Source organism: Lampris incognitus, chromosome 5, assembly GCF_029633865.1.
Source record: "Lampris incognitus isolate fLamInc1 chromosome 5, fLamInc1.hap2, whole genome shotgun sequence".
NCBI lineage: Eukaryota > Metazoa > Chordata > Actinopteri > Lampriformes > Lampridae > Lampris > Lampris incognitus.
The window spans coordinates 12,210,983-12,353,880 of record NC_079215.1 but is presented as its reverse complement, the minus strand read 5'-3'; the positions used below and the strand labels follow the sequence as shown (position 1 = coordinate 12,353,880).

At 42.8% G+C, this 142,898-nt stretch overlaps 8 protein-coding genes across 17 annotated transcripts in view; 2 read left to right on the top strand and 6 right to left on the bottom strand.

Moving 5' to 3' along the window:
- Positions 1-1,996, bottom strand: part of stox2a (storkhead box 2a) — a 22,509-nt gene extending 20,513 nt beyond the window's left edge. The window contains exon 1 of one of the 2 annotated variants that reach the window (XM_056281057.1): positions 1,257-1,996. In XM_056281057.1, the coding sequence (XP_056137032.1) occupies positions 1,257-1,575 (319 nt within the window). In that variant the 5' untranslated portion in view covers positions 1,576-1,996. The remainder of the gene's footprint in view (positions 1-1,256) is intronic. The other variant, XM_056281059.1, reaches the window with a different exon arrangement.
- A 2,186-nt stretch (positions 1,997-4,182) lies between these two features.
- casp3a (caspase 3, apoptosis-related cysteine peptidase a) lies at positions 4,183-12,170 on the bottom strand. 2 transcript variants are annotated; one of them, XM_056281061.1, is made up of 7 exons: positions 12,023-12,080; positions 8,825-9,036; positions 5,848-5,993; positions 5,055-5,183; positions 4,773-4,948; positions 4,543-4,657; positions 4,183-4,412 (listed from the first exon to the last, which is right to left on the bottom strand). In XM_056281061.1, the coding sequence occupies exons 3-7, from the start codon at positions 5,960-5,962 to the stop codon at positions 4,183-4,185; spliced, it is 765 nt and encodes a 254-aa protein (XP_056137036.1). In that variant the 5' UTR covers positions 5,963-5,993; positions 8,825-9,036; positions 12,023-12,080. The 2 variants fall into 2 exon arrangements, with proteins under 2 accessions (XP_056137036.1, XP_056137035.1); XM_056281060.1 differs by lacking the exon at positions 8,825-9,036 and having other exon boundaries at positions 12,023-12,170.
- A 3,224-nt stretch (positions 12,171-15,394) lies between these two features.
- On the top strand, positions 15,395-18,590 carry bxdc2 (brix domain containing 2). The gene is made up of 10 exons (XM_056280351.1): positions 15,395-15,556; positions 15,881-15,992; positions 16,123-16,166; positions 16,254-16,324; positions 16,405-16,454; positions 16,580-16,653; positions 16,877-16,927; positions 17,077-17,178; positions 17,350-17,478; positions 17,743-18,590. Exons 1-10 carry the CDS (start codon positions 15,413-15,415, stop codon positions 17,986-17,988), a joined length of 1,023 nt encoding a protein of 340 aa, XP_056136326.1. The 5' UTR covers positions 15,395-15,412; the 3' UTR covers positions 17,989-18,590.
- A 7,078-nt stretch (positions 18,591-25,668) lies between these two features.
- On the bottom strand, positions 25,669-44,521 carry osbp (oxysterol binding protein). The gene is made up of 16 exons (XM_056280025.1): positions 44,432-44,521; positions 41,689-41,859; positions 37,388-37,596; positions 37,003-37,165; positions 34,615-34,726; positions 34,314-34,512; positions 33,725-33,842; positions 33,268-33,325; positions 32,995-33,162; positions 32,621-32,866; positions 32,285-32,405; positions 31,809-31,912; positions 31,318-31,413; positions 29,862-30,046; positions 28,470-28,699; positions 25,669-26,568 (listed from the first exon to the last, which is right to left on the bottom strand). Exons 2-16 carry the CDS (start codon positions 41,820-41,822, stop codon positions 26,426-26,428), a joined length of 2,286 nt encoding a protein of 761 aa, XP_056136000.1. The 5' UTR covers positions 41,823-41,859; positions 44,432-44,521; the 3' UTR covers positions 25,669-26,425.
- A 1,443-nt stretch (positions 44,522-45,964) lies between these two features.
- Positions 45,965-48,772, bottom strand: sart1 (spliceosome associated factor 1, recruiter of U4/U6.U5 tri-snRNP). The gene has a single exon (XM_056280232.1). It carries the CDS (start codon positions 48,408-48,410, stop codon positions 46,095-46,097), a length of 2,316 nt encoding a protein of 771 aa, XP_056136207.1. The 5' UTR covers positions 48,411-48,772; the 3' UTR covers positions 45,965-46,094.
- Positions 48,773-48,897: 125 nt separating this feature from the next.
- Positions 48,898-93,817, top strand: pcm1 (pericentriolar material 1). Of its 7 annotated transcripts, none has more exons than XM_056281048.1 (40): positions 48,898-48,961; positions 50,480-50,591; positions 50,867-51,115; positions 51,254-51,580; positions 58,228-58,398; positions 63,777-63,896; positions 64,235-64,421; positions 66,375-66,484; positions 66,759-67,032; positions 67,131-67,257; positions 67,639-67,845; positions 69,390-69,556; positions 69,677-69,915; positions 70,499-70,641; positions 70,782-70,911; positions 71,023-71,199; positions 71,377-71,546; positions 72,391-72,582; positions 72,672-72,942; positions 73,210-73,355; positions 73,450-73,514; positions 74,955-75,132; positions 76,236-76,561; positions 80,236-80,397; positions 80,694-80,750; positions 81,419-81,591; positions 82,299-82,430; positions 83,605-83,731; positions 84,236-84,403; positions 84,621-84,724; positions 84,846-84,980; positions 85,068-85,262; positions 85,396-85,455; positions 85,895-86,024; positions 89,828-89,976; positions 90,072-90,135; positions 90,282-90,517; positions 90,695-90,787; positions 93,469-93,592; positions 93,681-93,817. In XM_056281048.1, the coding sequence occupies exons 2-40, from the start codon at positions 50,493-50,495 to the stop codon at positions 93,704-93,706; spliced, it is 6,210 nt and encodes a 2,069-aa protein (XP_056137023.1). In that variant the 5' UTR covers positions 48,898-48,961; positions 50,480-50,492; the 3' UTR covers positions 93,707-93,817. The 7 variants fall into 7 exon arrangements, with proteins under 7 accessions (XP_056137023.1, XP_056137027.1, XP_056137025.1 ...); XM_056281052.1 differs by having other exon boundaries at positions 71,350-71,546; positions 73,285-73,355; XM_056281050.1 differs by having other exon boundaries at positions 71,350-71,546; positions 85,937-86,024.
- asah1b (N-acylsphingosine amidohydrolase (acid ceramidase) 1b) lies at positions 93,737-100,336 on the bottom strand. The gene is made up of 14 exons (XM_056281055.1): positions 100,089-100,336; positions 99,695-99,741; positions 99,360-99,450; positions 98,928-99,014; positions 98,750-98,828; positions 98,561-98,635; positions 98,419-98,464; positions 98,134-98,278; positions 97,922-97,976; positions 97,745-97,826; positions 97,373-97,504; positions 95,294-95,417; positions 95,106-95,162; positions 93,737-95,015 (listed from the first exon to the last, which is right to left on the bottom strand). Exons 1-14 carry the CDS (start codon positions 100,155-100,157, stop codon positions 94,926-94,928), a joined length of 1,179 nt encoding a protein of 392 aa, XP_056137030.1. The 5' UTR covers positions 100,158-100,336; the 3' UTR covers positions 93,737-94,925.
- A 1,844-nt stretch (positions 100,337-102,180) lies between these two features.
- Positions 102,181-122,159, bottom strand: frg1 (FSHD region gene 1). 2 transcript variants are annotated; one of them, XM_056280669.1, is made up of 9 exons: positions 121,884-122,159; positions 119,515-119,582; positions 118,177-118,299; positions 110,950-111,007; positions 110,351-110,465; positions 109,761-109,865; positions 109,395-109,486; positions 103,198-103,308; positions 102,181-102,339 (listed from the first exon to the last, which is right to left on the bottom strand). In XM_056280669.1, the coding sequence occupies exons 1-9, from the start codon at positions 121,940-121,942 to the stop codon at positions 102,303-102,305; spliced, it is 768 nt and encodes a 255-aa protein (XP_056136644.1). In that variant the 5' UTR covers positions 121,943-122,159; the 3' UTR covers positions 102,181-102,302. The 2 variants fall into 2 exon arrangements, with proteins under 2 accessions (XP_056136644.1, XP_056136645.1); XM_056280670.1 differs by having other exon boundaries at positions 110,950-111,004.
- Between the last annotated feature and the right edge of the window lie 20,739 nt (positions 122,160-142,898).

Sequence of the window (142,898 nt, the reverse complement as noted above, 5' to 3'; positions counted from 1 at the left end):
CCGTTATTACAGTAGCTATTACAGTACTGTAATAGTTATTACCGTTATTACAGCACTGTAATAGTTATTACCGTTATTACGGTAGCTATTACAGTACTGTAATAGTTATTGCCGTTATTACGGTAGCCATTACAGTACTGTAATAGTTATTACCGTTATTACGGTAGCTATTACAGTACTGTAATAGTTATTACCGTTATTACAGTAACTACTACAGTACTGTATTAGTTACGGATCAGTTATCACGGTAGTGAGTTAATCCATCAGCACTCCGTGTAAGGCAAACGTATGAGATTAAAAACAACAAATAAGCCAAATTGGGAAGGTTATTTTTTCCAAGCCTCCTTGAAAGGATTCGATAGGGGCCTCGTTGGGCCTATATTGCAACACAGCTGAACTTAATTTAAGTTATACATACCTTATAAGCTACATAACTTTTTTCTTAATTTGTAAATAAAGCTCGACAAAAGATGGTCAGCTGTAGTGGCTCAGATGGTTTTGAATGGGGGCTCTGGCCAATGTAACACAGTGGAAGAAAAACCAGCGGTACCTATTCACTTGATGGCAGTTATTACCATTATTACGGTAGCCATTACAGTACTGTAATAGTTATTACCGTTATTACAGTAGCTATTACAGTACTGTAATAGTTATTGCCGTTATTACAGTTGCTATTACAGTACTGTAATAGTTATTACCGTTATTACAGTAACTACTACATTACTGTATTAGTTATTACCGTTATTACGGTAGCCATTACAGTACTGTAAATTATTACCGTTATTACAGTAGCTATTACAGTACTGCAATAGTTATTGCCGTTATTACAGTAGCCATTACAGTACTGTAACAGTTATTACCGTTATTACGGTAGCTATTACAGTACTGTAATAGTTATTACCGTTATTACAGTAACTACTACAGTACTGTATTAGTTATGGATCAGTTATAACGGTAGTGAGTTAATCCATCAGCACTCCGTGCAAGGCAAAACGATGAGATTAAAAACAACAAATAAGCCAAATTGGGAAGGTTATTTTTTCCAAGCCTCCTAGAAGGGATTCGATAGGGGCCCCGTTGGGCCTACACTGCAGCACTGCTGAACTTGATGTAAGTTATACATATTATACGCTAAATAACTTGTTGTTGTTGTAAATAAGGCTTGATAAGAGATGGTCAGCCGTAGTGCCTCATATGGTTTTGCATGGGGGGCCCTGGCCAACAACGTGACACGGAGGAAGAAACCCCACCAGTACCTATGCACTTGATGTGAAAGCCCTCAGGGGGCTTCAGGGCCCGTCTCGTCCAGCCGTTCCGCAGGACGTCCAGGTGACGCTCGTCTCCCTGGACCAGCAGAAAACGCTCGTCTATCCAGCCCAGGAAGAAGATCTCGGCCACCGCGTCCGTCACCGACTTGTTCCAGTAGTGCCGCATGTTCGCCGCTTTGAAATTGGCGAACAGCTCGTATCCCGCGTCGCGCCGCGAGGGCGAGCCCGCGCCCGCCTCGGCTCCGCGAGCCCTGGACAGCACCAGCGCCAGGGAGTGGGGCGCGATTTGAAGGGACTTCTTCTCCATCTGCGAAACTTGTGCTGCATCAAACTGCTTCGCGATTTGCCGTAGGAAAGTAAAACATAAAAAAAAAAACGGATGGTAAATAAAGTCTCCGTCCTCTGAGAAGCGTCGTCTCAAAGTGTCAGCGACCTTTCCTCTTTTAATTCGGAAGACGTCGTCCGCTCGTTGGAAAGCGCCTTTAGACGTTAACGACGCTACGCCTGGCAACCTGTCGGCTGGCTCGCGGAAACCGGGGCTGCCGAGCGCGCGAGGGAGAAAAAAAACAACAACAAAAAACACACACGGGCACGATATTGCTGCCGAAACACGAGCGTCTACGCGAGACCTGAGCACGAGAAAAGGCGAAGTGTCAAGAGGAACTTTTCACCGGTGGCGACTCGGACGGTGACGCCACTGCTCACGCGTCACTGCTCCGCTTCGAAAAGCACACTTGACAAAAAGCCTACACAACCAATGTTTTGTTTTAATTCTGTTGTTGGATGCGGGGGGGGGGGGAGCCATAAAAGACGATTACGCCCAATAAATGTTTTAAATGTTTTTATTTTCTTTTTTTGCTCAGAAATCCCACTCATTTGCGACAGATGCGAGTTTGCGCAGAGAGCATCGCCGTAAGACAGGGTTTAAAACATGTCGGTGAACTTCTGATGTCACACGTGAAGTGATCGGGCATTACTTATGCCCCTTTTCCACTACATGGTCCGGGCTCCCGTCGACTCGTACCGGCATTTTTGGTAACTGTTACCACTTTTCTGGTACCGCCTTTGTCGAGGTTCCCAATTAAAAAAACAAAAAACAAAACGAGCGGGTACCAAAATCAATGCAGACCTCTGATTGGTCAGAGAAACGCGTCGTGCGTCACTTTGCATCATGCGTCATCAATGCGTGCATGGGATATCGCCGGGTTTTTTAAATACCGAAGTGGAGTTATCTTAAAAGTACATTTTGAAATTAAAAAAAAAAAACGGAGAGCCGAAAACCCAGGGGGTACTGTTACGGTAATGGAAAACGACACAGAAGCGAGTCGAGTCGAGTCGAGTCGAGTCGAGCCGATACCATGTAGCGGAAAAGGGGCATTAGGCTACCGGAAACACGTGAAAGCATCTCTATGGATGAATGCTTGCTGCTTGGAATTCTTGTCAAATGTTGAAATATGAGTGAAAACACAGCATTTCAATGCACCGTATAAAACAGCGGAAAAAAAACATTGCATTTTAATCTTCAGCACTCTGGGAAGATATACAAAACTTGGAAAAGTACGAGTGCTTTGAAGATAATGACATTATAGCACCGTGTATGACAAGGTCGTAGCTGGAGCTCTTATAATAGTGTACACGACACAAAAACGGCAGTTATTTCACCAGGTCTGCTCCCAGCTTTATCAAATACAATAAGCCACTCAACAATCCCAAGAAAAATTGGTCTGTACACAATAGCGTAGTCCCCAAAATGACAGTTTTGTGGCTTATAAATCAAAACTCTACTGTCTACTGGTCACATGTCTCAGAAGCTAGAACACCAAACTGAAAACTTGTGCAATGTGTTGTATTGTTGATGAAGCTTACCCATCATTAGCATAAATATATGAACTACAACCAAAATGTTGTACTCGACAAAAAAAGAGCAAAATGTGTCTCAAACTACAGCATTGTATATATTTTTGTTTTTCTCACATATGCCTTGAGAATAAAACCGATCCCCTTGCACTTATAACCTGAAATGACACAGGCTACTGAAGCCCTCATCGATTCAAGAACATCCACCCGGAGATGCTGGACAGGCAGTGATTAACCAGGTACAAGTCTCAGATATGGAGTCAACAGATCTTTCAAAAGGCTGACCACAACATGATTAAGACAATGTAAACTTCATATCGGAAATCAACCTCCATCGAAAAGAAATGATTTCTGTGCTTAAATTGGTACCATGTGATGGAGACACTACATGAGTATTCACTGGTTATGCCTTGATTTGTTGCACGACATTGTCATTTGGTAGACCTTTTGTAGATGGTTAAATGCATACACTGATGAGAGGCTTCAGACAAACTGTCACTGAGCAATTCATCTGACCTTAAAGTACCTTTAAAGAGACATTGATAACAACATTTCTGTTGACTGACCACATAACTTGCTAGACACCATCGTATAAAACTAAATTACAACAGAAAAAGGCACAAAAATAACGATTTTCCCCCCCAAATATTAAATTAGTCCTTTCAAACAGACTAAATTAATTGTCATCATGTTGAGTGCCAAAAGAGCCAACTACTGACCTCTACAACTGCTAGTGTCAAAAGTCAATTATTCAATGCAGTATATGGTTTTAGGACCAAAAATGCAGACCATCAAACTTTCCATGCTGGGATATAATTTTTCCCTGAATATTACACGCTTTAAAAGAGCAAAGAAGCACCTAAAAGTGAGACAAATGTAGAGGTGATTTCACACCATATTCACCACACTCGTCTATTTTGAGGATTTCAAAATATTAAAATCCCACACTGAAAATAAACGCTAAAAAAAATAACTCCCAAATAAAACAACAAACACATGCTCAAGCATCCCCTCTTTGCATGACACTTGTCATGCCCATGTCCTCTAAGACACAACGTCAAGGGGTGAAATACATCTCTTTGGTCAACATTGACACAATGCATGGGATTTGCTTCTTTGCATCAAAACCTGGTGAATTGGAGACAGACTCGAACTCTACCGCCACCTTGTGGTTCACTCGTGTCATGATGTGGAGGAGCTCCAGCTCTTTTCCGTATTTGTTGATCATCTCACACAGGGACTGGATAAACCAGGACCCGGTCATAGTATTCCTCCAGGAGTAGTAGCCTATTCAGACATGTGGAACAGACAGGAACGCGTATCAAACAGTTGTGTGAAAATGAGCAGGTGAATACACAGAGAAGCCAAGTGGCTGAATGTGAACGGGAGCGTAATAAAATAAAACAAAATAAACAACCTGGGGCTGTGGAGTAAGCATAGAGGAAGTCCGCCTCCACAGGGATCTTTGCCGTACTGCCATCTTCACCACTATCTGTTTCGATGCCCCCATCTAGATCCGTGCCTCTGCAGGCCTACTCAACATGCAAAAGAACATCCTGTGAGATAAGCAACAATGCAGATACACACTGCACAGGCCACATTTAATTTGTATACAAGAAAGGATGCAAAAAAAAGGGGTTGCAATACCTGAATGAAGAAGAGTTTGGGCTTTCCCACCAAGGATTTGCAAAGATCACCCCTGAAAAGTGAGGTTAGGCTTTTGAGCTCTATTGATGCATCTGTACCAAAGAATACACCTTCGTCCCCGTGACTCAACAGAACACACGCAAATGAGGCGGAACAACTGTGATCCTCCTTTGACGCTGTAAAAATAAATTGATGGCGTGAATACGTTTTAAGTTTGGTTTGCAGTTGTGTTTCATTGCTTGTCTGCGTATAGGTGGGTTATGAATTTGAAGCCATACTCACCGGCAGTTAAAACGTGTTTAATCTGGTCAACAGTCTGGTCATTGTAAACCTTCACTTTATAACCCAATTTCCCGAAGGAATTCATTACATTGGCTGCATCCACGTCTGTACCATTTCGCTTATTCATGCCTTTGAAAACAAGATACAGACCAGTTGCCTTTTATTTATACAACATAATGGAATAGCTGTGGGAGACTCCCTCAACTGAATCGATTCAGGGGTACATTTTCATAAATTAGGCTAAATTTGTTAACCACTCACAGAGTACAATTTGATATCTGGATACTACAAAGAAATTAACTGGATGAAAATTGCATGGTGTTTGTCATTTTGTGCTTAATCCAGGGCTCAGTCTATTGTACATGCTATTCTACCTTTAGACCAACTGGGTTCTTAGGCCTAGGCTTCTGTTAGCGCTTCTAAGTGCTGTGTAACCCTGAGCAATATGCTATTTCTTTAGCCCTGATTACCCCTTTCCTAGTCTAATAAAAGTTACAAGTAAGTGCACTCTCATAAGTGATGACTTGAGTAGGGCCGATGACAAGATCTCTGCTACTAATCCTCAACTGTACACTAAAAGCGAAAGTACAAAATCGAGGACAAATGGATTAATCGGAAAAAAGTGCCATTTTATTTGACCAGCATCAGTTCTTGTCATGGGCGCCTAGGTTGTCCTTAAGCTCTGTTATGTGACAGGGAGAACATGTTCCTTTTGAAAAGAAAGTGTTGTATCATTGGGGATTAGCTTTATTGAAAATACACATTATTCCAATGCCATGTCTGAAAGGGATACCTGTTCTTATGTCAAAGTTTTTGTTGTTTATGATGATACACTGGCCAATGGTGGGGTAATTAAGGCTGTATCTGAAGCCATGGGACTGGGAATGGGGCTTGGCATCCACTTCCATAGGAGCAGCGGCACTTACAGTACTCGCCGACCTATGGGAAAACAAACCATTAACGTCTGTCAAAGAAACAAGAAAAACGATCACTCAAATAATAATACGGTGGTAACGGAGCAAGAATAATAGCACGCCGGCAATTCTGTTGGACATCATGGACAACCCTCTCGCTGACCTGCTAGAAAGACAGTCCAGCTCCCTCAACAACAGATGACAACTTCTGTGTCAAGGAGAGGTTCAAGGAGTCGTTTGCTCCTATAGCCTTCATTCTGGTTAATCATAATTTCCTCTTGAAGCAAGGCTGTGACGTATGAGCCAGTGTTGAGAGGTAAAAACGACACAACAGTGTAACAGATCTCATCAGTAAATGTTAGAATTGCAAACTTATAATCTTGTTGTTTTTATGATAGAATCAGAATCAGAATACTTTATTTATCCCCAAGGGGGAATTGAGTAAATTGTTTAATAATTTACTCAATTTCCCCTCGGGGAGATCACACACACACACCCACATATATATATATATATATATATATATATATATATATATATAAAGCTATCAAACAATGGTAGATTGTTTAATAGCTTTATACTGTATGTTTAATAACCTTATATTAGATTTCTTTTACATTTTTATTCATACCGTATGAATGGAAATGTAATTCATCTGTACAAATCATACCTGCACTTTCTTCAGATCATACGGTCAATGTATGCTGGTGAACTATGGAGGTATTGGAGCAAAACAACTGAGCACCATGACAGTGGAATATGCAGTTGTAGAAAACAGTCACACATGTGTATCAGTAAATTTGAATTTGCAGAGTAAAATGCTTTAGGAGTTGAGAACTTGTAGAATTTTTTTTCTCTCTCCCACAAACACAAGTTACACCTTCTAAAATTTTTCATTGCAGGTACACACAGGTACACAAATCCTGTGCTATGAATCACAAAAATTAAGAAACTCTATACGCTCACATTTTTTGCTACAGTTGCTTCAGCGAATATGGTGCAAAACACATTCTCACGCCCGTATCAAAAAATGTGAAGTCGTGGACAAAATTTGTACATTCACAAAACAGTATGTGAAATTCATGCAATGAGAGTTGCACACCTGCTCTCACAAATCCTTTTTTTTTTTTTTGGTAGATATTTGTCAAGCACAAACACTGCTTGAATCTGCCACTACAAGTCTCAAATGCTGTTTTTTTTCATCGTATTGGAGCGGGCAAGACTGAACCCAGCCGCTGAGGATGCACAAGCCAGTGCATTCTTAGTGCCAGTCCCAAGCCCGGATAAATGGGGAGGGTAAACCCTTTGCCAAATGAAATACGCAGATCATAAATCAGATTTCCATGCTATATCAGTCGAGGCCAAGAGTGTGGAGGTGAGAGTTGTAACTTTGAAAGTTGGCACTATCACTGTAAAGGGAGAGAGCTGGCTGATACGATGGGGAGAAGAAAGGTAGGCATACTGTGTGTGCAAGAGATCAGGTGGAAGGGGAGGAAGGCCAGGAGCACTGGAGGTAGGTTCAAATTCTTCTACCATGGTACAGATGGGAGGAGAGACGGGGTAGGGGTAATTCTGTAGGATGAGTATGTCAAGAGTGTGTTGGAGGTGAAGAGTGTCAGACAGAGTGATGAATATGAAGCTGGAAAGCGAAGGTGTGATGATGAATATTATCAGCGCATATGCCCCGCAAGTTGGGTGTGAGATGGACGAGAAAGAAGAATTCTGGAGTGAGCTGGATGAAGTGGTGGAGTGTACCCAAGGAGGAGAGAGTGGTGATTGGAGCGGACTTCAATGGGCATGAAGGGAACAGATATGATGGTTGGTATGGTGTCAAGGACAGGAATGTGGAAGGACAGATGGTGGTGGATTTTGTGAAAAGGATGGATATGGCTGTGGTGAATACATATTTCAAGAAGAGGGGGGAACACAGGGTGAAAATACAACTTGATTGACTGATTGATTGACGTATACAAGTGGAGGAAGGTGCACACAGGTGGACCATATCTTATGCAGAAGGCGTGATCTGAAAGAGATTGGAGACTGCAAGGTGGTGACAGCGGAGAACATAGCTAGGCAGCATCAGATGGTGGTCTGTAGGATGACTTTGGAGACCAAGAAGAGAAAGAGAGTGAAAGCAATGCAAAGGATCAAATGCTGAAAGTTGAAGAAGGAAGACTGTTGTGTGGAGTTCAGGGAGGAGTTAAGACAGGCACTGGGTGGTAGTGAAGAGTTGCTGGATGGCTGGGCAACCGCTGCAGAAATAGTGAGGAAGACAGCTAGGAAGGTACTTGGTGTGTCATCTGGACAGAGGAAGGAAGACAAGGGGACTTGGTGGTGGAATAAGGAAGTACAGTTAAGCCCACTGAGGCAAATTTGTGATAATGGGCTATACAAATAAAATTGACTTGACTACAGGAAATTATACAGAGAAAGGTTGGCAAAGAAGAAGTGGGATTGTCAGAGAGATGAAGAAAGTAGACAGGAGTACAAGGGGATGTGGTGTAAAGGGGAGAGAGGTGGCGAAGGCAAAGGCATATGGTGAGTTGTATGAGAGGTTGGACACTAAGGAAGGAGAAAAGGCCTTGTACTGATGGGCTAGACAGAGGGACCGAAATGGGAAGGATGTGCAGCAGGTTAGGGTGATCAAGGATAGAAATTGAAATGTACTGCCAAGTGAGGACAGTGTGTTGAAAAGGTGGAAGGGGTATTTTGAGGGGCTGATGAATGAAGAAAATGAGAAAAGGTTGGATGATGTGGGGATAGTGAATCAGGAAATGCAGTGGATTAGCAAGGAGGAAGTGAGGTCAGCTAGGAAGAGGATGAAGAGTGAAAAGGCGGTTTGTCCAGACGACATACCTGTGTAGGCATGGAGATGTTTAGGAGACATAGCAGTGGAGGTTTTTTTTGTGGTTTCCCCCCCTTTTTCTCCTCAATTGTATCTGGCCAATTATCCTACTCCTCCAAGCCGTCCCGGTTGCTGCTCCACCCCCTCTGCTGATCCGGGGAGGGTTGCAGACTACTACATACTTCCTCCTATACATGTGGAGTCACCAGCCGCTTCTTTTCACCTGACAGTGAGGAGTTTCATCAGGGGGCCATACCACGTGGAACAACACGCTATTCCCCCCGGTTCCCCCTCCCCCCCGAACAGGCACCCTGACCGACCAGAGGCGCTAGTGCATCGACCAGGACACATACCCACATCCGGCTTCACCCGCGGACACAGCCAATTGTGTCTGTAGGGCCGCCCGAGGCAGTGGAGTGTTTAACTAGATTGTTTAACACAATCTTGGAAAGTGAGAGGATGCTTGGGGAGTGGAGAAGAAGTGTACTGGTACAGATTTCCAAGAGCTGTAGTAACTACAGGGGTATTAAAGTTGATCAACATGAAGATATAGGAAAGAGTAGTAGAAGCTAGGTTAAGAGGAGGAGTGATGATTAGCGAGCAGCAGTATGGTTTCATGCCACGAAAGAGCACCACAGATGTGATGTTTGCTTTGAGAATGTTGATGGAGAAGTAGTCACATTGTCTTGTGGATTTAGAGAAAGCATATGACAGAGTGCCGAGAGAGGAAGTGTGGTATTGTATGAGGAAGTCAGGAGTGGTAGAGAAGTATATGTAAGAGTGGTGCAGGATAGGTATGAGGGCCGTGTGACAGTGGTGAGGTGTGCGCTATGAATGACAGATGGGTTCAAGGTGGAGGTGGGATTACACCAAGGATCGGCTCTGAGCCCTTTCTTGTTTGCAATGGTGATAGACAAGATTGAGGGACGAGATCAGGCAGGAGTCTCCGTGGACTATGATGTTCGTGGATGACATTGTGAATCTGTCATGAGTAGGGAGCAGGTTGAGGAGAGCCTGGAGAGGTAGAGGTATGCACTGGAGAGAAGAGGAATGAAAGTCAATAGGAGGAAGATGGGATACATATGCATGAACGACAGGGAGGACAGTGGAATGGTGAGGATGCAAGGAGTAGTGGTGATGAAGGGGGATTAGTTTAAATATTTGAGGTCAACTGTTCATATTAATGGGCAGTGTGGAAGAGAGGTGAAGAAGAGAGTGCAGGCAGGATGGAGTGGTTGGAGAAGAGTGTCAGAAGGGATTTGCGACAGAAGAGTACCAGCAAGAGTTAAGTGAGACCAATTATGTTGTATGATTTAGAGATGGTGGCACTGACAAGAAGACAGGAGGTGGAGCAGGAGGTGGCAGAGTTGAAGATGCTAAGATTTTCACTGGGAGGGATGAAGAAGGACAGGATTAGGAATGAGTATATTAGAGGGACAGCACAGGTTGGACAGTTTGGAGACAAAGCAAGAGAGGCAAGCTTGAGATGGTTTGCACATGTTTTGAGGAGCGATACTGGGTATATTGGGAGAGGGATGCCCACAACGGAGCTGCCAGGCAACAGGAAACGAGGAAGGCCAAATAGGAAGTTTATGGACGTGGTGAGGGAGGACATGCAGGTGGCTGGCGTCACAGAGGAAGATGTAGAGGACAGGAAGCAGGTGATCCGCTGTGGCGACCCCCAACGGGGGCAGCCGAAAGTAGTCATAGTGGAGCGGGCAAGACTGGCTGTAAACAAATACAAGTAACCGGGGGAGCTGCGGTTTTTCTGGATAAAAAGCACTAAAACGTTTACTTTTCTCAATCAGGGGGCTAGTGCAGTGCCCGTTCTAGTGTAATCCCCCTTCAGACCACACTGTGGGTTGCAAAGGCAGAGTGGCGCTGTTCGTCCGGTCACCACGGGAAGAACGTGTCTGCGCGTGCGTGCGTGCGTATCCATCCATCCATTAGCGTCGCGGGGATGCTGGAGCGCATGCCCAGCAATGTTCTTAAAATTTCTCGACAACCGCAAATGCAAAACGTTATAGTGCCTTTTATCCATAAAAACCGCACACCCCCCCCCCCGCCCCCCGTTGACTCGCATTTGTTTACGGGGGTAGTCTTGCCGTACGATCCAGCAGGGCAATGCGGCGTCTATTTCCACGTATAGAATAGCGGAGCCCTGCTCGTTGTCCCGGTGCCGGCTACACGGGCGCGCGCGCCACCTTCGCTGCCCATTTCAGGGCGATCCGGGTGACAAAAGTGAGAGCGCGCGGAACGCGTCATTCGTGGGCGCAGAGACGGCGTGTGAGAACCGCAGCGGCAGATTCGAACAGTTGGAGCCATTGACTTGCGCGTTCGTGCTTGAAAAATAGTCGCGAAAAATAAAATAAAATTGTGAGAGAATATGTTGCGCCGTATTCACTACAGCGAGCAAAAAAAACAAAACGTGAGGGTATCGAGCTTCTTAATTTTTGGTTCGCGGGATAGGATTTGTGCACCTGTGATTAAGAGTTTGAGGCGTTAACTTACGTTGTATTTGTGGGAGAGGAGGAGCGGGGGGACCTACAAGTTCCCAACTCCTAAAGCCTTCTTTCTGTGTAACTTAAAATTTACTGATACACGCGTGTGACCGTTTTCCACTACAACATATTCCACAGTTCTTGTGCTCCAGTAACAGTGTAGCGAATTCGGGGGGACAACGCGACCACAGGAAGTGCCGCGGCCGGGACGCGAACCCGTATCGCCCGCACCGCAGGAGACCTCGCTGGCCGCTCGACTAAAGGGTCAGACCCGCCGGCCAGCTGCCAGCGTGTCTTCTTATCCATGCACGTTACGCTACCGTCACGGTGAACAGGGTTATTTTCACAATTCCGCAGTAACAAAAAAAGACAAATTCACTCTGCTCGTTTTGCGCCGCTGTTCTCACCCGCCGCCGCGGCTCCGCGCGTACGCCCGTCCGGCACGTTCATCGTCTCGGCAGGCTGCACGCTCCCAGAACCCCGGTGGACATAACCACGCGTCTGCGGACTACATCCGCCGACGTTCTCATCCATCTGCGGACTACCACCACCACCGCCGCTACGAGGCGGCGAACAACAGCCAGCCAGCTCCCGGTTGCGGCGGATCGCCTTCGCGGCGGGATACGTAACGTCGGCGGAACGAGCTTGGCTAGCCGGGCTAACGTTAGCTTAAGGCGGGCTAGCGCCGCGTCCGAAACGTTAACTCACTCTTCTCCGTCGCCCCGCCTCGCGTCCGCGTAGTCTCCTCCGGGTCGCGAACTGTTCGTGGACATACCTCGACGTAAACAAACGAGCGGATAAAGCTAAAACGGTGAAAAGCGGTCGACTGAAACGCCGCGGCTCGCATATGCGCTGTTCTTTGTTGTTGCAGCTGGTGTAAACAAGTGATGCCGACTCCCTGCCAATGAACGTACAGAAGGCGAGGTAATGCTGGAGATGCGCTTGCTTTCTCCTCCAGTACGTGCCGTTATGAGGCCCCGGACGGCACCCTTTTATTATTTGTTTGTTTTTTTGAGTTTCATAAAATTTTAATTCAATCATTTCATTCAAGACCATTAACAAAATTACATAGAACTTCTGAATGCAGTTCCTCTGAAACCCCATGATCTCAAGAGTTGAAACTGTGACTATAACATGTGCATGGAGGCACGGCAGGTCACCCAGCAGTGTCTCCAAAGCACAATTCATAGATATCCGGATTTTTCTGCTTTTTCAAACTTTGTCTAATAATTTTGTCACCTTTCCCCTTCTTAAGTAACATTTGTTTGTTATTTTTAAGTTTTAACTTTCCTCTAAGAAAAAAAAAGCACACATTACATACAGTATATTTCAACCCGCAGGTACTTGGGATGCATACCAGTATTATTTCTACTATAAAAGAAGCCACCCTAAGATTGTTCTGAATATTTTGGCGGTTGACTGGGGACAGAATTATTTCAGTTTTGGGCACCCTGTTATAGAAGCGGATAACATATTTTGTCATGCATAAAATGGTTGAATTTGATTGTGGGGGGGGGGGGGGGTCACCCCACCACCCCACCCACCCTGGGGGGAGGGGGGTCACCCACCCGGGGGGGGGGTCGAGTCACCCGTTTGCTTTACACTATCTCCCCCATTGCAGAGTCTGCTTGTTTCCGCGACGAGCCCACACGTCTCCGGAGGGGCAAATCTGCAAACAGGAAGTTGCTGTACTAAAACTGTTGACGAACTTGTCTTGCATTGTTCGCCTGCGTCACGGGAACGTCAGCCTCGCGCTTACATTAATTGTCGCTAGTTTGATTATAACGCTGGTCAACACAATTTTTCTCGCATGGGGGTTTTCAACAAATCTGGCATTAGTTTTTGCCCATCACATCAGGTTTTTTTGAACTATGAAAAATCGTTATTTTCGAGAAAACAGCAATTTTACACTCGGAAGTTTTAAAAAAACACTGTTGCATTAGAAGATCAATAGATGCAAAAAATGATTACAATGAATGAATAAACACTCAGCCAAGCATGACATTACTTAGGAAATGAATAGGGGTCATTTTTATCCCCACCAAGATTGCCAGGTGGTCAACTTTTGTAAAATCCTGAATAAGGAGCGTACAGATAGCACGAAAACGTGATGCGATAGAGCAAATCTGAGCTCAGATTTGGATTCGGCAGCCCAAAATTAGCCATAAACAGTTTCCAAAGTCCATGCAAGAAAAAAAAACAACTATATTTTTGTAGACCAGTGTAATTCACTGTGGTCTCATGACAGCAAGACTGAGCAAACGACAAACTAGTGAAGGAATAGTTGAAGCATTGTACTTGGAGCCACACGCCTCTTAACTTGAGCATCAGGGGAGGTTTCCCTAAGAAAACAGTGAAGCAGTGCTCCACAAAAAGAAAAAAAAGGAAAACCATGTAGTACATAGCACACATATTGTAAATATGAAATATTACAGTAAATATGGGCGGTGGAGTGACCTGACCTAACTAAAAGACTGAAGGGAATTTATTACACCCAACTTTCCCCTTGTGTTGTTTTGTTGAATTACCTTTAACCCGAAGGTTAACGGTAGCTACCACGTCACACGTGGCTTACTTTTAACCCACCCAGTAAGACTGTAAAGCTTAGCTCAATGCAATGGGCACTCTCTTGAAAAATAAATGAATAGATTAAAATAACATTTTTATAATGTTCATGTAGTCAAATGAATGTTCTTGCTTCGAAAATGTTCTGCACCACGTCATCTTCTGTTAATGGAACGTGGATTACTTGTAAAATGTATCACATATCCATTAATTTATAATATTTATTTATTCAGAATTCCAGTCAAAATTCATAAAATATAAACGACAAGTATACAGTTCTCTCATTTCAACACACCATATCTTAAACCTATTCTGAACAAGTAGGCTATGCATACCCTTGCCCACCCCCTCACATCCTGTCTTTGTGCTGTCCCAGAGTATTGTCATATTGTCCACAGTAGTCCATAGTATAGTATATGTGAATAATTCACTATCATGTTTTACAAACAGGAGATGATAAACAAAAAAAATGCATCATATTTAATATTACTTATCATTATATTGATGTTACCAATATTAAAATTACTAGTAATTTGACAGTAATTACTAATTATTGTAGTTACAAGTAAAATGATTGTATTAAGTAACAATCGCATTCTCGGAATCTTGTCAAGGAAAATGTATACTTATGGGGTTATTTCATTACAGTTTCAATAGATAGATAGATAGATAGATAGATAGATAGATAGATAGATAGATAGATAGATAGATAGATAGATAATTAGCCACACGACTAAGGCCTAGGAATTTGATTTTGGTACAGTATTTTATAACTCTGCAGCACAATACATACATGGATAACAGTTGGCCATTCACATATTATCACGAAAAAATACAGTGATACAGTAGCAAAACACATTACACACAACTACACACATTAGGTGAATGGTACACTAGTAGTGTGTGAGGAGGGGACTAGGGGGGAGGAATTCAGAACCCTGATAGCTGGGGGGGGGGGTGTTTGCGAAGCGTTTAGTCTTAGTGGACAGTGCCTTGTAGCGCCTCCCTGAGTGAAGGAGCTGAACAATGTGATGAGCAGGATGTGAGGGGTCGGAGATTATCTTCTTTGCTGGCTTTACAGTCCGATGGGTATGTAAAGATTCAACCAAGGCAGTGTTTCTCAACCCAGTCCTCAAGGACCCCCTATCCTGCAGATTTTCATTGTAACCCTGCATAGGTAGCCCTGCTTGTACTTACTCGACAAATCATCTCATAGCACTTAATTATGCAAGGTGTGCAACATCTGACAAAATTCATTGCTGATTGGTTGAATAACTTCAAACAGGTATCTATTCAGGGTTGCAAAGAAAATATGCAGGATAGGGGGTCCTTGAGGACTGGGTTGAGAAACACTGAACTAAGGAAAATGTTTTTTTTTTTGTTTTATCTTATTCATTCATTTACATGCTCTACAGCGTCACACTGTGCATTTAAACTCCGCCACACTAGGGGGCGTGCGTCTGTCCACTGAGCGCGGCGCTCGCTGGTGTCTTCCTCTTGGTTTCCGTAGTCTTTCCGTCTGTGCGCACCAACATGCCGGCGCGCAAGAGAAAACGTGGAGGAGCCCCTTCTGATACTCAAAAGCTGAAGAAAGTAAAATCGGCAGAGACTGAAAGTCGGTCGCCGATCGCGCAGGAGCAGCATAATGAAATCTGCGTCCCAGCTCCAGTTTCAAGGGTGAGCGGTTTTACAAACGACCGATATGTTAGCCGATGATAGCTAGCTTTTCTGGGTGTTGAACTAGCTAGCCTAACACACACACACACACACACACACACACGCTACTCATGGAAGGTAGCTTAACGATCACTCGTGTTATAAACCCAAACCACAAACTAAAAACTAGTTGGAGCCAACATGTATTGACACAAGTCAGCCTGGCCCAGCCACCACGACAAAGACCAGCCGCGTTTGTTACATTTGTGTTGACAATGTGCGGCGCGAGGTTCGAGATGTATCTGTGCAGGCATTCGTACCAAACACGTCTTCCTTATTAAACAGGGGAAATGGACGAACAAGGAGCGGGTTCTCATTTTCTCCTCAAGAGGCATCAACTTCAGAACAAGACATTTGATGCAAGACTTGAGGAATATGATGCCTCACGCCAAAGCGGGTCTGTGTTCTGTGCCAGCACTCAATTCACTCAACTTGCTGTCTTCTCACTGTGGTAGATATAGTGCTGCATATGGACGAGTTGATGTATGTTGTTAGTGATTGGTAACATGGATGTTTCCCTCTGCTAGATACAAAAATGGACAGAAAGGATAAACTGTTTGTCATAAATGAGGTAAGTCTGTTTTTGTGTGTGGCCATGCTAACGACCTTTTTGATACTCATAACATAGATGCAATGACAAGACCTTATGATCCCCCAGGTGTGTGAAATCAAGAACTGCAACAAGTGCATATTTTTTGAGGCAAAGAAAAAGATGGATCTGTACATGTGGTAAGCGTCTGGGTTTCCTTGTAGTCAAATTGGCCTATTTTGAAGTCCGTTTATTTATATGAACAATTCTTCTGTAACAGGATTTCAAACAGCCCTCATGGACCGTCTGCAAAATTTCTGGTTCAGAACAGTGAGTCGGTTTTTTTTTCATGGTTTATAAATTGCAAGGGACAATGTTTCCTATTGTACAACATAGAGTTGGTTGCATGCCACAAGAAAATCTGATTCACGTTATTTTATGCATTCTGTCCTCAGTCCATACACTGGCTGAACTCAAAATGACGGGCAACTGTCTTAAGGGATCTCGGCCGCTGCTTTCCTTTGATCCTGTGAGTAGTCAGTGAATACACAAACACATTAGTGAAACTCGGTGAGGTAGAATGGATGAGTGTAGTTTAGCTGATATGAGAAATTTGCTCAGATTTCCCAGCTTGACTCACATAAATGTGTTTATTACTAATTAAATTGTAGCTGTCAGAATGACATCTGCATGTGAGTCGTGTATTAAATAGTCATGAACTTATGTCAGCTTAATTCTCTTTCCTCCAACAGACATTTGACAAGGAGCCCCACTATGCATTACTGAAGGAGCTCTTCATACAGGTTTGATTTTATTAGTGTGACTTTTTTCCCCCTAATTTACAAATATGGGTTAATCTCTCTGAAGAAGTTCTAATGCCTGGACATTTTCTTTTCAGTAATAAACTTGGTTTATCTTTCAAGGTGGTACTCACAATATTTTCCTGTTGTAGACATTTTCAACTCCACACTATCACCCCAAAAGTCAACCATTTGTGGATCATGTCTTCACCTTCACCATCGCAGACAACCGGATATGGTTTAGAAACTATCAGGTAATGGTTAACTGCTATATTTAAAGGGGTAATGGAATAAACTAGCATTTAAGGAAATGATATGCATTTGTTGAATTTTAGTAAAATGTTATTTTCACTCCTGGGACAGTTTTCAATCTGTCTATTAACATCTCTTTTTGTTTATCAATGTTTTCCCTCTGCCACCATAAGATTATTGAGGAAGATGCCGCTCTTGTGGAGATCGGACCTCGCTTTGTTCTCAACCTCATCAAGATCTTTCAGGGGAGCTTTGGAGGCCCTACAATCTATGAAAACCAACACTTTAAATCCCCAAACATGGTAAATTCCAACCCTTGGCAACAAATTAACTGCATCTGTTTGCATTTCATATGCAATGAAATGCCCCAGTTTTTATGCTGAGAAACCTGACTGGCTAAATAAAGGTGGACCTTATTCAGCCCAGACCTAATCCAGCACATTTCCATATTTAACGGCGATGAAGCTCGGTTAGGTTAATTATTCTTGGTATAAATAATAAAATATTTTACTTTTGTGTAATGCTGATACTTGTGTCCATAACCTTCCTCTTCGTGCTCCCTGCAGCATCGACGACAGATCCGGTTGGTTAAGGCGGCTAGGCTGCGTGAGAAACAAATGGTGAAGGAGCTTCAGAAACACAAGAGGGCTGAAACAAAGGTGGATCTGACTAAAGATGTCACAGCTGACGTCTTCGTAACACCAGCTGAGGAGAAACCCATCCAAATTGAGACGGAGCCGCCCGAACCAAAAATGGTAAAGAGGAACAAACACAAGGCCTTCAAACGACAAAGGATGAAGAAGGCACACTAGGGACTGGCAGGACTGAAAGACATTGAATAACTGAAGAGGTTATAATATGATAGTAACTAAAGAAACTGCAGTGCTGACTGCAGTTTCTTGCAACAAGGATGAAATAGTCCAAAAGCTCAAAATTATTGTTATTTGTCCGTATTGCAGGCAGGGATCTAGTCAATTCAAAAGGTGTACTTTTTGTGGTGAGCATGTTTTTGAGGGTATTTTGACTGTTTTTGCTGCCGAACTCTTTGCAGTTTTGTGCACCATAGAAAAGCAATCAAAAGACTGCCTCAAAGCACAGTCATGTTTGTGTACGTACATCTAGTAAAACAGTTTCCTGCTGTGTAAAAACTTGGTTTATAATGTCTGAATATATCTTCAGTTGGTTTATCTTGGATTAAGAGGTAAAAAAATTAGAGAAAATTAGCATTATTGAATCAAATCATGTCTTATATCCACAATTACAATAACTTAAAAAAAATTTCAACATGGAAAAAAAAAATCAAGTCCCATTCTGTTGCTTTGTAGATTGGAAGTTTGACTTTTTTAATGTTTGTTATTTTCACTATTTTGGCACAAACCTCCTATTTTTTGCCAATGACTAATAAATTTTATTGGAATACATTTTTTGGTTTTTGAATTTTTGAGCAAATACTTTCCACTGTAGTAACTGTAGACATTGGTTTTACAGTTATCACCAAGTCAGTAATTCTAATAGTAATTATGAAAGTTTCTGCAAGATTGTGCATGCAGAAGCATTGCCAGATTGCTACTACTAACAGTTATTTTCCATTATTAATCATGTTTTGATGAATAATTTAGTCAAAAAAAAGTATAAATAAATAAATTGGTAAATGCCATCACAAGTTCCCAAAGGGATGTATTAAATGCTAAGTCTGTCTAGTAGCCAATAAACCCTTAAAGTTGTCATTGTAAAATGATATGAACTGGAGAAAGGCAAGCAAATCTTGGTATTTGTGAAGCTGTTACCAGCAAGGGTTTTGGTACTCAATCATTTTAGGCATTAAAAGCAAAAAACGATTGATCAATTACCAAAATTATGATAGGTTATTTTTCTGTAGATGGATTAATGGATGATATATTTCAGTGCTATAGTCTACACTGTATTCCCATGGACATCAAATTGGATCTCTTTTGCTTCGATAAAAATAACCACATTTTCCCTACAAACACCTCAAAATAGAGGTTTTATATCACCTGTGTTTCTAAAATGACAGTATTCTCATGTCTACAGTAAGCAATGATAACGCATACCCTAAATATTAGCCTGAGAAAAACTCAAATGAAAGGACATCCCCTGCAGTTTGCTTATTAAGGGTTTTTGATTGACTCACAGCAATTTGTTTTGTTCGACAGCTGTATTGCATCACTTGGATGAAAACTGAATGACATATAGGGGAAATCTCTTCAAATAACATCTAAAATGGTGGACATCTACACCGGACGTCAACACAGGAGGCGTACAATAATGCTTCCAAGACATAGTATGCTACCATTTATTTAGCCCCATTGTACCAAGTGTAGATATAATACTGATGATAAGAACAGGCCACACATTTGTCTGTTGTTGGCAACAGATGTCAAATTCTCAGATCAATAGAGCAATCTCCATCAGGGCTTGCTGGATCTGCCTAGTGCACACGTGAAGCTACAAAACCAGTAATTGTAAACTGGGCGGTAAGATGCATAGTCTGTTTTCAGAGTAAACCAATCATGATAAAAAGCTAAAACTTATCAAGTCTTACCTAGACTTGCATGTGGTGTTTACTTATTTTGCAGGTGGCTTTTATCCAAAGCGACTTGCAACAGAGTCAGCAGTTAGCGGTGTCTGTGTATCTCCAACAGGCGTCATAAAGCCCTCAGTAGTAGTCACATCGTACCATAGCCAAAGGTATGCCATGTCTATTGCATTTAGTACAAATATGCCTTAAGTGATAGAATCCAGTTACAAAATATGGACAACGCCATATATAAGTATGATAGACCAAGTCACAAGTGCATATGATAAGTGCACGCAGGAGAAGGGCACATAAAGGGTAATAACAGACTATCTCTGTGCTGTACTAGCAGATTAGAAACAATCATTTTTTGCAAATTACTTAATCTCAGTCAATATGTAACTACAATGTATATAAATTTCCCATCAAGCCTCTTGAAAATGTGACTTGTACAAGTTTTGACTTGTTGCTGTTGAGTGGTTTTTTTTTTTTCGTGGAAGAGTAAATGAAATCACATCTGTAGCCTATGCAATCTCCATTTAGGCTTTATTATCAGCGAACATTCACATAGTCTAACTTGATTTTCAAGAAATAGCCAAACAGACAAAATACTCCTTCAAAAATGATTCAGCGTTTTTTTTTTTGGTCCCCCTTAAAAAGGTCTGTTAAGGTAAAGGGTATGCTCAAAGTAGTATTACACTTCAATATAACTTTCCCTGAAAACTATTACGGACAGAGACCTGTGATGACCAAGGTGCCTTGTAATCCAAATCCAGGTATGTATGTTAAACAATGACAATGTCAGTTAGTTTCTGAAAAAGTGTAATCCAAAAAAAAAAAAAAAAAAAACTCATTGCAATCCAGGTACTAAACCACTGCAATGGTCCACAACAGGAAAGGAAAACATGGAAAAAGACAGATAGCAAATCATAGCAAATGAGAAGAGAAAAAAATGGAGAGGAATGACAAAAATACATGTTGTGATTTAGCTAAATGTAAAGAAAATCTAAAGAACAAACAAAAAGACAAATACAAGTCAGGAAAAAAAAAAAAGTAAACTCAGCCAGAAATAAGTGAATGATTACGATATCAACCTCCAGTAGTCTTTCGTCTTACACATATAATAAAAGATAGGGTCCGAGATGCTAAACCGCTCCTTGTTACCAAGGCCTCCATTTGATGTAAGCATAGCAGATGCTAGAAGTAGTTATTGACTAGATCCATGCAAACATTGCCCGAAAATGAAATGACAGAAAGAAAAATGCAAACTGCCATTCAACTATGACCGCCAGCCCAGCAAAATGAGTGTGTGGTCAATGAACATTAATCCACAACTGGATAATACACACAAGACCCCTTGTGATTACATCTCTATGAAACTTAGAGCTCATTATCATAAATATCAAGTATTTGATTGATCAATATATTTACACATACATTTGCAATTTTAGGCTTTGTTTTATATTCTTGGTTTATATTGATCTGCATTAAGTACACTTGAATATAAAATTGAATTTCTCTTTTTGATCAATCATACACTCCAATGTTAATATCACCAACTATACCACAAACGAACTATGATACAATTAAGCCGTTGTGGTTTTATTTTCCTCACAAGACATTCCCCCTGTGTTCTATATAACACACAACTGTGCGTGTACAGACACACACAGCTGTCCATTCCAAATTTTGTTTAGCACCATTTACCGGCTAAAGAAACTAAAATCAGAACGATGTAATGGTTGGGCTTAACTATCGAGCTGTACGAGGTGGCAAGGGTGATACAAACTGTAAACCACAGAAAGCTTTCAATGTAAAAAAAAAACTTTTTTTTTTTGTAGGACAACATCCTTCATGTGTTACAAAACTCAAAAAGGAACAATCCATGACTGTCAAGACTGACAGAGGTTAACATGTTAGCAACATGTTACGACAATTTAGGACCTTCTACTACTCTGGTGACTCTTCACAGGCCGACCTCAACATAATGAGTTTTTCATTTCTAATATTCCCTCCAGTGACACATTCACAATTATAGAGTCAAGGCTTGATTATGTACTCAAGTCTACTTTACAACAAAGTTGACCAAAATGTGTAACTGGCATCAGGAGTTGTACTTTTACCGTAGTAAGAGGTGGAAGATTTCATACTAGGGCTGCACGATATTGGAAAAAAACTCAAATGGTGATTTTTTTCCCCCTGCGATATATATACATTGTGATATGAAAAAATATAGGAATTTTCACCATGACTTGAATAGCTCTGTTTGGAAAGAACTAATCATTCTCGAATGATTGGGGTAATTTTGTAGGGGAGTTGTTGGTGCCTTTTTTCGCCATGCATACAAGACGAGGAGTAGATGGGAGTCAGATGATGTGGAGTGACGGCCGAGAATAGTCACATGCGGCTCGGCTCGGACATCATCCGAATCCGCTTGAACACATAAATCATCCACCCACCACCCACCTGAATGAACCATTTTCTCCGATGTAGAGATCCGCACCTGATCAACCATTACCATTATTTTTCAGTGGGATACATGTACTATGTAAGTGTGATGATATGGTAACATATTACACCATGTACATACAGTACCTCGCAGCTGTTGCAAATTACATACCCAGCACTTGACACGTCATAAAAAATAATCATAGACGAAACTCAAACCGGTTTCATGACTAATAGACACAAGTTGTAACATTAGGCTCATTCTAGATTTAATAGATTACTCTGAATATGTAGAATCAGAAGCTTTACTAATATTTCTGGACTTTTACAAGACATTCGACACAGTGGAGCATCAATTCCTATTTAGAGCACTTCAAACTTATGGGAAAAAAGTTTTCTCCACTGTCAGAATGCTTTATAAAGATATCAGTAGCTGTGTCATGCCATTTCCAAACACTACGAAAAGATTTTCAGTTCACAGATCTGCCCGCCAAGGTTGCCCCAGTTCTCCTTTTTTATTTCCTATGGTTGTGGAATTGCTCTCAATATATACTCTACACTGTCGTAATTTTCATGGTTTAATGATTTTTCAGAGAGAGATCAGAATAATTCAAGCTAGCTGATGACACGGTCCTTTTTAAAAAAACAAAAACAAAAAAACAAACATAAAATTGAGAAAGCAATCAATGAGATACGGTCCTTCTCTCTGGCATCAGGCTTACAACTCAACGTATCAAAATGTGAAATCTTAAGCCTGTATAACACTGAGGAAACTTTGTGTGATATACCAGTTAAAAAAAGTATTAAATGCCTTGGAATCCATATTTCTAAAAAGCTTAATAAATGACAGGACAATAACTTTAAACCCAAAATACAAAAACCATATTCAATATGTGGCTTCAAGTAGACTTGTCCTTGTTAGGCAGAGTTCTGTTGAGTAAAGCTGATGGTATTTCTAGATTTGTATACCCTACCCTCTATTTAGCTAACAATCCCTCTGTAAAGAAATAAATAACACCAATTTTATTTGGAAAAATAAGTGCCATTACTTAAAAAAGGAGAGTTTGGTAGGCCTGAGAGGTGAAGGTGGCATGGAGATATTGGACTGTATGGATGTGAACTATACCTTCAAATTAAAATGGATTAAAGAATATTTGAAAGCTCCAGAATCCTTATGGTACTTCATACCACAGAATATTTTTGGAAAAATGGGAGGCCTACAATTTACATTACAATGTAATTATAATGAAACCAAGTTACCACAAACGTTGTCTAAATTTCATCAACAGGCTCTTACGGCAGCAAAATGATGTTTTAACCACAACTTCTCTCCCCACAACACTATTATCTGGAACAAGGACTACACAATCAGAAAGAATAAATCGCTATATCTGCAACATTGGGTCTATAGGAATATAGTTTTTCTTGCAGACTTACAAAATGATGACGCTCAACTTCTCAGATATGAGGAATTTCTCAGATCTAAATCCTTTCCTGTCATTTATAAAGGATATCATTCCATTCCATCCCATTAGCCAAACCGCTTATCCTGCTCTCAGGGTTGCTCGCGGGAATGCTGGAGCCTATCCCAGCAGTCATTGGGCGGCAGGCGGGGAGACACCCTGAACAGGCCGCCAGTCCATCTCAGGGTAACACAATATCAAACGGTCATAAATGCTATTCCTAGTGGAATCCTTCAGCTGATGAAATGCCATGCTGAGAGGCAAGAGCCACGGGAATTGGAACCTACTTTCTTTGTTGGTGGAGTAGACATCAAAAGCCACAAAAGCACAAATAAACATATCAGGAACCATTTCTACAGCAGAACGAAAATTACTCCACGAGGGAATTTTGTGTGGAACTCCCATATTTTTTTAATATTCACTGGGAAACGATATGGCTTCTCCCATATAAATCCGTTATCCCCAACAAACTGAAAGAAGTGCATTACAAAATTGCACACAATATGTATCCCACCAACAAAACAATCTCACGATTTGTGGATATCGGTATCAATTGTGAATTCTGTAAAAATGAAGAGGGAACTATTAAACATCTATTTTATGAATATCAGTACACAGCAGGATTCTGGGGGGGGGGATTGAGGATTATTTTGTTACTCAAACCAATCATTCAATTAAGCTGGAAGCCAAGGATGCAGTACTATGTTATGAAAACAAAAACCATTAAGTTCAGCAGACTGTCAACTTATTAATCCTACTAGGGAAACACCATATCCATAAAGCGAAGTTCTCGGGGTCTCGCCCATCATTTGAGCCTTCCAGGGTTGAATTCAGAAAGCATTTCGAGTCTATCCAACTTATAAATAAGAGGAAACGTGTTCATACGGTTAGTATGCTACAAGATTATTTTTTGTGAAGAAACCTGAATTATCTGACTACCTCTGGTTATTTATTTTTGTCTTTTTATTTATCTTGTTATATTACATTTACCCTATGTCTTGATTGTTCAGTTTTTGTCTCAGTGTTAGTTGAATGTTGGTTATTGTAATACTCCTTTCAAGAAAGAGACAGTGGAGGGGTGGGTGGGGGGTCATCCACCCACCACCCACCCGAACGAATCATTTCCCCCGATTTAGAGACCCGCCCCTGCTCACGCATGACCGTTATTCCTCAGCGGGATGTATGTGAAGTGTGGCGATACGGTAACCTGTTACAAATTACATACCCAGCACTTGACACGTCATGGTTAAGTAGTTCACCAAATCACTCCCACGCGCAACTTTCCTGCCCTTTGTTGTTAATTATCCCGTTTTAATTTCCTCTCGGATCTTTTTTTTTGGTTTTTTTTGTTGCCTCCATTGCTGCTTAATGGACACAACGAGTCTAGTCTGCTCATTCGTGCCTGACGAAAAACGAAGTTTAAAATATTTCTATATGAATTATTTCACCCACCCACTAATTACTCAGAATGTTAACTTCCACGACTCGGCCCGCCCGCGCGCATAGCTGCGACCCGCGCGCCAGAAGCCGAGCGGCACGTGAAACACGTCGACGATGACGGAGCGAGAAACGACACATTTCCAAGCATTAAATCGCAGTAAACGATGTTACGTCAGACAGACCTCTCCTGTAGATTAGCCATGGGGAGATGGCAACCGTGCGAGTTGTCCTTTTGTATCGAGCAACAAAAAGTTGTATCGTTAGGTCTTTGAGTCGATTTGCCTTCACATATAGCGCGTTTTGGGATGACTATTGCGCATGCGCACATCGCGCTGAAACGATGTATCGTGCAGCCCTCTTTCATAGTCAATCGCTTAATCACAGATTGTTCAAATACACTGCATTTCTCTTACTATTACACAGGCATTTGGAAGCAACCCATTAAACAACCACCTACAGGAGTGACAGCTCCTATTGAGGGGAAAAGCAGATGCGTCACACATGCCCACAGAGGGTTTATATTCCACATGTCTTAAATTAATCTCACTTGGTGGTGAAACGGGTGATTTAGAGCATTTCATCTTTAACTTTAGGACCAGAGTAAACCAGCTTCAGTGTTTAATAGGACTTTCAATTTCAGACAGTCCTATGCTTCCAAACACCAATTTCAAAAAAATTGGTTTTTCAGAAATACATGAATATACAAAAACAGAGGAAGACACAACAAAATAGACAAACAAAAATACAGCAAACAAAAATGAAAGAGATTGCTCTAGTGTCACCTTTTTTTCTTTCTTTCTTTTTTTTTTGCTACTGGCACTGGTGCCATTAGTATTTTCAGGCTACAGCACCAATACAAATTTAGTGCCAATGTTTGATTATGGAGGTTTTTTTTAGATGAATCTGTTGTGCTTATAATATGTCTTCACCATATCACTGATTTAATTAGAGCATCAGGTGTTATCAAATGGAAACGAGGGTTTCAAACAGCTCAGTTCACATCCACCTGAAGGGAATGTGAAAAAGTCATTGAGAATAAACAAAAGTGTTCCATAGGCAGTAAAGGGGGAGAGAATCCAGGTAAGTGACCATTTTGTTGAGGATCGAGACAGAAGATCAGTCAATGCTCCCCTTATCCCCCTGTGATGGCGTTAATAGTCTGTTCTAAATCTTCCATCCCCATGAAATGAGAATGGGCCTGAGTTAAGTTGTACTCTGGAGCTGGCGGTAAGAATAGATGCAGCCTTGTTGACTTCATGCTTGCATCTCCGCTGTGGTTCATGTTTTGGAGAGTGACTCTTACCATCTTCTTTTCCGTGTAGCTCATCTACTTTGGTGGGGAAGGGGCTGATAAAGCCTTGATCAGAAAATGTCAGGGCACATGTCCCAGCTGCCTTGATCCTTAGCTTCCCAGTAACCTCCACTGTAGACGTGCAGGGTCTCTCCAGATATGGGATCATCTATTTTCTTGAACCATAGTGCTTGGTAATTGTCCTGGTGGGTGCCTGGGGAAACAAGAAACAACCTAGTCTTAAGCGTTTTCAGGCACCCTAGTTGAAGGTTTTGAGTGCCAGTGAACCATGACAGCATAGTAAAGAATCCGGCAGTGTGCTAGACAGTTTTGGGACGATTGACAGAAAGAATATGGGTTTTTGTAGTCCTGGAAGTATCGTAGACATTTCAAATTTGATTACTTCTTCTAAACACAAATTTAGCAGGTGACTGAATTTGTATTTAAAATGTTTTAATGATAGCCAAATACATTTGCACATGTGAAGAATTTGACTTTGTGGGATGTTTTTTGTTGTTGTGTATTTTCACTAGATTTCCAGATTCATTAGACTCCCATGTGTATTCTCTGACATATGTGAAGTCATCAGTCACTTCTTTTCAACTGCCAGCTGCAGGTTTCTCTGCACATAACACGTGTAGAGGCTCACACTACTTTTCCCAGATTTATCTGCAGCTGTGTAAACACCCTACTGCCTGGAAGAGTCAGTAGCTGCAACAGTGGGATCCATTACCCCTACAGATTCCTTGTCCCGGAGCACTGCCAATTCCGCCCTGTAACACCCAGCCAAGCCATGAGCGTCACTGAGATTCAAATGTTAAACTTCAGCGTTGGGACACTAACAGAATATTAGTCCACTGCACCACCCAAACGACCTGTTTTTACAAATGGTTTCTAACTCTGCTTCACACAACAATGTAGGTGACTATCAAACACTAAAACACTACCCTATGTCACTGTTGCTATGCTATGCTAAAATCAGCTACAACTGGGACTGCAAAAAGAGAACATGAGCGGGCAAGACTTATGTTACTTGCTTTTGACAGGAGCTCCATAAGGACTTTCCATGCCTTCAGCTGAACGAAAACAAGACGGAAAGGACGTATGAAGGGTATGACAAAATATCTAGAAAGGGCTCTTCTTAAAGAGCTACTTAAAAAAACCGAATAGGCTTTAAACTCTAAAATAATGACATTTTTGCATCAGGAGAGAAATACTTGCTTAAATAAGGGGAAAGAGGCGGTCCACGAGGGGCTGTAATAAGAGAAGGAATGATATATGTTGAGAAAGAAAGGAACACAGATAAATGAGTATGATCTGAAGATGTCAACATAATACAGGCAGAGACAGAGCAACAGAGAGTGAAACATAAGCGGCTACTTGCATGCAGTAGGGGTAAGGGAGTCCTCTGTGTCTGCTAAGCAGCCACAAACAAAAAGAATGAAATCATTACAATAAACACAAAACCAAAATGAGTCACCTGAACTTCTACACTGTTAGCTGAGAACATTGTTTACCCTCCAACACAGTGAGGGTACGAGGTGGAAATACATTTTTTTTTATCTAAAAAGTCAGCAGAAAACAAATCAGAAGGGCAGATGGGATACTTGCTTTCATCCGAAACCTCACTTGCTTCAGTGCCAATATCCACTGCGTCAGCTAAATGGAACATAAATGGATGGGAAAATGGGGGGGTGGAGTATTTCATAAGGGGATGCACAAAACATTTAACAGGTAAAGTTTTCATGGGAAAGTAGTCCAAAGATGCGTTTTTTTGCTCATGACTGATAAGAGAATGATAACTGAGAGAGCAAGAGACTAAGAGAAGTACTTGCTTTTCAAATGCGAGTCAGTGATGACATCCTCAGTGACAGCTTGGGGTAAAGACAGAGACAAGACAAGTGAAACCAGACAAAGCAAACAGACGAGTGAACAGACACATGAAAACTGCCAAAGTGTGAAAAAGATGATAGGACGGAGAAACACTGTGGGACAGAAACACGAGACAATCACTCTGTTTACCATGTACAAGTGATTTCCTTCTCATCACCTTTGTTCCCTTTCAGTCAATGCCCCCCCCCCAACACACTCTTCCTTACTTATCTTTTTTCTTACCCTCCTCAGGTGGATTGGACGCCCTGTTAGCCTCCCTCTCCCTCTCTCGTCGGGCAATACGCTGCTTCTCCTCTAACCTTTGCTTCTCAGCATTGGCCTCATCCCAACGCCCTGCCTCCATTAACCTCTGGTCAGGTCGCCGCCGACTGTCTGTTGGTGCAACTCCTTCTTCAGGTTCATTTAGTGTCAAGGCCAGGGAAGAAAAGTAGTACATTGTTTCTGCGCCCTCTCTAGGGACAGGAAGAAGTGGGTAGGCATAAGGTGAAAGAAGTATATGGAACTGATACTGGTGCTTATTAAAGTTTTTTTCTGAATTGCCATCAAGTGTGGTTCACAAGTAGGGCTGTGTGATATGACCAAACTCTCATATCCCAATGTAGGTCATTTTGTAGCCGCATAACAATACATATCACGATATAGCACATTTTCTAGAAATTCAATGAATAAATAGTTTCTGGTCTGTGCTCCCAGCATGTGGACACACTGCATGTGTGTTTGTGGAGGGCCAGCCCCGCCCTTGCTGAAACAGAGCAGAGGAGAGTAGCGTGACCATAAATGAGAGCAAAACGCAGTAGAAACTCTCACACTGAGCTGAAATGGAAATAACTGCACATAAATTAGGCGAATAACAAACAAACACAGTCTCTACTGTGTTTTGCTGTCATTTATGGTAGTGTTAGTTTCTCGTCTCCTCTGCTCTCGGTTTCACCGCGGGCGGGGCTCAGCCCTTCCACACTCGGAGCTCAGCGGAGCGGAGGAGACAGACAGCAGTGGAGAGATGATGACAACTACACTAGTCATGTTACTGCAAGTGCAATAAAAGCTTCATGAGTAAAAAGCCAATAAGAGTAATTTATTCTGTAATCCGTGCCAATAAGAGTAATTTATTAATGTAATCTGGGCAAAGGTTGGACAGATGCCAAATGATGAAAAATATTCCTGTAATTTGCGACAGCGAAATAAATGATAGAGCATAATATGAAATGATAAGATGATTTTCTATCGTCACATGATATATATCATCATATCGCACAGCCCTATTCACAAGCACACATTTCCAAAGACAACAGATAGGTATACCCTAAGTTCTGATTCATTAATACGGAATGAATATGTTTCCACAAAACCCTCTTTTCATTTAACGTGTAAGACTGCACCTCGGCCCACAATGTAAAAACCTGCTAAAATGAGAATTGTCTTATTTCCTGCACAGATCAATGTCAGATGGCTCGGATTGCCTCATGACTCAAGACTGTTAATGAAAAATGTTAAGAAGCCGAGGCACCAAAACCTGCTAACCTCTCTGGTTTACCTATAGTTCTTGTTTGAGAAACACCCACGCAGTTCTAAAGTTTACATTTTCACCATTCTCCATCAATCACACTGACTTACGGTAGAGGGTTCTTTCTCCATATTTCTTTGGCTTTAAGGGTCTGGTAGACGGTCCTTTGTTTGCCCTCGGCACCGTTCTCGCCTTTACTACTTTGCATAACCCTGGAAAACTCAATTTTTTCATCCCACGTTCCTGACAGCACGTAATGAGCCTTCCCATCCTTGTCTGTGACCACACCTGTAACCTGAGAGGTAAATAGCTTTCAGTGAAGGATGTAATAAAAGTTATCCAATAACTCATATTCAAATAACAGAACAGGGGTTTGTAACATCACTTTTGATTATTGAAGAGCATCAAGATAGATGTAATTTTGTCCTTTTTGTTGCTTTTCAATTGTTCACCGGTTAAGAGAATATTACTAGATGGTCTGATCTGAGTTGCAAATTGTCTGCTGTACTCTAGTGTCTACTTTCTACAGCCACTGGAGATTGCTTTTAATTGCATCTCACAATGAAAAGAAATAATAGTAAAAAGAATTACATACCATGGACAATGCTAATACAAATTAGGATAGCTTGGCTTTGCTATCAGCTTTGTTTACCAGTTGCAGTGGTAGTCCAATGCTCATCCTCTTGATTTCAAGGCTTCATCACAACATTATGGTGATGTTGTCATATGGCAAGTTACAGGGTTCTGACGTTTCCATTTAGTGCCTCCTTTCAATAATTTAATGATGCAGTCATAAATAAAAACAAACACTATTGTGAAGGCCAGTGTTGTAAACATACTTGAGTCCAGATTTTGGCAAATAAACTAACCTGAATACTGAGGACTCAAACTTGACCTTTGGACTTTATTACCTTAAATGAGGGCTACACATTTTGCAGATTTTCCCTTACTCTGCATTTGATTAGTTTTTCCCCCCCCAATATTTTCTGCCTTTATTGGATAGTGATAGCAGAGCAAGAGACAGGAAAGGCAGGGGAGAGAGAGGGGATGACATGCAGCAAAGGGGCCCAGGGCTGGATTCGAACCCAGGCCGCTGAGGTAAGGACTCAGCCTTATGTGGTACACGCCCTACCAGGTGAACCACTGGGGCGCTCCCTGCATCTGATTAGTTGGTTAGAAACATACATGGAGACTTATTCTTAGAAAATTTTAACGGCAACACAAACACCGATATGCTTAGTACTGCTGCCTTGGAGTGGGATTGCAAGTCGTGCTGATGCAAAGGTAACTATCGCAACTAAAACAGCAATCGTAGTGTTCATTTCTTTTTGTTTTGGCATGGATAACCTGAACTCAAATAGAGTACTTGGACTTTTAATAGAGTAGATATAATCTATATGAACCTGGATATGATCCTAGGAACAAACTTGGACACTGGACTTGGAGCTTGAGACACTATGCCAGACTGCAACACTGGTGGAAGCTTACATTCATTGAGCTAAATGCATTTTTATACTGAACAACTGAAATCCGAGGAAACGTTTTGAAAAGAAATAACAGACCCACCTTTCTGGCTACATCTCTGGAGAAGTAACTGTAGGGAGCAAACTTGAGATGGCAGCGATCTCCTGTCCTGTGGTTCACCACATCTATCTCCCCTGACTGAGGGGACAGGAATGACAAGAGTCAAAATGTGTTTCTATCGAGGACCTCAAAGGTTAAAAGATGAACAGAGCAATGAGTAAAACTTTATTTAAACAGCATTTACGGTGACTTCCATCTGCTATCTTGCATGTTCCAGAAAATAGACACCAGCTTTACTTTAGACTTAATCATAAGTATTTGTAATGCCATCATAACAGAAATGGTGTAAGTATAATGTGGTATCCAGTGATGTCAAGTAAAGGTGTTGTTAGTATAATGATGTTTAAGAAAAAAAAACCCCAAGATGCTCTGTCTGATAAGATAATATATAATAACGCAAGTTTCTAAATTTTATTTGCAGGTATTGATTTGACGGTGCCTTCACCGAGGTTACCATCTGAGCTGTATGTTACCTGGTCAATCCACAGTTTTCCAACAATGATGTTGTGTACTGTGGTAGTGACTTTCTTCCAAGAATAGTGATTGTTGCTCTTTTCAAATATGCACTGGATGGAACCTGGAGATCGGTATGGAAAGTAATTTTAGAAAAGCTTTTTTTTTTTTTACTTGATGACTGAAAACACAGAATCATGCTCATGAGCTGTGATCCCCAAGATGGACTTTTGTGAACCCTGGTTCTTTTCTTTTAGTTTTAACCAGACTGTGTGTAAATATGAATGTGCTAAGCTCTTCAACAGTCAATTTTCTATCTAATCAATATATTGAATCTATTATTTAAACATGATAATGAATTTTTCAAAGACTACCGGGTTCACAGGCTACCAACTACAACACTAAAGCAATACTAATGAAAAAACAACAACTGATATTCATGTAATACAGCTGGTATTGTTATGGTTTTCTAATTGGCATTTGAAGCCAAGCTTACCCAAAGGCATGATGGAGAGATATTTTCCTCTAAACTTGCTGGCCAATGCAATTTCTTGTCTGAGGGTCCAGCCTTTCTCAGAGATCGCATGGTGGGCAGCAGCAGGGGGATGGTGACTCACCTAGGGAATGGAGAGAGAAGCAGAAGCAAAGGATGGGTAAAGGAAGGAAAAGACATAGATGAGGCTGCACTATCTAAAAAAAAAAAGATTGATTTCTATGATAAGAGTAAGGTGGGTATTAACTTATAATTGCTGCAATCTCTGCTTTATGCAGTAGAACGGCCACATGCTGAAATCCAGGTTCACAATGTCGTTCATTGTATTTCCTTCCTCACCTGTTCACAGAGAGAGCGGTAACCACTTTCTCTGAGTCGGTCCAACTCAAAGGTTTCCCCTAGAAGGGGATTGAAGGGTTTGCCTGTGCGGTGAACAGTGGTGGAGTAGGAGGAGACAGTGAATGCAGCCACATAGCACAGCTGCTCAAGCGAGTTCTGACACTTAGCAGCCTTATCCAGCAGCTCGTAATACTCCAAGTCTTCAGAGAGACGTTGCAGCATGGAGATAGGCTCGTTGAAATTCACCTAGTGGCATGGTGCCAGGAAAGAGAGTGAGAGCGAGATTGACTGATAACAGGAATTCTGTTTACCCTCACAAGGGACTATGAAGAATTGTTTAAAGAGCCGATGCACATACAAACACTAATTCTTACAGGCATCGGTATCTTTGAGAGTTCCTTTCCAATGCAATTCTTCATGATGCTCCACAGATTTAGGGAATAGTTGGGCTTGTCAGGGACACGGGTCCGTCTTTTTCTTACTGGCTCCACTTCCAGTGGCTGTGGAGACTCTGGGTTGGATGCCAAAGACTGTTCGTCAAACTGGGAAACAAAAAAGAAGAGTGGTTGAAGTGTCAGGTGGGTCAGAATTTCTAGGATGTACAGTTTGATTCTAAAAATACCAATAAAATATTCATAAACACTTACTGACTGATCATCCATTCCAAGCTCACTGCTGATCCCGCTGACATTACTGCCTGACCTCCTGGTGTATAAAGGAAAACATAATAACTTTAAGAAGATAAAAAGAACACAACATGTATGTAAATAAAAGACTGGAGACAAAGCAAGAGAGGCAAGATTGAGATGGCTTGGACATGTGTGGAGGAGAGATGCTGGGTATATTGGGAGAAGGATGCTGAATATGGGGCTGCCAGGGAAGAGGAAAAGAGGAAGGCCAAAGAGGAGGTTTATGGATGTGGTGAGGGAGGACATGCAGGTGGCTGGCGTGACAGGGGAAGATGCAGAGGACAGGAAGAAATGGATGATCTGCTGTGGCGACCCCTAACGGGAGCAGCCAAAAGTAGTAGTAGTAGGTGTATGTAAATAAAAGATGGGCAAATAGGGGGTGAACGACAAAAAATAGCAAGAGGAAGATGCAGACCTGTGGTATTTGGGGTCAGCAGGAACAGTAATGAACTCTGCTGGGTCTTCCATGGCATCAAAGAATTCATTTTCGTCATCCTCATCACTGGCATCACCCTTCCCTGAACCACCAGACCCTGGGGTGAAAAGGAAAAATATAGACAAAAAAAAAAAAGAAAAAAAAAGGAATCCACAAAGTCAACCTCCAGTAATGGCCACCCCGCTTCAAGAAGAATTGACCAATAAACTAAGTCCATGTTAATTTTTTTTTACATTTTAATCCCAATTGACTTATTTGAATCTTTCAACTGTAAACCTATGTCAAACAGCTCTAGGTCAAATAAAACCTATCTAGTGCTTAATCAACTGAATCAAATTCTGGCAGCGTATCCGCATTGTATTTCTTACTGTCTCAGGAGTGAGAAGATCACAAAATCTGTTTTGCAAAGTACGTTTTCACATACCAGGAATTTGACTTGTTATTTTGCTTACCGTGACACAAAATTCAAGAAAATATAAAAAGTAAAAATATACTTAGTCAAGCGTCATATGGCATATGCCAGCATAAAAGATCAGACGTGAGACCAAGTAAGTGATGAGAGCCTTACCCTTGTTGTCTATGGTAGGGTTGCTGAGTGAAGGGGGCAGTACTGTAGCCCCTCTGAAGGCCCTTTCCAGGTGGTTGTGCTGCTTGGCCAGCTGCTCCAGAGTCTCCTCCAGCCTTACTCGCTGGTCCCTCTCTGCCTGTAAGGCCTTCTGCCAGCGCTTACTATGGCCCTGGGCCAGAGCGAGGAAGTCCCTGCATGCCTGTAGGGGGCATGCCATACCCAAGAGCAACATTTCAGCAGGAACCTTAAGAAAAAGGTTTGGCTTTATCAATAAAAAAAAAAAAAACCTTGAATAACTTACATTGATCATAGCGTTAGAGGTGATTCGGAACAACGTGGCCCTCTCTGTCACCTGTCTGATCTTCTCCCCGGTGTCTGCACCCAGAGAAATCCCTTCCAGCTCTGACAGGGACCTTGGGGGAATGAACAAAATAAGGAAGGGGAAAGTTTGTTTCAGCAGAGCCATATCTGTATTAAATACTATTTAGAGAATTTTTCCACAGCAAAACAAAACAAAAACTATTGGTAGTGGATATACTTGCTGTTTTGCCACCACTGCATTCAAGCATTTTGTTTATGGATAACATCCCAACAGTTTGACAGAGCTTGCAAGACACCCCCCCCATCTCATTACAACTAGTTAGTGATGCTTCGAAATGTAAATTGCAAGACACCTTCCTCCTCCCCTCCTCCCCCATCTCATTACAACTAGTTAGTGATGCTTCGAAATATAAATTCTTGGCCTGTACCGTATGGAACAAAACATTTTAGCAGGTATTTCTAAGCTTTTGAAATAATATTAAAGAAAATATACTGAGCAACAATTTTAATGTAACACTCGATTATTTCAAAGATTTTATGAAACTGGAGATCATAAATAGAAACACATCAGCTGAAAAATGTTTTAGTAGGTACTCATCTATTGATTTCCCATTATTTTGGCTACAAATATACCTCAGTTGGTCACAGATGACGCCCAAAACAAGGTGGGGTCATAAAACAGAGTATGAGTCAGCGTCCAGTGTGACCACCATTTGCCTGGTCCAGCAAATCTGCTTTGCACCGAGTTGCTCAGGTTGCCTACTGTGGCTTATGGAAGGTTGTCCCACTCTTCTCCAAAGGCCATGGGAAGTTGTTTTAATACCGGCTGGAACTGGTACATGCTGTCGTATGCTCCAGTCCAGTGTTGTGTTTACATTTTTGCATAATTTGCATTGCATAATTTGAATGCATTGTGCTTTGAATTATGCCTTTTGCTGAAAGTTAAATTTCAAGACAACGGATGAAAAAAGTATTTGTTTCAGAACTTTCTTTGCATTTTTAAAGACTGTGGTCGCCTATTTACTTATAATTTTGGAAGTGGGAAGATCCATGGGACACTGCTTTGTTGTAGTCAACACTGGTCAAGATGTAATATAGTCAGGCAGTATTGTGAATATGTAGGCGAGAAAGTCTTTGGCGACGTGCCCCCTCTTGATATTTCAGTACAATATTTTCAATCAGTTGCTTTTTTGTCCCTATCAGGATCCATGAAATGACTCTTTCATGATAGCATACATTAGGGCATCAGACAGTAATTCATTCACAGCACCAGAGATGCACAGTGTGTCGAGTAATGCAGGCCACATAGGTTGCTTAAAGACAGTAGGACAACCACAAAAACGCAACAAACAGACTAACCAATATTTTGGTATATATATTTTCCCCATTTATCAACCAATAGCCTAAAGTTCTCATTACAGCCAATGCAAAAAAGACTGCCAAATTTTGGTGCAGCCCTCCAACTAGGGGTGTCATGATATCAGATTTTCATTACACGATTATTGTGGCCAAAAGACTGCATGATAATGATATTATGAAAGAAAGACAGTCACTTTATTTTGTCATTGTATTCTTACAATGAATTTGTTCTCTGCATTTAACCCATCCTATTGTATAGGAGCAGTTGGCAGCTGCGGCGCCCGGGGACCAACTCCAGTTCTTTCCATTGCCTTGGTCAGGGGCACATACAGGAGTATTAACCCTAACATGCATGTCTTTTTGATGGTGGGAAGAAACCGGAGCAACTGGAGGAAACCCATGCTGACAAGGGGAGAACATGCAAACTCCACACAGAAAGGACCTGGGACGGCCCGGGGTTTGAACCCAGGACCTTCTTGTTGTGAAGCAACAGTGCTAACCACTGGGTCACCATGCTGCCCTCGCGATATCTATAGAAAATTTGAAAAAATAATAATAAGCAGGGGACAGAGAGTTTTGTGTGTGAGACCACAGGCTGACAACTAATCACTCCGATATACTGTGATTTAATGTCCACTGACCATGTCCTTACATAATTTTTTCCTCTTTCCATTTTTCATGACATGATTTTGCACGGCAGTTGTATCCACACACTGTGGTAGTAGCTAGCTAGGTAGTTACTGCGTCACAGCGTCATGTCAGATGTGTGTGTGTGTGTGTGTGTGGGGGGGGGGGTTTGCGGGAGGGAGACAAAGGGAGAACAGAAAGAAGCAAAAACGATTTAAGAGGCGCTGGATTATTTACACATTATTATGATTAGATGTGTATTATTAACATGATATCTAAGTTTCATTTTTAAAATATCACGGTTATTGTCAATACTGGTATATTACAATACCCCTACCTCCAACTGTTATTTAGTATAATGAGAGACGGATTCAACCCAAACCTTTGAAGGGCAGAGCCATGCTTGGCAATGAGGTCATTGCAAGTGCTCAGGTCCTCAACCTTGCTGTTCAGAGTGCGAAGTGTAGATTGGACCTCAGCGTTACGACAGCCTCCACCCTGCCCTGAAGTAGGGACCGTTGTAGGACAGTCGTCGCCAGAGTCATCTGGGGGATAGGACAGAGAGGTCTCACCAAAAACATACAGTCAAGATGACAATCATGAGAAAATGCCACAATCGATCGATAGACTGATAAAAGGAGACATTTATAGCAACACTTTGTACAAAATACAAACCAAACTGCCAAACTGAAGCAGGATTTTCTTATTTTTCTGTGAATCTCCCAATGATGCCCTCCTCCACCACCCACCCATCTTCCCTCTCTCACCGGACTCTGCTTGCATGTGGACGGCCTTCGCCTTGGCCAGCTCCAGGGCAGTGATCCAGCGCTGGCGCTCCACCTCAGAGCTGGCCTTTAAGTGGTAGGTCTGTGCTCCACCATTGGAAATGACAAAATTGCACGAATCCTCCACAGCAATGTTGGCTGTAGCCAAGTTGATTGTACCCCGGCATGTGTGCCCCATTTCAGCCTGGGTCCTACGGGGGGGGGGGGGGTGTCAAGAAATGGAAGTAAGTGAAATATTGGAATGGTGTAAGTGTCGATGCAATGAGTTAAAAAAAAATTTTGTGGAGCAAGAAATACAATCCAGTAAGAGAATAACTGAATTATAAGGTATTTTCCATTTGTACAAGGAATATTGACCAATTTCAAATTTCTTAACAAATGAAGGATTTATTGTGCATTTTTGGTGATTTGCTGATAAGCCATAAAGGACTAATAAAGCTGGCAGCAATTCTATCATACATCTTTAAGCAATTAAATTTACCATGGTAGTGGTAGTACTAGTAGTTTGAACATCTGTTACATATTTTGTCTGGTTTGTTTTTTCCAGTGTGCATCCGTCTTCTGACTACATTCTTCCTACCTAGCTGTCTACAAACCCCAACTCCAATGAAGTTGGGATGTTGTGTAAAACGTAAATAAAAACAGAATACAATGATTTGCAAATCTTTTTCGACCTATATTCAATTGAATACACTACAAAGACAAGATGTTTAATGTTCAAACTGATAAACAATGGTTTTCCCAAGTGTTCCTGAGCCCACGTGGTAAGATCCTTTACAGAATGATGTCGGTTTTTAATGCAGTGCCGCCTGAGAGATCGAAAGTCATGGGCATTCAATGTTGGTTTTCGGCCTTGCCCCTTACGTGCAGAGATTTCTCCGGATTCTCTGAATCTTTTGATGATATTATGGGCTGTAGATGATGAAATCCCTAAATTGTTGTTATTGTTCTTAAACTGTTGGACTATTTGCTCACGCAGTTGTTCACAAAGTGGTGACCCTTGCCCCATCCTTGCTTGTGAACGACTGAGCCTTTCGGGAAGCTCCTTTTATACCCAATCATGGCACTCGCCTGTTTCCAATTAACCTGTTCACCTGTGGAATGTTCCAAACAGGTGTTTTTTGAGCATTCCTCAACTTTCCCAGTCTTTTGTTGCCCCTGTCCCAGCTTCTTTGGAACGTGTTGCAGGCATCAAATTCAGTGAAAATTTGCAAAAAAACAATAAAGTTTATCAGTTTGAACATTAAATATCTTGTCTTTGTAGTGTATTCAATTGAATATAGGCCGAAAAGGTTTTGCAAATCATTGTATTCTGTTTTTATTCACGTTTTACACAACGTCCCAACTTCATTGGAATTGGGGTTTGTATTTGATTCATACATGTTGGTTATCCCTGACCAAATAGATCTTCCTAAGCATGTTTGAAAATTAATAACATCGGATATTATATAAACTTTAGACAGACAGACAGACAGGCAGGCAGACAGACAGACAGATGGATAGAAAATCAGAAGAGCAACCAAACCTGTAGTGTATAAACTCCTTGGAGTAACTGTATACAATTTATTTACTACTACTACTACTACTACTGTTAGCAGCTCCCGCTAGGGATCGCCACAGCGGATCCTTCGTTTCCATCTCTTCCTGTCCTCTGCATCTTCGTCTGTCACACCAGCCACCTGCATGTCCTCCCTCACCGCATCCATAAACCTCCTCTTTCGCCTTCCTCTTTTCCTCTTGTCTGGCAACTCCATCTTCAGCATCCTTCTCCCAATATACCCAGCACCCAAACCATCTCAATCTTGCCTCTCTTGCTTTGCCTCCAAACTGTCCAACCTGAGCTGTCCCTCTAATACACTCATTCCTAATCCTGTCCTTCTTCGTCACTCCCAATGAAAATCTTAGCATCGTCAACTCTGCCGCCTCCAGCTCGGCCTGCCGTCTTTTCGTCAGTGTCACCGTCTCCACACCATACAACATAGCTGGTCTCACAACCATTTTGTAAACCTTCCCTTTAACTCTTGTTGGTACCCTTCTGTCGCAAATCCCTCCTGACACTCTTCTCCAACCACTCCACCCTGCCTACATGCTCTTCTTCACCTCTCTTCCACACTCTCTTCCACACTATTTTGTCAGCCACTTCTTGTGGCACAGCAACTTCATGTTCAGATTAAAATATTTTTACAAATATCAAATCTCGAGTCACTGTGGTATGCAAATTAATACAACTATTCATCAGCATGCAAGGTCATTGAGTGGTACCGTGCGTTACCGAGAGAAAAAAAGGGTGCGACCAAATTATGTGCTGGTGCGGCCAACTGAGAAAGTTGGTAGCACCAGTGCTACCAGGGGAAAAGTTAGTCTGACGCCCTGCTCCTACAGACTTTCATTCCTCTTCTCTGCAGTGCATACCTCCACCTCTCCAGGCTCCCCTCAACCTGCTCCCTACTCTTGCTACAGATCACAATGTCATCCGCGAACATCATAGTCCACGGAGACTCCTGTCTGATATCGTCCGTCAACCTGTCCATCACCATTGCAAACAAGAAAGGGATCAGAACTAATCCTTGATGTAATCCCATCTCCACCTTGAACCCATCTGTCATTCCTACTGCACACCTCACCACTCTCTCACTGCCCTCATACAGATCCTGCACAACTCATATATTTTTCTGCCATTCCTGACCGCCTCATACAATACCACACCTCTGACCTTCTCTATAATTCAACAACATTCTCAAAATAAACATCATATCTGTGGTGCTTTTTCCTGGCATAAAACCATACTGCTGCTCGCTAATCATCACCTCTTGTCTTAACCTAGCTTCTACTGCTCTTTCCCATATCTTTATGCAGTGGCTGATCAGCTTCATTAATCAGGCCCTCAAAGTACTCCTTCCACCTTCTCAACACACTCTCCTCGCTTGTCAGCACATTTCCAGCTCTATCCTTGATCGTCCTAACCTGCTGCACATCCTTCCCAGCTCTGTCCCTCTGTCTAGCCAATGGGTACAAGTCTTTCCTTTTCTCCTTCCTTAGTGTCCAACCTCTCGCCACCGCTCTCTTCACTTTACGCCACATCTCCTTTTACTCCTACTTTCTTAATCTCTCCGACAATCCCACGTCTTCTTTGCCAACCTCTTCCTTTGTGTACTTTTCTGTACTTCCTCATTCCACCATCAAGTCTCCTTGTCTTCCTTCCTCTGTCCAGATGACATACCAAATACCTTCCTAGCTGTCTCCCTCACTATTTCTGCAGTGTTTGCCCAGCCATCCAGCAACTCTTCACTACCACCTAGTGTCTGTCTTAACTCCTCCCTGAACTCCACACAACAGTCTTCCTTCTTCAACTTCCAGCATTTGATCCTTGGCTCTGCTTTCACTCTCTTCCTCTTCTTGGTCTCCAGTTATCCTACAGACCACCACCCGATGCTGTCTAGCTACGTTCTCCCCTGTGACCACCTTGCAGTCTCCAATCTCTTTAAGATGGTGCCTCCTACATAAGATACAGTCCACCTGTGTGCACTTTCCTCCACTCTTATATGTCACCCTGTGTTCCTCTCTCTTGTTGAAATATGAACTGTATACAATATATAATCTTGTTAAATCTCTAAATGTAATTGAATCTCTGAGAGGCAAAAGCTTTGTGGTTTGTTTCTCAATCCTTGAATGTGGTTAAGTACTACAGCAAGGGGGACTAGGAAAACCTAAGAACCCCATAAAATAATAGATCAAAACCTGAAAGAAGACATTTCTAAACCAGTATTAGAACTCCTAGTGATGATTCAAAATTGTTGGACAAACAACTGCAATATTTTAGACAGTCAAATGATATCAAACATTTAGACATGTTTAAATACAAGCATAAATAACACTCGTATATAAGAAACACTGGTTACTGTGTCTCTCTGTGTTCAGTCTTAATAGCGGTCACAGGAGAATGAATCAAAATTCAGAGAAAATCCAAAAACCACATGAAGGAAGATGCTCTAAGTCACTTAAAAATATATTGTAAATCCTCTAACATTAACATATGTGCTTGGATAGTCAGGAGGGCTCCTTCTATTTGATCCAGAATTGAAGCAGCATCTTACTTTGACTCATTTTCCAGTATGCTCACAAGCCCTACATCACTATCAGTTCCGTTATCACTGTCAGCTAACGTTTATTACTACTTTAATTCCAACTACTTTACAGGGCAATACTGGAATGCAACTTAAATGAGAACAAAACACAAAGAAAAACTCCCCGACTATTACCTGTACGGGTTTGACAGGTCTCACCTGTAATAAGAGAGCAGACCGTTGCTCAGAACAAACCATCGTCTTTGGTAACCCTTTATGTAGTTGGTCCACTTGAAAAGCCAGCCCTTGTATGTGTCTCCAGGGGTGGGTGTGGGTGGCTTGGGCTCAGACATCACAATAGCCCGCAGCTTCACTGAGTGAGTTTAGAGTCTGTGGTGATAAGCCATATAATCAAGATGCGCACTATTTACTTATACTTTACAATGCTAATGCTAATGTACCACAGGATAACATAGTATGTTGGACAGTGAAAGTGATGCACAACACATTTGCTGTGATGGGCAAAGATTTAACATCACATATTTTTTTGGTTAGTAATCAACAGCATTAAGGCAAAGCTTGCTAAATTCCAAAGCAAAGACAGATTCAGAATAAATCTATCTCTTACTCTTTTCTGGCAAGAACACACTGCATTTTAGCCTTGGGTTTCTCTTACCTTAAAGCAAGTTGGTTACAAAGGCAACTACTTAAATTAGGCAATAAAAAAGTTAATTGACAAACCAGATTTTGTTACAAATGGCATTCTATTTAAGCGATTATTTGTTGAAATCATACATGTCAAAAAAGTCTGTCCATTATTTTTTTTTCACATTTCCTCAGCTGTATGATGAAAGGAAACCATTTCATTCGCCCCAAAATAGGGATTGAGATTTAAGTAGCAGAATCATGTGTAACACTTAGTATGTGGTTTATCTGCTAAAATGTCCAGGTAACTTGTATCAAGCAATCTGGGCAGGGACAAGAATGAATGATTCACTGTTGAAGTACCCTTGGGCAAGTCAGTTAACCCCCAGCTGCTCCCGTGGAGCTGCTCAGTTGCATACATTAGAAGTTGTACTGAGCAGCTTCCAGCTGTGAAATGTGTGTAACTGTGTGAATGTGAAGCAGGGCATAGCTTAATTAAACAGAGCATCCATGCTCAGCAACCCTATCATGGGTAAACAGGCTAAAGGTTAAAGCAGGTAAAGCTGAAAATAGCATTTAAAATAGGAATTTGTGAACACAAATGTTCATTACTCAATAAAGATGAGACGTCGCCATAGGCTAGATATTTCAAAAGCTGCAAACATGGTTTGAGTGAATTAAGACATGGACATTGAAGCTAAGAGAAAGCATCATGGGGTGGAAACAGAGATCAATCTATCAAGCTGCATTTTATATAGCGCTTTTCGAGCTGCAACAGCCACTCAAAGCACTTTACAATTCATTAAGTCACAGTCACACACACACACACACACACACTGAATTCCTGTTTACTTTTATAAATGTTATGAAACAAACAAATGAAACAATAAAATCCTCCTCCAGAGACATTTTTGGGATACACTAACACCACATTATACACAATACACATCAATGCCAGCAAAAGGAATTGTCACTGACTAATTTCATTGTAATTTTGCTCGTTGCTTATTGGGTAGCGCCAGGTTTGCTACATATTTGATATGCCACTTTTGGTATTAAACGTATTACAGCATTCACATTCAACATATTAACGGGAGTGCTGCCCTGAACATTGTACAATAGAGGAGGGCATTTCCCAAACCAGCAGCCAGTGGTAAAAAAAAAAAGAAGCCAATAACAAACTCATTTGTCCATGTCGAATAAATATTCAAAATCTGTATTTTTTTGATGAGTTGAATTAATTAACAAAAATAAACCAAGGTGAAGATTATAACACTGATCAACACAATTTTTCTTGCATGGGGTTTTTCAACGAAACCCAGCTAACTTTTGGGTGCTGAATCCAAATCTGGCATTAGTTTTTGCCCATCACATCAGGTTTTTGAACTATGAAAAATCATTATTTTCGAGAAAACAGCAATTTTACACTCGAAGTTAAAAAAAACACTTGCATTAGAAGATCGATAGATGCAAAACTGATTACAATGAATGAATAAACACTCAGCCTAGCATGACATTACTTAGGAAATGAATAGGGGTCATTTTTATCCCCACCAAGATTGCCAGACTACGTGGTCAATTTTTGTAAAATCCTGAATAAGGAGCGTACAGATAGCACGAAAACGTGATGTGATAGAGTAAATCTGAGCTCAGATTTGGATTCGGCAGCCCAAAATTAGCCAAAAACAGTTTCCAAAGTCCATGCAAGAAAAAAAACAACTATATTTTTGTAGACCAGTGTAATTTATCCACAGATTGCAATTATCTGCAACACACTGGCGACCTCAAACGGTTTGACGTTTCTGTCCGACCCCCCCCCACACACACACTTGTTTAAGCCACTTTAGCTCGCTTGTTCCGGCCTTAAACGGCACACAATACGGCGCAGTCACTTCCCCGTTAATCTGTATTCACCTGCTATGACGTCACGGAATACGACTACATTGCAATAAATATCGGGGGGGGGGGCATTTTTTGGCTACATTAACGCCAACTCCAAACCAGCTAGCATTAACGATACAATGTCTCTTTACCTACTTGACATGTTACGACTTTCAAAATGATCAGCATTCAGTGATAGACGCGCGTTTCCCAATGGGTAAAAGGCGTCCCTATTCGGGTTTATAGAAGGAAGAGGCGTAAACCGTAACTACTTTTTATTGACCGTAACCAATACGAGCCAAGGCGGCTAACGTCGGCTACTGCAGCATGAAGCCGTGGGCTAGCGACGAATTCCGCAACCGTCACCCTGCGGCGACTATCACTTCCGTTATTTTTCCGACGACATCATAAAGCCGAGTAATTTTAAGATAGTTACCTTCGCTGGGCTCGACTTCAGCCATAAACTGTGCACCGTTGTCGCGTCACAGCAACAGGGTCCTAGTTTAGTAGCGTTAGCTTACCGACCTAGCTAACAAGTGGTGCAACTACATAGGGTCGGTTCGGTTCCCTTGCCGCTAACGTTAGTTCCGGGGCCCAGTGACCGGATGTGACGTAATAATAATAATAAAACGAATATTGACACCACTCTGTTCCTTTTGTGGCAATGTGGATGAAACCATATGTCATTTATTTTGGGATTGTACCTGCTCTCATGTTTTTTTTGGATTGATCTAAATAATCTCATAAATAACAAAATTGACTCTTCTTCTAAACTGGATATGCAACATGTTTTATTTGGTCCGTCACAAAATGAGGAAATAAGTTCAGAAAAAATGTGTATTATCAACCTTCTATTAATATTTGCTAAATTTCATATTCATTGTACCAAATTTGCAGACCAGCGTCCAAACATTAGCGTATTCAAAGCACTTCTTTCATCCTGTTTAGGGTCTTTAAAAGAACGTATGAATCCTAAAGCCAGCAAAACCAGAAGACTATGTGAAGAGTATAATTTAACTTAAATCCTGTATCTCGAGCTTTTTTTAAAATTTTTATGGATATGTAAATTTTAATTGTGAAATAATTTATATTTTTGTAACTACTTTTTGTCCTATTGTGATGTAATATTCTCTTGTTTATATGTTTTGTTCAATAAAAAAAATAATAAAACGATTCTCTTAAAAAATATTTAGTTATCAAGGTTCAATGTAGTCAAGAAAGCAACGCGTCATATCGGCGGAGTTTATACTGTTTAAATATCAAGGATTTTTTTTTAATGCTGAGCATTTTCTGCAGAAATATTGACGATACTGCAGCTATGTCAATCAACACAAAACACTTAATTCACTAATCATCTGAAACGAAACTAAGTCGAATACAAATAAATAAATAGGCAATATGGTCGGTTGAACAAAACAGATTGGGATGATGGGTTTGCAGCCAGTAATAAAACAATGTGTGCATTTTGGCCGTGGCTTCCTTATTTAGCATGAAACCACAACGTGAAACCTCTTGAGTAATTGCAAAACACAGGAATTTGTGAGATTGTATAGTCTGGTATTGGGAAGAAGTTTGGATTTATTTTTAGTTATAAACTATCTAAATTCAATTACTTGTAAATGTAAATGCAAGTGTAAATGCAAGTCTTTATCTTAAACAATCTATGTTAATGTGATTAATTTCCTATGAAGGCAAAACCCTTTATACTCTTTAGGTAATGTTTTTAATAAGGTTACTTAAAATGTATGCTCAAATGAAGATTTAAAATACAATAGCTGGCATATGAACATGCATATACATAAAACTCAAGACGTACATTCAACTCTCCTTTTACTTTCAGCTCCTGGATCAATTGCAAGCCTTGCAGTTCTCAAGAGCAAGCAGTGCTCTATTTTAAAAAGTTTAAGTTTTCATTACTTTGTACTTACTAGTTGACTTGTTAACTATAAAGAAGCAAAAACGATTCTCATTTCTATTAATTTTATTGAATGTTTGCAAGACTGATTTTGTTACAACAGGACATCAAGATAAAATGGTATCAACTATCTTACGTAAAAATAACTGTATCTACGTCTTAAAGATAACCTTTTCTTGGAAACTTATTTGGTGATGGTATTTGCATTCATACTCTTCCCACTCCCACTTAGGACAATATATGGTGTTTTCTGAGATTTCTGTTTCTCTTGAAGCAAAGCCACTGTTCCCAGCGGGGTATCACTACTGCTCATCTTCTTCAGCAGGGCCTCTTCTTCCAGCTTTTTCATCCTCCTTTCCGTCTTCATCTTACCAGAACCTTTTCCATGGAATCGGTGCGAGAGCTGCCTAAACGCCTCTTTTGGAGTGAGTTTCCGCCCTGACTCATCCACATACTCAATCTTGACATCAGGTTTATAGCTCTCTTTCTCCTTGAAATCCTGTGTGAAACCTCTGTACTCTTCTCTTCGACTGTACTTATCATCAATGGTCATCTTGTCTTCTATGCAATAGTTATCATTAGGCAGAGCACCTTTTGGTGCTTTGACACGGGCCACCTTTTGCATTTGAGTGTCCAACAGACCTTTATTTTTGCACAGCATCAAGGCAGCAGCTAGGCCAGAGTTGACAATAGGCTCTTCATCCAAGATGGTAGTGGAGGCTGTGGAAAAATCAGGCTGTTTTTGCTCTTCATCCAGGTTGACTGTACTCCACCCAATGTTCTCATCCAACTCAGAATCTGAATCCCCAGCGTCATCTTTTTCAGCCTCCTGCTCAAAATCCATAATGTCTTCTTGATCCTCTCTGTTGCCTGAAAGCCCGTAAGTTGGAATGTCACCAAGAGTTCTGCAAAACTCAGAGGTAGCATTAAAAACAATGTTGTTCCTCTTGTCTGGGTTGTTGTCATTGTCATCTTTTTCCAACACTTTTACCTTCTCTGCCACCTTCTCCCCCGAGTCTTTGAGAAGCTGCTTTTGTTTGAGCTTCCTTTGCTTTTCTAGTTGTTTCTGTAACTCTTGCTCTGCCTCATCCTCCTCAAGTACAGCTGGCTCAGGAAGTATGAAGTCCTCTTCATCGCTTATGTCCATTTCTGCCATCCTGATGTCATCAGACATCTGGGGGACATCTTGTGTCACACTTGTCTCTTCTGCCACCATCTCCTGGCCTTCCTCTCCTCCCTGCCTGCGGCCCCGACCACGTGATCTGGAACCGAAGTCAGAGCTGCGTGTGTCATCCATGACGAGTTCCTCTGGAACTGACTGCTTCTCCTTCTTTCTGATCTTTTTGACACGACGCTTTGTTTTTTTAAAGCCCACCATTTCCTCAGGTGTGAAGTACTCTGTGGCAATAGTGAGTGCAGGCATTTCCAAAGACTGGGCCTGGTTACGAAGAGACTCCCTAATGGCCTGAAGCTCCCGTTCCCGCTCCCCCTCAGCAAAACCCCCCGTACCGAGGCGGAAACTCTTCTTCTTTTCTCCATCAATCTCCTCATCATACTTTGACAGCACTGACCGGGGCTTTAACATAACCATATCGTCCACACTCTCTTCTTCTTCATAGGGCTTGTAATCAGGCTTTTTCTTCTTCAACTCTACATTCTTATCCGCCTTTTCTCTATCCACTAATCCCACATTCACGAGGACGTCACCCTTTTCTTCAAGCACACCTTTGTCTTGCAGTGTGAGGATAACAGTCTCACCCTCTTCGAAAGCCTCCATCTTATGCTGTACTGTGAGCCCTTTGAGATCCCGAGATGTGTAAGAATCATTTTTACTCTGCGCAAACTCTTGCTCCACCAGACTGCTTACACCAAACTCTTCGTCCATTTCTTCCAGAAGCTTTGCTCTTTTTTCAGCCATTTCCTTCTCTTTTGACAATTTACGGCTTTTCTCCACCCAGGCAGCTGTGTCTTCCAGCCAGTCGTCATCAGCTAAGGTTTTAACTTTCCCCAGTTTCTGATTGAGAATACGTTTTTCTTTCATTGCTGCGAGCTTCTCTCTCATCTCTTTCTGCTGCTGGATTTGGACAGGGTTAATGGTCACTGCGACAAGGGGGTCCTCCTTTGTGCCGAGCTCCTTCTTGTTTTCGTTCAATTCCAGAGGCTTCAAACCCAGCTTAGCTCGGAGTTTGTTGGTCTCCTCAATGCTGAGTGACGCATCCCCACTCGCAGACTGCGGCTCTATCACCGAGCTCTCCTCATAAGCAGGGTCGACCTTCTCCTTCTTCAGCCGCGGCTCCCCGCTGCCTTTCTCACCTTTGCCACGACCCTCTCTTCCACTTCTCTCTCTGGACCGGGAGCGTTTCCTTTTCTCCTTTTCGCGACCTCCGTCCCGTTCCGCGTCTCTGTCTCGTTCCTTGTGGCGGTGTTTCTTGTGTTCGCGACGACGCTCCTCGGTATCCTTGTCGCGGCCCTTATCCTTGTGTTTCTTGGAGGAGCCCATCGTTTCCTCAGACGGCTGTTAAGGTTTTAAAAAAAACTGGTCACGGTAAAGTATCCTCAAAGATACTCAGGTAGCCAATAATCCGTCGATATAACGATGCGTTTCCTTAAAAATAATAATAGTAATGTCGCGTTTCCTTATCTAACTGACCCACGTCGCAAGCTAGCTAATCGGCTAAATAACGACGTGACGTCGAAAAAAAAAATCTTTTTTTTTTTTTTTTTTACTTGTTAGCGGAGGTCCTTCCAAATCTGTGTAAAATTCCGCGTCAGTTACAGTCGCTGAAGCGGGGGGAAAATAAGCCTTTTCCTCCCCTTCGGGCTTGCGTTTCTACGGGTTAACGTTAGCCGAACAACGTATTCAGCCAAACGAAAACGACTGCGACCTGCCTTCCGCTTCGACTCACAATATACTTCCTGTGGTCAAACGAACTACCGAACCATAATAGGGAATACTGCCGCCTACTGTACCGGAATGTGGTTACACCCGGGGCACAAAGTCTGCATTCATCGATGCCACCCTCTGAATTTGGCGTTCGATTAAACATCAAGGTTTGTACGGATGTTGATGTCATATTATCAGTAAGGCAATACCATATGTTCATAACAGGGGAGCTTGTATTCAAATGACGATTTAGGCCTCAAAGCTATTGCCTACGGCGATTTTTATCAAGACGGCTAACGCGGGTGACATTCCCTCACTTCGGATAGCTGTGTAGCTAACGGTAGCTAGCGCTAATATTCAGCGAAAGGCGAGCGAGTTAACACTACTCGAAATCGTTGCCAATCGGCGACGTAAGTCATTAAGCGGTAGATTGGTCATTGCGCACCACGTTAGAAAATAACGTCTCTAAGACCAACTGAGTAAAATTCCGACTTCCTCCGGGAGGCGTGTTTTGCCTTTAGCTTAGCCTCGCGTTAGCTTGTGTTTGTTTCAACCTGTTGCGGGACGTTGTTACTTGGTTGATCGTAGCTAGCAAGGTATTTATATTAGCCGTTGCTGGGCGGTTAGCCTGGGTTATGCTCTTATATGCCTAGTCGCTTTTTATTACAGTCAATTGACGATTGGACATTGCGAGAATGAAGCTAGCTATCCTAACTGTGTGACGGCGTTGGTGGAGTTATCCCGCGGATCGAGGGTAACTTGAGTTGCCATGGCGATTCATAGGCGGCTAACGCTGGCACTAAAATCAACGAAGAAGCGACCCAACGCTAAGCAGCCAACTGTCAGTCAGTTGGCTTAGTGGTAATTATAGCCGGCGAAGTTGTAATATAGTGGTTCGTGTGTCTGTTTTAAGTCACCTTTGTGTGTAATATTTGCTGTACCTTTCGAACAGAAGCCTTTGTTGTCGAGTGAGCTTCAACTACTTGAGGCTAGTAACGTGGAACCGTTAGCTAGCTACCTCATCTTCTAGCTAGTTTTTGTAGCTACGGTGGCGCTAACTTGCTGCGTAGCGGAGGTAATGGTTTGTTTGGGGTAGAGGGTTCACCCGGGAAACCGAGTGTGCCAAACTTGGCAGACGACGCTTTCGACATTAGCTCAAAGACATAAATCCCCAACAGACCGACATAGATCGCCGCCAAAATAATTATTTGTGTTGGATAACCCAATCCACTTTACCGTTACTAACATAACCGCTACTGGTATTCCTGGTTTGTTAGCCGTCAGCTAGGTAAAAAGTTCATGCTGTTGGTTTTCTCCATCGTTTCACTCATCGTAACGTTATCGTTATTTGCATCTTAAGTTAGCAATTAGCTTGGCTGTAAAGTGTTGTCAATGGCGCTTTGGGTGTCAAGATAAAGCGCTATATAAATATAATCCATTAATATTATTATTATTAGTATTATTATTAAATCTGACGCACAAACACTGTTATTACGTTGCTTTTAAGTTTGTCTTTTGCCTTGCCCTGATACTTGCCTATTGCCTAAACATGTTTAAACGACAATTTGGGATTCTTCATAATCTTATTCAGCTAGATTCTGTATTGTCCCCTGTTTTCAGAACATTTATTGGTTATTTTATTTCTCTGCACAGTGACCGTTTATGCACACTTTGAATTCCTGCAGGCAAGTAGCTGACATGGCAACAGGGGGCACCTCTTTTGATGATTCCGAGGAACAGGAACTGCACAACTGGACTATAACCAATGGCAGTCTGGAGGACAGGCTTAATAATACGGTAAAGTTATGTAATATAGGCAGAATCTGATGGACAGTAGTCACATAGAGTCAGTTATACTGGCATTGGGTGCACTGCAGGAAATCACACTTGGTAGTAGAGTCAGCCACACAAGCAATGGCCAGACTTTCTACATGTATCATCATCTGCCTTATGTTCAACAGTGATGACTTTCTCCAGTGTCAACCTACTTTTTTAACTGCTAAACTTTAAAAACTCCATTTTAAATTTACATAAGTCTTATCATTAGGATGCACGTTTTTGTTGTTGGTCAGGACTGGGGCGTGCAACGGAAGAAGGCCAATCGCTCCTCTGAGAAGAACAAGAAAAAGTTCTCTTCTGCGGTGGCAGAGAGCCGACTGACGAATGACATTTCCCCAGAATCCAGCCCGGGGGCTGGTCGCAGGAGAGCGCGCACTCCTCACTCCTTTCCCCATGTGAAGTATTCCACGCAGATGTCCGTCCCTGACCAGGCTGAGCTGGAAAAGTTGCGTCAGAGGATTAATTTCATGGACATGGATGAGGTAAAAAAAAAAGACACAATATACAAAGAATTATAATCCTATTGATTTGATGAGTCCACAAAGTTCCAAATGAAAGTATGTTTTTGACTGGAAACTTGAGTGATGATTTGTCTGATTTGCCTTGTCCTCCCGTTGCAGAGAAGCATTGGTAGTGACTCCCAGGGACGTGTCACAGCTGCCAACAACCAGCGACAGATAGGTGGAGAGAACAAGAAGCCCTTTAACTTCCTACCCCTGCATGTAAACACTAACAAAAGCAAGGACCTGGTCATCCCTTCCTCATCTGCCCCAGTGACTCCTGCTAGCTCCAAGGAATCTAAGAAACAAAGCCCAGGGCTCAGGGACACACTGAGTGCAGTCTTTCCTAGCAATGACACTCTGGGGCTAGGTTGTGGCAGCATCGAGAGAGGGCCATCTGCACACAGAGACTATGGGAGAGGAGAGCCTATCATTGACAGCAGCCAGGTAACATTTTGTTTTTACTGGTATTGACTTATGCAGGCTTATTCTAGTTACATATTTGATCATCTTTGTAATTGTTTATTGTAGGGATGCTCATTTTGAATTTTTTTCCTGACCAGTTACCAACGCTCATTAACCGGTCATTAACCATTAACCAACAAGATGAAAATGTACTAGATCAAGTGTCTGTGAAATGAAAAAGTACCAAGAAAAATTGGTTTTTTTTTCCAGACAAAGGGGTTTATTTTTACTTGTGCAAATGGCCGCATAAACAGCAATGGAACATGAAAACATTGTCACATTATCACACACCCGCAGCACTGCTGTGAACGAAATAAAACAGACTGAATAAAAGAGACCAACAGAGCTACATGAAAAATATTTAACTTAAATAAATGTTAAAGTAAATTCTAAATAGTAGCCTGACTTTCTAAAGAACAAAAACAGATTAACAAAATGAAAACACACACTGAATCCTCCGGCGCCAAATGCACTGTATACACTGTATAATCAACATAATAGCCTAGATATCCAGTGTAGGAAAATACTTTATAACTTATGAGAATAAAGAGCTAGCAGCCAGACTTTCTAATATTTAAACAGATTTACAAAACGAAAACACACATTTAATCCTCTGGCTAATTAATTATCAAAAACAGCCAACAGATTAATAAAACGAGAACTTTTAGTCGCACTTTCAGGCCTCAAAATAAAATAATCAGGCCAGGCCTATCTCAGGCCTCAGCATAGCGGACAGCTTTTCTACTGGTTTTTATTCAGAAATAGCAACATGTCGACATCCTGTGGGGTTATTCTGGAGCGCAGTCTGTTGACTGTGAGACCCGTGGCTGAGAATACCTGCTCAGATGGTACAGATGTCCCAGAAATGCAGAGATAGCACCTTGCTAGATTGGCCAGCCTCGAGAAGCGCATCTGATTAGTTTTCCACCAGTCAAGAGGATTCGTATCCAATGAGCGGGGATTGTCTCTCATGTAGGTGTCCACCTCTGTCTTTGGGTCATTAGCATGTTGAGAGGTGCTGTAGTCGTCTTCCAGGAGCAACATCATGGCATTTCCTTGGCGGTGTTGTACGACTCCAGCCTGGACAGCAGGCACCGCTGTCTCGTCATCTCCCCCAATAGTGCCAGCGCCAGGCTCATTTTCATCATCTTCAGTGGCTACTTCAGCAGTAGCACAGATTTCCACAAGTTTTGCTTTTGCAGTTTCTCTCTCCCCTGGTGCAAAAAAAGGGAGATGTTTATGGCGAGGGTCCAGGACAGAGGCAATCAGTGCTGGTTTGGCCACCAACTCATCCGTGTCAACCTGTGGTGAACAATATAGCCTAATTAATGGACCTCTTAATTCATAACAGACTATTATGTCAATGATAATGATAATAATAGGCTAATAGTAACAATACACACTAGGAATAGTAATATGCTTGGGTTAATAATAATAATAATATTTGAATAGTTCTACTGTGGTGGACTGGCGGCCTGTCCAGGGTGTCTCCCTGCCTGCCACCCAATGACTGCTGGGATAGGCTCCAGCATCCCTGCGACCCAGAGAGCAGGATAAGCGGTTTGGATAATGGATGGATGGATAGTTCCTAGGCTATTTTAAAAATACACAGGCATATATTAACCCTCTAGGTAAATGAAATAACTTACCTTCATGTGGTCACTCAAGTACTGCCAAACCTTCGCCTTGAACTCTTCATCCGTCATCCTCAGCTCTCATCAGGTGTGTGTTTAGGAAGCTGAAGGTGATGGGGTAAATGTTGGAAATTGACACCTCCTTTTCTGTGGACAGGCGCAATCTCCTCCATTATCTGCCAGTATTTGTCCAGGATCTCAAGGCTTCTGGCTTCTTGCAGCTTTGTTACTGTTTGGTCGGACAGAACTGCTGTAACTGCCCACCATTGTTTAAGAAGTCTTACAAATATGTCGCACACCGAATTCCATCTAGTCTTGCATGACTGGATGAGCTGGTATTTTGGAAGTTTCATTTGTTCTTGATTGGCCTCCGGTGTCTTGCATGCAGGGGTGCTGTGGTTGCAGTGCCTGACAAGTCGCCCGGCTACAGCGGTAACCCGATGCACATACACGTTAACGCCATCATTTACTGCCAGCTGCAGTGTATGCGCAAAACAGTCAACTGAGTCCCAGTTTACCTATCTGGGAGAGTTAGCGGCAACGATGTTACGTGCATTGTCGTGGACAAATGCAGACACTTTCCCAGTAAGTCCCCAAGTCTCCACTGCATCAGTTAGTTAGTTGAGCTGTGAGGTTGTTAGCCGTGTGTATGCCTGGCATACTCTGTGTTAATAGGACAGCCGATTTAACCTTCCAGTCCTCATCGATATAGTGGCATGTAACTGTCACGTAACTCTCCGTTGTGAGCGTCGTCCAGTAGTCGGTTGTAAGAGCCACAAACTTAGTGCTACTAAGTTGCGTTTTAAGCTCTTGTTTTTTCTCTGCAAAACGGGCTTAAATTTGACGGGTAATAGTCAGTGTTGATGAGATTTGGTATTTAGGCTCGATATAGCCCAGTAGCTCTTGAAAACCCTCTCCACAGACCATGCTGATGGGCAAAATGTCTTTCTCCACCATTGAACAGATTCTCTGAGTTATCTCTTCAGACCGCCGCGCATCACATCTTCTCCCTGCTAACATGGAGGCCAAAGTTTGTTGTCCTCCATCACTTGATGCTTGTGGTGGATGTTTGCTTCGCAAGTGGTATTACATTGTACTTGTAGTACTGCTATATTTCAGTACTGCATTGCATATTTTACAAATAACGTCGTCGTCCTTTTGGTCGAAATGGTCCCACACAGTACTTCTTTTTGCTCGCTTAATTTTGCTCGGGCACAGCGAAATATGATTGTAGGCACGTGTGGTTGGTTGCACGTGTCGACACGCCACCATGAGTTGATTGATATGTACAGCCCATTTTTCTTTTACTATGCAGCAAACTTTTCTTAATTACTTTTTAAAGAATATATATGTATTTTTAACCGTTTAACTGATAGTCAAAATTCTTATCATCGGTTCACAGCTAAGCGGTTAATTATGAAAATCTCACATTTATTGTAGGATTGAGTAAGTAAATGGCATCGTTTTCACCAAGTAAACAACTAACTAAACTCATAAAAAAGAGATAACTGGGTAGATGTCAGGCCATGTTTTTTTTCCTTCTATGAATTCTTAATTTGTTTTACAGTATTCTTCCTTTCATGTTTCTGTGGTAAAGGACTGAACCTTGTTTCATTCGTTTGGAGGTTTCATTTGGCTTTGGTCACACTTTGTAAACTTTGATGTGATGAATTTTTCAAATTAAACATGTTATAGGTAATATTGTGGTTTTCATTTTGTAATTTCATTTTTAAGGTTCTAATTTTCAGCATTATGACCTAGTGAAAAATAGTCATTTTCATGTGTAACTTTAAAAAACGCTGATATGCACATTGAAAGAATCGATTTATGGTATTGGGTATAATATTGGACGTGGTAATTTTGAAGCGGGTCTTGATCATCTAAAGATTCTTATCTGATATACTTCACTCTCAAGGAATCAGAATTAAGCTGAAAGTTATTTTAGATAATTTACATTTCACTTGTTTTTGGTGAACAAGATTAAAGTTGCACCTCACAGTTTAGTTTTTTTCTTTTGTTTAACTATGATAACCTTATTTGGGAAGATATTTGCAAGTTTTATTATCTTTGCCAGGCGGTAGCCTGGAGGGGATTATGCGTTTGGTCGTGTGTGTGTGTGTGTGTGTGTGTGTGTGTGTGTGTGTGTGTGTGTGTGTGTGTGTGTGTGTGTGTGTGTGTGTGTGTGTGTGTGTGTGCGCGCGTGCACATGTGTGTTTGTCTGCAGCTAATCTCACATATTACTGGACCTATCAGCCTAACATTTTTTGTGCACAGTTCTGACTGTATGATCAAGAACCTCATGGTTGCATTGATTCAAAACCTTTGAAAAAGGTTGTTCTCACTAACGCTGCTCCCTCTCTGTTGCTGCCCGATCTGAGGCGTGCATGTGTATGGTTGATTTAGATCGGGTAGCGACAGTGTGTGAGTCTTCAAAATAAATGAGAAATCGATTGTATTTCGCAAGTCAGTAAATCAGTCACTGCTGATCTCAGCACAGGAGAACTGAAAGAACAACTTTCTCCAGGTTATAGTCAAAACAGGAAGTGTTGCATATTCTTGTCGCTGCCCGATCTGAGTCAACCATAGATGTGAGTCACGCATGCATGATTGTAAACGGTTTACCCAGCTTTATTATATTATGAAAATAACGACAGGATTAGGGTTAGACCAAAATTGTCGCATAGCAAACTTTCTGTATGAAAAGTGCAAGTTCATATTGGACTTGGTCGCACTCATGCGAGGGTTCACCTAGGAGGAAGTGCAATCCACAGACTGGCAGGCAAAAATTTTTAATAGGTAGATTTTTTTTTCCCGCTTGAATGCTCCATATTAAACGCTTTTTCCCACCCATATTTCCTGTTCAGTTGACTTGGGCACTGCGCAAACGCCTTATAATGGCAGGAAAAACTGGTTTTTCTTGTCAATGTGTGTGTGTATCTGTCTGCTGCTAATCTCGTGTACTACTGGGCCTGTCAGCCAAATATTTTTTTTACAGTATTTTGTTGTGAAAATATTGAACAGTATGTCTGTATCATCAACTATCATTTTCCCCAATTGGTATCCCCTTCTTCGCACCCCTTCCACCCCTACCCCTTTGTAGATAGATAGATACATACATACATACATACATACATACATATAAACATACATACATACAAAGTATGCAACATCAAAAACTGAGGAAAAAAAGGTCAAATAAAATATTTATGGTACAATGAAAAAGAGTTGAATAGGGATGTGAACCAATAAGATATAAAATATCCTTAGGGTTTTCAGTCTACGTTTATAGCTTACATGCGATATAAGGTATGGGATTCTGTGTTCTATTTGGGATGTTAGTGACATAGTGTTATAAGATGGGTCAGTCAAATGAGTCAAGTTAATATATTAATTAATCTGAATGATCAATGGATACACTCTGAGTTGTTGAAATAAGAGATGAGTGGTTGCCAGTATGAACTAAAAAACCATGTCAACAGACTCTGTAGTTGTAAATTTGTTTTGTTTTTTTCCAGGTATAAAAAAGATATCATGTAACCAGGATGTAGTAGGTGGGGCATGTCTGATTTCCAGTGTAGGAGTATTCTTCGGCGGACAGTTAAAGAGGCAAAACCAATGAGTCGAGTCTGTTTAACAGATAAGCCTGCATCCTCCCTAGGAACCCCAGATATAGCAATTTGAGGAGATGGGGTAATGGTTGGCCCTAGTACCTCAGACATAGTGTCAAAGAAAGATTTCCAAAACCCAGCCAGCCTCGGACATGACCAAAACATATGGGATAAGTCCCATGGTGTTTGAGAGCACCTGCTGCAGACATCTGCTATGTCAGGGTATATTTTAGATAATTTAGTTTTACTGTAGTGAATTCTGTGGAGAACTTTGAATTGGATGAGACTTAGCCTGGCACATGATGAAGAGGCATTTACGCTTTCCAGTGCCTCCTCCCACCATTGATCAGAGAATGTAAACCCTACCTCTGCCTCCCAGTCTGCTCTGATCATAAGTATGGTGGGATCTTCATCTAACGTTTACGCCATATAGTTTTGAAATGTGGCCTTTATCCATATTTGCTATAGACAGGAGGTGGTCAATGCCAGAGGCAGGTGGGATCTGTGGAAATGTAGAGGTTTGGGTCTTAACAATGTCATAAATTTGAAAGTATTTAAAGCATTTATAGTGTTGCATATTATGTGTCACACAGATCACTTAATTCTGCAAATATACCATTGTTATATAGATCCCTAAGGTCACTCAGCCTCTCTCAAGCCCAGGCTTGGAAGCCAGAGTCAAGTTTGGCTGGCAAGAAAAGGTGGTTGTCATAAATGGGTGCTGATATGGAAAGTGAAGTACATTTAAATTTCTTTCTAATTTGGGTCCAACCTAATAATTCTTTGTGTACAGTTATGACTGTATGATCAAGGATCTCTCGTGGTTGCAGTGGTTCAAAACCTTTGAAAAACATGTTTTTCTACTGCAATGAGTACTAACTCCTCAGCTGGTTTTTCACCTAAGTCCAAGCACCAGAGAAGGGGAGATACGCAGGCAGTGCCTCTCTATTTTTCGTTCTCCCGGTAGGCGAAAAAAGGGGTGGTTTGTCACTAAGTCTGAGCACCAGAGAAGGGGAGATATGCGTGGCAGTGATCTGCACTCTACTAATTTAAAGTATAATCCTAAAACTACACGAATGTGTTACATTGTCTGTATTGTGCTTACGACTGCTGCGGTAAACCAGAACAAGGATGAAAAATGGAGAGAAAAAGCTTTTGCTACCACCAGTCTGTATTTAGGGCAATTTATAAATATGCCACCCTTGGTCCCAGTGAGTTTGGTGCCCAACCCCCTCTCTGCCCTTCTTTTCTGCCCTTCTTTAGCCCAGTCGGAGCTGTCGCCACAGATCCTCACATGCCTTTTCTTTCTTCTCTCTCTCTTTATCCTCATCACTCATTGACACTCTGTCACTCGCTTCCCCCACCTAACCCCCATGTCGTGTCTCAGGTGGTGAGCAAGCTGGTTCAGATCCGGGAATACATTGGCAAGGCCAGCTCCATGAGGGATGACCTGGTGGAAAAGAATGATGTGCCGGCAAACGTGGAACGTCTCTCCCATCTTATCAACCACCTCAAGGAGCAGGAGAAATCCTACTTGCGTTTCCTGCAGAAAATGCTGGTCAGTTTTTCATTAATTTCTCTTTCTCCTCTTAAGCATGCTTTGCATGAGAGGGAATTTAGCCTTGTTCTTTAGTCATCTGTCTCTACGAACAGAAGCGACCTCATTGTGATCAGTATTACTGTCTGGCTACCTATGAGGGTATGTGCAGACAAGCAACTCGGCTCTATAACACATGTACCTCTCCAACCTGTGTGTCTGACCTGTCCGTTTTGCCTGTATTTACGTTTTATACATTTATTTTTAGTGCATACATGTCCAATGGAACTATTGATATAGTCAATGGGAATATCAATATAAAAGTGGAGCTGTATAAGGAGAGCAGAGAAAGTAGGTCAGCCTTCAATTGGCAATGCCTTGCCCTCTAGCTCAAGTTTAAATTAGTTTTCATTTGACTTTATGGTGTTGATGTTATCAGTATATAAGCAAAAAAAAAAAAAATCCACAAAATAGGTGTAGTAAGGAATATTGATGGATTGTGCTTGATGGAAGACTGTTGCATCCTGCTGATTTGCTGCTTATGCAACATGTCTAGTGAAAACCAAAAGTCGAGCTCTTGTTCAGTATTATTCTGTTTTATGTGCTCAAACTAGGGGTGGGACGATAAGAAATTTTTATGTCATGATTATTCTGGCCAAAATAATTGAGAGTCACGATATTATCCCGATAATGATTAACATATACTTAAAGGTCCTGGGTTTGAACCCCAGGCTGTCCCAGGTCCTTTCTGTGTGGAGTTTGCATGTTCTCACTGTGTCTGTGTGGCTTTCCTCCGGGTGCTCCGGTTTCCTCCCACCATAAAAAAAAAAAACATACGGGAATTTGTTTTACTGTTTCATTTAGTCTCATTTCCACGTTTCCATATCTTGGGAGGAAACCCTGCAAGAGTGGGTTCCCCAGTGGGTGCCATAGCTGGAGAAATCCGTGAGAAGCGTTTGGATATGCGTCTATTTTATGAAATGTATCAATCCACACTCATGGATCATGGAGACCCCCCCGATTGTAGTCTGTTTTTGTTGCGTTTAGTGAAGCGTAATCGGCACAGACAGGGGTGTAAATCACACAAATATCCCACTGTATATGTGTTTTAAGCTTATTAACGGTATCTACATTACTTGATCAAGGCTCCCACTCTGTCTGTGAGCTTGCCTGTTTCACTACAGGCAGATTTTTTTGTTTTTGTTTTTTGTTTTTTTTTGGTGGACCCCCCCCCCCCATTTCTCCCCAATTGTATCTGGCCAATTACCCTACTCTTTTGAGCCGTCCCAATCTCTGCTCAACCCCCTCTGCCGCTCTGGCGAGGGCTGCAGACTACCACATACTTCCTCCGATACAAGTGGAGTTGCCAGCCGCTTCTTTTCACCTGACAGTGTGGCGTTTCGCCAGGGGGACGTAGCACATGGGAGGATCATGCTATTCCCCCCAGTGCCCCCGCCCGAACAGGCGCCCTGACTGACCAGGGGAGGCACTAGTGTAGTGACCAGGACACATACTCACATCTGGCTTCCCACCCACAGACATGGCCAATTGTGTCTTTAGAGAAGCCCGACCAAGCCGGAGGTAACACGAGGATTCGATCCAGCGATCCCCATATTGGTAGGCAACGGAATAGACCGCTACACCACCCGGACGCCCCTACAGGCAGATTTTAATTTAATTTAATTTATATTAGTATAAAAAACTGGTAGTGTTTTTCTAGGAATACAAAAAAATGTGTCTATAAACAATATGTTGAATCAGAATTTAACAGTTATGTAACAAGAATAAACAAAACTACCCATTTTCTACAATGCTTTAATGCTAGCTGTTTGTACTTCCCAGAACAGTCATCAACATCCAGTTGGTTAGGCGTTTAGGAAAGTCAGCCAGTGTGGATTGGATGACAGAACGTTTATGCACCAATTACGTCTCACTTCCAATGGGGATTCCCTGTTAGAGCCAATCCTTATCCCAAAGTTACATATCTGACTTGCTTTCAAGTCACTCATAAGGATATTCAAGATTATCTTCATTTACGATTATCCCGACAATGGAAATTTCCAGTGATCAACTTTTCGTGAGTGTTTCTTATCACATTCCGTGATAAAATTCTATATTGTCCCATCCCTAGCTCAGACAACAATAATAATAATAATGATAATAATAATAATAATAAAACTTTGTAAAGCACTTTTCAAAACAAAGTTACAAAGAGCTTTACGAGGACACAATTCTTCAGGCAAGCTTGCCATATATTAATTTTTAAAGTCTGCCTTTGTGAATCCTGTTACAGCCTGACAATTCAGTGTTGTGTGCCATTTGATGGGAAAACAGGAACAAAACACGCTGCTTTTCTCAGTTGTGCGATGGCTTTAATTTCTGTTTCTGCTGCCATTGTGCCACCATAGAATTGCTGAAATCAAGAGAAATTCTTTGTTCTCTGTATTGCTTTAGTAGACTGAGAAATTAAGTCACTCCACAACCGAATGGAACTGTCGCTGCGGTTACATGGACACTATTTTTTCATTCTGATTGAAATCATTCTGATTTAAGATTTTGGGTCAACTGGTTACATGGGATGTGATCTATTACGGTCTGGTGTTTACATGCATCAACGCATTTAATCGGAACAGCTGTGACATTTTTTGTGGACTTGTTTGAATAGGTTGTTGTTTCTTATTTCCCTACCGTCTAGGCATCCAATAATGTTCACTTCTTTAACAGTCTTATCTGTTTTCCTTCTGGAGCAGCTGGCAGTCTTCACAGGGTATTGTTGAGAATTATAGACCTATTTTGAAACTTTCTTTTTTATCCAAAATCCTTGAACAAAATTGTTGCAGACCAAATCCTGCAGCTGACTGAGGGTCAAAGCATTTTTGATAAATTTCAATCCGGCTTTCGTCGCAAGCATAGTACTGAGACTGCATTAATATGTGTCCAGTGACATTCTTATGCATGCTGATAAAGGTGAATACTCTATTTTTATTCTCCTAGATTTAACCGCTGCCTTTGATGCCATCGATCATGCCATCTTACTTGATAGGTTTGAGAACTGGGTTGGCATTTCTGGTACAGCGTTAAGTTGGTTTCGCGCTTCTCTGATTAATAGATATTTTAATGTTTGTATTAACAATCTTGTATCCTCGTCAGCTTCCCTACTGTGTGGAGTCCCTCAGGGGTCTGTCCTTGGGCCAGTCCTCTTCTCTTTATACATGTTTCCTCTGGGTCATTTGTTTAGTCACTTTCAAGACATGTCATACCACTGTTATGCCGATGAAACTCAGATCTATTTCTCTGCCAAACCCAATAACCTGAATCAACTGTCCTCCCTCCATGATTGCTTAGCTGTCACCAAAGACTGGATGTCCCTTCATTTCCTCCATCTAAACCTTGACAAAACTGAAGTTCTCTTAATCGGTCCTGAGAACTTTGTAGTTGATCAGTTTATTGGTCGGCTTCATTCAAACATCAAACCTACCGCTAAAAATCTTGGTATCGTCTTTGACCAGAACATGTCTTTCAACCACCATGTTACAAGCTTGTCCAATCCTGTTTTCCTCAGCTAAGAAATATTGCAAAAATCAGAAATATTTTGTCTTTTAAAGATATCGAAACATTAATTCACCCTTTAGTTTTCTTCCATCTAGATAACTGTAACTCCCTCTACGCTGGCCTCAACCAAGCTACTTTAAGTTGTCTACAGTTGGTTCAGAATGCAGCTGCTAGACTACGAACTAGAACTAGTTGTAGGTCCCATATTACCCCTGTTCTTGCATCTCTCCATTGGCTTCCCGTAAAATTCAGAATAATCTATAAGATCTTATTGATTACATTTAAAGCACTGCATGATCTTGCCCCCAGTTACATTACTGATCTTCTCGTTCCTCATTCCACTTCCCGACCACTCCGATCCTCAAACCTTGGTCTTTTATCCATCCCTCACTCCAACTGCAAAACAAAAAGTGACCGTGCCTTTGCAGTTTAGAATAATCTTCCTCAATCCGTTAGATTCGCTGAATCTTTGGGACTGTTTTAAGTGGCTTCTAAAAACCCATCATTTCAGGCAAGCTTTTTTATAGATCTCCACCCCTGCCGTTTTGTTTTTGTCTTTAGCTTGGTCTGTTACTCCCTGTGCCATGTCTTATATTCATTCAATTTATTTTATGTATTCATTCGTATTTTGTGTATTGAGTGTAAAGCACTTTGTAACTGTGTGATTTTAAAATCGCTATATAAATAAGATGTTGCTTGCTTGTATCTGATCCAGATACAATCTGACTTTTGTGAGGGAAAAGGCTGTCAGTCTCTCAAGTGGCAGACCACGACTGACACAAACAAAATAATTCCAGTCTTTGGAGAGATACGACCCGGCAAAAGTCAGTCTTGGAGCACTAGGTAGCTACTTTGGCTAAAAACAAGCCGGTGCTAGCTTGCAGCAGAATCTGCTATTGTTACAAATGCAGGGATCGGCCATTGTGAGCAAAGTGAGGAAAGCCCAGTCTGTGTTTGGTAGCCACTGTTGAGTGAAAGTAGAATCCGTTCTTGAATTAAACAGTAATAGGCTATATTTCCAGAAATCAGACAAAAGCTCAGCGAGGAAGTATAAACAAAGCTTGCAGCAGAATCTGCTATTGTTAGAAATGCAGGGATCGGCCATTGTGAGCAAAGTGAGGAAAGCCCAGTCTGTGTTTGGTAGCCACTGTTGAGTGAAAGTAGAATCCGTTCTTGAATTAAACAGTAATAGGCTATATTTCCAGAAATCAGACAAAAGCTCAGCGAGGAAGTATAAACAAAATCGTCGATCACAGCTGAGGGTTGAGTCCACATGGTTCTCACCACATACATTGCCAGCACCATGGAGTCGGCAACTTCAGTGTGATAAAGTCCATGCAACAATCGATGATCGGATAAAATCCATAAAATCGGTACAGGAAGACCATAAATCATAAAAAGCTGTTAAAAGTTGAAAAGCAAGGAAGCAGAGCAACAAACAAATGATCAAACAAACAGGAAATGACTCTGCAGGGCATGTGCATTCACAGAAAGCACGCAGCCAGAAAGAGTTAGGTTGAATCGTTAACATGGTACAATTTTTCTTTTGATCGGTTTATGAAAAGTGTTAAACTATCCCTCTGCAACCAATTGAAACTTCAGTTGGTTTGGGCCTGTTTATTCTGATTGAGATGTTTACACGGAGCATTTTTATTCTGTTTGGGCTTTTAAACTGATTATAATCGGAATATTAGGCTCCTTGTAAACGTGGCAGATGTCTTTGACTTCCTTATATATTATGTTATATTAAGAGAAAAAGGAACCAGGTGGTGGACAGAGCTTGTTTGACATCACACCTCTCCAATAACTTTGGACTAGCTGACTGATAGTCCACATGCCCCTCACAGGCACGGGAGAATGAGGAAGATGACGTGGGCACTCTGGACTCAGCAGTTGGTTCAGGCTCCATTGCAGAGAGCACTACTCTCAACATTGATGTGCGTTCTTCAGACACCTCTAATGCCACAGTATGTGCACTGTTGTTTTGGACTGTCTCCAAATGAGGCCTTCTGCTACTCTATGCACCCTATCTAATACAATCTTATGTTGTATTATACCCAGTCCATGTTACCAGTATCAGGTGGTACCATGCTCGTTTTAGTTTCCCACGTTTGTTTGCATTCACTAAGGAGACCCCCCTCCTCTTTCCTTTTCATTTGTCTCATTAGGAAGTTTGGCTTATTCCCCTTGTCAACACTTGAGACATAACTTGTCTTGCCTGCGAAACATCAGTACTGTGTCACAGTTTCTCTGCTTTGGATAAGTGCATTGTTTCTAAACGTATGCATGGATGCCTTTTCTATAGGGCAATGGGCAAGGGGCAACAAGAGGTGACCAGAAAGAGGAGTTGGAGAACTTGCGTAAGCAGCATGATCTGCTGAAGAAGATGCTTGAGCAGCAGGATCAACTGAGGGCACTGCAAGGGCGGCAGGCGGCACTGCTGGCTATGCAGCAAAGTGCAGAACAGTCTCTTGCTGTCATGGATGACACGGGTGAGAAATGCATACTTGCAGGCATGTATACAAAGTACAGACCAACTGGTTGTTTATTTGGCAGAGTGAAGTCTCTCTCTCTTGCAAAGAATGCAGTGCTTTGTTTATGAAAGGAGGGGGGGGCTTCCTCTAAATTCCTTTTCATGCAGTTTGCCATTGGGTTTAATCAGCTTATTTAAGCATGAACAAGGCAAGTCAGTGTTCAGTTGGAAAAAAAATAAATCTTAAAAGTTATTCAGCTCTGTGACAAAAAAGAGAAATTGGCAATGAATAGATTTTTTGATGGTACTTTGTAAAGCGCTAATATTTATTAAAGACGATAATGTGGATTATATTTTTCTGTGATGATGAGAATTAATCATGATGGTAAATAAAACTGCATAATAAACATTAAAAACTGTTACTTCAGGGCGTCCGGGTAGGCATAGCAGTCTATTCTGTTGCCTACCAACACAGGGATTGCTGGTTCGAATCCCCGTGTTACCTCCGGCTTGGTCAGGTGTCCCTACAGACACAATTGGCCGTGTCTGCGGTTGGGAAGCTGGATGTGGGTATGTGTCCTTGTCGCTGCACTAGCACCTCCTCTGGTCAGTCAGGGCACCTGTTTGGGTGGGGGGGACTGGGGGGAATAGCGTGATCCTCCCACCTGCTACGTCCCCCTGGCGAAACGCCTCACTGTCAGGTGAAAAGAAGCAGCTGGTGACGCCACATGTATCGACGGAGGCATGTGGTAGGCTGCAGCCCTCCCCAGATCGGCGACCAGGATGGCTTGGAAGAGTGGAGTAATTGGCCGGATACATTTGGGGAGAAACGAGGAAAAAAATAGAAAAAACCCCAAAAAACTGTTGCTTCAGTGATCTGCACTGGTCCTATTTCCCTACAAAATCTTACAAGAAATCCTTTAACTGACTGTCTCAGAAGTAGCTGGACAGGTAAATAGAAAAAAAATCACCAGTGGGAAGCTGTGATGGCCTACAAAATATAGTGCCAATGTTTATCACAGTGTTTTAAGGAAACATCTGTTGAAAGTTGGATTAAAAGTGGATGTTAAACACATCATGCCTGTATCCTGGCATATGTGGGTTTTAGATTGGTAATTTTTAACAAAGTTTTGTTAAAGCAGCAAAAACCTTTTTTCTTTCTGAGATGCGTTTTAACCAGTCATGCTCAGCTGGGTGACAGGGTAGTTTACAATTTACAATGATATGTCAGCAGGGAAGTCTGTCATGCAATTAGTCAGCTACATTTTATGAATTGCTGTTTAGCATGATTTGGGTTCATGATTCGGCGTCTCGACACAAAATGGAATCTAAATATGTGAAAAATGGTGAGGACACAAGTGCCACAGAGTTTGTTAAAAAGGATGAATGGTGGTGGGCTTTGGTTAGATGAAAAGGGTGGGGACAGACAAACGTTGGGCACTCGGTGTCAGACTAAAAAACCACAAAAAACTAGTGCTTTTTTTTTTTTGTGCACTGTGTGTTTCAATAAATTGTATTATGGCATGAGCGGAAAGAAGGTCCTGTTTTGGCATAACTCTGATCCAGTTCAATCCTTGTAATTTTTGTTGTTGCACTAACTCAGTATTCATTTTAACATAGCTCTAATTTCATTATATTTTATAGCAGTGAAGAAGAAAGAAAGCACTTTAAAGTTTGTATATTTACTTTGTGTTGCACAAATTCCTTAAGTGAAGGTTGCTAACGTTTATCGTGGTTTAACCCCTGTAAACACTGAAGCACAATTTTATGCTGAGTTGCGCTGAGGAAAAGTGCTTATGAAATGTTGCTAAACTTTTATCAATGGTGGTGCAAACTGACTTGGTAAACAAAAAGCGGCCAATTATGTTCCTGCATTACTTCATTCACTATCACTGTCAAATTTACAAATGTATAAGCTTGACAAATATTGACCTTTATGGTTAATTCATTTTGGTTTATGGTGTTGCAACAGTTATTACAGAAACAACAGGCAGTGTGTCTGGCCTGAGTATTACCTCAGAGCTGAACGACGAGTTGAATGACTTGATCCAAAGGTTCCACAACCAGCTACATGACTCTCAGGTACACTAGACATTTCCTCATGGCCAGCATAAGCTCTTCAACTGCTCTTACAATGTCGTGTAATCATGTTCCCTTCATAGAATTGTCTACTGGCTAATGCAGTGTTCATAAAAATGTTTGGTAACAAGTAAAGAATGACAGCCATTGTCTCATTTGTGAGAGTTTTATGTCTGTCTCCACTTGACGTGTTATGTCCATACTTGACATTCACTTTTTGTTTAATGAAGACAAAAACAAGTTCTCTCAGTTGCAAACCATTGTTTGCGGTCCACAGACTAAAGCGGTCCCTGACAACCGACGTCAAGCAGAGAGCCTGTCTCTCTCCAGAGAGGTGTGCAGGTCCAGGGTACCCCAAGCAGTTGGTCCTCCTCAACACAGGCCTCTCCTCCACTCTGCCTCTGGCCCTCACACAGGCCTTGTCAAAGGGGCCGCCGCTGCTAACGCCAAGCTCACGAAGCTTCAAGAGCTGCAAGACAAGAAACAGACTATGGACAAGATCCTGCAGGAGTTACACTCACTCAGAGACCAGACCCTCAATAACAACTCCAGTAATTTAATTCCTGAGGCCATCAAAAACAAAATTGTGATATTTCTGTAATATGTATTTTCATTTAAATCCTGATTTATTTTATGTTCCTGCTGTTAGGTCGTGGCATGTCTGCCCAGCCCAGTCTGAGTTTGGTTGGCTCTGCAGAGGGTCCCTCTGCCTCTGCATCCTTTAACCACTCGCTCCTCCAGCATCAGGATAGCTCCAACTCCACAGACAAACTTTGGTACACGTAAACACAAGGATTCAACCAATTAAATAGGCTGTTCATATTTTGGCTGCAAGTTATTGTAGTGAGCAGGAGACTGGCCCTCAGCGTGCTTTAAGATCCTCTTTTGGCCAGCAGCTGATCTGCTAAAGTAATGTTAAGGTTGACACTGAAAACTTAGCGTTTTGGGAGACTTTTTTGTTGCTGACCCTCTGGTCTGTCGTTGCTGGGGAAGAGGGCACATGAAATGGGAATTACCTTGCAGCAGTCAATAAGTTGTTATTTAATTATCAATAAAGCTAGGTATGTATCTAGATTGTACGATGCGTTTTGTGTTCATGTGTATTGATTTACCTCTTTTATTGTTTTTACTCTGTACCACTCCCTCTGTCTTTAAAGGAAGCTGAAAGAAGTCCACAAGCGTCTGAATGAGTTGCGTGAGCTGGTGCAGTACTATGAACAGACTTCTGACATGATGGTTGACACAGTCAATGAGAATGTAAAGGACGATGATGAGGAGGAGGAAGAGGAGACAGAAGACGGTTCTATTTTTGAGACAATGTTTGACTCCGATCAGGAGAACCGCCAGCCGATCACCAACATCAGGTCTGTATACAACAATCTAAGCGTCCACTAGCATTGGGCAGTATGACGGTATATACTTGCAAGATCACAGCATACAAAATGCTCAATGTACAGTTTGAGATAAGAGGGACTTGCTGGTATTGCACCTTACCCTGAGCTGTCGGGGATTCATATTGCTACGTAAAAGTCATTGCAAATTTTTGAAATCAGCATTACTTTTCCAAAGAGGGCAAATATTTGAAATCTACACTGTTGAGTTCTCATGACAAATGCTATTAGAAATGAATTAGGTGACAACACATGTAATATATTAATATGAAAATTATTGTTGCTTTACTTTGCTCTGCCATTTTGTTAAAGGTCCGTATACTGGTTTTGTTGTATTGGCCTATTTACTACAAATCAGGTTTACTTAAGAATACGCCTGACGATTTTTAGATTTTTTTGGAATGCGTTTTTCCACCTTCCAGCAGCCGTTGGTTTCCAGTTCATTTAGTATGGTCTGAAAATAAACTTGTAGAAATTTGAATCTTGGCCCTTGCTGACTCCAGTCTTGGATATTGTGACACTGACTTAAGTGCTCAGTCTTATTACGTCAAGTCTGCGGGGACAAAATGGTCTCACTTGTTTTGGGATTGATGTTTTGTTTTCAGTTGGTCAAGGTGTTCTGTGGGCTTGGTTAGTCATATCAGCCTTTTGGCCACAACTTTGCTTTGTCCTTAAATGTGGCGCTACCCACCTTGTTCTTACATATTTACCTGCTATGGTGAGAAAGCACAATGCTGTGTGCTGTGTTGTTGTAAATATGTCAGCTAGGGTTGTCACGATATCACATTGTCACTACACGATTATCGTGGCCAGAAGAATTCACGATAATGATATTATTGCGATATCTATAGAAAATTTGAAAAAAAAAGTATCTGTAAATTCCTCTTTAACTTTGTTTATTGTGCGTTTTGTCTCTTTGTTTGGCAAATGAATTACACTCAAAATACGAGTGTAGGGAGGTGTAGAGAGTCTGTAACATAACTGTACAAAAGCGTACAAAAAGAACAATTACACTTAATTCTGTTTATAAAGTAAAAATCCTCCACTTTGGGATTTCCCAGTTATTTATCACTCTCAGTTCAGTTCACTCAACAAAACTTTGCGATTTCCCGGTTATCCAACAAACAAAACTCAAAACAAGGAAGTATTCTCAACCACAGTTCGGTTATATGGTTATTGTCAGTACCAGTATATCGCAACACCCTTATGTCAGCAATAGAAAGTAACGTGGAGGAAATGTATTTATAATAATAATAATAATAATAATCATGACATTTATATAGCGCTTTTCTAGACACCCAAAGCGCTTAAGTTGACATAAACTGACAAAGTTGACAGTTTACAGTTTAATCTTCAAGACCTTAGCTTTGAGTGTCCTGGATTTTAAATGTATGAACTTGCAGACACTCGAATGGCGCTAGTGCTGTTGCTGTCGTTGCCAACTATTTGAGTTTGAAACAGCCTATATTCCTCATCCTCAACGTTATTTTGTTTGATATTGCACTCTGTCTGTTCAGAAACCCGCAGCATAGTGGGAACTGGACAGACTTGAACAGCCTGACCAACAGCCGAGGTGGTAGGAGTGGTGGCGCAAACAACCGTGACGGTAGACTTAACACCGAGTGTGAGATCAACAACCGCTCAGCAGCTAACATCCGCAGCCTCAACATCCCTTCAGCCATAGGTACACAAACATACAGAAAGATTGTTGATATACCATGTTTTTACAATCTGTTTTACCAAATGGCACGTTCACCTCAATGTCAACATTTGCAACATTTCTACTAATTCTGCCTTTGTCCAGAGTGCCAGTATAATCGGGACACCCCCTACAATCAAGGGAAGGATGACAATGACGATGGTGATGAGGATGGTCTTGAGAATGAAGATGGAGCCCAGGCTTTGGGTCCAGAAAGTGAGGTGTCGGGATCTAGTCGGAGGAGTAGCCTTGAAGATGAAGCAGAATATGCCCAGAAGGTTCATCGGCTGCAGACGGCAAAGCAGAAACTACGGCAGCTGCAGGAGCTAGTGGCAATGGTGCAGGTGAGAAAACTAAACAGAACAAGTTTTCTAATTCATAACGAGTTCAGTGTCATACTAAAGGCTGGTTAAGATATAGTCATATTTACAAAGTGGGCAGTGTGATAATGTTACTTTTCTAATTGCGTGAATGCAATGAATGCAGGGTAGTTCATTCAGACATAAACAGTTTAGATATCCTTTCACCACAGAGAGGTAGTGTCTATTTCATTTTTTAAATGGTAACACCATACTGCAGATGGAGATGGAATTTGCTACTTGGTGTCAGAAGTGGGATGATGTGACCATGAGGCCATCTGAAGCATATGCGGCCAGAGGCATGAGGGAGCTGATATGCTGAAGCGTGGGGACGCGTTTCCCGAAGGAGGGGGGTAGTGTAATGACCACGGATGTCTAGACTCACTAGCCCTTGGCTAACGGGTCGGATCCTTTAGTTGACTGGTTAGCGCAGTCGCCCGTGGTCCGGGCTACCCAGGTTCAATTCCCGGCTACAGTGGATTCCCGGTTGCCCCCTGAATTCGCTACATTGCCTGTCCCAAAACTGAGTTGAACACAGTATTTACAATGTTTCTTTTCCTGTACCCAGAGTGATGACACAGATGGCACCACTGCTAATGAAGATGAGGGGCTGCATAAGCAGCCCAACAACACCAGAGCTACTGTAATAAGGCCGCTGCGAGCAGGAGTCAACAAGAATCCCAGAGAGCTCACGCATTCTGATAAGGCCAGGTAAGGCACATCAACTATCTACAAGGCCTATCTAACTTCTTTGCTTGTAGCACTCAAAAGTTACTCTGTGATAATTTGTGAATCTTTATCGATTTTCTCTGTGGACTAATATGAACTGTTGTAATGAATATGAACACCAGGGAGCGGCTGTATGAGGAAAAGCTGCATCACCAACAGCAGGAGTTGAAGCAGCTCCACGAAGAGCGCCATAGGCTAAGGGAGATCCAGGGCAAGATTCAGGACCTGCAGTGGGCCTGCCCTGACCTCCAGGTAATATGCTCATGTCCACAACCATGTCTTCCAAATACTTATTTCCAGCCCCCATCAGTATCTTATATAACTTTTACCACAATCTGTAACCTCTTTCCTTCTGTTCCCCAGTCATCTGTGTCCAGCACTATGAGTCAGCAGGGCCTGCTCAGGAAACTTCCCGCAGCAGCGTCCACCCCGGCCCCAGCCCCTGCCCCAAAACTTTCCTTCTCTGGGCCCAAAAGCAACTCTACTGTACTCAAGCCTACTGCTCCAGAAGCAGCTAATGCATCAGTTACTGACAATGAGGTGACACATTCCCCAGAAAACACCAGTAAATTCAAAACCAGACCTGTACCTTAAAAAAAATAAAGATTATTCTGAATCTTGGTAACATCTCTGTTAACTCATCCTTTGTCCCGCCCTCCTCATTCAATTTCCCCTCGGGGATGAATAAAGGATTCTGATTGTGATGATTCCCTGCAGCTGTGGTCAGAGATGCATCGCCACCAGGTTCTGCGGGAGGAATTACGCCAACGCAGGAAGCACCTGGAGTCCTTGATGGCTGAACACCAGAGGCGGAGCGGACTCGGTGACTCTCCCTATAGGACTGAAGACCCTGAAGATCATGCTTCTGTCTCACAGAGAGATGAAAGGTGAGAGACATAGTACCTTGATAGTGTTTTTGGTCAAAGTTGAAGAGGAAGCAACCCTTATAATAGGGTAATATGGCCCAGCACATTATAGTGCTGGGCCAAAGGTTATTTTAAGGATAAACATAATCCAGGTTCATGTTGGCTAATGAGGAAAGTTCTAGAATTTCACATTTTTATTGTAAAAGCCCAGTAGTTTACTTGGATTGTGATATGGTTGTCATACTGGTGCTCTTTTCCTAAAATGTCTTTGTTGCAAACTTCTACCAGACAATGCTATAACATTACCTTGATTGGATACCCAACATTCACAAACTCATCAGTCAAGGAAAGGCAAGTTATGTTATAAAGAAAATTGAAGAGGGTTGTTTACAATTGTCAAAGTGCCACCCACTAAAAAAATGCAGTAAAATAACTAAACAATGCAGTTATCAGTTACATGAGGGTGTCATGGTCACCCACTAACTCTCACACACACTAGACAGAGCACACTCTTGTGGACAGAGCAACCACACTCTTGTGGTTGCTCTGTCCACAAGAGTGTGCATTCACGCACGCATGGACAGCGCAACACTGATACATGTCCACTGCAACCACACTCTTGTACAATAGGCGTTTTTGTGCTTTGCCCAAGCTTATTTTTTCAGGGGTTATTTATGGAGGGCACATAGATTTCATCTCCTACCATCCTCAGATTGTTTCCAGAAGATTTAAGGATTCAGAATACTAACCTTTTCATAAGATGGCTTTAGACTTTCAGGCCCTTGCCACCTTGCCAACAAAACTTTTTTATAAACACCAAAAAAAATGTCTTTAACTTAATGACCTTTGGCCTGTCTGTCTTCAGGACAATGGCCACCTGGGGTGATTCTACTACCTGCCACATAGATGATGACGAAGATGTTTACTGCTCAGAGGTGGGCGTTGAGGAGGATGAAGAACAGGAAGGTGGTGCAGAGAGCAGCTCTAGCGATGACATCCACATCTACTCATCCAGCAGGAACCAGCACTCCAACAGCAACAGGAAGAATCAGGGAAGGTCTGTCTTGTGAACTGCAGAAGGAATTTTGCAGATATCCAATATTTCATCCTTCTAAAACCTTGTCTAAACTTGTCATATTTCCTCAGTAACCTGAAGCCTCAACCAGCCTTCTCAGCTAAAAGCGGCAGACAACCATCTTTTCACTCCAAGGGGAGGGCTAAACAGAAGCAGCAGACCAGGACTCTGGGCCAGTGTGATACCCAGTCTGGAGGCACAAGGCGTCAGGAGAACCTGCGCTGGGCTTCCGAGCTCTCCTTCTCAGAGGGCTGTAACCACTGGCAGGAGCAGGTCAACCAGCTGCAGAGGCAGCTTGACTTCAGCACCAGCATGTGTCAGACATTACTGCAAGACCAGCAGGTTTGCCAGCTAAATCCATGTACTGATTATATACACATAGCCTCAGTGGCCCTGATAATTGGCATTGCAGGATGATGTTCCCATATAACATTTACTAAGATATATCAGTATTAAAGTAATAATTTAGTACAGCCCATTTAAAATTCCAATGATATCAATTTTGTTGAAGAGCCTACAGCTTGCCTGTCTTTGAACAGGTGTGTTTTTCACAAAAAGAAATGAACAACTCTATGAGTGCCTTCCCTTCCCTTTTTTCCCTCTGCTTAGACACTGTCATATATGCTGCAGACCCTGCTGACAGGGCAGTACAATGTGTTACCCAATAACCTGTCATCACCCCAGGCCCACCTGGTCATGCATCAGCTCAACCAGTGTTACACCCAGCTTGCCTGGCAACAGAACAATGTGCAAAGGTAAAACCACCAGCAAACAAAATGAGCAGCACTTTGTTCATGAGCCACGGTTTACTTTTCAACGTTCCATATCCTTTGCTACCCTGTCCTCCAGACTAAAGCAAGTCCTGAATGAGCTCCTCCGCCATCAGCAGCAGCAGCCCTCCTCATCTTCAGCAGGTAAGCATCCCCAGATCCTAGTCTCATCCCAGCAATCAGGCTCCAGCTCCCCAGTCTCTTTCAACCACTTCCTGCCCTTCCATTCTCCCCTGCATCCTTCAAACACCCTCATCATACCAGGCATCGTTCATGCTGCCCTTTCGCCACACTTTCCCAGTATGATGTGCACGTGCTCTGACACATACACAAACACATATGGGTTGTCTTAATGTTTCTTTGACCATTTGATGTTAATTAGTTTCACTATTGGGCTCTAAAAGCAATGGTGGGATCTAATACTAAATAGAGGACACTGTGCACAAGGATATCCAGAATACAATAGATGTTTGACGATAGTCTTAGAGAAAATTGGTTCACTTTTAATTTCTCTTTGTATTGTAAAGCAGTTCTGAATGTGAGGAATGTGTTGCCAGTATCTGTTTTATGAGCACATTGATAAAAAATGGTTCATTCATTACTTGACTAATCTTGTGCTGCTACAGCTATATAAATATCTTGAAGCGACACAAACCTGTCCACTTCCACTTGCTCCCAAAGATGGAACAAAATGATAACCAAAGAAATAGTTATTCGTGGCTAAAAAGAAACCTTACATTTCAAAAGTAATGTAAAGACCTGGGGTCTCATTTATAAAACAGTGCGTAGGAGCCTTACTAAAAGTGTACGTGTGCACAGAAGCCGCGAAAATGGTGTGCGGCCAAGAAAAAAAAAAGGACTTAAATATGTGAAAAGCATCATTATACAATCTGGCTTCAATTCACCACCTCACCATCTGTGTTTGCGTACAGGTGTGCACATTCTCCCATCAAGTTTGTTTTTATAGATCATTTGCGTGGGAAGTGACGCACGCCTCTTTCAGGCTCCGTTTTTGCATACGCAACAGTTATAAATGAGACCCCAGATGTCACTAGAATGAGTCGTTAACATCATTAAAGGAAATTCCCAATTTGGCAGGTATCCTAGAATAAGTCTAATGTGGCCAAAATGTTACCCCGACTGGTGTGTTAAGTGTTGGTTTCAATTTAAAATGGATGGCAAGTTGAGCAGCGTATTGTCATTCCTTACAGTGGTTTTGAGTATATCGTGTTCATGATTTACTTCAAAGCTCACTGCTTATCTTGCAAGTGGTGGTGAGGCCCCTTGCTGTGCACAGAAATTGAAACGGTTTTGTCACTGTGCTCCTATTCTGTTGTGGGATTTGAATGAATTTCAATGAAAATAAGTCAAATGCTGATGTGTTTCCTTTTCTCAAAAGAAGAGATTAATGCAGTATAAAGAGAGACTGCCTTGTAAGACTGAGAATCTCACTCAGAAAAGTGAATGAAGTCACATCTAATGTTATTTTGGGCACAAAGAAGGATCTTAAGGCCAATGTATAGACCACAAATTTACTCCAAAACATGAATGAAATCAAGTGCTTATGTTTTTCCTTCCATGCAGGCTTTACCTTCCATCCTTTGTTTCCCCCTGCCATGGGTGAATTCCCTCAGGGTTCAGCAGCACAGGCTAGCCCTGACCAGTACCAGCAGCTAGATCCAAACACATCTGTTAAGACGGAGTACATGAGCTTCCCTCCTCCTCTGCAATGTTCTCCTCTCAACTTGGCAACAGAAAGCCGGTATGTGTGTTAGCTTTAGCTGAATGAGTGTGTAAATCAGTGATGCTCTGAATTACGGATGGCACGATATGCCATTTTTTTCGCAGTTATCATTATATTTGAAAATAAAATTGGACTATTGTGTAATATTCTAGCTATGATAGTATTATAAAAACAGTAAATGGATTCTCTCTCTCTCTTCCTCTGTCTTTGTATTTCTCCTTCCAAGTGACACACACACACACACATAGCACTGGGCAAGACTTTACCCCCATCAGAACCCCCCCCCCCCAAAAAAAAATTACGTTCAAGTCATCTCCAAAATCACCACCCCACTAGCTTTGACAGTGTTCAAAGAGTCGTACCTTTTTTCCTCAACCATGCTGCGACCACACTGTGCCGGTGTTTCACCAAAATCTGCAACCTTTGAAAATTGTTTATGTTTAAGCAACATAAAAAAAACTGGGGAACAGTCCAAGAGAGTTTGGCAGTGGACTGGCAGTCACCTCCAAGTCCTCGCAACTCCTGGTTAAGTTTAGGTATGGGTTTGTTGCGTTTCAGGGTAACAATCTGGGAAGGGTGGTTGTCCCTCAGCAATTCCAACCAGTTAAAGCAGTGGGATGGCACTTTCTCTGTGTTCAGGGTAACCATAAGGTCACAATTTTCACCAGTCACAGATGTTGGTGTAACATCTGTGACATGGATATCAACACTATCAGACCGTGGCGTCATTGAATATGACATGAATGTAAAACCAATGACTGAATACCGATAACAAACATTTTCTAAGCGATATTTCAGTGGGTGGTTACAGATGACAGCATAGCAAATTCAGAAGTGTAATGTAATTTAAAAATGATGTAAAGTTATTTTAAGGTGCATTTTTTTTGTTCTGCATTTTCACAAAAGAGGATGTCCTTTTGGATGTGACAGTTTAGACACAAAGAGCACAATAAGCAATGATTAAGATGAATTTTAAGTGAGAACGTTTAAATGATGTTTATAGATATTGTAATTATTATCATGTTATTGGTTCGTTCCATGATAATTATTTAGTGAAAGTTTGAAATCATGACAGCCCTGCATTACTATGCCCTTATTTACATTATTTATTACCCCATTAGGCCTGCTGGCTGGATAAACGCCTCGTCCCACACAAATAATACCAGTCAGCACAACCATCCAGGCAGTGACCATCCAGCCAATAACCAGGAGTCTCCACCTTCATCCCCTGCCCTGGCCCACCGCCACTCGCGAACACAGGACTTTGATCATGGTTCTCAAGAAAGCTTCAGCAGTATACCTGATCCAGCAGACCCCACCACTGTCACAAAGACTTTCAGGGCCGGCCGCAAGGCCAGTGCCCAGGCCAGTTTGGCCTCACGAGATAAGACACCAATTTCTAAAAGCCGTCGCAGGAGGAGCAAGGGGCACAACAAGAAAACTGGAGGTATGAGAGGCTGAAATTAAGTAAAATATTTATCATATACATACAACGAATACCATCTATGCAAAAGGGCAGTTTGTCTTTCAGTTTATTGAACACTGTTCAATAAACTGAAATACAAAGTATGTAATACAGGAAAATTTCATATCATGAAAATAGTTCAGAAGATCATTCTGATATAAACTAGCTGTACATGTGAATGATTGAAATGAAAAGAGTGCATGGGCGTCTGGGTCCCTAAAGACACAATTGGCCGTGTCTGTGGGTGGGAAGCTGGATGTGCGTATGTGTCGTGGTCGCTGCACTAGCACCTCCTCTGGTCGGCCGAGGTGCCTGTTCAGAGGGGAGGGGGAACTGGGGGGAATAGCGTGATCCTCCCACGCGCTACGTCCCCCTGGTGAAACTCCTCACTCAGGTGAAAAGAAGCGGCTGGCGACCCCACATGTATCAGAGGAGACGTGGTAGTCTGCAGCCCTCCCCCTGATCGGCAGAGGGGGTGGAGCAGCAACTGGGACAGCTTGGAAGAGCGGGGTAATTGGCCGGATACAACTGGGGAGAAAAAGGGAAAAAAATCCAAAAATTAAAAAAAATTCCCTCATGGATGATTTCATTGCTGCCGGTGAAACACAGAGAAATCCCCTGGCTTGCTTACACAAATGCTCTGACATCCCTTCGGCTCAGCATACAGTGAGTAAGACTTGAAGCCATGGGATTGCAGGCTGTGTTATCGGCCATTTTCCCCCCTCATTTTTCTTACATCAAAGGACACCGTTGGTCCAATTTGTACTCTCCACCTTCCTTATCACTTTCCACCATTTTGTCTGCGGAAGTTGATTCCAGGTTATGCTGTCGGCACCTTCTGTGCTGAAGAGCTGCACTGGCACAGTTTTTCAGCCTATTGAGTATATTTGATGGCACACACTGCTCATCCAGAACACTGCAGAGTGCCTCCTAATGGCATTAATAGTAGGGGCTTCACAGAATGGTCGACTATCAAAACCACTAGTCAACACTGCATAGTTGCAGACTAATCGTCAATCTGTGGTTTTAGGACTGTGCAGTAATAAAGCAGTGGCAATGCATCCACAGTAGATATGCAGCTGGGGACGCTGTGGTTCCAGCAGATTTGTTGGAAAAATCATTTTCTACGTTATGCCATGTTAAATGAACAGAATCATTTTCTATGTTATGCCATGTTAAATGAACAGAATCATTTTCTATGTTATGCCACGTTAAATGAACAGAATCATTTTCTATGTTTTGCCATGTTAAATAAACAGAATTTAAGTTATTTATAGAAGGAATGACTCCCGCTATCCCTGTGTTTTGGTTTAACAAGTGACCGTGACTTTAGTGACAGCAGCTGTTGAAAACACGACCAGACCATGTAGTGTCCTCCTAAACGCCTTTAATTCTACTGTAATTAATTTTAAATACGCACTCATCTGTTTTTACTAACCATTTACATAAGTTAATTTGTGCCCAGCAAGACTCATTCACCTTTTGTAACATTTCTTATGGTGTGGGAAACAAACCAAAGCTGCCAGTGCAGCTGTGTTTTATACCGTTATCCGCAATCATAATGTTGTGGCAGGATGAGGAAAAAACACAGGAGACGAAGGCGAGTTTGCTGTTTATTTCTCAGCTCCAAAACCAAACTACAGCAGGAACAACCCTAAGCCCGGGAACGTAAACCACGCCCCCAGCTCACAGTCCTGCTGGGTGAGAGGCATAGCCCCTAGTGTCTACCACAATGTGACCCATATTCAGTTATTTAACCTGTGATGTTATAATGTCAAATTCCTCATTAGCAACTAGCTGCTCTGCTAATCTATGTTTCCCCCCCCACATTAAAAGTAACGTAAAAAAAATGTGAATGCTTCTCTTTAGCAACATTGTTTAATTTACATAATGTAGGACAAAAAGGACCAGATGAATATATACGGTGCTGAACATTCAATTTCAGATAATTTAAGGCTTTTAGGCTTTTCAACAGCTGCCGTCACCATGACAGCAATGTACTCGACTTAAAGTCACTTAAAATCAGTATCAGTTTTCTCCCCAATTGTATTATCCCGGGACAATTATCCCACTCTCCCACTCTTCCTAGCCTTCCTGGTCGCTGCTCCACCCCCTCTGCCGATCTGGGGAGGACGGCAGACTACCATATGCCTCCTACGATATATGTGGGGTCGCCAGCTGCTGCTTTTCACCTGACAGTGAGGAGTTTAACCAGGGGGACGTAGCGCATGGGAGGATTACGCCCCCCAGTTCCCCCTCCCCCCTGAACAGGCGCCCCAACCAACCAGAGGAGGTGCTAGTGCAGCGACCAGGACACGTACCCACATCTGGCTTCTCACCCACAGACACGGCGAATTGTGTCTGTAGGGATGCCCGACCTAGCCGGAGGTAACACGGGGATTCGAACCGGCGATCCCCGTGTTGGCAGGCAACAGAATAGACTGCTACGCTACCCGAACGCTGTCTGTCAAATAATCTTAAGCAGGCTGCTAGGAATTAGGGGAAATATTTGATGCTAACCTCTGTTTTGATGATCAAGTCAAAATTGTTATTCAGTCATGTTTTCTCCAAATCAAGCGAATCTCTAAAATTAGGTAATTTTTATCAGTTGCTGATCTACAAAAAGTTGTACGTGCTTTTATCTATTCTCGGCTTGATTATTGCAATGCACTTTACTCAGGTATCAGCCAGGGCTCCCGCCACCATTTCCAGTTGGTACAAAACACCGCTGCTCGACTCATTACTGGGGCAAGAGGCATGATCACATCACCCCTGTGCTAGCCTCCCTGCACTGGCTCCCTTTTAGATTTTGAATTGATTTTAAAATATTATTGTTCGCTTTAAGGCTGTAAGCTGTCTTGCTCCTAAATACATATCTGATTTATTGACATGGTGTGCGCCCTCTCGACAATTTAAGATCTAAAGAGGGAGCCCTGCTGGTTTTTCCCAGGTCACTATGTCACAAAGGCTGATCGAGCTTTTGCTGTTAGAGCCTCCACGCTATCGAACTCTCTTCCTACTGAACTCAGACACATTAAGTCTCTAGCTTCTTTTAAATCTCTTCTTAAAACTTTTCTCTTTGTGAAAGCTTATGGAAATGTTTGATATTTGTTTTTATTATACTGTTATTATTATTCCTCTTTATTTGGTCTTATTCATTTATTGTTTTTACCTCCTCTTTACTCGTGTCCTTTGATCTTTTTCTCATTTTTGCCGTGTCTGTTTTTTTTTTTTTTGTGAAGCACTACTGTACCTGTTTTCCCTACACTCTAAAAATAAGTTTGGTGATACAAGTCTACCTGTCAGGGTTTCGATGACTACAGAACCAAATGTTTTGGAGGTGATGATGATAATGCTCTGATGTATCAGTTTGCCATCATGAAATGTGGTCCTGTCTCCATGATGATTAAACTTATTTGAATTTATTCTTTACAAATTTTAAATTAACAGGGTTAGAATTGGGTGAGTTGGACTTGAAATAATTTGAGGCCACACTGCCTCCCAATCACCAATTGGCACATTTTCACATGGTGCTTTTCAGATGAGCAGACATGGTCATCTCATCTGCTAATTTCACAAACCTCTGTAACCCAGTCTGTAAGCCTAGTTCAAATTGCTGTGTAATGTGATTTATTTTCTTGTTTTTCAATCTTTAGGTCAGGAGACTGACAGTGCGAGCAGTACTACAGAGTTTGCCCAGGAGAGGGCAGCCCAGCCACGTCAGAAGGATCAGAACCAGAGTCTGCTGGACAAGCTGACTCAGGAAAAACTGGACAGTAAAACCAAACCTGGCAACAGGCCCAACGACCTCTCCTCTGGTACGTTCAACGCTAGAAGGATGAGATATCCGTTTTCTTAAGCTATTTCTCAACCATTAAGTCCCATCAGATTTCACTCCGATGCGATTGTGTTTGTAAGGTATGTTCATGCTCATCACTGAACACTCACCTTTATAAATATCAGGAATACCAATTCATTTTACTTCACGATATTTTTTGTGTGTCCCATTATTATAACATTTTATCCTTTCACTTTTATTTATCTATGCTGTGACTACTCATTTAATTTGGGGTTGATGTCCTTTGTTGTCACATTAATCTGTCTTTACTCACAGCCTATGCTTGGAGAACACCCTTCCTCTCTAACAGAATTGCATGCACTGAAGCACCAGGTAAACCCCCCCCCCCGCAACCCCAGGCATCATTTGCTTGGTTGTCTCCTCTGCTAATGTCACTTGAGCATCCCCATGTACAAGCTGTTGTTAGTGTACTTTAACCCAAAGTTGAGGGGTAGGCTGAGTCAGTACAGGGTTCTCACATGTCTTACAAAACCTGGAAATTCAGTTTAGGCTGAAAATGTGGACTATTTTCTCAGTAATAAAAAACACCTGCAAAATAAAATTAATCATATGACCTGGAGATATTATTGACATCATGAGAAATTTTCAAATTTGGTTATAAAATTGTTTCTTACCTACTGAGATTTCAGATTTGCAAACATTTTTTTAGCCGAGATTGCACATTTTTAGCCATTTTTTTTTCTCTCATGGTGCATGAAGTTTATGGGTATGTTCACTGACCGGTTTAAATTTACACAGTGCATATAGAGACTGTTGATACTTCCACTGATTGTTAATATGGAATAATATGTTCCGTGAGCAACGGTTGTTATATACATCCAAGCAAAAGTAATGGAAAATGTCCTTGAAAATTCCCAGAAATTGAAAAGAGTGGGAACCCTGTCAGTTGGTTCATGGTTTGTTTGTTTTTTTGACCTCACAATTTAGGTTTGGTAAGTGTCCATCATAACCTCTCAGACTGTCATATCTTTGACCTGTAGATGCAAGCAGTGACTTCTCACTGTTTGAAGCACTGAGGGAGACCATTTATTCTGAGGTGGCCACTCTGATCTCCCAGAATGAGTCCCGACCCCACTTCCTCATTGAGCTGTTCCATGAGCTGCAGCTGCTCAATACAGACTACTTGCGCCAGCGGGCACTCTATTCCCTACAGGTGAGTAAAGACACCAGCTTCTTTGGCTAAGAAACTGGTTCCTAACTGGACATGATGTGAACGAGTGAACATCAGATTGTTTCAGTTTTTCCCAATGAAAATGTCCTCACCTGCTCCATGCTTCAGCGAACAGGCAAGCGACATGTTGCTTGTTTGAAAAATTGCTCACACTGGCTCTATGTTTGCCAAGTTTCTCACTCTTGCTCCACCTCCAACCTATTTTCCTCGGTCAAATCAACACTGACTTCTTTGACATTTCCGTTTCCCCTCCAGTCAGTCAGCAGTAACACCAGCCATTAATTTATTAAAGGAAATTAAGGAAACTAAATGACTGAGGAAATTATTAAAACTTAAGAAAATTACATTAGTTCTGAATAAATAAAATAGGCACTCATTTGTAGAGGGAGAAATCACAAAATCACAAGCAGCAGCAAAAAAAAATCTCATCCCCTCCTTGCGTTGTGACATCACTCGAGGCATATCTGGTAAATTTTTTGCACTGCATCTGCTAGTTCGCTCACTTGCTATATGTTAGGAAGAGGTGAGAGCCTTTTGAAAATGTGTCAATGTTTGACTGGTGTATGAATTCTGCTACAGATGTATTTTATCTTGGTTGTAGTCAGTAGTACATGTTGATGTTGATGGGGGAATGTTGTTGTGACAGCATTCGACCACGGTACAAAGGTTTCCCCCATAATTTCTTCCAGGACATAGTGACAAGGTACTTGGCAGAGAAGAGTGCAGCTGAGGATCAGACACCCTCACTGGGTCCAGTGGCATGGGCTGCAGGCTCCCAGTCTGAGCTTACGCCCAGTGAGAGTCTTGCCACCAGTGATGCAGTAAGAAAAACACAAAACTTCTGTCTTCATATGGCACCCTTACAACATAACCGTTGTCTTTTTCATATCTCCAACTCTCTTCTTTCTGTAGCGGTCTTCATCTGTACTTTTAATTTCTCTTTCCCGCCTCTGTTGTTATACTTTCTTCACTCTGTCCATATCTTTATAAGGATGTCACATGTTTCACTTGCTCCATCTTCACCCCTTCTGTCGTCTCTTCATTCTCTTAGTCCTTTGTTCATAACCCCCAATCCTCATTGTCTTTGAATTTTACTTGTCAGCAAGACTTCAGAAGTCTGTCGGTGAGGAATGACCCCAATCTCTAAGGCTCTCTTGCCAAGCTAGACATGTTCTTTGTTCTAGGCTGATGTCCCAGGGGTTCTGCTAATTGAAAGCAGGCCTTTTGTCTTTCTAAATAAGGCCTTTGTTCCAGAATGATGGATGAAATGTTTAAATCTCTATTTTGGGGAGAGCGGAAGGACAAGTCACCATTATTTTCATCCATTGTATTATATCTCACAAATTCCAAAGCCTTTAGAAGTTCTTCAGGGCGGGGGCGTCCGGGTAGCGTAGCGGTCTATTCCGTTGCCTACCAACACAGGGATCGCCTGTTCGAATCCCCGTGTTACCTCCAGCTTGGTCGGGCGTCCCTACAGACACAATTGGCCGTGTCTGCAGGTGGGAAGTTGGATGTGGGTATGTGTCCTGGTGGCTGCACTAGCACCTCCTCTGGTCGGTTGGGGTGCCTGTTCAGGGGGGAGGGGGAACTGGGCGGGAATGGCGTGATCCTCCCACGCGCTACGTCCCCCTGGCGAAACTCCTCACTGTCAAGTGAAAAGAAGTGGCTGGTGACTCCACATGTATCGGAGGAGGCAGATCAGCAGAGGGGGTGGAGCAGCGATCGAAACAGCTCAGAAGAGTGAAGAGTGGGGTAATTGGCTGGATACGATTGGGGAGAAAAAGAGGGGGGGGGGTCCACAAAAAAGTGCTCTTCAGGGCAGGTTATGTTGTTTTTTTGTTTTGTTTGGGTTTTTTTTTAGGAGGGGCAACTTTGAGCAATCACTTTGTTTCTTACAAACTTAAGACAGTGAATTATAACTTTGTGGTCAGGGACTGTTGAATGTGTGTGACATTGTGAGCCACTCACCAAAAAATTGCTACCTTATCTCATGAGGTCTCAGAGAAGAACTTGAAACCGAAGCAGGACTCCATGAAGAGGAGGAATGATGGAGACTCAATGGACAACGAAAGCACCATGTCAACCTCCTCTAACCTGGAACCTTTCGCTAATGATGACTTGGGTATGAATACACACAACATGGAAGCTTGTAAATATTGTAAAATTGGCAATGCTTCTTCTCATGGTGGTCTTCAGATTATGGGCTTTGCATATGGCCCTTACCCATTGCAAATTGTTCATGATTATACAACCCTAGCTTGTTTTGTTTTGTTTTTTTAAATAGTTGGATCAATTGGGGCATGCTATGGCAAACTGAGGACAGACAAATAACAGTCTTGAAACACACGTTTACACAGAAACCTGTGTAAACGTGAAGCCCTCTGAGTCTGTACCTTGATTTAGTGCTATACAAATAAATTGGCTTTGCTTTGACTGATAGAAGCCAACCCTGACTTGCCTTGTTTAACCCTGTAGTAGAATCCTGGTTACTGATAGAAATATCTATTTCAGTCCTTTCTTCTATTTCAGTCCTTTCTTCTCTCTTTTGCCTTTTTAATTTGTATTTTCTATTTCTACCTTTCTTTATTCTACTCCCCTTGCTCTCCCTCCTTTGCTGCTCTGATAGGAAACACAGTGATTCATTTAGACAAAGCTCTGGCCAGGATGAGGGAGTATGAGCGCATGAAACTTAAAGCTGAGTTTTACCACTGCAGTTCTAAAACTGCAGCTGCAGATTGCTCTGACGTCTGTAACACTGAACCCTCTTCTACTTGCACTGCCCCTTCACCAGAAGGTACCTGATCACTTAATGCTGCCTGAGTGCCTTTTGCAGAGATGAAATGAATTCATTGTTGTTCCACAACGCCTTCTAGATTTGTACAATTTACAAATAAATCCAGTTACATTTTCGTGCATGCAACTGCATATATAAATCTTCTGGATTGCATTGGATGGCCATTTTTTCTAATTCATCAAATAACTTAAGTTGTGTGTTATTTGTGTTTGACCAGGAGCAGCAGGTGCAACTGGGGATGTACGATGCCCCCAGATTGACACTCAACAGTTGGATCGACAGATCAAAGCCATCATGACTGAGGTCATCCCTTTCCTCAAGGTAGCAAAATCACCACAAATTAATGTCATCATTATGCACCATTAGGAAACATGTCAAATTCACCCTAAAATCTGATCACTGCATAAGACAATTATTCTCTTTTCATCTGGTTTGTTATTAGGAGCATATGGACGAGGTGTGTTCTTACCAGCTGCTAACATCTGTGCGGCGAATGGTCCTTACCCTGACTCAGCAGAACGATGAAAGCAAGGAATTTGTTCAATTTTTCCACAGACAGCTAGGCGGTATACTGCAGGTACTAGGCTCCTAACATACAGAGCATCTGATGAGTTTTATCATATGAAAATAAATTAAAATCAGCCCTTTTGTCATCTCATTTCAGGACTCTCTGAGTAAATTTGCAGGACGCACTCTGAAGGACTGTGGAGAGGACCTTCTAGTGGAGATCTCAGAGATCCTCTTTAATGAGCTGGCCTTTTTCAGGCTCATGCAAGACTTGGATAATAGCACCGCTGCCATGGGAGCCAAGAACAAGAAGAGGGCTGAGCAGCCCAACAACATCAAGCATAGACCAAAGGTTACTTTTTGTTTGTGTGTGTTTGCGTGTGTGTGTGTGTGTGCAGGTTCATTTAAGAATATAAGAGAAGTCATTAGAGGTAATTATATAAAAACCTAAATAACCTCTAATGCTTTTGTTTATCTCTTATTAGGAAAGTAAAATGGCTGAGGATGAGAAATCCTTTTCTCCGGCATTCTTGGATGAAGACAAGGTAAGTCCTTTTGATTCTGACCATTGAATAGCTGGTGGTACTTAGTGCTAGACAATATGGGAAATATTATAACTATAATCTTGGGGAATTTCACTTTATAGATATATCTGCTTACAAATGCAAAAACACCATATTTAAGAATCCATCTGAGGTTCATCCCAGCAAACTGTTTGGTAATGTAAAATATAATATCAAACCAAAACTAGTTTTCAAATAATATTCCCTCAAACGTTTTAGATCTAATTTTGTGAGAATTTTAGGTAGTTGTCTTTATCATTGATTTAGACAGCAAAGTTGTCTGTCATGATGTGACAGCATTTGAATTTAATCTCCGTACAATACCATTGAAAAACAGTAAATGGTAATATTAAGTTATGGTCGAGCCCTAGTGCTACTCATTACATCAATATTCAGAATTACCACCTGACTCTTATTTCAGGACCAAGATGAGACTGAGCAAAATGGTGATTCTGTACCACAGGAATCTTACCTGCAGACAGAGGTGAAGGACGGCAGGAGCAGTGAAGCCTCAGAGGAGGAAGATGGAGATGGAATACCTCTTTCTATCAGTAAGTAAATATTTTATACATATATATATTTTATACCCAGGTGGGTGCTAGACATCGGAGGTGGTTGAGGTGAGTTTACCCACCTCTCTGTGAAGCGCTTTGGGTGTCTAAATAAAGCACTGTGTGTGTATGTGTGTGTGTGTGTATATATATGTGTGTGTGTGTATACTCTCACCGGCCACTTTATTAGGCACACCTGTCCAACTGCTCGTTAACGCAAATTTCTAATTAGCCAATCACATGGCAGCAACTCAATGCATTTAGGTATGTAGACATGGTCAAGATGATCTGCTGCAGTTCAAACAGAGCATCAGAATGGGGAAGAAAGGTGATTTAAGTGACTGTTAACGTGGCATGGTTGTTGGTGCCAGACAGGCTGGTTTGAGTATTTCAGAAACTGCTGATCTACTGGGATTTTCATGCACAACCATCTCTAGGGTTTACAGAGAATAGTCCGAAAAAGAGAAAATATCCAGTGAGCGGCAGTTCTGTGGGCGTAAATGCCTTGTTGATGCCAGAGGTCAGAGGAGAATGGCCAGACTGGTTCGAGCTGACAGAAAGGCAACAGTAACTCAAATAACCACTCATTACAACCGAGGTTTGCAGAAGAGCATCTCTGAACGCACAACACGTCGAACCGTGAGGCAGATGGGCTACAGCAGCAGAAGACCACACCGGGTGCCACTCCTGTCAGCTAAGAACAGGAAACAGGCTACAATTCGCACAGGCTCTCTCTCTCTCTCTCTCTCTCTCTCTCTCTCTCTCTCTATATATATATACACAGTGCATCCGGAAAGTATTCACACCCCTTCACTTTCCCCACATTTTGTTATGTTACAGCCTTATTCCAAAATGGATTAAATTCCTTTTTTTTTCTCATCAATCTACACACAATACCCCATAATGACAAAGTGAAAAAGGTTTTGTAGAAATTTTTGCAAATTTATTAAAAATAAGAAACTGAAATATTGCAAATACATAAGTATTCACACCCTTTACTCAGTACTTGGTTGAGGCACCCTTGGCAGCGATTACAGCCTCAAGTCTTCTTGGGTATGAAGCTACAAGCTTGGCACACCTATATTTGGGGTATTTCTCCCATTCTTCTCTGCAGATCCTCTCGAGCTCTGTAAGGTTAGATGGGGAGCGTCGCTTAACAGCTATTTTCAGGTCTTTCCGGAGATGTTCAATGGGGTTAAGGTCTGGGCTCTGGCTGGGCCGCTCAAGGACATTCACAGACTTGTCCTGAAGCCACTCCTTTCGTTGTCTTGGCTGTGTGCTTAGGGTCGTTGTCGTGTTGAAAGGTAAACCTTCACCCCAGTCTTAGGTCCTGGGCGCTCTGGAGCAGGTTTTCATCAAGGATCTCTCTGTACTTTGCTCCATTCATCTTTCCCTCGATCCTGACTAGTCTCCCAGTTCCTGCCGCTGAAAAACATCCCCACAGCATGATGCTGCCACCACCATGCTTCACTGTAGGGATGGTATTAGCAAGGTGATGAGAGGTGCCTGGTTTCCTCCAGACGTGACGTTTGGCATTCAGGCCAAAGAGTTCAATCTTGGTTTCATCAGACCAGAGAATCTCGTTTCTCATGGTCTGAGAGTCCTTTAGGTGCTTTCTGGCAAACTCCAAGCGGGCTGTCATGTGTCTTTTACTGAGCAGAGGCTTCCGTCTGGCCACTCTACCATAAAGGCCTGAGTGGTGGAGTGCTGCAGAGATGGTTGTCCTTCTGGAAGGTTCTCCCATCTCCACAGAGGAACGCTGGAGCTCTGTCAGAGTGATCATCGGGTTCTTGGTCACCTCCCTGACCAAGGCCCTTCTCCCCCGATTGCTCAGTTTGGCTGGGCGGCCAGCTCTAGGAAGAGTCCTGGTGGATCCAAACTTCTTCCATTTACGAATGATGGAGACCACTGTGCTCTTCGGGACCTTCAAAGCTGTAGAAATTTTTTGTACCCTTCCCCAGATCTGTGCCTCGATACAATCCTGTCTCGGAGGTCCACAGACAATTCCTTTGACTTCATGGCTTGGTTTCTGCTCTTACATGCACTGTCAACAGTGGGACCTTATATAGACGGGTGTGTGCCTTTCCAAATCATGTCCAACCAATTGAATTTACTACAGGTGGACTCCAATCAAGATGTAGAAACATCTCAAGGATGATCAGTGGAAACAGGATGAACCTGAGCTCAATTTTGAGTGTCATAGCAAAGGGTGTGAATACTTATGTAAATGCAATATTTTATTTTAATACATTTGCAAAAATTTCTACAAAACCTTTTTCACTTTGTCATTATGGGGTATTGTGTGTAGATTGATGAGGAAAAAAAAGGAATTCAATCCATTTTGGAATAAGGCTATAACATAACAAAATGTGGGGAAAGTGAAGGGGTGTGAATACTTTCCGGATGCACTGTATATATACACTCACTGGCCACTTTATTAGGTACACCTTGCTAGTACCGGGTTGGACCCCCTTTTGCCTTCAGAACTGCCTTAATCCTTCGTGGCATAGATTCAACAAGGTACTGGAAACATTCCTCAGAGAGTTTGGTCCATATTGACATGGTAGCATCACGCAGTTGCTGCAGATTTGTCGGCTGCACATCCATGATGCGAATCTCCCGGTCCACCACATCCCAAAGGTGCTCTATTGGATTGAGATCTGGTGACTGTGGAGGCCATTTGAGTACAGTGAACTCATTGTCATGTTCAAGAAACCAGTCTGAGATGATTCGAGCTTTATGACATGGCGCGTTATCCTGCTGGAAGTAGCCATCAGAAGATGGGAACACTGTGGTCATAAAGGGATGGACATGGTCAGCAACAATACTCAGGTAGGTTGTGGCGTTGACATGATGCTCAATTGGTACTAAGGGGCCCAAAGTGTGCCAAGAAAATATCCCTCACACCATTACACCACCACCACCACTAGCCTGAACCATTGATACAATGCAGGATGGATCCATGCTTTCATGTTGTTGATGCCAAATTCTGACCCTACCATCCGAATGTCGCAGCAGAAATCGAGACTCGTCAGACCAGGCAACGTTTTTCCAATCTTCTATTGTCCAATTTTGGTGAGCCTGTGCAAATTGTAGCCTCAGTTTCCTGTTCTTAGCTGACAGGAGTGGCACCCGGTGTGGTCTTCTGCTGCTGTGGCCCATCTGCCTCAAGGTTCGACGTGTTGTGCGTTCAGAGATGCTCTTCTGCATACCTCGGTTGTAATGAGTGGTTATTTGAGGTACTGTTGCCTTTCTATCAGCTCGAACCAGTCTGGCCATTCTCCTCTGACCTCTGGCATCAACAAGGCATTTTCGCCCACAGAACTGCCGCTCACTGGATATTTTCTCTTTTTCGGACTATTCTCTGTAAACCCTAGAGATGGTTGTGCGTGAAAATCCCAGTAGATCAGCAGTTTCTGAAATACTCAGACCAGCCCGTCTGGCACCAACAACCATGCCACGTTCAAAGTCACTTAAATCACCTTTCTTCCCCATTCTGATGCTCGGTTTGAACTGCAGCAGATCGTCTTGACCATGTCTACATGCTTAAATGCATTGAGTTGCTGCCATGTGATTGGCTGATTAGAAATTTGCGTTAACGAGCAGTTGGACAGGCGTGCCTAATAAAGTGGCCGGTGAGTGTATATATACACACACACACACACACACACTTTTTTGTCTTGTAAAGCACTTTATAACTTTGCTTTGAAAAGTGCTATATGAAGTTATAAATTCCCACACTTTTAGCTCTCCAAATGGTTTTATTTTCCAGCACACATTGTGTGTTTTGTAATGTCTTTCAGGTCTTTCCAAAGCAGAGACCCAGGCCCTGACCAACTATGGCAGTGGGGAGGATGAGAATGAGGTGGAAGAAATTGAGGAATTTGAGGCTGGGCCTATAGATGTTCAGACCTCTCTTCAAGCTAGTGCTGATGGACTAGTGGATCAGCAGGTCAGCACCACAATCAAGCCCACAGAGATTTTTCTTCGATATATATAAAAAAAATGGCTAACTATTTCTTTGGGTGAATTCTTTTTTTAATACAGGGTGCATTACCCAATGAAAGACCTATGGCAAAAGCTGAACAGAAATGTTTTGAGACCAAAGATGGTAAGGGCTTCTTCTTTACTCCTAAGGGACTTCCTACCAAACGCGTGAAATGTTTGATAGAGTTGTGACAGTGTTTTTGTTTTCGGTCCCTCTCACAGACCGTTAACCTCTCCCTTTGCTTTCCTTTCTCCTCTCTTAAAACTTAGTGAAAAACAACATCTCAGAGGGTGAATCTTCCGAAGCTGTGTACTCAGCAGTGGATGAATGTGACCTGGTGGTACAAGGAGGTCCAGCGAAGGAGAGTGACGAGGGGGCAGTCGGTATCTTGGATGTCAGCACCGCAGAAGTCAGCGCCACAGTGTCTTGTGGTCAAGAAGTCTCTAAGCTTTCAACCACCACCAGTAGCCCTGACACAGACTCGCCCATTATGATAAATGTAGACGTAAGATAAAAGCTGGAACTTTTAACTTGTTCCGTCGTCATGTTAAAAAAAACTCATTGCTTTTACAGGGATCCTAAAGCATTATTATTACTTAATGTATTACACGATGGCTTACCATTTCAAAATCTGCGGCTGCACACTGCATTGATTGATAGATTTCAACTGTCCTTGAAACAGGAGATGGGCTCAGGTAACACCAGCCAGAAGTCTGATGAGGAGGACTTTGTCAAGGTGGAGGACCTGCCATTGCAGCTTACAGTGATGTGTGAGGTATGTAATGGCATTATTAAGGGGACTATGTAATCAGGGCTCTACAGTGCAAGTATTTCACTTGCATTTGCCCCTAAAACTAGATATGTGTGAACCGGAAAAATAATTTGAGTACAGTGTGTGAGTAAAGATTACAATCTACCATAATCTTTGTTCTCGCACTGCTAATCGTTCAAAAACTACAAGTCCCACATTAACAAGCTGCAATGCGCCAATCATAGTAGTTTTCTGTGATGACGGAGCCAACGACGAATGAGAAAAAGGTGAACAACACTGAAAACATATGGCTGGACCATGTATGAAACGCTAGAGGCTTTTAATATGAACAGGAAGTGGCGACACAGGGCCAACCAATGGTGTAATTTCCCCACTCATCATCAGTGACGGGCTGGGATCAAACAAGACTAGGTTAAAACCTAGTGTGCACCACATGTCCACGAGCATGCAACGCTGGCCTATATTCATGCGTATCAGAATAGCTTAAAACTTCAATGTTTCCCCTAGGTTTGTGGAAGACTTAGATGCAAATGCAATTTCATATCATTTTGGACCATTATTATTACCATATCTCTGTACAAAAAGTTGAAAAAGCTAGAGCAGATAATAAATAACACCCAAAAAGCCTAAAGACAAAACATGCTAAAGAAGTCCACTGGGGATCAAGAACAACCATTAGATTTGGGGAAAAGTCATTTATTTGTTTTGACGCTCTCCATGTTGATTTCACATTCATTCAGCTTAGGTGGTGCCCAAAACGGCTTGGGTGCTGTGCCTAAGCTTTATAATGTTAGTGGAAAACTAGCTGACGTTACTTAGCAGCCAAAAAAACATACTGTTAGTCTTTATTGCTCAGCTTCCAGACCATAGTCGGAAGCACAGGGGATATGTTTTCTAGGGCTAACCCCCTTCACTTTTCTAGCAGTTGGGGAAACAAACAGATGAGATTTTCTTGGTCTTGAAATGCTGCAGCATTTATTAACTGACACACTGTAGCCTATACTGTACATTATTACAGATTGATAACTTACTGCTAGCAATTTTTTAAAGCTTTAAATTTACAGTCAAAATACACCAGTCAGTAGCTTGCTTATACATTTGGCTGCTGTTAAGGCGTTTGTGTGCAGCGGTTTTTGATCGTGTTGATCACTTTGTTTCGAGCTATATTTTAGTCATGCCTGGTACTGTGGAAGTAGGCAACAGCTATTATTGAAAGTTTTAGGCAATTGTTGGAAAAATGTAATCCAGACTGACAGTCATTTGAAATGATCACTACAGTGTACGTGAATCATTTTGGTTTTTTGATAAGGCACGTTTATTTATTTATTATTATTTCTGCTCTTTTTGAACTTTACACTAATGAGCCAAAACATTATGACCACCTGCCTGATCAGCTATTGGTCCTCTGTGTGCCACCAAAATGGCGCTGCCCTGCCAAGACATAGACTCTACAAGATTGCTGAAGGTGTCCCGTGGTATCTGGCACCAAAACATTAGCAGTAGATCCTTCCAAGTCCTGTAAGTTACAAGGTGGAGTCGCCATGGACATGTCGATCCAGCACATCCCACAGATGCTCAATCGGATTGAGATCTGGAGAATTTGGAGGTCAGGGCCACACCTTGAACACTTGATGTTTTTCAAACCATTCCCAAACAATGTGTGCAGTGTGGTAAGGCCTACTATCCTGCTGAAGAGGCCACTGCCACCAGGGAATACCCATGAAGGGGTGTACCTGATCTGCAACAATGTTTAGGTAGTTGGCACTGGTCAAATTGATATCCACACGAATGGCCAGACCCAGGGTTTCCCAACAGAACATTGCCCAGAGGATCACACTCCCTCCATCAGCTTATCGTTTTCCCACAGTGCATTCTGGTGCCATCACTTCCCCAGGTAAACAATGCACGTGTACACAGCCATCCACGTGATCTAAAAGAAAACGGGACTGATCGGCCCAGGCGACTTTCTTCCACTGCTCCAAGGTCCAGTTCCGAGGATTGTGTCTCCATTGTAGGCGCTTTTGACATTGGACAGGGGTCATCATGGGCACTCCAACCGGTCTGCGGTTACGCAGCCCCATATACAGCAGGGTGCAGTGCACTGTGTGTTGTGACACATTCCTCCCGTAACCATCAAACGTTTCTGTGACTTGTGCAACAATAGACCTTCTGTTGGTTCGGACTAGACAGGATATAGTTTCGTTGCCCTCGCACATCAGTGAGCCTTGGGTGCCCAACACCCTTTTGCTGGTTTGTCCCTCTTTTGACCACTGTTGGTAGGTACTCGCCACTGCTGCCCGGGGAGCACCCCACAAGCTTTGCCGTTTCAGAGTCTCTGCCCCAGTTGTCTAGCCATAACAATTTGGCCCTTTTGTCGAAGTCTCTCATGTCTTTACTCCTGCATCCAACACATTGACTACGGCACCTGATTGTTCACTTACCATCAAATCTACCCAGACCTTGACATGTGCCCTTGTTTGGAGATGATCAATGTTATTCGGTTCACCTGTGAGTGGTCATAATGTTTTGGATCATCAGTGTATTACTAAGGGCAAAACATCTTTACTTACAAATTTCCATACTTGCTTGTCTGAAAATCAGTAATTAATAATTCCATACTTTTCCCAGATCTGCACAAGCACGTTGGAAAATGTATCTAATGTTAAACTATGTTATCAAATAAGGAGGAGCTTCAGAAGAGGATAGTGGAGGAGCAGCAGAACAACAACCTGTCTGCAGAGATCCTCAATGGGAACACCGAGTCACTCGCAGGGCTGGTGGGAAACGCACAGGCACTTAAAGAACCAGGTATGGAGATCATGCCTATCTAGTTGTACAATTAAAATCACTCTCCATTTGCTCAAGTACCCCGAGAAATACTCTTTTTGTTTTTCAGAAACTGTTGGTGCACAGAGTGCATAAAGAATTGTACCGGTGTGTGGATAACCAGTAGTTGTTGCAACACTAAACTCGAATCCCAAACCTGGTCTTGAAGAATGGTTTAGTTTTCATCTCCTAAGCATACCGAGGAGCAGTGGGTTGTTCGTCACAGGTTGGTGGTGACAAACACAAGATTTAAAGCTGAATCTGTAAACATCACTTCATTTTTATTTTTGAACGAATTATTTGTAGCCAATTTGGGAGGGGGATATGTCTATGCTGCTGAGTATTGGCAAAGTTGTAAGCTTCTGTTTAAGTCTTCAGATCTGAAGTAACACTTTTTTCCAGTTTTGAGTTCTGTTTGAATGTTTGAGTTCTGTTCAAAATGATTTTAAGTGTTCTTTCTTGGCCTGGCCTTATTATACAGTTCTGTATTCTCTCCACTTGACCCATTAGAACAGCCATGCAACTTTTGACTGGCTGCTGTTACTCATTTCTCTTGCTTTTACCTTTTCCTAATCCATCATCTTTATATACACTTGCTTTGTTGATCGGTTAGTCTCCAGTGATTTCCATGTAATTAATGTTGACAACTGTATGAAGTTTTAAATAATAAAAATGGAACTTTTGAAACTACCAGTATTTATTGAACAAGTTTATCAGCTATTTTATGAAGTTACTGATATTGAATAGTCACAAAATTATTTCCCAAAATTTGTACCCACAGTGCAACATGCTATACCTTTAACCCGGGTACTATAGAGCCTGGGAGCGCTACAACAATTAACCTCCTTTAAAAGGTATGCCATTTTGTACAAATTAGGTATCAGAAATACAAATCGTTTAAGAATGTTTGACAAAATCATTTGTAAAACTGAAAAGTGGTCAGTCATGAATTTGTTAGTAGCTTGACTTTAGTGCCAAAAAAACTTACAAACTGAAAACCACTAGATTCTCTGCTGAACTCTCTATAATAACACAATCAAAACGCATGGCACATAATTAATAACCAAACAAAACACCAGAGTGATTATTTCCCGTCATTTGTGACTACACCAGAAAGTCAACATTATCTGCATTGTCTGGAAAACATTCTCTTAAAGCTACCTCATGTGACGTACTCTTGATTCAAATGATCAGTTGCTGTGCAAATACTTGGAATTAGGTTCACACTTTGTCCTGAGTTCAGCCGAGCTCATCACCTTCAGCCACCATGTGCAAATAGTCGTGTGAAGAACTGATCTAGGTCCAGTTCTCAGGTTTACCAAGGCATGCAGGGGTTGGGGCAGTCACGGATGTATGATTCGAGTCTGCCCTTGGACACCTCCATCAGTGTTGTGTATGTAGTCAACTACAAAAAAAAGCACAACAAGAAAGAGCAATTTTTGAACGAGTAAACCAGTTAAACTGTTATTGCCAACCACAAATATCAAAAGCTCACCTTGTTCAAGACTGGTTTGGTTGAGAGCATATCATATATCGTCTTCGGTGTGATGTTCTAGAAAAAGAAAAGCAGTTTTGATTAAAGAGGAATAGAACTTGTTATTGTAACTTAATCACATCTTAAAAAGATTTGGCTGAACATCTAATCTTTTTGTTAGTAACAGAAAAGGGAGGATGGCGTCAGACCTTTTGTGTGGTCTGGTTCATACACTTCATGGCAGGGGTCCTACGGTTGTCTAGGAAAAAAGGCTCTTTCCAGTGGTCGTAGTTAGTCTCCAGGACATACCAGCGGCCAAGCTTCAGGTCAATCCTGGGAAGAAAATAAAACAAACTTGCGTAGTACCATGCCACACGGGGCAAAGATTTCATTAGTTAAATTAGAAAGTAAAATTGGATGCATCATGAGACAAGCACACAAGGTGCAACCGGATCCCTTTTTAAGTCACAGGCAACCCAACATCACTAAAATACACTGAAAACTACTGCATATAGTAACTACCCTGTCACTGTTGTCCTGGAATAAGTAAATGTATAGACTATTAGGTTGTCTTACACAACATGCATCATGCTTACTTCATGTCATAACACTGACCACTTTAGTATTACCAGCCTAAAAAGGCAAGCCTTTTTTTTCTCTTTTAAACGGCCAGAGAAAACCACCACCCTCAGGCTTCCCAATACACCGAAGAGTGCACCAAACACTGGATATTAATTTTTGAAATAGACATTTGGTGAATATCCCAAGTTGATTTATCTGTTAAGATTGAATTCAGTCAGTGAAAACGAAAAAGGGACAAGAAAGGGTAAAGAATGTTTTTTTTGAAGGCCAGTAGAAGCTAAACCTTCATCTTTACTGGTGTGGTTGTTGCATAACCAACAGGACAGCTACTTGAAAAGGCTCCTGTCTGAACAGGTTGTTTTTCCATTCAAAAGCATCATTTCAAGCTCAAGACATTGCTTGAATATTTTCCATCACCGATACCCATTTTCCACAATAGAATGAATACTTGACTTACAATTTAGTCAGAGGAAAAATTACTGCAACTACAGGCCGACCTGTGGGGGCCACAGACTTGTTTGCAAAACGCAACATTTTTTTCTCAAACATATATGATTTTGAGTTAATGGCATTTTATTTTTTCCCATGTTCATTAGATCAACTGTGACAGCCTATGCATCGACTTAAACACTGTTTATTTTTTGAGCAACTGACAAAGGAAAAAAAGAAAAGCTCCCAAGTAGAACGGAGGTAAGACAGCCTACATAAAAAGGCAAGTCAAGATTTCCCCGCCTTCAGACGGGGTATGTTTGTTCAAGCACGTTTAGCTTGCGTGTGTCAAGAAGTACAGTGCTGCTGTAAAGGACAGGGCAATATAATTGCCTTTCAGTGGTACTGTAAGGGGTAACATTTGAATAGCCATATTGTGATACATAATTTCAGTAACGAGAATTTTACCTAAAAATTCACAAAATTAGATCTAAAATATCTGAGGGAGATTTGTTTGAGTGACTTCACATTGGCTTGAAACCTTAAGACACTGGAAGATTGGAAAACGTTGCCTGATGAATCCCAATTATTTTTGCTGAAAGGAGGACCCGGGATCAGAGACAACTATCAATCCGTGCATCCTAACAAGCTGTGTGAACATTGGAGGCTGGGGGGGGATAATGTTGGGTGTATTGTCATGGCAAATTCAAATGCCACATGATATCTGATCACTGCCCATTAGGTGCATATTTTATTGCTTCAGTTCATCCATAACTGAATGAAATTAATGCCACCAAAAGACAAAGACTGACCAGGCATTTTTACTCTTAATATAAAAATGAAATATTGCTAGTGAATGACTTTAAATAATGCTTTTCTAGTCCTGGGACACCAAGTGCCTTGCTTTGAAATGACAGCATCACATTACAGCATGGGTGGCTCCAAAGGGAATCGATCCTCTAACCCTAGCAGTATTAGTGCCATTCTCAAGCCATATGCTGCCATAATGGCTGGCGCCCTACCAACTGAGGTGAAACTGGTTCTCAAAATTTGATCCACAACCAACCAAATCAATATAACTGAAGGAAACGCTGCCATTGGCATTGGGCATGAGCCACGTGGAAGTCTTTCAACACCTTGTTTAGTCTGTGACCCGTCAAACTCAGTTGGTTGGCAAGGGGGTGTAATGCACTGAGGAGGTGTTAAGATTTTGTTTACTCAGCACTGGTTCACATTCACAGCTCCAAGTAAGCAGCCCCACTATAAAAACTACTTACTCCAAAATGTCAAGACTGACCAATCTGGACCTGGTAATAATACAGCCCTGGCCTGTCTGGTTCCCTCCTAGGATGAAGTAAGCTGGGGCAAGCAACTTCTTCTGGGCCAGATGATTTTTGGCTTCCTCATAGCTAGAAAAAGGGACAAACCTTTAGTATAATTACATTATTTGTGCCCTCATAACAGTCATCTCATCTTATTTCTTATCCTAATTTACTTATTACTTATGAGCCATTACGTTATGTTGACACCATGTTTTGTTTTGAAAATATTACTCTTAAACTCAATGACAGCGACAATATTGTATAATTATATAACAACATACACTACAAGGATATAACAAGTATCATGTACATTAATTAATACATAACCTGGTAGCGTTCTCCAGGACGGAGCGAGTGAGGAAGCTCATCCACATCCCATCTCGCGTTCCCAAAATCCACTCCAGGATTCCTGCAGGAGCATCAGGATGATAGGAGTCATGAAACACAACACTCTGGGTAAATACCCCTAAAATACGTGTCAGACGAGACCAGCCAGAAACTCACCAATGTAGCCTCCATCAAGGCTGAAGCGTTCATTCATGGTCAGAGTGAATGTGTGCTAGGAGGCAAATGGGTAGAAACAAATTTAAAAAAAATAATGTCGACTGAAACTGGCAATAAAACATACAGGAAATAAGACATTAACTTTTCTATCATTAGTTAAAACCAGTGTTGGCTGTACATAATTTTCAGCAAATCCTATTGATAAGTCTTACAGGCTTGATGCCAGTCAGCATGCCAACATATCCAGCAAAATTGGTGGCCTTGAAGACAGTCTTGTTATTTCTCCGGAAGTCGACGTTGACCACGAGAGGCTTGAGCTTTTCAGAGATGATCCACGACCTGTTCTTTATGTCCCACCTAGCAGACGGAGGAAAAAAATATAACTGCCGCCGTCTTAAATGGCTTGGACCCATTCTACATTCAACTTCTTGCATGTAGGTCTGGGTAATGATTGTTGACCCAAGATAACAGCTCATTCAAAATAAAGATGAGATTACCCCAAAAACAATCCAAAATCCATATTTCTGCCATGGATAAGATTACCTGCAAGAGTACAAAGAGACTGTCACGCTTGCACAACAAAATCTGTCTGAATGCAAAACAAGACTGACAAATTCAAACCACAGCCTGGTTGCCTACCATTTGGGTCTTCGGCTATGACCGAGGTGCACACTGTGAACACCTCATAGAAAATGTTGAACAAGACAACCTCGCCTGGATTACAAAAAGATTTCAGAAAAAGATTTAACAGGTCAACGTCCAACATTAGAGTTTCAGGACTTGTCAGAGAAGGATGGCTTATGAAAAAAAGAAGAAGCATGTTCTTACCAAGAGGCACGTCTGAGGCCTTAGCAATTCCTTTTATTTCATCACTGAAAGGGTATGGGAGAGTGTCCACCATCATGGGCTGCAGCAGAGACGCATTATTAACCAGGAATCAAATTACATACTTCATTCATTACAAATGTGGAAGGAAATGCACAGAATTAAATAGAGAGTGACTCACCAAAGTCACGTCAACCATCTCTATTAGCTTCCCACTTGGAACAAAGGCATTGGCGAGGTCTTTGATGGCCTGGATCATGTTGACGAGCTAAAGAAACTTGATGTTTAGAAATATATATATACCAGTGTTTCTCAACCCTGTCCTCAAGGACCCCCTATCCTGCATATTTTCTTTGCAACCCTGAATAGGTACCTGTTTGTAGTTATTCAACCAATCAGCAATGAATTTTGTCAGATGTTGCACACCTTGCATAATTAAGTGCTGCGAGATGATTGGTCGAGTAAGTACAAGCAGGGCTACCTATGCAGGGTTACAATGAAAATCTGCATGATAGGGGTTCCTTGAGGACTGGGTTGAGAAACACTGATGTATACACATATATTGCAAAACTTGGATTATAGGCTAGTTTAAATCGTTACGCAGCAATCTCACGTCTGCTTTTTTGTCTGTAATGAGAGCCGTCCATCTCCTGTAGGGGGGCAAGTCGAGGTCTATCGTGTACCACGTGACGTCCCCTTTGAACCTGACCAGAAAGACAGGCTGTCAGATGACAAAGGAGCACAACTGGACACCCGCCCGGCTTAAGCAGTACACCCACATCGTAGCTGTGAGCAGTTTGCTGTGTCACCGTTGCACTTTAAAGGGGCGACCTCTACGAGAACACCCCGCCCCGGTTAATCAGAGTACACACACACACACACACAAAACAAGTATAAGTCATGCAAGATGGAAGCCAAGGCGTGATGGGGTCGCCACATCGTACTTACGTTGGCCCTTTGGGGGGGTACATGTCCGCGCGACAGTCCTCGGTGTACTGCGAATTCAAGTCAAAACAGCGGTTACGTTTCGTATGGTTTCGGAGTTGTTGTTGTCGTCCCCCCCCCCCCCCCCATATTAAACACGTTAAATCAGACAACACTGCTTGGCAACTTTAACACCGACTTGAGCAGAAGGGGCGGATTAGGACTAAAGGTTTGAATGAGCAGCAGAAATGAGAAGCGGCACATTACGCCAAACTTTCCCCTCATCAAAGCGCCGGAAGGGCGCCGAGGCTCTCGCGCTGCCCAGCTTGACCGACACGTAACGCCGACAGCCGCGTCAAGGGGGGAGGGGGGGCGGCTATTGGACTAAATAGGTAAGTAAAGTATAAAACCTGCTTACCGGCGGTATAAACTGCGTCGAAGCGACCGAAACGAACCCCATTACGAGCAGGCACACGAACCGCCCCATGTCTGGCGGCCAGCGGGGGGAGCCGGGGAGCTGTGTGGACGCGGGGGGCTCCGCTGCCGGGCTTTTGTATTTGGAAATACGGAAGTCAACGTTGTCCCGTGATGGACCCGCATCCGGGCCAGGGGGGTGGAGGGGGGAGAGCAGGGCAAGTCTCCAGTTAACATCAGCCCTCTGCTGCCCCGCATTTTAACGGGGCACGGGTACGTTTTTCTACCGACGTGTTTCAACTTGCGGCCGTAGCGCTCTGTATACGAAGGGGGCAAAAGAAAGGCCAAACGTTTCGTGGTACATTCTCCAACACCCCCCCGTAACGAACCTTGGAGACGCAATGGTCCGCCCCGGTCAGCTGACGAGGAAGTGAAATTAGCTGCGCGTGAACGCCAATCAGGCGGCCGATACTGGCTCGTGTCCTGTAGGTCAGTGGTTCTCAACCGGGGGTCCGCGGACCCCTAGTGGTCCGTGGTGTAATTGCAAGGGGTCCGTGAAAATAAAATACCTTTAAAAAAAGATAATATGACATTTATAGAAATAGGATTATTTTACTCAAATGTGACTGAGACCTTTATCTACCTAAACTATAAAGGGTAACAGGACTTTTTTCTCTAATTACATGTTTCACAAGTGTGATTTATTGTATTTTAATAAGAGATCTCGCTCCCGTTTGCATTGTTAAAAGTTACTGCATCAAAATTCTGCTGTTACATATATCTGAAAGTTACTGAATACATATTCTGTTTTGTTACATATATCTGAAAGTTACTGAATACATATTCTGTTTTGTTACATATATCTGAAAGTTACTGAATACATATTCTGTTTTGTTACATATATCTGAAAGTTACTGCATAAGAATTCTGTTTTGTTAACTATATCTAAGTTACAAATGAAAGCTCTTATTTTTGCCCCAAAGAGTGAATAAATGCTATAATGCAATTTAAAATGCAGTTTCTACTGTTTCTATCAAATTGCAACCCCCCTCCTCCAAGATCAGGTGGAGGGGTCCTCAGGGTAGATCAAAAATACGCAGGGGGTCCAGGACCCCAAAAAGGTTGAGAACCACTGCTGTAGGTGACGCTCTCCGAACGCGGTTTGTTTGCTGAAATATACATAAATGTAAATCCTCCGACAGAAAGCTTGAACTCTTTGCACTTAAAAAAGAAGTTGAACAATATATAAGGACGATCTCTACTTCAAAAACACAAAGGCTTTAAAAACTATCGACATTTGCACATCTCTGAATCTGTTTGCATAGAATATGATCTCGCCTTTATTTATTTTGTTATTTTTATTTATTTTTTATAATTTGCTTTTCTCTTTTGTGTCTTTATTGTTTTTTTATCTTCAATCTGTTGTTTTTGTGGTGTCTCGTGTGTCTCTATTTTGCTGTTTGAATGTATTTGAAGTATCAATAAAGTAAGAGAAAAAAAAAGGTTTGTTTGCTAAATTTCACATTCACAAATCCAAGGTGATGGCCTCCAAGCCCCGTATTCGCTTATTTTATACATTGATCTGATGTGCTTTTTCAAGTCCCTTACCAAAATAACTTATAACAAAAAGGCAGTGAAAACATCTCAAACTTATGTAAAAAAAATATTAAACACATTAGATTAATGAACTGCTTAATTTTGCATTGCTTTTTTTCTTCTTCTGTAAGACTCCCAACATAGTGGCTCTTATTTTCATCTGACCATCGACCTCATAAGTTTCTTTTTGTGTTAACCTTTCCTTGTTTATTATTTGATTCCTTTTATTTTCTCTTTTTTGCATTGTATTATATTTAGACTATAATTATTACTTTTTTATGTTTTGACTCTCCCCTGTATTGAAACTGACATTGTATTGTTGCAATGTAAAAAAAAAACCCAAAACAAATGTACATGATTAAAAAATGAATAAAACATGGGGGGAAAAACTGGACTGACGTTTAACCCACCCACGTGTGCATGAGATGCACTTGAGCATCTCTAATTAGTGGCTAAGTGAGGTTTTGTTAAGAAAATCAGAGAAGACATAACAGTTTTGATCCAATACATTTTATTTACATATCAAAAATCAACCAAAAATAGTATTACGATGTCTTATCTTCAAACAAAAAGGAGAAGAAAAAAGGAAAACCATAAACTTGGTAAAAAAAAAGTTGGGTCTTCATTTGCAGTATCTGTCTGCTTTCATTTTGCTTCTCCTGAAAGGCAGAAATTGAAAAGCTACATTTAGTTGAGGAAGGTATGCTTCTTAAAATCGGATTAATGAGTAACCAAAGCACAAACATGGCTTAAAAGTATTTCAGCAGTTTGATAGTTTGACTGTATCTATCCATGGTAGGTGCAAGCAACAGTCAATAGTTGTCAATGCTTACTCATTAGAGCAGCGTCTCCCAACCCAGTCCTCAAGGACCCCCTATCCTGCAGATTTTCTTTGCAACCCTGAATAGGTACCTGTTTGTAGTTCATCAACCAATCAGCAATGAATTTTGTCAGATGTTGCACACCTTGCATAATTAAGTGCTGTGATATGATTGGTTGAGTAAGTACAAGCAGGGCTACCTATGCAGGGTTACAATGAAAATCTGCAGGATAGGGGGTCCTTGAGGACTGGGTTGGGAAATGCTGCCGGATTAGTGCACCAACGTCAGACAGACCCCTCATTCATTTTATGAGCTGCAACTGAGTTACCTCACCAAGATCTGATGTAACTGATGATTTTTCATACATAGATGGGAACAAACTTAAAAAAGTGGTATACAGTTTAGTTGCTGTTAATTCAAACAAAGACTCAATGCCTTTTGGAAATTAGATTTTTTTTTAATTCGACTCCATCAGCTACTGTTTCAGAATGTCCTCCTTCCTACCAGTCTAATTTAATGATGAAAAAGGAGGAAAAAGTCAAGTACTATTTAAAATCCTTTGGTGATAACAGTCAGGGGTGGCGTGAGTGTAGTTTTAATATACCTGTGTCTGGTCAGGTCTCAACACCTCAGGTGTGTAAAAGGTGATCTGCTAAATAATCTCATTTAAATCAGCATTTAGTGCAATTTCCATACCTGTCAAGCAATGATTCATGAAACTTGCCATCCGTCCTGGCCTTCTTCAGCGTGGAACTGTCCTCCTCATTAACCCTGAGCCGTCTATCTTGGAAACTCTGGAACTTCTTCCTGTACAGTACAGAGCAACACTGTGTTTCAAAATGTACAGCAGACACACAAAGGATTAAAGTGGGTAGAACTGTAACAAAACATGCATGGGTTGGTAGCTTGTATTGAGAAAAACATTAATAAGAACAGTTTCAAGCATGTACAATCGTTTGAGAGTGTTTTTGTAGTGCTGTTCTAACGCCACTAGAGGGCAGTCACGCAGCCTGGTAGGAGAGCAAAGCGAGCCATCGCCACGTAGGCTCCCTGGAGACCTTTTCATCTGTGAATTCTTGCTTGATTTATTGTTAAAAAAATGTTGATCGATTTGTATTTTTCAACTGGCTTCAGCCTGTGCTGCCCAACGGACAGACAAGACATAGGCCTGTACAGCAAACGGTCACACGCCAAAACTGAACGCCCTTATGTGGGCGGAGCAACGCTACATCCCATGACAAGGTAAAACATATTCATTAGACGGCAACAGCAATTTTATATCAAAATAATCTCAGACTATACGCACGTGTATTTCAAACTGACAAACGCATCAGCGTTGTCTGAAACATCTTAAATAAGCGGAAGCTACGACCGCATGCTGTCGGAGCGATGGCCTCCACTTAGCCGCCGGCCTCCATTCACCAGCAACCTGCGACGCCATTTGAACAACTTGCTCAATTTTTAAGTTAAAAAAAAAGCCTAAATTCTGACAAATTTGTGTTTTGTGCATTACGGACACATCTGTAAAAAGCGACCCCCCTCCCCCAAAATCAGAGGAACCAGTTAACAGAACAGGCCCAACAGATTATAAAACGCTTATCTTCCATTGAATAGTAAATGGTAACAAGTAGCCTGCTTGTTGTAATCTGTTGTCTATTTTCCATGTTTCTGTGTTTCAGACGGACTACTCCATAACCCCCCTTCCTGTGGAAAATCAACCTATTTTTCTCTTCTCCCCTGTTAACGCCATCCATCCATCCATTATCCAAACCGCTTATCCTGCTCTCAGGGTCGCGGGGATGCTGAAGCCTATCCCAGCAGTCATTGGGTGGCAGGCGGGGGGACACCCTGGATAGGCTGCCAGGCCATCACAGCCCCCCCCCCCCACATTCACACCTAGGGACAATTTAGTTCGGCCGATTCACCTGACCTACATGTCTTTGGACTATGGGAGGAAACCAGAGCCCCCAGAGGAAACCCACATAGACACAGGGGGAACATGCAAACTCCACACAGAGGACGACCCGGGACGACCCCCAAGGTTGGACTACCCTGGGGTTCGAACTCAGGACCTTCTTGCTGTGAGGCTACCGTGCTAACCACTGCGCCACCTTGTTAACGCCATCTTTCACAAATGCTCAGGTAGGTAGAACACCACAGGAAAAATGTACAGCATAATTTCAGGACAATAAGTTTCAGAAGAGAAGGCAGCAGAATGATGGCTTAATGGTTAGCACTGTCACACCACAGCAAGAGGGTTTCTAGATTCATTTCAAGCCCATCTATGAAGAGTTTGCACATTCTCCCCCGTGTCCGCTTGGGTTTCCTCCGGGTCTGTCCCACAGTCCAGGGACATGCACATTAAACAAATAAATAGACTATCAAGGGACTTTGAGCATCTAGAATTGCCCCATAAGTGTGTAAGCGACTTTTTGCCATTTTATTTGTGTGTTGGCGCTGTAATGGATTTGTCGACCCGTCCAGGGTGTCTGCCTGTCTTCTGACCTCCCTGCCGTTATAAGTTCCAGACCCCCGTAACCCTGAACTGGAGCGAGTACAGATAATGAACGGACGTTTCGGAACGGCTACTGAGTTACTTCTCTCGACTAGGGGCTTCACAGGATAGTCGACTATCAAAACCACTTGGGGACACTGTGCATAGCCGTAGCCCAGTCTGTGGTTCTTAGTTAGCACTGTGCCGTGATAAAGCAGTGGCAGTGCATGTACAGCATACATGCAGCAGGGGGCGATGTGGTTCCAATTTAGATTTGTTGGAACAATCATTTTCTGTTATGGCATGTTGAATAAATTGGTATTTAGAAAAGGGAAGACCCCACTACCCCTGTGCCTCTCATTCGGTTTAATGAGAGACCATGTTCACTGGTGACGTTTGTGACGGCAGCCGTTGAGAACACGTACCGTCCCCCCAAAAGCCTTTCATTTTACTTTAAATTAAATGGACTGCATTTTTATATGGCGCTTTTCTAGTCTACCCACCACTCAAAGCGGTTTACAGTGGATGCCTCACACCCACCCATTCACACACTGATGGCGGAGGCTGCCACGCAAGGCGCCAACCTGCTCATCAGGAGCAGTTGGGGGTTCAAGTGTCCCGCTCAAGGACACTTCGTCACGCTTTCTGGAGGAGCCGGGGATCGAACCAGCGACCTTCCGATTGCTAGACGACCCGCTCTACCTCCAGAGCCTTGCCGCCCCTTTAATCAATTTTAAATACTCATTCATCCGTGTTTAACATCTATGCTAACCATTTACATAAGTTAAATCATCCATCCATCCATCCATCCATCCATCCATCCATCCATCCATCCATCCATCCGAACCGCTCATCCTGCTCCCAGGGTGGCGGGGATGCTGCAGCCTCTCCCAGCAGTCATTGGCGGCAGGCGGGGAGACACCCTGGACAGGCCACCAGACCATCATGTTCAGCAAGAATCATTCACCTCTCTAGGGGAAAAAGTGACCCATATTCAATCATCTAAATTATAACGTTATCGTGTCAAACTGCTCATCAGAGGCTAGCCGCTCTGCTAATCCGTTTCCCTCCACAGTAAAAGTACCTCCAAGAAATATGAAGGCTTCTCTCTGGTGACGCCGTTTGATTTACATAATGTCGGACACGAAGGACCAGATGAATATATACTGTACTGAACATTCAATTTAAGATAATTTGAGGGTTTTCAACGGCCGCCGCCACCGCGACAACCGCGGACGCACTCGGCTGAGTCACCACAACACGGTTTAATAGTTAAACTGAAACACCCGCGAGAAAGCAGTCGCATTGTTGCACCTTATTTCACCTATTTTTGTCTTCTATAATTATCTTACTATATTTTATTACTATATTTTATGATGGTGGTTGTTGCAGCAGTGTCCAGCGCTCCAGCTCAGACCGGCTGGCTGGGGGGGGGGGGGGGTTCGTCCAATCAGATTGTGGCTCATTTGTAAACAGCGTCTCGGCACCAATCGACTCGCGCCATTACACACCATGCTGAATAAATAGCTGCTCTTATCCGACACTTCTGACATTTTGGATCGTTTGTGGGGGAGGGGGGGAGGAGGGGGGGTTATTCTCTGTCAGTGGTTTATGAATGCTGAGCAGCAACCCGTCCTGAAACACATGACGGAAGCTCAGCGCTACATCAAGACACATGCTCAAGGGCAGTCATTATAGCGTCAGTATGATGAGTCTCTTCGCCCGGTGTTTTCCTAAAAACGAATAATGGGACAGGAAGGGGGGAAAAAAACAGGCCACGCCAAGCAGAAAACAGCACTGGATATATTGCCCAGGACTTAACAGGCCATAGACAGGCCATAAAACACACACACACACACACTGCAGGCAACTTAAATGTGCCATTGCTGTCTTTCCCATTTTGCCTCCGCAGCAGCCCATCAATTGCCTCTTAAATGCCATCGACTGATGAGGCAGCGGCCACCACACACAATCCCGCATCCAGGGAAGTGATTTAGTTGTCAAAATTTTTTTCTGTGCACAACAAAAGGACTGCCAAGGTAATGGGGAAGAAATCACTGTCTTAAAAAGGTCAGCCAGTACCCAGTAGCTCTTTTCTTCATCTAGCCTTTTTTCTCCAAGTGCCCCAGAACACCTTTCAGGGGGGGGCTGAACGTTGCATGATCTAAATGATCGAAGCGTTGCCAGATAAATTAGCTTTTGGTAGCTATTCAGTGTGCAGACCTTACTCCTTCATTCTAGTTTTGCTATTTTTGGCTTGCACCTTAATGTTTTCTGGATGTGCGCTTACTTGGTTCCTCTTCTGAAACTGGGGGGTGGACCATGGATTTTTATTTTTTTTAGATTATTTTCTGCCTTTATTGGATAGTGAAAGTCAAGGAAGACAGGAAAGGCAGGGGAGAGAGAGGGGACAACATGCAGCAAAGGGCCCAGGCCAGATTCGAACCCAGGCCACTACAGTAAGGACTCAGCCTTATGTGGTATGCACTCTACCAGGTGAACCACCAGGGCGCCCCCGGACCATGAATTTTATCCCTAGATAAAAATTTAAGATACTCCACTAGTAATAATAAAATAAAAAAAAAAACAATACACAGTCTTATTTCTATCAATGATTGACAGATTGAGAATGATTCATCAGCTGTCAATGATTGACAGCTGATGATTGCTAATGGCATGAAACAGGCTTGTACTGTCTCATAAAAAATTTACTTGACTCACTGGATTTTATATATATACACTACCGTTCAAAAGTTTGGGATCACCCAAACAATTTTGTGTTTTCCATGAAAAGTCACACTTATTCACCACCATATGTTGTGAAATGAATAGAAAATAGAGTCAAGACATTGACAAGGTTAGAAATAATGATTTGTATTTGAAATAAGATTTTTTTTACATCAAACTTTGCTTTCGTCAAAGAATCCTCCATTTGCAGCAATTACAGCATTGCAGACCTTTGGCATTCTAGCTGTTAATTTGTTGAGGTAATCTGGAGAAATTGCACCCCACGCTTCCAGAAGCAGCTCCCACAAGTTGGATTGGTTGGATGGGCACTTCTTTGAGCAGATTGAGTTTCTGGAGCATCACATTTGTGGGGTCAATTAAACGCTCAAAATGGCCAGAAAAAGAGAACTTTCATCTGAAACTCGACAGTCTATTCTTGTTCTTAGAAATGAAGGCTATTCCATGCGAGAAATTGCTAAGAAATTGAAGATTTCCTACACCGGTGTGTACTACTCCCTTCAGAGGACAGCACAAACAGGTTCTAACCAGAGTAGAAAAAGAAGTGGGAGGCCGCGTTGCACAACTGAGCAAGAAGATAAGTACATTAGAGTCTCTAGTTTGAGAAACAGACGCCTCACAGGTCCCCAACTGGCATCTTCATTAAATAGTACCTGTTAGAGCCTGTTTGTGCTGTCCTCTGAAGGGAGTAGTACACACCGGTGTAGGAAATCTTCAATTTCTTAGCAATTTCTCGCATGGAATAGCCTTCATTTCTAAGAACAAGAATAGACTGTCGAGTTTCAGATGAAAGTTCTCTTTTTCTGGCCATTTTGAGCGTTTAATTGACCCCACAAATGTGATGCTCCAGAAACTCAATCTGCTCAAAGAAGTGCCCATCCAACCAATCCAACTTGTGGGAGCTGCTTCTGGAAGCGTGGGGTGCAATTTCTCCAGATTACCTCAACAAATTAACAGCTAGAATGCCAAAGGTCTGCAATGCTGTAATTGCTGCAAATGGAGGATTCTTTGACGAAAGCAAAGTTTGATGTAAAAAAAATCTTATTTCAAATACAAATCATTATTTCTAACCTTGTCAATGTCTTGACTCTATTTTCTATTCATTTCACAACATATGGTGGTGAATAAGTGTGACTTTTCATGGAAAACACAAAATTGTTTGGGTGATCCCAAACTTTTGAACAGTAGTGTGTATATATATATATATTCTTTATGAGACAGAATTATTTAATTTTTAACATGTGCCTGCAAGTTGCTTTTAATGACAATAAAATTAATTCAAGAATTATAAAGCATTTACTTGACTCACTGGATTAAACTTTGTTAAATGAAACACTATACATATATATATATCTATATATTTATATAGATATATAGTATAGTTATAAAGTATTTACTTGACTCACTGGATTATTTATATATATATATATATATATATATATATATATATATATATATATATATATATATATATATATATAATCCAGTGAGTCAAGCAAATTCTTCATAATTGTGTCTCAAAGAATTTACTTGACTCACTGGATTATTTTGCTCCTTATTTGTTGAGCACTTTCCCTACCGTTGAGTGTTTCTTTTAACAAAGTTATGTGTGTATATATATATATATATAAAAAGCTGTTTGGGAAATACATACACATAATTGAGCTCGCAGCTCTTCACATTGCCTCGGTCCTCATCTGCAAGGTCGTCTTTTTGCTTGACTTTCTTTTCCGCAGACGACCTAATCTGTTCATTGTCCAGGGAAAAAAAAGCGAATATCGAGAGCGGAAAGATGGAAGAGTGAAAATAGAAAGGGCGGAAATGGAGAGAGAGAGAGAGAGAGAGAGAAAGTTTTTAGGAGATGAACACACAGCGAGAGCATTAGATTTCAATACCTTTCACCTGAAGCATTTTGTTTTTTCCCCCTGCCCTTTTAACAGTCAGGGCCCCACTGAGGCCGCTTGCCTGGGATGGCAGAGATTACAATGCAACCCTGAGGAGCACACAATTTACATGTTACCTTCACCATTTCACCATCCCCTGCAGTTTTGCTCTTGGCCTCAATGTCCCCACTCTCGCTATAGGAGATGAAACAGCTATTTGCAGCCAGGAGAGCCATTTTGCCCTGAAATGGTGCAAAGAGACAAAGGAAAGTTGGGAGGGGATCAGTTGTGATGGCGGTGGGGCTTCTTGGCATTGCAGGTGAACAGAATCGCTGCCTGGTATTTATCCCAAAACGTGCCTTAGGTTTGCGTTTCAAACCTTGTGTCAAGCGTTTCATGTATGGAAGATCAACTGACCATCAAGAAAGACAGTGCGTTTAAGTGGTAACTTTATAAAATTGACAAAAACAGGTAAGCCGCCATTCCGACATCTTTCTAAGGGGATAGGTTCTAGTCAGCCATTAGAACAGACGGGCGATGCAGAAATACTTCCACAGCAACGCTAACATAAAAAGCTGATATGGTCTGATAACACCTTAATCAAATATGAAGAACTGCTCTCGGTGGAGTTTTTCCACCAACATGAAAGGTGGCGGGCACACCGTTGATTTACGGCAACAAGTATTTGGCCATGAACTCTACAGGCACAAGCGAACCATAAACTCACGTTTTGGAAAACCGGTTCCCATTGTTCCCGGGAGCCGATGGCATCAGAGCGACCCACCACCAAACCGTCAGAGTTGATACCCACGTACTTTCCATATCCGGACTTCAAGGCTATCCTGGAAAAACAGAAATAAGGTCAGGGAATATTCTGCAGTGTGTGTGTGTGGGGGGGGGGGTACATTTGGACCGAGTCACAGGCAGACGCCGCTTGCATTTCAGTGTCTCACAGCACAAATACTATAAAAAGCTATAACATCCCTGAGCAAATCTAATTTATCACACATTTGCCCTTTTTTGGGGGGGGGCTCTGAGATAACGCGCTTCCACATTTCAGGGTGCTGAACCAACATGCAGAAAACACGAAAGTCAGACCACCACAGAACCAAATCACAGGAAGCGATTTAGAAACGGCTGCAGACCCTTTCAGCTTGCCAGACTTGTAAATCAACGGCAGGACGGCCATCGCTGTACACAGTATTCATGTACAACACCCGTCATCACTTCATCACTTCATGTAGACAATAATCTGTTATTTAAGAAGTGTTACATTGGAAGGGAATACATTTTCTTTTACTTTTCCAACATGAGGTACTCACTCACCTTGAGTCTGAGAGCTTGATGGCAGTGAACTGCTCTGGAGGATCTGGCCCTTCGTCTGCTGAGAGATATCAAACACACGGTTTTCCCATCAAAATATATTACATGATTGTGAAGTCTTGGTAGAAAAGCCTCTCATGACTAAAAGAGACCCCGATCAAGTACAACGACGCCGATCGGGGGTACTGAAAATCTAGTCGACACAGCTGAACGAGATCCTGAAACCCTGCCTCTACATGGTTCTCAGGTTCCTTTTTACTGAGGGACCCGGCTGAGGCACGTGCAATCAAACTTTAACGTTTATTGGGTTCCCCCCCCCCTTTTTTTTCTCCCCAATTGTACCCATCCAATTACCTGACTCGTCCGAGCCGTCCCGGTTGCTGCTCCACCCCCTCCTGCCGATCCGGGGAGGGCTGCAGACTACCACATGCCTCCTCCCATACATGTGGAGTCACCAGCTGCTCCTTTTCACCGGACAGTGAGGAGCTTCACCAGGGGGACGTAGCACATGGGAAGATCACGCTATTCCCTCCAGTTCCCCCTCCCCGAACAGGCACCCTGATCGACCAGAGGAGGCGCCAGTGCAGCGACCAGGACACACACTTGTCTGCGGCTTCCCACGACCAACTGTGTCTGTAGGGACGCCCGACCAAACCGGAGGCAACACGGGGATTTAAACCGGCGATTCCCATGTCGGTAGGCAACGGAATAGATCACTATGCTACCCGGACGCCCTTAACTTTTATTGTTTCAGTAATTTTGAAGCTGGCCATGCTAGTATTTTGATTGCCGATCGTTCAATTTCAGCAGGTTATACTCTAAACAAGATTTTCTTTTTTTTTGCATTTGATCTGCCTAGCAACTGACACTACGCCATTGTAAAGAGGGCAAATGTGCACGCGCCCGGGTGGTGTGGCGGTCTATTCCGTTGTCTACCAACATGGGGATCGCCGGTTCGAATCCCTGCTGTTACCTCCGGCTTGGTCGGGCGTCCCTACAGACACAATTGGCCGTGTCTGCGGGCGGGAAGCTGGATGTGGGTATGTGTCCTGGTCGCTGCACTAGCGCCTCCTCTGGTTGGTTGAGGCGCCTGTTCGGGAGGGGGGGGACTGGGGGGAATAGAGTGATCCTCCCACATGCTGCACTTCCCCGGTGAAACTCCTCACTGTCAGGTGAACAGAAGTGGCTGGCGACATCACATGTATCGGAGGAGGGATGTGGTAGTCTGCAGCCCTCCCCGGATCGGCACAGTGGGTGGAGCAGAGGGAAAATCCCCCCCCCCCCAAAAAAAAGGAGGGCAAACGTGCACGATTTTCTTTCATGGCTTTGTGATTTAGAACAGAATTTGTAGCTTTGTGGGATTTGTAGTGCACAAAACGATTGTCTTGTCAGAAAGAGTGCACAATCGGAGACGTTAATGAGGACCACATGAATAAAGCGGAGGTGCCGCGTGACAGATATTGCTTTTTAAGAGGCTGATTACATCTAGAACGTCACACTGTGGCCGTCTGAGCTAGCGTGGAGCACATCAGCCCATTCTCTCTGAACCGCAGTGTGACTTTTCCCCCCGCTAAGAGCCTAAGCTATCGACAGCATGGTGCCTGTAAAAGAAATTCCCCAGAAAGGGGGGGAAGAATCACTCGTTATAATGCGAGCTCTCTTCTTTCATCTCCTACAAATCATGTGCCTGCTGAAAATAAAGGCCCACCGAGGGAATTCGGATGCTTCAATATCCCAGACGTCTCCGCCGGTTCTCACAAAACGTGGCCTGAATCATTTGTGTGCGGCGTCTCTTTTCGGGGGCAGAGCATCGCCCCCCTCCCTTCTGGCCCGAGGCAGTAGTCAGGGAACTCTGACATACACCTATGTGCCTCGCCCTCGCTCGACCCGTTCAGCCTTCTCACTCTTGATGCCTGGATTTACTTGGCTTTATTGACTGAAACCTGCTGAAAGCCACGTCCCCTACCATGTCTGAAGTCAAAGTCTGACCTCAAACTTGAGGTCTAACTGCGAGATGCTTATAAATGTGGCCGTAAATCTAAAATGGCAGAACTTGCTGACTAAATTTAAGATGCAAGGGAGAGACTGACTCCCAAAATCGATCCGAGTTGCCACAGAATGACTTGCACATCCCACGTTTTGCAATTTAATCGTGCGTTGCTATTTCCTTCAGATAAACTGTCCCATTGTCTTCCTCTGTTGGACACACACACACATATAGCCATCCATCCATCCATTATCTGAACCGCTTATCCTGCTCTCAGGGTCACAGGGATGCTGGAGCCTATCCCAGCAGTCATTGGGCGGCAGGCAGGGAGACACCCTGGACCGGCCGCCAGGCCATCATGTTCACACACACACACACACACACACACACACACACATTCATACCTAGGGACAATTTAGTATGGCCGATTCACCTGACCTACATGTCTTGAGACTGTGGGAGGAAACCGGAGCCCCCAGAGGAAAGCCACACAGACACGGGGAGAACATGCAAACTCCACACAGAGGATGACCTGGGATGACCCCCCCAAGGTTGGACTACCCCAGGGCTCGAACCCAGGACCTTCTTGCTGTGACGCGACTGCGCTAACCACTGCGCCACCATATACACTACAGTTCAAAAGTTTGGGATCACCCAAACAATTTTGTGTTTTCCATGAAAAGTCACACTTATTCACCACCATATGTTGTGAAATGAATAGAAAATAGAGTCAAGACATTGACAAGGTTAGAAATAATGATTTGTATTTGAAATAAGATTTTTTTTACATCAAACTTTGCTTTCGTCAAAGAATCCTCCATTTGCAGCAATTACAGCATTGCAGACCTTTGGCATTCTAGCTGTTAATTTGTTGAGGTAATCTGGAGAAATTGCACCCCACGCTTCCAGAAGCAGCTCCCACAAGTTGGATTGGTTGGATGGGCACTTCTTTGAGCAGATTGAGTTTCTGGAGCATCACATTTGTGGGGTCAATTAAACGCTCAAAATGGCCAGAAAAAGAGAACTTTCATCTGAAACTCGACAGTCTATTCTTGTTCTTAGAAATGAAGGCTATTCCATGCGAGAAATTGCTAAGAAATTGAAGATTTCCTACACCGGTGTGTACTACTCCCTTCAGAGGACAGCACAAACAGGCTCTAACCAGAGTAGAAAAAGAAGTGGGAGGCCGCGTTGCACAACTGAGCAAGAAGATAAGTACATTAGAGTCTCTAGTTTGAAAAACAGACGCCTCACAGGTCCCCAACTGGCATCTTCATTAAATAGTACCTGTTAGAGCCTGTTTGTGCTGTCCTCTGAAGGGAGTAGTACACACCGGTGTAGGAAATCTTCAATTTCTTAGCAATTTCTCGCATGGAATAGCCTTCATTTCTAAGAACAAGAATAGACTGTCGAGTTTCAGATGAAAGTTCTCTTTTTCTGGCCATTTTGAGCGTTTAATTGACCCCACAAATGTGATGCTCCAGAAACTCAATCTGCTCAAAGAAGTGCCCATCCAACCAATCCAACTTGTGGGAGCTGCTTCTGGAAGCGTGGGGTGCAATTTCTCCAGATTACCTCAACAAATTAACAGCTAGAATGCCAAAGGTCTGCAATGCTGTAATTGCTGCAAATGGAGGATTCTTTGACGAAAGCAAAGTTTGATGTAAAAAAAATCGTATTTCAAATACAAATCATTATTTCTAACCTTGTCAATGTCTTGACTCTATTTTCTATTCATTTCACAACATATGGTGGTGAATAAGTGTGACTTTTCATGGAAAACACAAAATTGTTTGGGTGATCCCAAACTTTTGAACGGTAGTGTACATATGCACTAAATACTTTCTTGTGCCTTCTCATACCAAGTGAATGTACTCTCAATAACAGCTCTACAATTCCCCCCTCCCTGAATGTCTGGATATGGAATTCATTATGAATGCTTGGCCAAGCCCTGTGATGGCCTGGCGGCCTGTCCAGAGTGTCTCCCCGCCTGCCGCCCAATGACTGCTGGGATAGGCTCCAGCATCCCCGCGACCCTGAGAGCGGGATAAGCGGTTTGGATAATGGATGGGTGGATGGATGCTTGATATGTGGTTGTGTGATACCGATAATGGCGCAGATCTAGGTATAAACAAGCAAACCTCACAGTGGCTTGATAATGTGAAGGGTTTGTTTTCTTTCCTATAAACGAATGCATTTTGAAAACCGATCCAGTTTTGAGACAGCCAATTTAAACATTTTTTTCCATTCTAAACAACGGACTCAAATAGGCCAATCTCTATTTGATACGATCTGGTAAAAGATACCCGAACCTGCTCAGATGGACTGACGGCAATTCTGGGTTCAATGACAAGATGCGGCTCTGACTGCCCTGCCCCATGCACAGCAACTTCCCCACCTTACATACAGTACACACACGCAGCATAATGGATGCCACAGCTGGAGTTAACAAACTGTCCGTGTCTCCTATAAGCTAATTTTATAGTAAATTCCTCTTGTATTTAATTCTACGTAGCCACAGTCCGGGATCATGTATGGCGACAGGCATGGGCGCAAGTCCATGAACACTGGGACGGCATCCAGCCCTTTACTTGTGCCCCTGTCCATAGGATTAGTGGTTGTGTCAGGAGGGGCATCCGATGTAAAATTCTGCCAAATCATTGCGCAGATTGACAAGACCATACCTAATCGGTCAAGACCCGTGTTAAAGACGACCGCCATCGGTGCTGTGCCCCCACAGGGTACCAATGGAAACTATCTAATCCGCTGTGGCAACCCCTGGGAAACAGGGAACAAGCCAAAAGAAGAAGAAGAAGAAGAAGAAGAAGAAGAGGAAGAAGAAGAAGAAGAAGCCACAGTCTGGGATCATCCGGTAATAAGGACAGTACTAATGGCGGCATAAAGGATGGCAAAGTGAGGCAGTGGTTAGCACCATCATCTCGCCTTGTAAGAAAAAGGTTTCAGGTTTGAGTCCCAGTCCAGGTCTGCTCTGTATGGAGTTTGCACATCCCCCCATGTTCATGCGAGTTTCCTCTGGGTGCTATGGTTTCCTCCCACCTGCCATTGCCCTTGACCAAGGCATTGGCCTCAGAACTTGGAATTGGTCCCCTGGCCCTGTACTGTAACTGCCCAATGCTTCCCAAGGAGCATGGGATGGGCTGACTGCAGATGGTGAGTTTCCTCACTGGGATCAATGAAGTGTAATAAAGCGTAACTTAATAAATATTGAATCCTCTCCACAGAACTCCTTATCTGTGTTTTGTTCCTCAATTTCCTTGCATATCTTTAATCTTCCTCACTTTGTTCCTCTTCTTCACTTCACTTCACTTCTTCCCATCTGACCCTTGCTCATCGCTGACAGTAAACCTGCCGTTAGTATCGTCCTTAACTTCAACTGCTCCTCTCTCGGGCTGTGGTCTCGAGGGGTCTGTTTTGGTTCGACAAAGTGGGCAGGAACATGCAGAGCCCAGGTTATAAGCACCGGCAAAACACTTTGCACACATCCTGCAGCATCCTCCTGTGCATATCTTATCTTAAATGTTTCAACAGGTGATTTAAGGGCAGCATGGTAATTCACAAATGACAAATTAATGTGTAGGTTTTTTTTTTTCATTATTTCAAATTCTATATCCCTTTAAAGATAGAAGGCATCCAGATGTCAATGTAAAGTAAAGCCTCTCGAGCTTTTTCTATTGACCAGACTACAAGTGATGATTAAACATTAAAAATAACACCCGCTCTATTGTAAGAAAATGTTGTTTTTAGGTAAAATGACAAGATGACCATGAGCTTTTTATTGAAGGTAAAGGAGCCGGGAAAAGTCCAACACGATTCACTCAAATAATCTGTTTTGATAAGTGAATCTTAAGAGTCATAAGAAAATCCCAGCAACAAAACATCAAACTTAGCAGAAAGAAGTAAAGGTAAAACCAGTCCATTTCTTTAAACAGTGGTTCAAAGTGAGAATGTGAATAATAATTTTCTCGACACTTACGTGAAAAGATTTGGAAATCACATAGTCGTGAGCCACTTTGTCAATAAATCATAGCCTGCCTGAAACACGGTGTACTGCGGAGGAAAGGATGGTGCAGGATGGTGTTACCCACATGAGCACCTTAGCAAAGATACAGCGGGTGGGGCGGTAGTCATCCTTATTACCTACATGAGCAAACATGTCAGTCAGTTGCTCCAGTGCACCGTTTCTCATGTGTTTTGGGGATACTGAAGGAATTGGGGGTAAAAAAAAAAAAAGTTAACCACATGCCATTCTTTTTTGTAAAGTAATGCATTTCCCATAGTTATTCTGCTATAGTTACAAGTTGTGTGGACAGTACAGATTTTTTATTTATGTGAAGGGGAAAAAAAAGGGTAGCAACTGTTTTCCTATGTGATCGGCTTGTCTCTCTCTTTTGTGGAACGCTGACTTTGATTTCACTGCTTCTGGATGGAGCATGATACGACCCAAGTAAAACCACCTCGTCCTGCTGACGCCTCACTATTTATGCCCAACCGCTTAGCATTATGGCCTTGTGGGCAGTGGGGCTCTTTGCTCCAATGGCTAAAAACAACAATAATTGGGACGTCCGGGCAGCATGGCGGTCTATTCTGTTGCCTACCAACACGGGGATCGCCAGTTCGAATCCCCGTGTTACGTCCGGCTTGGTCGGGCGTCCCTACAGACACAATTGGCCGTGTCTGCAGGTGGGAAGCTGGCTATGGGTATGTGTTCTGGTCGCTGAACTAGCGCCTCCTCTGGTCAGTCGAGGCGCCTGTTTTGGGGGGGGGACTGGGGGAAATAGCGTGATCCTCCCATGCGCTATGTCCCCCTGACGAAACTCCTCAGTCAGGTGAAAAGAAGCGGCTGGCGACTCCACATGTATGGGAGGAGGCATGTGGTAGTCTGGAGCCCTCCCCGGATCGGCAGAGGGGGTGGAGCAGCGACCGGGACGGCTCAGAAGAGTGGGGTAATTGGCCAAGTATAATTGGGGAGAAAAAAGGGAGGGGGGGGGATTGCAAAATATACAACCATTTCTTAGTTAAAATGTAAAAGCCATATTTCAGAGGTGAAATCGGTGTTACCCCTGCCCCCCTTTTCCCACAATATTTTCCAAGGGCGCTGTGAGCAATGAGGCTGTGAATCATGTGTAAATGGAGGGAGAACGGTGTGTATGTGTATGTGTGTGTGTTTACATGTCCAAAATGAATTTATAAAACTATGCTTTTACTTTGAAACATCCTCTTACCTTTGTGCGGTGCGCCGAGGGTGAAAAGCCCGGTGTCCAGGGCGTGGATGTAAGAGTCGTTCTGCATCTCTATGGCAACCGATCCAGTGATTTCCCCAAAGCTATTGACACACCACCAACCACCTGGTGAGCAGAAAGGCCCATGATCGAGGTAAAGTAAACAGTGTGTTGTTTATGAGGACCACACGGATGTGAAATTCAATACGGCATTAAGGTTTGAAATAAAGCTCATTTAAAGCGCTGACTGTGGAGTTCTTTGAGTATAATGTGTGTGTGTATGTATATATATATATAAAATTATATAGGTATAAACACAGACTGTGGCCCCCAATGGATAAGCTGGGGAGTTTAATAGTGCTAGAAATTATACAAATGGGCTAGGGTTCACATGCAAATTTCAGTGAAAATGTTAAATGTTGTTAGTAATGATGCATTTATGAAATAGGTATAAATAGTCAAAAAAAAAAAAAAAAAAAAAAAAAACATTAGGTTGACAGGATTATAACCACAACTAACTGCCTATGGGCCAAGTATAATTAAAATCTGGACGAAATTAAACACAACTACACACACACATGCAAAGAAAGAAAATTAACCACGGTATTCGATTTAATATTTACACAGTCATGGCAACACTTGAGAACGTGAGTCTGCTGATTTAAAGCACTGTAATATGTTTGCTTTTAACCGTTGCTGTGCCAAGGAATAAAAACACAAATACAAAATTTGATTTGCTTTTTCAAGCACCCTAGGCTTTAAAGTCACCCCCCCCCCCACACACACACACACAATGACACAAGAGAGATGCCCAGGACATTTAGTGTTCGACTCTCAGCTACTGAGTGGCTCCACTTCTGCAGTTTGGGCTTAAGGCGAATTTGTTGAAGCGGAGGACAGTTCTTGTTGTTCACTCCACATCCTCTGATGTCAGTCGTGACTTTTGGAGCGAGTCTGCAACACTCAAACCAGAAGCCTTCTGGCCATAAGCTTGTCTAACCTTTCATATTGTCCCCTAAACACTAGCCAAAAGATCCAGGACATTTTGGACAGTAAAGCTCTTGAGATGCGGTTAGTGTTTTGAATGGTGTAAAATAAAGAAATGCACCAAATGCAAAACTTCCCACTAGGCGAGGCAAACCCACAGCCACACGTTGTGACTCCAGCTACACATAGCCATGATTCAGCCAGTATTGGTTAGTTAGTTATTGTAGTTAGTTGTCGGCAACAAGTGCTGTCAAAACTAATCACTTAAGCTAACGTGTAGTAAGTAAATTAAATTCAATAATAAATACTTTTGAAGACTTTAGTAAACCAAACTAGGTATGATTGTATACTTACCAGCTATATCAAGTTTCTCTTCTTCGTCCTCAACTTTTCTCTTCCTGTCATTATGCTTCTTCTTCTTCCTGTCAAAATCCATATTAAACATTAAGAATACGTCATAACTACTTCATAATGCTTCTTGTGTACATATAGGCCTATGAAAAATTACCAACAGTTGGCCTCCTCTTGGATTTGCTGCTGCAATCACACACACTGCCCTTTGTAATGTGGCTGATAATCCTTAAGATTTAGAAAACTGAGAGGAGCGCACTTGAAGTGCCTTTGATGCTCCCATATGACACAGGCAAGTGGGATGGGGGGGGGGTTGATGTAATGTGCCTTTTATCTCGGAAGAGAGAGCATAGATTTTCTCCCCCTAAGCGGCCATGTGATGCAGTCTTCATTTTCTGTTGAACCAGGGCATTCGGTTTTACCACCCTATCGGGTCATACAAACATATTTTCAGCTCAAAAATGTAATTAACGGCTTACTACCTCTGTGATTTCAATCACTGAGGTAATCTGACAGGGACCCATTACACTGGGTGAGGTAAATTGCAGAAGAGCTGTAAATACTTAATTCTGACAATGGAGTAGGGGCCCACTTTGTGGAAATATTTAATATTTGTGAAACTAAATGGACTGCATTTATATAGCACTTTTCCCCAAGGTGCTTCACAGTTAACGCCTCTCATATTTAACCCATGCAGACACACTCATACACCAATGGTGGTGTCAACCTTGCAAGATAAGAACCAGCTCATCGGGAGCAGTTAGGTGTCTTTCTCACGGACACCTCCACATTTTTTTGCAAGGAGGAGCCGAGGATCGAACCAGCAAGCATCCAGTTACCAGATGACCTGTGCTACCTCCTGAGCCCGTCGCCTCTTAAAACCGTTCGTTCTCGTTTTTTTGGCACCGAAAGACATGGATCATTGTCTAACTCCAGCACTTAACTGTCAACCTAGTCATTACTAGACATGTAGATAGTCCCTTGTAGATATTCTTAGATACCAATTCTTTCTATGATAATAGGTTATGTTTGGTTTTTTTTTATTTTAAAGCTTCAAAACAGAATATTTACATCCAAATAAATGGCCTTTGCGATACTTTCTAACTATTTCATTGAAACGATTGCTAATCCACGACTATACCCAAATCATGAAGAGTTTTGTAGAACTTTCTCAGGAAATAAAATGCAGAGCATGGTATATGGTATTTTACATCTTAGCCAAATGTGGGAGACAAAGGCAGGTAAGTGATCGAATGAAGATGTTGTGGCTAACAAGAGATGACAGACTAAGTTCACAGAGGACCTTTACCAACTACAACAGCAATAGTTAAAAGTCAGGTTTAAGGTTCTTCTTTCTCTTTAGCGGTGGGGAAGGTGCTGATACAACAGCCCTGCAGCCACTATGGGGACTATTTCCAATCAAACGTCTGGGACAGACACCAGTACAGTAACCAGCAGCAACATGCGGGTGTCAGTACATTAAACAAAACACTAATTTTTAGGACGGTAGCTTTATGTGCATGGCCAAGCCAAATTCAGCTATGTCGTAAAACCAAACTCCTTAATATTAAGTACAAACTGCACAACAGAACGTGTATTTATACTAACAAACTTTAGGAAATTCACTTAGTGACTCTACAGCAGATGTGCCAAATACAAACGTCATAGGCCAGGCCTGTGACGTTTGGTTTGAGTTTTCACAGTTGGTTTTTTTCCCCCTTTTTAGAACAATTTTTCTTTTTTTCGGAGTGTTTCTGTGCTAAACGTGCTGGTGACGTGTTACACGTGGGTGATGCGTGTCAACACACCAAGATGTGCATTTTTCTAACGCGGACGCCGGAATATCAAAACATGCCGCCTCCAAAGCGTTTCACTTATTCACAACGACGCCCCAGGACCCCCCCCCCCGCTTTCAATTCAGAGTGGTTTATATTATAGCGAATTCTGGGGACAATGTAACCACAGGAACTGCCGCTGTGGTTACATTGTCTCCAGAATTCGCATCACGGATCCAATTATCAATTCATAAATAACACCGAACGCGTCCATACTGTTAAGAGGCCATCTAACAGTCCAGACAAGCTAACCCGGTAGCCTAGCGTGCGCCCCTCGGTGAGGATGCTCAGGCTGCAGGGCAACACCAGGCACTACAACCGTCAGTAGGCACACCGGCTGTAAAAAACGGAAAACATCAAATATCCGAGAATCGAGTATTGGAGTAATAAACGCTTCAATAATAAACAAGGACTCGGCGTTGGAGGTTCTCTCATGTCTGACGTCATCTCACGGCCGCAGAGTGGGAGGAGGGCGCGGGAACGGACCTTACAGCTAGAACGCGACCGTTGCTTTCTACTGACAATAGAGCCACTTACCCCTTCTTCAGACCCTTCAGCACTAATTTGGTTGATTTGACGCGGGAATATTCAGCCATTACTTCGGCGGGCTAGATTTCGTAGGTGCCGAAATGAAAGGAAGACGCTCGTACGGCAGCCGCGGAGGTACAAACACAGCCAATCTAGATTTGGCGTTTTCTATGTGAATGGGGAAAATGCGGGTAAAAAACTGCTCATCAGATTGTCCGCAACATGCCGAAAACTGGTCATTTCGGTTAAGTAGCACGAACAGCAAATCAAGTACACTTAAGGGGTGGATATCTCCAACCAACACGTATACTGAGCCCAGAACACACACGCTCTCTCTCACGCACACACTCTCTCTCTCTCTCTCTCTCTCTCTCTCTCTCTCTCTCTCTCTCTCTCTCTCACGCACACATGCACACGCACGCACACTCTCACGCACACTCTCTCTCTCCCTATCTCTCGCTCACGCACACATGCACACGCACGCACTCTCTCTCACGCACACTCTCTCTCTCACGCACGCGCACTCTCTCACGCACTCTCTCTCGCACACGTGCGCGCGCACGCACGCACAAATAGCATGCTCCTCAGAGTTCAATCTGTTTCTTTTGAGGGAGACGTAACCCACCCTCCGCAGTAAAACGCGGGTAAATTAGGCTTAATAAGCAAGGACGTTATTATCTGACTGAAAAGACGAGGCCAACAAAGGAGGCGGAGGGGTAGGATGAGTGCTTCATGAATTTCAGACCCAGACAGAGTATCTCAATTACCCTGATAGTTCCATAGCACAATAGGCCAGCGAAGCACTAATAGCGCCTGAACAAGACTCATATTGATGCTGTGGCAGAGCGGAATAGCAGGTCGACCACCGGAGAAGGTTACCGATCGAAAGAGAGTTAAAATCTTTCCAAAGGCATATTTGTAATCATGACTCAACATCTATGCAGCTGATTTCAGTCCCAGCTGTTTGCTCTTCTTGGTGTTTCTTTTGGACAGCAATCTCTCGTCTGTTGGATTTAACTGTTTTACTCGTCATCGGGAATTTTCAGAATGTCACAAACACACATCATAATCATAAATAATGCATCAGTATTCCCTCTGAGGTCGATTCCCTCTGTTCCCCCAACACACAGCTGCACGGAAACTGAACACAAGTGGCATAAACCAAGAACCATGGTAACTAACTTTCTTAACATGGTACTTTTATTTTATTTATGGATATTTGTTTATGTTTATTGAAGACTTGTTTCTGTTTAAATGCAGGGTGTTAAACCTGGTCTGGCGGATGACATGGTGATTCTTTGAGCCAGACCTTGGGAAAGGAGACTGGTAGAAGGCATCAGGTTATTATTATTATTATTATTATTAAAATATATTTTTGTAGTAATCTTATCAGTAAGATTTCAGATGAAGTAATCATCTGCTACATTATAGGATACATTTTATTTTAGCATTTATTGGTAGTATTCATAGTCAGCCGATCAAGCAAGAAAGTCCAAACCTGATCTTTCCAGGCTTTTCGCACAAATAATGTCTTTCTACTACTCCTTAAATACAAACAAGGTATTTCTTTATTCCCAGGGTTTTCATTTGAATGTATGCTTTAGCTTACTTTATGCAAACAATGAGTTTGCATAAAGTAAGCTAAAGATGACTCATTTTCACTTTTTGAGTGAGAATGAGTCATCTTTTTTTTATTGGTCTTTTTCATAGGAGCAACTTGTATAAGGGAGTCAGTTCACCTCTGCCTGAACCTTCCACGCTCAGGGTGGACGACAGTGACATTTCTAGTGACGTGGCTCCTCTCATAACAATTATGGCCAGAGCCAATAATGTGCCTCTGGTAGTAGAATCTAAGTTTGGTAAAGTGCAAGAAAGAAGTGTGTTGTCCTATCACTTGCTAACAAAGACAGTGCCGAAAACCCGTCCACTCTCATATGCCCCTTCTGCCCCACAGCTGCTACTTTCTGGTTACAGGCTGGGACCCTTTACCTGTTCCTTCCTCTGCTCTGAGCATCAGCAGCTCCGCATGTTGTCCCTGGCAACATCATTTGAGACAGCTCACAAAATTGAGAACAGCACAAAACAGCAGAGTTCCTGCGTAGAGTGGCACCAACGACGGCGGTCCCGCATCACCTCCACCAAATTCAGAGAGGTCTGTCACACCAGGGGACAGACCTCTGCTGAAAATCTGTCGAAAAGGCTTCTGAGACCCACCCATCAGACTGCAGACATGGGGGGGGGGGCTGGACATGGAACCTGCAGCAGTAGAAGAGTACTGCATAACAAAGGGGGGGGGTCAATCAATATCCTTGTGGGTTCCTTATCCACCCTGACACAGCTTGGATGGGGTCATCAACTGATGGCATAGTGTATGATCCAAAGGGGCAGCCAGAGTTTGGCCTTGTTGAAATTAAATGTCCAAATGTTTCGAGTTATGTGGACTGCCCACACATTAAGATCAGTGAGGGCACACATACACTAAGGAAATCCCATCTGTACTTTTGGCAGATCCAGGGTCAGCTGTTAATTTCTGGACTTGAATGGCGTGACTTTGCTGTCAGGGATAGTCAGTGGGAGTGTATATAGTGTAATATTGTGTGTTGAAGTGTTTATCTGTAATTTTTTTCTAGTGCACTAATATTTGTTGTTGAAGTGTACTGAAGTGGCAGACCACATAACATGGTTAAATTAAGTTTGCGTTAAAACATAAAAAGGTTATAAATGCAGTTGCAAGAACAATACTTTCCTCATTTTCAGATGTTTGAGAACCTATTTTAAGTGAAAGAGAACCTATCTCAATCGTAATTATAACTACATCTGTTAACTCATTACCGCATATATATTCAGGTATGAGTGTTGAAAGTAGATGAGACGTAGGTCGTATTTCGCAAGTCGGCAAATCATTTACTGTCGATCTCAGCACAGGAGAACTGGAGGAACACTTGGATGAACCTAAAATAATTCGCTTTATTGACCTCGCCACCATGTTTGCTTAACAGACATCACGAGGGGGATTAGATGCAGAGGTGCCATAGACTCCAAAGTTAAAATTCTGCTACAAAAATAAATCTTGCCTCTCTTGCTTTGTCTCCAAACCGCCCAACCTGAGCTGTCCCTCTAAAATACTCGCTCTTAATCCCGTCCTTCTTCGTCCCTCCCCACAAAGCTCTTAGCATCTTCAACTCTGCCACCTACAGCTTAGCCTCCTGTCGTTAAGCCAGTGCCACCGTCTCCAAACCATATAACATAGCTGGTCTCACTAACATTTTGTAAACCTTCCCTTTCATTCTTGCTGGTATCCTTCTGTCGCAAAGCACTCCTGACACTCTTCTCCACCCACTCCACCCTGCCTGCACTCTCTTCTTCACTTCTCTCCCACACTCCCTGTTACTTTAAACAGTTGACCCCAAGTATTTAAACTCATGCACCTCCATCACCTCTACTCCTTTTATCCTCACTATTCTGCTGTCCTCCCTCTTGTTCATGCATATGTATTCCATCTTGCTCCTACATCATAGTCCATGGAGACTCCTGCCTGATCTCGTCTGTCAACCTGTCCATCACCATTGCAAGCAAGAAAGGGCTCAGAGCCGATCCTTGATGTAATCCCACCTCCACCTTGAACCCATCTGTCTTTCCAACCACACACCTCACCACTGTCACACTGCCCTCATACATATCCTGCACCACCCCTACATACTTCTCTGCCACTCCCGACTTCCTCATACAATACCACACCTCCTCTCTCGGCACCCTGTCATATGCTTTCTCTAATTACACAAAGACACAATGTAACTCTTTCTGGCCTTCTCTATACTTTTCCATCAACATTCTCAAAGCAAACATCGTATCTGTGGTGCTCTTTGGTGGCATGAAACCATACTGCTGCTCGCTAATCATCACCTCTCCTCTTAACTTAGCTTCTACTACTCTTTCCCATATCTTCATGCTGTGGCTGATCAACTTTATACCTCTGTAGTTGCTACAGTTCTGCACATCGTCCTTATTCTTGGAAACCAGTACCAGTGTACTTCTACTCCACTCCTCAGGCATCCTCTCACTTACCAAGATTGTGTTAAACATTCTAGTTAAAAACTCCACTGCCATCTCTCCTAAACATCTCCACAGGTATGTCATCTGGACCAACCGCCTTTCCACTCTTCATCTTCTTCATAGCTGACCTCACTTCCTCCTTGCTATCCATCACACTTCCTGATTCACTATCCCCACATCATCCAACCTTCTCTTTCACATTTTCTTCATTCATCAGCCCCTCAAAGTACTCCTTCCACCTTCTCAAGAAACTCCCCTCGCTTGTCAGCACATTTCCATCTCTATCCTTGATCGCCCTAACCTGCTGCACATCCTTCCCAGCTCGGTCCCTCTATCTAGCCAGTCGGTACAAGTCCTTTTCTCCTTCCTTCGTGTCCAACTTCTCATACAACTCACACCATACGCCTTTTCCTTTGCCTTCACCGCATCTCTCTTTGCTTTACGCCACATCCCTTTGTACTCCTGTCTACTTACTTCATCTCTCTGCCGATCTCACTTCTTCTTCGACAGCCTCTTCCTCTGTATACTTTCCTGTTCTTCCTCGTTCCACCACCAAGTCTCCTTGTCTTCCTTCCTCTGTCCAGATGACATACCAAATACCTTCCTAGCTGTCTCCCTCACTATTTCTGCAGTAGTTGCCCAGCCATCCAGCAACTCTTCACTACCACCCAGTGCCTGTCTTAACTCCTCCCTGAACTCCACACAACAGTCTCCCTTCTTCAGCTTCTGCCATTTGATCTGGTTTCACTCTCTTCCTCTTCTTGATCTCCAAAGTCATCTTACAGACCACCATCGGATTGGATGCTGCGTAGCTACGTTCTCAACTATCACCACCTTGCAGTCTCCAATCCCTTCCAGCTTGTGTGTCCTGCATAAGATATAGTCCACGTGTGTGCACCTTCCTCCACTCTTATACATCACCCTGTGTTCCTCCCTCTTCTTGAAATATGTATTCACCACAGTCATTTTCATCCTTTTTGCAAAATCCACCACCATCTGTCCTTCCACATTCTTCTCCTTGATACCATATTTACCTATCACCTCCTTATCATCTCTGTTCCCTTCACCAACATGCCAATTGAAGTCCGCTCCAACCACCACTCTCTCCTCTTTGGGTACACTCTTCACCACTTCATCCAACTCGCTCCAGAATTCTTCTTTCTCTTCCATCTCACACCCAACTTGCGGGGCACTGACAGCATTCATCATCACACCTTCGATTTCCAGCTTCATACTCATCACTCCATCCAACACTCTATTCACTTCTTGACATACTCTTCCTTCAGCATTACCCCTAACCCATTTCTCCTCCCATCCACACAATGGTAGAAGATTTTGAATCCACCTCTGGTGCTCCTGGCCTTACTCCCCTTCCACCTGGTCTCTTGCACTCACAGTATAGATATACACCTTCCTTCTTTCCATCATATCAGCCAGTTGTCTCCCTTCACCAGTCATAGTGCCAACATTCAAAGTTCCGACTCTCACCTCCACACTCGTACCTTTCCTCCTCTCCCACTGCCTCTGGACATGTCTTCCCCCTCCCCTCCTTTGCCCAACAGTAGCATAGTTTCCGCCAGCACCCTGCTGGCCAATAGTATGGTGGCGGTTATTGGTAACCCGGGCCTGGACTGATCCAGTATGGAAATCTGATTTATGATCCGCATATTTGATTTGGCAAAGGTTTTATGCCAGATGCCCTTCCTGATGCAACCCTCCTCATTTATCCAGGCTTGGGACTGGCACCAAGAATGCACTGGCTTGTGCATCCTCAGTGGCTGGTTTAAATGGGCATTGTACTAGTTACTGAAATAAACAGTCTCTCTCTCTCTCTCTCTCTCTCTCTCTCTCTCTCTCTCTCTCTCTCTCTCCTTGCCACCCTCCACACCTCCGTGGTGCTGAAAGACGCACAGGGAAAGTAGCTGCTGTAGAAAATATGACAAACATTTTAAAACATGTTTTAAATATTCTAAAAGTCTAGTCATTTTCTTAATAATTTGGTGCCCCCCCCCCCACCAGCATGGCAAATTGGCTGGTGCCCTGGGCACTTGCCTGATGTCATATATGGATAATCCGGCCCAGCACAGAAGGTATTTTAACAAGTCCTTGTTAAAATACCTTCTGTGTGGTTCCGCTCCACTGGCGGCCTTTCACCTGTAAAAAACAACAACACGGTCTCTATCTAGCAGCCAAGGCTGAGATGGAATGGACTTAATTGGTGATTATTTGGGTAAAACACACACTGACAATCCTACAGTGTTTCACCCCCAAAAAAGCATTGGGGGTAGCTGTGACTGTTACACTGGCATCTCCGGCATCTGCAAAGTTAGGGTGATGACATGCCCATACACAAACACAGCTCATCTCTCTTTATCAGGCATCCCGGCCCAAGCACATACTTATCCACACCACCTCATTAAATGTGTAACATTATAGTCACTAGCACTGTCATAAGTGTCACCCCCCCCCCACTGGAGGATTTGAACTGACAAATGTAGGACAAGAAGGGCCCCCCCTTCTTGTCCTACATTTGTCAGTTCAAATCCCCCAATGGGGATTAAGATGAAACTGAATTAAATCGCTGACAGCATCGAGAGGGTGTTCTCTATAGAGGCAGCCCGTAGTTTAGCTGCATCATGGCAGTTATACTCGATCATGTGTCATGGAGGGCCACGTTTCTGCAGTTTCTCATCCCAACCCAATGCCACCCCAGCTGATTTCATTATTTAGAACACCTTCAACTAGACAAAAGAAGACTAATAGAGTGGTGGCAAGGTTGACTGTTTCATTGTCTGTCTTACGTAGCCATGCTTCCCACAGTGTGTTCTTCATCCAGCTTTGTCTAGATATTGTGTTTTGTCGATGACATGTGGCAGAGTGGGGTGTGCACCAGCTGTTCCGAGTTAGGCTAATTAATCCAGGTCAGATAAATTGGCTCCACACCCCAAACAAAGACACATCCGAGCTAGGGGAGAGGGTTGAAGGCTGGGGGGGCGGCGGCGGCCCTGCAGAGTTCTCGCCCAAGCAGAGCAAAGAGGCTTTTAATGAATGTTTGGTTTTAGTCTTTTAACATGGTTTTTAACTCCAGTGTTTTTAAGTCTCGTTTTAATAAATGGGCCGTTGTGCCCTTATCGACCAATTCAGCTGGTCCACACCCCATTGTGCCACAGAGATAATACAACCTTACTGTCGCAACATTTCAAAATGCATCAAATAGCTTATCAAGATCTATATTGTGAGTTAACTGAAGCAGTTTTTAGATTCTGCAGAACCTTCAACCAGTTCCATGCATTGAGAGCTGTATTTCAGCTGTATTTCAGCTTGGTCTAGTCAGAAAGGGTCGAACTGAGGAAGCCTCTTGGATGAGAGGCGAAACGTCTTCACGGATATATCAAGTCCAGTTGCACTTGATTCAACTCCTTTGGATAACCATGACCTGGATGAATGAGAACATTCACAGACATGTATTTCAGACCTTAATGGAAGACCAAGAGCAGATATTAACTTAAAGCATCAAACACAAAGAAACCAAAGAAAGTTGAATCAGTTCATCTGGATACAACATCTACTGAGAGAAATGTTTTATCGCTCATCTAAGGGACCTCTTCAGTCTCAACTGACTGCAGGTATCCCCCCCCTAAACAACAGTGGCATAACGACCGAAACCAATGACCAGTTTCATACACACATAGGTGCGACCATTAATGAAACTGATCATTGGTTTCAGTCATTATGCCACTGTATTGTTTATAAGGGTGGGGATACCTGCAGTCAGCTGAGACTGAGGAGGTCCCTTAGATGAGCGATGACATATTTCTCTCAGTCGTTCTTCAATTTTCTTACCTGGATTATTGAGCATGCATAAAGACACGAAGAAATGAACAGATTCCTAACCACAGTTTAGACAATTATAGATATTGATTTAAGCTGAGCTAGGATAGCTATTTACTCTCAGATAAATAGGGCGTCTAATTTCCTACCTTTCATGGTGGACTGAACACCGGTATTACTTGACTTTATGGTTCTCTGGGTCTGGAAATTGTCTACCATCTCCAGTCATTTAGAGGACTCGGGGCAATTTCACCACAGGCTATGGCAGAGGAGTTCAGCAAATTGATAAACACCTGTGAAATTCCCTTTCAGCGCCTTGTTCAAGGTAACATCCTGAGGTTCCCTTTACGTGAGTGATTTGCTTAAGATGTATGGGGGAGTCGAAGGTGCTCACGAGTGAAATAGCATCTGTCCGGCCTGAATTTCTCACTCGGTTACGTTGGAGAAAAGTGGATTTGTCGAAATGTGCACACTTGATTTCTCACATATGAGGCCTGATTTTGAGCACTGTGACACTGCAAAAAAAAAAAGTAAAAAAGTATTTGGCATCTTGTCTAAAAGCAGACAGGATCAGGGTTGTTTCAGGCACGAGAGCCGCTGACATTCTTCCTTCTGAGGAGACGTTTGTTACAGCACCTCACCTCAGCAAAAAGAATGCTTTTTAAGTAAAATATATTAATTTGGTATATTCACTAAGTTTGTAATAACCCCTGGGCTTGTAAAGTTATTTCATGTTATCTACTAATTGACTTGAATGATCACTGGGAATTAGCCCGGGAATTAAAGCGGGTGATAAATTGGACCTAAAAACTCGGAATGTCCTGATTTAAATAAATGAATTTAGGAAACCCTGCATCCACTCTCACTTTAAAACAGGGTACACGTCGCAGCCTAGGGACCTTGGTGTTCTCCCAATTCTCCAGTTATTGGGTGAGCTCATATATTCCTCGAGGCCGCAACAAAAAAGAGCCATGCAGTCCTTGCAGCAACACAACAAGCAAAAAGTTTATGTGCTGTTTTTCCTGCTAAAAAAAGGGGCAAAAATACGTTTTTTTTAAATTATTTTCTGCATGAATATGAGCTCTCTCTTCTATCCATTTCTTTATCTTCACCTTCCTCGCTTCACCTCTCCCTCTCTTTCCCTCCCCTAACATACACAGTGGGTTTTCTGTGCCTTCTGTGCCTTCCATCGACGGGCATGCTGTGATGGCACACGTTTGAATACTTCCTTTGGAGCCCCTGCCCCCCAAGGACACCCCCCCCCAAAAAAAGAACCCTGGTTCCCTCTCTCTCAGTAACCCCCCTCCATCTTCCAGCTTGTCTTCTCAGTCCCAGAGCTCATCCTCTGAAGTCCTTTCAACCCCATCTTCACAGACCCTAGGATTGCCTTCCATCAGCTGTAAATGTTAAAAGAGACTAATTTATTACTCAAATCTGATCCATCTGCGGCAGGACCGGGGAAAACCAGTCAGGCTGCAAGAATGACTCATCGTGTCGTGTAGTTCTACACAAAGGCACTAGATGGCACTATACACCCACGACTGCATGCGCATCCGGAACAACGCAACTCCTGCCCAGCGCTTCGTTTTTAACCGATTGTCTTTTGCCAAGGAATTTTGTTTTTAGAGAGCATCCCATAATTGATATCATTAAGCTATTTTCAAGCAGTTAATAACCACATTCATAATTTGCATAAACATTACCACCAGAAGTTTGTGTGGATTCAATTTTGCCCATCGAAAAGGCTGCACAAGTAGAGTCAGTGCAACATGACGTTAATGCGAGATGATCTTAATTGTAGGCTAAAAGCTAAAGAAAGCTGCAATCCAAGTTTTAACACAGCTCCTTACTTATTTACGAATTCTGGGGATGTGGCGGTTGATCTATAAAACATGAGGTCACCGAAACACCAAGGCGGTGGTGATACGGCAGGTTGGCTGCAAAAGGGGGAGGTCAGTATGCTCTATAGGTGCGGGCGGCAGCCACGTTAGACACCACAGTGGTGTCAAATTATAATAACTTGACACGACATAACTCCAACACTATGAAATGTGATACTGAGGGCTACGTGAAATTACACCACTTTTAATGCAAACCCGTACTGCAACAGAACTGGTTCATTAACACCGCACAGCACCAACACCCAAATGCTTGTCCTAGTGTGAAAAATCACAACGTTATAGCATTCACACACACACACACACACACACACACACACACACACACACACACACACACACACACACAGTGGAATACCAAGCCATTTACGAGCAAATCCATACGTCATGTTTTTTCCATCAACGCTAGATAAATGAAACGCCAGTTTCATCAATTATCAGACAGCGTTCTGCGGCAATATCTCCCCTTAATTGTGGTTGTTTTTTTTAAATTTAATTATTAACTTAAATGCATTTAACAAAATGTAAATTCATAATTTTGAGTGAAATGCTGCTTAGTTTTACGTGTTTAACTCCAAGCGTCATCATAGACCACCAACATTGCCCTTAATATGTCTGTGAATGTTCTCATTCATCCAGGCCATAGTTATCCAAAGCAATTGAACCAAGTCCCGTTGCGCTTGATTCAATTGCTCTGGATGCCCTTAATATGACTGTCGGCACCGCGCGTCCTGGGTGCCTGCGACACATTACTCACTGCCTGAACATTTAAGCCAAAAATGCCCCTCGTGATGCAAGGAGAGCGGCTGAATAATTGAAAATCTTGTGTATTTTTAAACCCCTCTTTGCATTTATAATGCAGGGAAATTTGAATCACACAACTCTTGACGCGCCGTTAATCTTTTAGTGCGCCTACATCTCTGTAGGTTCACGGGCGACTCTTTGCCAACGGATCCACAGAGCGCCACGGCGCGCGCGCGCGCACACCCAGGCACGTGTGTTCTCTCTCCGATATTGTATATCCGCTATTCGAAGAATGAACCGCTCCCCTCTTGCCTTGTGGGGATTAATTAATTCTCAGTCTGGTATCGCTCTTTAGGTGCTCGAAAACTGGGTTTGATTCCATTTGTGTGACGGACAGTTGTGACGTTTACCAAAAAAAGAAAAAAGAAAAAAGAAAAGTTCTTAAAAGGCAGCACGAGTAGGATTCGTCGATTGCGGTTTGTAAACGCAACGTTCAAAGTTGGCCCCTCCCCCCCCGACACCGGAAGGACACGCCCCCTGAGCGCCGCTGCGTTCCAGAACACATCCAGAGTGTACAGGCTACCTTCGCGTCGCGTCGCGTCGCTCTTCGTCCCCATCCTCTCCTTCGGCGCTCGCCATGGCTCTCGTTTTGGAGTGGGCTTTGTCCGCCTGGTGTTTCGCCTCGCTATACTTGCGTCTTTTCGGCGCCGTGTCCGCCATTGTCTACGACAGGTGCTCACGATCTCGGATCTGGCACCTGGTCGCGACGTTTTTATAGAGTCCCGCTGCCCAGAGGTCAACGCCCAGAAACGTCCCGTACACAGCAAACTGAGACAACACAGGCAGAGGACCGGGTCTCAGCAGATACGCACACCGCCACACGCGTCTATTGGGCCATCAGCGATGATTGAGAAGGATTAGTTTTGTATGTGTCGATGTATTTAGGAAAACCCTACTCGTTCTACCTTTAAGCATCCGTGATCAAATGTAAAAATTCAAGTTTCCTTAAAGACTAGCAGAATTACAATCTCTTGTGAGACTTCTGATTTAATATGTAGTATACGTTAGAACGAGACTACTTTTTTTAAATTATTTTATTTTCCCCTCCTTTTTCTCCCCAACTACACCCGGCCAATTACCCCTCTCTTCCGAGCCGTCCCGGTCGCTGCTCCACCCCCTCTGCCGATCCGGGGAGGGCTGCAGACTACCATATGCTTCCTCCATACATGTGGAGTCGCCAGCCGCTTCTTTTCACCTGACAGTGAGGAGTTTCACCAGGGGGACGTAGCGCGTGGGAGAATCACGCTAATCCCCCCAGTCCCCTCCCCTCCCCCCAGACAGGTGCCCCGACCGACCAGAGGAGGTGCTAGTGCAGCGACCAGGACACATAACCACATCCGGCTTACCACCCGCAATTATGTCTGTAGGGACACCCGACCAAGCCGGAGGTAACACGGGGATTCGAACCGATAACCCCCGTGTTGGTAGGCAATGAAGTAGATCACTATGCTACCCGGACGCCCTAGAGACATGGGGATTGAAAGCCGAGTTTGAATCCATGGAATATCACACACACACACACACACACACACACACACACACACACTGATGAGCCAAAACATTATGACCACCTGCCTAATACGCTGTTGGTCCTCTGTGTGCTACCAAAACAGCGCCGACCCGCCAAGGCATGGACTCTACAAGACCCCTGAAGTTGTCCTGTGGTATCTGGCACTAAAACATTTGCAGCAAAACCTTCAAGTCCCATAAATTGTGAGGTGGAACTGCGGTGCAACGGACTTGTCGGTCCTGTACATGCCACAGATGCTCAGTCGGATTGAGATCTGGAGAATTTGGAGGCCAAGGCAGCACCTTGAACACTTCATGTTCTTCAAAACATTCCCGAACAATGTGTGCAGTGTGCATTATCCTGCTGAAAGAGGTCTCCGTCATCAGGGAATACAGTTGCCATGAAGAGGTGTTCCTGTCATGTTTCAGTTTGACATCCACATGAATAGCCGGACCCATGGTTTTCCAGCAGAACACTGCCCAGAGCAGCACACTCCCTCCACCAGCTTGTCGTCTTCCCACAGTGCATTCTGGTGCCATCACTTCCCCAGGTAAACGGTGCACACATACACGGCCATCCACGTGATCCAAAAGAAAACGGGACTCATCGGACCAGGCGACCTTCTTCCACTGCTCCAAGGTCCAGTTCCGATGCTCATGTGCCCATTGTAGGCGCTTTGGGTGGTGGACAGGGGTCATCATGAGCACTCTGACCGGTCTGTGGCTACGCAGCCCCATACGCACTGTGTGTTGTGACACATTCCCCTTGTAAACATAATTAGAATTTTCTGTGACTTGTGCCACAGTAGACCTTTTGTTGGTTCGGGCCAGATGGGACTGCCTTCGTTGCCCTCGCGTATCGATGAGCCTTGGGCACCTAACACCGGTTTGTGGTTTGTCCCTCTTTCGACCACTATCGGTAGGCACTCACCACTGCTGACCAGGAGCCCCCCACAAGCCTTGTTCTTTCAGAGACGCTCTGACCCAGCCATCTGGCCAAAACAGTTTGGGCCTTGTCTAAGTCTAATGTCTGTCCATTTCGCCTGCATCCAACACGTTGACTACAAGAACTGATTGTTTGCTTACCATCTAATCTACCCAGACCTTGACATGTGCCCTTGTTTGGAGATGATCAACTTTATTCTGTTCACCTGTGAGTAGTCATAATGTTTTGGCTCATCAGTGTATGCCATAGCGTACCTTGAACTGCAGTCTAATTTAAGTTGTTCGGGAAAGAGTTGAGTTTAAGGCATCATAGGTTTTCTGATGAGGCCGCTTATTCTGCAACTTTAGCAGCAAAACACACAGGAAGGTATTCCTTGTTATGCCCCCTCCCCCACGAGTGTTAAGGTAGCAAAGACATTTCCTAATAATTTCTCTTCAACCAGGACACCAGACTCAGTGAAAATTCACTATTAAAAATAAACAGCAGGTGAATGGGATATATGCATTATTCAATACTTGAATCACAATCACAGACACATACTTAGCAGTGGGACGATACCGGCTCAAATCCCGAATTGTTCTATACGGCCTTCACGGTTCGAGATGCTCCCCATTTCATGAGATCGTGTGTTATTGACACTAGAACGACCGGGATTTCACTCCTACCTAATGACCGCTGGTTTTTAAACTCTATACTCTGTCAAGATAAAAACCCAGTTGAGATATTAATACATTGCATATGTTAATACGTCTGTTAGTGTCACAGCCTCTCGCCCTTGACATCAAAGCGATCGCCCTTGACACCTGCTACACCAGCTGACACCTGCTACACCAGCTGACACCTGCTGCCCCCTCCTCCACCCCGGCACACCAGCTGACACCTGCTGACCCCCCCTTCACCCCGGCACGCCAGCTGGCCATCAAGCAATCGCCCTCACCCTTAAAAGGCCTCCACTGTGGACCAGTCTTCGCTAGAACGTCGCCATTCATGGACTTCTGCCTGCCTGCCGCTGAGCCAACTCCTGCTCTACCCCCGAGATCGGTCACTTCAATAAAGACTTGATTCTTCCCTTACCTGGTTGTCCCGTCTGCTTTTGGGTTCTTTCCTGATACGGGACAGTTAGGAAACGACTGACACCAAAATTAACATTTTAATAACTTTAAAACCGCCGCAGGCGGGACGCGAACCCGAGCTCCCGCACCACGGACGACTACGTCAAGCAGTCGACTAAACAATCCGACCCGTTAGCCAACAAGCTAGCGAGTCTACACATCCGTGACCGTTACAATACTATTTTTCAAACAATTTAAAATGGCCGCGGTCCAACGCCTGTAAATAGTGCAACGCCTCGGTGGTAGTCATGGTGCGTCTGAAACGGCGGCTGTACCCAGACATGTTGGAAATAACGTATGGAAAGCAAAACGGAAAACACGTGTTGCTAATCTAACAAACGTAACAAGGCCTATAAAACCTGAAACGTAAAAAAAGAAGTGAACGTTGTGAAGGAAATGACGCGAACACGTCATAAATAGTGACATGAAGCGCACGATGACGTGCTAATTATGCGCGATCGTTCATGGTCGTTTTAGGTAGAGCGTGTCATAACTTTTTTTGTGCAACTGATCTAAAACTCATTTTAATGCAAATATATGCAATTTTAGGAGCATCCAGGGAGCGGCAGGTCTGCACCCCCCCCCCCACAAAGTTATTAAACTATGAAAACCCAAAATGACCACCTTGGTCGTTTGTTGTGTTGCTAAGGGACCACTCCAAGACACACTTCCGTTAGCATACGCTTCTGTACTTTAACAACCCACGTCACACTCCTTCTCCCCTCTTACAGTCACTTACATCTTATCTTGTCCTCTAGCTCCCCCTACAGTCCTCCAACTGCATCAACTCAAGACATCACATCGTTCTAGTAGCTTTTAAAGTTTAAAGTTTGAAAGTAAAGCAACTGTGTTACACAACAAGAAAAGATAGCACAACATTTTGTTAAAACTTAAGCACTTGCATTACGTTTGAATACGTGCCTCGATAATGCTAAAATGTTAGGCCTAATTCTGAAAATAAATGAAAAATAGAGAACTGCAATTTGGTGTTTCGTCTCTTGCAAGGCATCCACTGTATCGTGTTGAATCGAAATCATGAGCCCTGAATCGTGAGACGTATCGAACCGTGAGATCTGCGACTCGCCCCACCCCTAACAAATCTACACGCGCACTCACATTCATACCAACACGCACAATAACCCAAAATGCTGTGGGGCGGGGCTTGCTTGTGTGCATCTGTAGTCCAGCTGTTATGTGAAGATTAGCTAACCCTGCAGCTGTCAGTGTTGACTGAAGATTCTGCCACCATAACTTCCCCATTCTCAGACTTTTATCAATTACTGCACATAAACGTTTGTATTTACATTAGCAAAGAGAGGGACTAAAGGGTACCGATGACACGGTGTGGGAAGGTAAACTGGAAGTGCTGGTGACAAATGCTACAACCATTTCAGGTGAGTCATTAGCAGGAGGGGTGAGCCATCTTTAATTAAAATGTTGTTGTTTTTTCCCCAAACATTTCACGATCAGAAAGGCACAGAGAAACACTATTTTTCTTTTTTGTTCTTAGTTTTATCTAAACTAGTCCCAAGTCTCACTGCATGGTAAAGAAATCTCCAGGTGAAAGATATCCTTATCACCCTGGGTCTAAATTCTATTATTTCCCTAGAGCAATATGGCTGATAGGACAAAACAGGATGACATTGTCGACCGTCATCTATATCATCCATCCTCTAGGAAAAATAAAGACTAACACTGGGTCCTCCACAAAGATCTCTATGTACAGCCAAAAACCAAAGTAAACGGGTTTGATCTTCTACCTCTGCTCATGGGAGTAGCCGGCCTAAATCCCACACTGCCAAAATTTACTGATTAGCACTGAATCCCGCTGACTACTTCTGTGGCAGATCAAATCTCTCCTCCTCACATGCCTCTTTGAATGCATTTCTGCCTCTGACTTTGGGAAACAATGAATTAAAGTCAAATTTGAGAACTGTTGCAATGCCATCTCCCATTTCCCTTGTCCAAAATTGATTTCTATCTATACAGACATACTACATAGTATCTATATTGCATTTGCATATATATAACTGCAATGGCTAAACTGAGCTGACTGACTGAAAGTGATACCCGTTCCTTTAGTTCCAGGCAAATCGTGCGAGGATTATGAACAAAAGGCGCCTTTACACATAGATTTGCATGTTTGGATTAGTGAAAGCTATGTAATGGAGGCTTCCAGAAAGCCACCATTTTTTTTTTACACGCATTAAACCAATGCATGGTTGCTTTCCCTTTTAACAGCCAGACGCTACTCAGCTGCCTGTTTGGCAGCTCAGATAAAGTCTTGCTCAGAGAGATGTTTTCTTTAGCTCACAGCTATGGGATGCAGAGGCAGAAGTATCCTCTCTTAATTATCAGCCTTCTACAGCATCTTCAAAACAACAGCCACTAGATCAAATGCACTCATTTGCATTCGAGACGTCTAGGAAATTGAGAAAGAGAAGCAACGCATTGTGTATCTTTGAGCCCTTTTCCTTCTCCCCCCCCCCCAACACACATCTGAAGCATTATTCCCATACATATTCTGAACAAAATAATAAAAAGGTAAATCCAAATAACAAAACCCGTGAGGAAAACGCTACTGATTTTTGCTACAACAGGTTGAATACTGCCAGTTTATTAATAATACCTATCTTGTAAAACTAAAGCAGATGTCTTCTGGGATGTTGTGCCATATTTTAAACACTGCCATTTTTGTACCCAGTGGTAGGTACCCAGCTGCTAAGGTCAAAGAAATCTCAAGAAAAGAGAATAAGGAAACATACATCTCTGTCATCTTCTGACTTCCTGTGTCTGTCTGACTCCTCAGCAGATAACAACGTTCATGTATTAAGCCGTCAGAATCAGACACCTTGATATTTTACTAAGCCATACCCAGAGATGGGTAAAGATACTTCAAAACGTATCTTGTTACAAAATAACCCTCAAGTAAATGTATCAATCAAATACAAAATACTGGTGCCAGAAACTATATCAAGATAAAATAAATGTATTTAGTATTTTCAAAATACAGGAAAATACATGTTTCTTTTTTTGGGGGGGGAGGTTCCCCTCCTTTATAATTTACACAAGGCTCTGGTGAGAGTTTGAACCCTACTGAAAGCAGAATGCCACTGTATATGCGTATGCCTGTACTTTCAGGAATAAACACACTTGCACACATCCGTGCATGCACACGAAAACACTCAGACCATTTCCACACAGTATATGCCCAAAATGCCAGTTTTCACTTTACTGTTCAACCTTACTTCTTGGACTAGGGGTGCAGCAATTAACCGATTTCACCAACAACTTTGTTTTAAAACGTCATGGTTTTGTAACCCTTGAGGCTCAGCTACCACCGATTGTTTCTGTTCTCATTCTCAAAAAAGGGACAGTATGGCAGGTACATTACTTTTCCTACGGCGCGCGCGCAACTGCCACCGTAGGCTATGCGCTGCAAATTATGGTCACTCACGGGCCACACCACCTACCCGAGTAGTGCGTGTGTGCGCCATGGAACCTCTTGTTTTTCATTTCGGTGCCCATGTTAACAGGTTAGAGCAGCCACACAGACCGCGTGAGCAGCGGGGCTCAGGCGCGGTTCAAGCCACACTGCAGCATGCACCTCTAGAGAATAGACGTGACACCTATTTTTCTCTGCACGAAGTGCGCGGTTCAGCAAAAAGACAGTCCTATTGAGATCATACTAGCAACATTACATGACTGACACCTTTCACTATATAGTTTCAATCATAAGTGTAGAACATGTTACAGACATGAAAAAATAATTATTTTTTTTAAACAATTTTAGCAACGCTTGCTTGCTTGCTGGTAGTCCATCGAGTCCAATGACGACATCCTTTCTCGTTAACGGTGTGTTCTTTGATGACTGTAGAGTCCAGTTCTTGATCCACAAGTATTATTGCACGTTGGGCATATGAAGTCTGAGTTAGTGGGGGCAGGCATGGTTGTGTGTCTCCTTAGTCTTTTCTGTTATTTTTTCATATTCCTCTTCATTTCCAGCTGTTCTATACCTCTGTAGCAGATCTCCCGCCAGTTGGAATGGTTGATGGCGGCTTGCTCCAGTCTCAAGGGGTCGATACAACATTTCTTTAGTGATGTTTTTAGTTGGTCTTTGTATCATGTCTTCTGACCACCTGCAGACCAGTGGTCCAGATGAAGCTGTCGATACAGAACTTGAGGTCACATGGATGGCGTTCTTGAGGCATCCTGATGACATACCCAAGCCAGCACAGTTGGTGTTCAGTGACCATGGCTTCTATGCTCTTGCAGTTGATCCTAGCAAGAGTCACGGCATGGGGAACATGGTCACACCATGTGATCCCTATGATTCGCTGCAAACACCTTATGTGGAAACGTTCCAGCAACCTTAGGTGGCAGCTGTACGTGACCCAGACTTCACAGCTGTATAGGAGAGTTGTGATGCAGATGGCTTTGTAAATGGAAATTTTGGTGTGCAGGTGGAGGTGTTTGTTTTGGAAGACCTTACATCGGAGTTTGCAGAAGACTACAGAGGTTTGTTTGATTCTATTGTCAATTTCGTAATCAGTGTTGCAGCCCTCAGAAAGGATGCTGCCCAGGTATTTAAAAGATGGTATAACTGAGAGTGGTTGGTGTTCTATAGTCAAAACAGGCATAGTGGGTGGGGGGCTGGACCTCCATTGGCACAACACCTCAGTCTTGGTGGTGTTGACTGATAGACCCAGTCTGCTGTAGGCATTCACAACTGCGGCAAGGATGGTTTACAGGTCTTCTGGTGTGTCAGCTACAAGAGCACAGTCATCAGCGTACTGCAGCCCAATGACTTGCACTGCTGACAACTTGGTAGTTGCTTGGAACGTTCGAATGTTGAAGAGATTTCCATCTAGCCTAAAGCCTATTGTGATCCCACTACCGCCTTCCAGCTCTTTATGAAAAAGGTTTGTGACACATAGGAGGAATATGCTGAAGAGTACCGGTACCACCACACACACCTGCGTCACTCCAGTGGATACATTAAAGGGCGCTGATTCCTGTTCTCCTCTGGCCTCCCTTGCCAACATCCCATCATGGAACTGTGACAGAATGTTCACATATTTGTTCAGACAGCCAAAATGTCTCAGGATTTTCCAAAGTAGCTCTCGATTCACAGTGTCAACAGCTTTGGAGAGGTCGACAAAAGCCATGAAAAGGTCCTGATGTTCATGACACTTTTCTTGTAGTTGTCTTACTGTGAAAATCATATCCACAGTACTCCCGTTCTTCATGAAACTGCACTGTGACTCTGACATGCAGATGTTCTGTCAAGTGCTTCACCATCCTGCATAGCATGACCTTTGCTAGGACCTTGCTTGCAACAGCAAGCAGGGATATGCCGCGACTGTTGCCGCAGATGGACTTGTCACCCCTATTTTTGTACAGGGTGACAATTTTAGTATCCCTCCATTTTTGAGGGACACTGTCCTGGTCTCAGACCCGCAGGACGTACCGACAGATCAATCTAGTGCACAAGTATCCTCCTTGTTTTAGGTGTTTTGCTGAGATACCATCACTGCTAGGATGCGGTGAACCGTCAGGGCCTTCTAGGCCTTCAGTAAAGGCCTAAGACTCCACAGAAAAAGGAAAACACTTTCATAAATATAATACAATATGTCCGCGGTGGCGTAGCGGTCTAAGCATCGGCTTGGTGTCGATGCAGTTGCCCACTGGGGACTGGGGTTCGCGCCCCGGTCTCGTCAGATCCGACTATGGCCGGACTCGATGAAGCAGCAATCATTGGCAACGCTGTCTTCGGGAGGGGGGCGGAGTCGGCTTGTGTTCGTCATGTGAATGCGTCTCTGTGTGTGTCGGAAAAACAGTGGTTCGGCCTGGATTCACCTTGTCACGAAAGTGGGGAGGCGCTTTCCTTCGAGACTGCCGGCCGGAGAGATGCAGTTGGCGAACGCATGCAATACGAGGGTGTGTGTTTGAATTAAAATAGGGATCAATTGGCCACTACATTGGGAGAAAAAAGGGAAAAATCAGAAATAAATTTTAAGAATAAATATAATACAATATTGTAGTCCGCGATGGCGTAGCGGTCTAAGCATCGGCTTTGTGTCGATGCAGTTGCCCACTGGGGACTGGGGTTCGTGCCCCGGTCTCGTCGGATCCGACTATGGCCGGACTCGATGAAGCAGCAATCATTGGCAACGCTGTCTTCGGGAGGGGGGCGGAGTCGGCTTGTGTTCGTCACGTGAATGCGTCTCTGTGTGTGTCGGAAAAAGCAGTGGTTTGGCCTGGAGTCGCCTTGTCACGAAAGTGGAGAGGCGGTCTCCTTCGAGACTGCCGGCCGGAGAGATGCAGTTGGCGAACGCATGCAGTACGAGGGTGGGTGTTTGTATTAAAATAGGGATCGATTGGCCACTAAATTGGGAGAAAAAAGGGAAAAATCAGAAATACATTTAAAAAGAGAAAAAAAATAATACAATATTCTAATCAATTTGTTAATATCGCATTACATTTCAATTTCGACTACACATACGAATTCGGGAGGCTCTGCTTGCAGTCTCTCGGTCAAAAAAAAAAACAACCATCCAATTGGCTTTTTCCCTCTGTTGTAACAATGTGAAAAGACTCCTCCTGCCAGCACCTTTGGCATTTCGAGTAAAGGTCTCCGCTATCTAAATAAGTTAGGCGTTAATACTGGATTGATAGATTACTCAACCAATCAGATTGTGATGTGTAGCGGATGGGCGCATTCTTTTATACTTGCCCAGCGTCATAGGGCTTTCGCTGCATACAGCCTATGTGACTGATTGTTCAGCCAATCAGCAGCAACGCCTAGGTCTGTGGTTGAAACCGTTGTGGTTGCACTCCGCAGTGCAACACGGTAGTTGGTGTATAATGT

Bases quoted from the DNA above. Each gene is read 5' to 3' on its own strand.
- casp3a (XM_056281060.1), bottom strand. From the start codon at position 12,087: ATGTCCACGAACAGTTCGCGACCCGGAGGAGACTACGCGGACGCGAGG. The intron at 5,994-12,022 runs GTGAGTTAACGT...GTTTTCCCATAG, and splicing joins AGGCGGGGCGACGGAGAAGA to GTCGGCGAGTACTGTAAGTG. The intron at 4,658-4,772 runs GTATTGCAACCC...CATGTTGAGTAG, and splicing joins CCAAACTCTTCTTCATTCAG to GCCTGCAGAGGCACGGATCT.
- bxdc2 (XM_056280351.1), top strand. From the start codon at position 15,413: ATGCCGGCGCGCAAGAGAAAACGTGGAGGAGCCCCTTCTGATACTCAA. The intron at 15,557-15,880 runs GTGAGCGGTTTT...CTTATTAAACAG, and splicing joins TCCCAGCTCCAGTTTCAAGG to GGGAAATGGACGAACAAGGA. The intron at 16,167-16,253 runs GTAAGTCTGTTT...ATGATCCCCCAG, and splicing joins AACTGTTTGTCATAAATGAG to GTGTGTGAAATCAAGAACTG.
- osbp (XM_056280025.1), bottom strand. From the start codon at position 41,822: ATGTCTGAGCCCAAGCCACCCACACCCACCCCTGGAGACACATACAAG. The intron at 34,513-34,614 runs GTAAGTTATTCA...TGCCCCCTACAG, and splicing joins CCTCTAACGCTATGATCAAT to GCATGCAGGGACTTCCTCGC. The intron at 33,843-34,313 runs GTAAGGCTCTCA...TTTTCACCCCAG, and splicing joins CCCTACCATAGACAACAAGG to GGTCTGGTGGTTCAGGGAAG.
- sart1 (XM_056280232.1), bottom strand. From the start codon at position 48,410: ATGGGCTCCTCCAAGAAACACAAGGATAAGGGCCGCGACAAGGATACC.
- pcm1 (XM_056281047.1), top strand. From the start codon at position 50,493: ATGGCAACAGGGGGCACCTCTTTTGATGATTCCGAGGAACAGGAACTG. The intron at 72,943-73,209 runs GTTTGCCAGCTA...CCCTCTGCTTAG, and splicing joins CATTACTGCAAGACCAGCAG to ACACTGTCATATATGCTGCA. The intron at 85,263-85,395 runs GTTACTTTTTGT...ATCTCTTATTAG, and splicing joins ACATCAAGCATAGACCAAAG to GAAAGTAAAATGGCTGAGGA.
- asah1b (XM_056281055.1), bottom strand. From the start codon at position 100,157: ATGGGGCGGTTCGTGTGCCTGCTCGTAATGGGGTTCGTTTCGGTCGCT. The intron at 98,636-98,749 runs GTAAGAACATGC...TTTGTAATCCAG, and splicing joins GGCCTCAGACGTGCCTCTTG to GCGAGGTTGTCTTGTTCAAC. The intron at 97,505-97,744 runs GTTATGTATTAA...CCCTTTTTCTAG, and splicing joins GTCCTGGAGAACGCTACCAG to CTATGAGGAAGCCAAAAATC.
- frg1 (XM_056280669.1), bottom strand. From the start codon at position 121,942: ATGGCTGAATATTCCCGCGTCAAATCAACCAAATTAGTGCTGAAGGGT. The intron at 111,008-118,176 runs GTAAGAGGATGT...GATATCTCTCAG, and splicing joins CCTCGGCGCACCGCACAAAG to CAGACGAAGGGCCAGATCCT. The intron at 109,866-110,350 runs GTGAGTTTATGG...GCACCATTTCAG, and splicing joins GGGAACCGGTTTTCCAAAAC to GGCAAAATGGCTCTCCTGGC.